General features: G+C 47.7%; 1 protein-coding gene and 1 long non-coding RNA gene across 5 annotated transcripts; both read right to left on the reverse strand.

Annotated features, from left to right (window-relative positions):
• Positions 1-10033: 10033 nt before the first annotated feature.
• VIPR2 (vasoactive intestinal peptide receptor 2) lies at positions 10034-79830 on the reverse strand. Of its 4 annotated transcripts, none has more exons than XM_047848877.1 (13): positions 79663-79830; positions 77465-77564; positions 56137-56244; positions 50666-50763; positions 29642-29739; positions 24056-24197; positions 18665-18815; positions 17929-17989; positions 16392-16461; positions 15794-15885; positions 12657-12786; positions 12542-12583; positions 10034-11858 (listed from the first exon to the last, which is right to left on the reverse strand). In XM_047848877.1, exons 1-13 carry the CDS (start codon positions 79723-79725, stop codon positions 11685-11687), a joined length of 1329 nt encoding a protein of 442 aa, XP_047704833.1. In that variant the 5' UTR covers positions 79726-79830; the 3' UTR covers positions 10034-11684. The 4 variants fall into 4 exon arrangements, with proteins under 4 accessions (XP_047704833.1, XP_047704835.1, XP_047704834.1 ...); XM_047848878.1 differs by lacking the exon at positions 10034-11858 and adding an exon at positions 75350-76089 and having other exon boundaries at positions 11866-12583; positions 79663-79695; XM_047848879.1 differs by lacking the exon at positions 12542-12583.
• LOC125160193 (uncharacterized) lies at positions 67460-72229 on the reverse strand. Its single transcript, XR_007150170.1, has 3 exons — positions 70569-72229; positions 69954-70141; positions 67460-69422 (listed from the first exon to the last, which is right to left on the reverse strand). It is a non-coding gene; the product is annotated as an uncharacterized LOC125160193 (long non-coding RNA).
• Positions 79831-144179: the final 64349 nt, after the last annotated feature.

Consider the following 144179-nt stretch of genomic DNA (forward strand, 5'->3'; position numbering starts at 1 on the left):
TTCGACTCTGGCTCCAAACCAGATCCACCTGCCATTTGAGAACAGGATGATCTTAAGGAAAAGGTCCCATCAAAACAAAACCAGGAACTTTTGCTCTGAGGAAGAACTCTGAAATTTCTGGACTGATTATTTTTCATTCCGTACCGGTTGCCACAGCAACAAGTATCTTGTGCTAAGACAGATAGGAACCAAAGTGACATGCTTGAAAAAATGAGTCACTGTATTTTAAATTAATTTTTGTTCCTTGTAAAATTGAATATTTTCAAATGTATTTCCAAGGAAGTAAGCCCAAGGCCTATATAATCTTGACCTGATCTAGCATGAGCTGCCCAGACCGGCCAAAGCCCGCTACCCACCCCCCCAACCTTGGGGGCTATCCTCATGGAAACTTTTAATAAAAATCTCGAACCCTTCAGAAAAAAAACCAATTTTTCTTCTTAAGGACATATGTGAATGTCAATAAATCTGCGGTCCGCATTCCTAAGCGATGCATACCGGAGGTCACCGTGCCCCTTCTCCACGGGTAATTTGAAGAAGGACGGGTAATTGCACAAATCCCCCAAGGGCTTTGGCCTCTCTTCCGGCTTCGATTTCCCTAGATGTCCTGTCACCAGGCACAGCTGTGCAGCCTGTGAAGTCCCAGGTGCTGAGGCCGCATCCCGTGGACCCAGGGGCACCTGGGCGGCTGGTCTTCAGGTACAGGTGCCTCCTCTGTGCACGTGCAGAACAAGCACCCGAAACATTTGTGAAGAGCCGGTTTAAAATTTACTGGGATCTGTATTTCCTGGAAAGTTCTCTTGAGGCTAGTCTTTAGGAAGTCTGTTACTAAGTAGCTGTTTTCTCACTCCCCGCAGAGGAAAGTGTCCATGCACGATGCACCTGATTGGAAATAAAACCGGCAGGAGCCTGTTGGCCAGTTTGTTCTGAAGCATCCACCTCATGGATTTAAAAATCCCAAGGGATACGTCTGTGAGGTGCTACCTTGTAACGTGGGCCAGATCCCTACATACTTTTGGAGGCAGCTTGCTCTCCTCAGCCATCATCCGCCAATAGTTATGGGGCCAGTTGATGGGAACCCGCTTTCTGCAGTGACTTGTCTCGGGGATGAGGATGCAGGGTGACCGAGACCTCATTCCTGTCTCAGGACCTCAGAGTCCAGCGGAAAAGGGAGCCTGGGACCTCCCCGGTGAGCCTTATCACCACGGGTGCGGGAGGTTTGCAGAAGTCGAAGGACGAGCAGCACAGAGGGGGGTAACGGCAAACCAGGAAACGTGACACAAGACTTCCCGGAGGCTGATCCGACTTGGAGAGAGACTGGCCATCTGTCTGTGGTGCGGCGGGGGAGGGCATTCCGGCCGGGGCCAGAGCGGCTGTGGCGGGGGTCGCCGGCCCGTCCGTGTGGGGGGAGCAGAGGACGTGTGTGAGGCTTTTGCGACACTCCCACGTTTATGGTGGTGGAGGGCTACCCAAGGCGACGGGGCTCTGGGCCCCACGCCGCCGCAGGACACGCCAGGGAGCGGTTTCTGCGGCTGCTTTGGGGCACAGGTAGCGGTGGGCCAGTCTGGCTGAGAGACCAGTTAGGAGGCTGCTGCTGTGGCCCCTCGCGGATAGTGAAGCTACAAAGAGGGGAACGCGGAGCAGCATGAGAGAGGGAGAAGGCGGGCCGTAGCAGGAAGACGCCTGGGTGTATCGGCCACGGGGGGGGGGGGGGGGGGGGAGGGGGGCGGGGGGGGGCTGGATAAGGAAGAATTCTGGAAGACTCCAGGGCTTCCGGCTTGTCAGGGCAGAGGAGTGACAGACTGGGGAAGAGGCTGTTGACGTGTTCTCGCAAAGTGGAAGCAAGGTCGTTCATTGACTTCTCTGATTTTCTTTCCTAATGTCTATAGTTTAAGTTATGAAATTTCCTCCAAGGGTTGTTTTAGTTGTATGCTACAGATTTTGATGCACTATGCTTTTGTTTTCATTTGGTTCAAAATATCGTATAGTTTTTTTTAATGATTCCTTCTTTGATCTATTCAGACATGAGTTGCTTAACTTACTGTTGGATATTTCCTTGTTCTTTTTGTTACTGATTTCTAGTTTAATTCCATTGTGATCAGAGGACCTACTATGTATGGTCTCGCTCATTTGAAATTTGTTAAGACTTGCTTTATGGCTTAATGTATGGTGTATTTTGGTCAAGGTTCAATGTGTACTTGAAAAAATATACCTTCTGCCGTTTCTGGGTAAAGTACTCTGCATTGATTAGGCCAATTTGGTTGATATTTTTGGTAAATATTATTCACATTTGTCTACATCTTTACTGATTTTTTATAACCTTTTTCTGTCAATTCCAGACAGAGAGGTGTGTTTAAGTCTCCAGCTATGATGGTGGGTTTATCTATTTCCTCTCTTAGTTTTGTCCGTCTTGCTTCACGTGTCTTGAGGCTCATAAGGTGCCTGCACATCTAGGACTTTGTCTTCCTGTCGAGTTGACTCCTTGTCATTCTGATGTGGGAGGCTGCTGAGAGTGGGACGGCGTGTCAGGGGATGTGGGACACGCGGGTGGAGATCTGGGTTTGGAGCTCAGGAAGAGGCACCGCGTACCTGAAGATGCGCCGTCGTGTGCACTGTGGCCGAGACCGTGTTACGCGAGGTGGCCTCCTCCTTCTCCAGTACATTTGATCACCGGGTGGCCACGTTTCGTCCTTTAATACCCTTGCCAGGCGCATAGTAGGCTCACTAATTTGTGTTGCGTTGCTCACGGTGTGCCCGGCAGGTGGTTACTACAGGGACGCACACGGGTGCGCATTTCAGGTCGGACCCGGGAGCTGCCTCAGGCAGTGAATGCCCCTCCCATCACACAGGGCGCTTACTTGTTCCTCCAGCCCACATGTAGCTCTTTCCCATAATGTTGATCTTGTTCAGGGTGCCCGGCCTGTATGTGGCTGACTCCCTGCGCTTCTCGGAAGGATTGGCACGCGGCCCTCGTGCTCCTCGCGGTGACCTCTCCCACGTCAGAGTCTCCGTTCAGAGTCTAAACCACAACTGACTTCACCACCCTTTCTCGATCAAACATTTTTATTGCTTCCAATTCTCTGACACTGATACTGTAAATAACATCACGATGACAGTCCTGTACCACGTCATCCAAGGTCCCTCACGATGACAGTCCTTGTACGTGAATCCCTTTGCACAACTCTGAATATTTGATTAGGGAAAACCCCGAGAGACGAACTCACACTAGCTGGAAGGAACATTTCCATAAGTCCCATTTTCTAAGTGTCGGTATTTTTCTTAGTTACTTATAAGCTCTTTACAGGGAGATGGACCTCCCTTCTGTTAAGAAGTAGCAACAGCTAACCCTCAGCTCTTACTAGGATTAGGACCGATTCCAGGGCTTTCCCCAGTTAACCGCATCCTCTCAGAAGTCCTGGACCGGCCACAGGTCCAGCAGGTGGAGGGAGTTCAGGGCTCACACGTGGGTCCTCTGGACCCAGGGTCTGCTTGTTAACCCCCAGGCTGTGCCGCTCACGGGGACCCCTCGTCCATGCAGTTGTAGGGCCTCCGACAAGCTGGCACGTGCCGCCTCACCCGTCCTGGGAACGGCTGGAGCCCCTGGGATCCTGTCCGCTGGAAAGTGCTCACTAACCCCTCTCTGATCAGCTGTCCCTGGACGGAGGTGGGCCTGGGGGAGGGCTGAGAACCAGGAAGGCTGCAGGAGGCCCTCAGAGAGCAAACGGGCTCCGGTGCCTGTTAGGTTCCCCTCTCATTTACGTGAGAAAGTCCCAGGGCTCCTGGTCCAACTGTCCCCTTTCTGCCTCCGGAATGACTCCTGTTCTCTGGAGCGTGCACCCTGCAGGAGTGCTGAAACACTGGCTGAAACCGACTAGGCCTCAGGGCCTTTCTGGAAGAGTAGGGAAGGACAGAGGGGCTGCAGGGCGGTGTGGCCGATCCCACGGGAAGACACCTCTCGGCTTTGTCACCGGATGGAGCACCAGCCATCTCTCAACCAGGGCGCTGACGCCAGAACGGGGGCTGGGGCGGCAAACATCGACCGGACCCTCCCCACATCCAAAGGGGAAGGAAAGGGGGCTGGGGCTTGGATGGACTCTCAGGAACTTTATTCAGAGGCGAGTCAAGCATCTCGATTCTCTCGTTCCCTTTGCAAACAATCATTCTTTCAACCTGCAGTTACATATATTTTCAAAAAGTTTCTCAGAGATGCTTCCCCATGTCCCCCCAGGCCCCGGGGGCTCTGGAGTTGATTTTCTCTCTTACCTCCTCTCCACAAGCCCTCCCCGGGCGTCTGGTGGAAAGCAGGCCTCGCTTCCTGGAGCTGAGGGGCTCCCTTCTGCAGCCGCCCCCAGTGAGCTCTCCAGCCGGTCTGCCCACCACCCTCCCCGAAGGTGGGCTGCCCGGAGCCTGCTGCGCTGCTCACCGAGGGTTCCTGAGCGTCCCCGCTGACCCAGACCCAGACTGCCGTGACGCGTCCTCGGCCTCAGGCTCCCACTGTCTCTGGCCGGCCAGCCCAGTCATGTGTCTTCATGAGTTTTGTGCACGTGGGCAAGGAGTTGGTGGAGGGGCCACATGAGTGGGAGTGTGACGGTCCTCAAAATAGGCGGGAGGGTGGCCAGGAGGCCCAGATTAGTCAGGAGCTTAACCCAAACCACTGCAAACGCTGCGGCTTCTCCAGGGCAGTGCTGACGCCGTGGGCCAGGAGCATCGTGTGCATTTCAACTCTGCCTGAAGGTCCCAGCACAGACCCCCAGGAAGCTGAAGCCTGTGCCCCTTTCTAGTTTCCTCTGCCGGGTGCTCACATCCAAAGAACCGTCCTGCATGCAGGGAATCCACCCTGTCCAGGGCCAGAAACAGGAGGGAACTGCATGGGGAGCCTAGGGAGACCTTAGTGTGACGGGCCAGTGCGACACTGGCTGGATGGCCACAGGACTGGTGGGTTTTTTGAGACAGGGAGGGAGAGAGAGTGAGAGAGAGAGAGAGAGAGAGAGAATTGTGCAAGTGGGGGAGGGGCAGAGATAGAGGGACAGAGAGAGTCCCAAGCAGGCTCCATGCTGTCAGCACGGAGCCTGACGTGGGGCTCGATCCCACAAACCCTGAGATCGTGACCTGAGCTGAAATTGAGTCGGATGCTTAGCCAGGCACTCCCCCTCCCCCGGCCCCTTTACAGGACTGGTGTTTTTATGTATCGCCTTATCGGCTCTCACCCCAAACAAGCTGGACGGCCGGCAGGCACGCAGTGGGGGCTGAGAGCAGGGCTGCTGTGGTGCCAGCTCTGGGGGCACGTTCACCTCGAGGCCCGAGCAAAGCGCCCGTCTGGGCCGTGCTGACCGAAGGGTGGACGCCGTCCCCCGGTGGCAGGGACGTCATCAGTGTGTGGTGCTGACCAGAGTCTGGGAGCACTACGACGATGTGGGGTGGTTTCCTGCCATCCCCGGTAACCTGCCTCGGCCCCCACAGCAGCCACTGTGGGCGAGCAGGCCGGCCGGACAAATGTGCTGAGAGATGTGGACCCAGGACTCGCCTTCCCTCCTTGTGGGGTCGCCGGGGGCCCCGGTGACAGGGTCCGTGAGGCACACCTGGGCCCAGCCTCACGGGTTTTCTCAGCGGTGCCTGCGGCACAGGGGGCACAGCGCCACACCGCCACCCTCACGGTGCTCTGAGGCGGTTCGGGACCCAGCCTGCCTCGTGTTTGGGGCGTGACTGTCCCGCCCAAGCTCTCCTCCCTCCCGTGGGGCTTTGCCACCTCTGTCTTGATTCGCCGTTCCAGACCTCGGCCGGCAATCCTGTCTGCTGACCCTGGAGGGTAATTCTCACGACGGACCCCTCCCCTCACAGCCCCTCACGGCGCCTGCCATCCTGGTGTCACCTCTTGGCTAATCCCCAAATAGGATTCTGGGGTGTGACTCACTTAAAATCACATTGCTCCTGGGAGCCCGTTGACAGCAGAGTGTGGGGGGGGCAGGTGGTCACGCTGGGGTCTCAGTGTGGAGCTACCGTCTGTTGAAGCGGAGGGCACGTGTAGCCGAGAGCAGCTCGCCGGGTGCGACTCAGATTCATGCGTCACGCTCCCTCTTTGCTCTCGCCTGGACCCAGTCGAGTAGGTCTTTATGCACAGATTTCTTTCTGGTTTCACAGGTCAGTGAAAAGAGCATGTAGAATCAGTTTGGTTTGGGGTTGTCCGAACTCATGTGAGGTGCTCCGGTGTCGGTTGTCTTTCCCCCATGTCCCTTCTGGTGTGAGTGGGTCTGAGATGCACCTATGTGAGCACGGCAGGCAGAGGAGGAGGCGCCCCACCACCCAGGCCCTCGGACACCCTCCTTTCTAAGAAAAACTTCCACAGGGCAGGAAAAACCAAAGGCTGTTAGTTCCATAAGCCAACTAATATCTTTTTATTTTTATTTTCCGTTTTCGAGAGAGAGAGGGAGGGAGAGAAAGTGAGAGGGGAGGGGGGAGGGGGGAGGAGCAGAGGGAGAGAGAACCCCAAGCCTTCCGTGCAGAGCCCGACGTGGGCTTGAACCCACGACCCGTGAGGTCATGGCCTGAGCCGAAATCAAGAGTCAGACACTTAACCGACTGAGCCACCCGAGTGCCCCCAGACGAATCTTTTAAATGCATTCATTTTATTCTAAAAGTGCCAGAGCAACGGCATGAACACGCAGTCTCTTGTCAGCAGCGTGGGTCACTGCCGTATGGGCGTCCAGGGACTCCTCTGCCGTCCCGGCGCCACCTCTTGGCTAAGCCGCCCTGCCAAGGGTGTGGTTCCCCTTCTCTTTGCCTCACTGGCCCCTGCCCTCCTCCCCATCCTGCACAGGCCAGGGCACGGATGTCCATACAGGACCCTTCCTCTCCCCCGCCCCCCCACCAACTCACCTCCCGAAACACTGCCTCAGCCATGTCATTCCGCAGCTCAAAAGCCTTGGAAATCTCCCGGGTTTCCAAGGAGCGCCCATTTCACCCACTGTGAGCATCTGGTGACTGCCCGTCCGCCTGCCTTCCTCCGCAGAGCTGAGTAGAGCCCTTCCGCAAGCATTAGCGATGTCGGCCCTACGTTTCGTCTGTCCATTCCACATATCCCCTCTCACGGCACTTAGGGCCTGTTTCTTCCTCAAAACCCTTCTTTCCCTTGCTGAACTGCAGGTGCTGTCTTCTGCAAGGCCGTGAGCAGTCACAGGCTCAGATGCACCGACAGACAACGGACATGTGGGTAACTAGGCACAACGCAGACCCGATGTGCTCATCGGTCCGTGAGCCGCGGTTTCACTCACAGGGAAGTGTTCTATGGGATCAAAAGCACAAAGTCCGGGGCCCCTGGTGGCTCCGTTAAGTGTCCCACTCTTGATTTCAGCTCAGGTCGTGATCTCACGGTTTGTGAGCCCCACATTGGGCTCTGTGCTGACAGCACAGAGCTGGATTTTCTCTCTCTCTCCCTCCCTCTGCCTCCTTGCCCCACCCCAGTTGGTTCTCACTCTCTCTCAAAATAAATAAACTTAAAAAAAAAAAAGCACAAAGTCCATGCATCTAAAGGAATTTTGAGTAGTTCACATGTTTTCTTACAGCACGGACACCATTCCTAGGCTGTGTCCACCAACCCTGCCCAGACGGAGGCCTCTCTGGGCCTTTTCCTCTGCCTGCGGTTCCCCATCTCAAAGCCCCAGAGGCTGTCTGACAAGGAGGAGCTCTCTTTGGAAGGAGGGAAGAGAAGGATGCGGGAAGCCAGCCAAAACCCTGTCCAGAGGCAACAGGGAGGCAGCATGGAAATGCATCCCGTCCGCACAGTGTGTGTGCTTCATGCAAACATGCAAAACTGGAGTTAAGTTTATGGAGATTGTGCCTTCCACACGTCCAGCTTCCATAGAGCTAATAACAGATCAGGGTTTCCACTGCAGGTTAATCGGTTTGGGAGACCATAATCTACCCACACTAGGTAAAACTCTGCAGAAGCATGAGTCCCCTGGTAGTGGGCTTTAGTGTAGTGTGTTTTCAAGTCTGAAAGGACTCTATTTATGTTATGATTTGAAAATAACAAAGTTTGCATATTCCAGATTCACAATTAGTTAAGCCATAAAAGCCGTGTTTCTAAGGTGTACTGAGTTTGTGGACTGTTTCTTTGGCTTCATTACCTGCAACCTTCAGTACATGAGAGGATATGTATGATCCTGAATCTTACAAGGTCCTGTGCTAGCTCTGGGGGGTCAGTGTTCACGCTCCAACCTGCCACTCAGGGCTCCGTCTGGGACACCCCTGGGCAGGCAGAGGTGGGGCTGTTTCCATGAGCGAGGAGATCACCTGCCGACCACCTCTGCCCACTCCACTTTCCCTGTGAAACCTTTAGAGAGGACGAAGGAAGCAGGCATCTTTCTTCCCATCTTCCAAAGAACACTTTTGTGTATAAAAGATGCCCTACATATTTTTGCAAGGTCCACAAGCCAAGCGGTGCCTCTTCAAGTACCTGGCAGTCGTGACGCAAATCTCCCACGGCCTCTGCTGTGTCTTGTCCCCGTTTCCCAGGACTAAAGAAGTTAATCCGTAAAATTTCAGCGGACCTGTGTTGAGGTGGGGCGGCCACCAGGAGGGAAAAGGAGCTGGCCATCTGACCGCAACGTCAATGGGCCAGGCTGAGGCTCTGCCTTAAATCAGGAGCAAAGAAGTGCTCACAACCCTCGTGCCTCAAGGCAGGCGGATTGGGGGCCAGGAAGAGAGGAAATGTCGTGATGCTGGGGTTCGTGGGTGAGGACCACAGCCTTGGCGAGAGGGACTGCAGCTGCCCGGAGCTGTGTGCCTGCGCCTGGCATTTCCTCTTCCGGGAGCTTTCGCTGTGGGAGCATGAGGGCAAACGTCCAAGCACTCGCCAAACCGCGAAACGTCCATTGGCGGGCGTGGATGGGACAAACCAATACGCCCCGTGCCATGGAACAGCATGCGGTTGTTAAAAACAAGGCCTGACTGTAGGTTCACAGGCAAGAGCCACACAATGTGTCTGAACCAAAGAAGAAAGTTGCAGAAGCTTCTACACAAGAATATGACCTTATTTCCACGACGACCAAGACGAAAAGGAGAGCGGGAGACAGAGGTTTGCATAAACAGACTGGGAACAATATCAATTACTCATAATATTTACCTCCAGAAAAGGGAGGGGCAGATGGGAGATGGAATTCAGAGATTTTTCACATTGTAGGTGACATTTGCCTATAATATTTGAACTTCCATAACGCCTCCGTTTAATTTCTGTAGCTTGAAAAAAGGCCACTTGAAAACTGCCTTTCGTGGTTAGAAAGGAGCGCGCACACGTTGCCGTCGGTGGAGAGGCGGGGTCTTCCTCAGGGCGGCCCCCAAGCACACTCAACCCCGCCCTCTCCCCCCGGTGTCCTTCCCCTCAGCGACTGGACCCTTCCATCCGCCAATAGCTCACAACAGACGGATACCCGGAGGCCTGGGGCTCGGCCGGGCACCGGGCACCGAGCCGCCTCTCCTTCCCGCCCTCTTGCTCTGCTCGCAGGAAACTCGGCCCGAGCTGGTCCGTCTCACCTGCTTCTAGTCTGGCCTCCTGCAGGTCTGAGTTCTAGCGGTGTGTGGCAGTCCTCCTGAAGGGAGGTGTCTGGGTGAGCAGGGAGTGTGCCAGAGCTAGGTTTTATTTGCCTGTGACATACGTGAGGCTTGGGGTCAGCGTGCAGACACGCGCACATGTGCGTGCACACGTGTGTCGGCCCTGCCCCCAGTCAGCAGGTTCTCGGGTTCCTGTGTGTGTGCAGGGCCCTCACCCCCGGGGCTGCTGGGGCCACTGTAAGTCATGATGACCGTGGACCAGGATGCTCTAAGGAGGATGTCCTGGAAGGCGGCCTAAGTGCCTTGGGGAAGGGTGGCTGTTTCCAGCGGCCGTGAAGGTGCCAATGCCTTCTCCTTTCCCTCCTCTATCAGAGCTCTGCTTTAGGTGTGGATTTCCCCTGAAGGTGATGGTGCTCAGCTAAAAAGTGCAACCTCTCATCAGTGTGAGACCAGAGGACCACAGGACTTGCAGAGTGAGTCTACCAGCCTACAGATAGGAAATGGGGTTTTATTGAAGTTTCCACATGTGACTTGTGGGTGTTCCATACACAATGACAACATTTAAGATGACACATGTTGATTCTTAGACCACCAGCTCCTGCTGTTAGTAAATATTCAATTTCCCGTCCCCCTTCCCGTTCCCAGGCAAGACACACCGGTCGACGCCTCACTGGGCCTTGGCCATGCCGGCTGAGGAGAAGGTCCCTGGATGGCCAGTGCATGTCTAACGCAGGAGCACAGCCTGCGGCCCCTCATAAGCCTGGGTCTGGCTCTCTGCTGGTCACGTGGACCCGGTTACAGTAAATCATCTGAGGTGAGGGCCCTGGCTCCAGGTGGCCTCTGAACACAGCCGCTCTGCGTCCCTGTCTGTCCAGGCCTTTTACACACACCAACTTGAGCTGCGGGACCCAAGACTAGCGGCTTCCACTCTGGCCTGCCCTCGTCTGCCCCACCCCACTCCCTGGCACCTGCCATCGAGGCCGTTGGCCCTGTGGCCTCGGTCTGTGGTGCCTCAGGAAGAAGACTTAGTGGCCTCATTTTGGGGGGGCAGCGGTATCATACAAAGGGTTGAGGAACTGAGTGCAGCAGCCGGACGGGGTTTGGGCAGAACGCCCGTCTATTGGGTGTGCAGGGCTAGGGCCGGGACAGTGTGGCCTCAGTCTGCTCGCTGACTTCCTGCTCCCTCTGTGGTTGCTCAGCCACCCAGACCTCTCTCCCAAGTCTGTAGACATCAAGGGAACTGGAAGCTAGGACGGCTGCTTGTCAATTCTGGACAGAAGCGCTCGACACATTTTTATATTTTGTTAGAATAATTCTCCATTTAAACAGAAATGACTGTTAGATGATTTTCATTAGGAGGAGAATAAGTTTCTGCTCCCACTAAATAAAATGCCTAGTGTCTCTGTCGCCCCGATGACCAGATCCCACAAGCCCAGCCTTCTCACTGCTCTTGGGGGAAGAGGCCTGAAGTGGCCTCAGGAAGAGTCTGTTTCAGTGGTTGAGGGCCCCTCACAGGGCGCAGGTGCCCTTGAGGGGTGATGTGCCACCCCTCCTGCTATCATCTGACAGCTGTCTCTGCACTTTCCTTGGGCCAGGCCGGCTATCCTGGCAGACAAGCAGGGAGAGGAGGCCCTGGGGCAGGAGGGGAAAAGCAGGGGCGCCCAGCAGGGGCAGGTTCCACCTGGACTGGCCGGAGTCTCACGGAAATCCTCAAAGGGCTTCTGTGCATGAGTCCTGCAGACAAGAGGGCTGCCAAGTGGGGACCGGCCAGCGGTGGGGGTCATGCAGAGGGAGGGCCCAGCCCCCAGGTCAGGCCACTGCCTCCTGCCCAGAACTGGCATCGAGATGAGAAAACCCCCTTGATTTCTTCCCATTACAGTTGGACCCGAGTTCTGGTCAGGGGCCGTCTCTGTCTCCCTGTTCTCTTTGAAAATGGGTCTATTTGGCCAGACGACATTACCAGCAAAATGACCTACCTGCTGGAGTTTAACACTAACTGGATTTAAGACCCAGTTACAACGTAACCCAGTCCCGTGATGGGTGAGCAGAGGCCAGCCCCATCATGTTATGGAGGATTTCTCTACGGTGCTGGCTCCAGGGGAGGCCCGAGGGCTCTGGGGAGTCTGCAGTGTGGTGGCACGCTAGATGACCGAGGTCTCTGTCTGCAGGAAGGACGGGGCACAGGAACCCCGGTGGAGCTGCAGGGCACTCTCCGAGCCGTTCCTCGAGACGGACGAGCCGTGGAACCTGCGGTCCTGGCCGCAGGGCTGGCTCGGACACCAGCCCCGCCACTTCCTCTTCAGCTCACTCTGCACCTGAGGTGAGGGCAAGGCAATGAGGAAGTGGGGGTCACACGGGGTGTGAGCTTGGAAACGTAAATTCGGGTGCCCTTGAGAGAGGCCCCGCAGGCCGGGTCGGCCCCGACAGAAGGCGCCACCCCAACAACGGGCTCCAGGAAGACAGGTGACAAAACAGAAGGAACCGGGGGTTTTCCTGACATCGGGTGGGGAGTTGGTGCTCGGGAGCCCAGTGACAGAGGTGAAGGGTGTTTGAACTGATGGAAGGGAGAGGGATGTGGTGAGCAGGTACACAGAGCTGCAGGACAGGAAGGACGTGGGAAATGGCATTCAGCGGGCGGAGCAGGGCTCAGAGGGGCTCACGCATGGACGTTCTGATGAGATGTGGGCTGTGAACTCAGGGAGCAGGATTCTCATCTGTGTGTCCCTCCCTCCCCACTCGGCCCCATGTCCAGGGTCAAGGAGCAAGATGGTGACCGTGCAGAGTGGCAGGGTCCCTCTCGACCACCCAGCCTTCCCGAGCAGGGCCGGGGGAGGCCAGGGCGACCGGCACTGCTGGTGTGGAGAGAAGGAGGCGGCCGTGGCCGTCTGGGGCACTGGGGCTGCCCGACAGCAGACCTGGACCCTCGTTCAGGTGGGGGGGGGGCACATGAGGAAATCCTGCACAAGCTGAATGTCACCTGCTGTGACAGGGCACGTACTTCACTGTTGAGAAAACAGTAGAGAACCGCCACCACCAGGCCCTGAAAATGAGAAAGGGTCGTCAGAGGCCACTCGCCAAGCTGGGGGGAGGGCAGGGTCCCTTCCCAGGTGTACCTGAAACGATCCGATGCACAGTTCAAACAGTATCTGGTATTTGGAGGAGATGCCAGTAGGAAACACGGCAAACACCATATAGTGCGCTCCAAACAGGGGGATGAGCAGCAGAGTGGACTTGGTCAGCCTCCTGCACCGAAGAGAAGGGCGCCGAGCTCAGGCCTGTGCCGTCACGTGCACGCAGGCCCACGGCCAGGGCCTCCCCCATCTGGGCCTCGTATCTCACGGATTTAAGCGACACCCCCGCCCCCGCCACGGTCGGGGTGTGCCAACGTGGGGAGGAAAACGAGCATGCCCGGGCAAGTTCTGAGACGATGTCCCGACGAGTTCGCCAACTGCGACGCCGGCCTGAGGGGCCTGAGTGCCCCGGGGTCGGGGCCCATCACCGGCACCTGAAGGGCAGAGTTTTACTCTGGGATCAGAAGAGCAGACTCAGCAGGGGTGCAGCTGAGCGCAACGTGTGGCAGCAGGGCGGCGACCCACGCTCTGGGTCCCACGCGTTCTGTGTTGCCCGTGCAAACCCTCTGTCCGTCACATTCCCGCCCTCCCCGGTCAGGCCAGAAAGCAGATCTTCCGCTCACTGCATCATGTGCTGGGCTCGCCTCTGCCCTCCCCACAGCTGCACCTGCTGTCTGTGTCCCCGTCCCCATCCCCTGAGCAAACACAGTCTCTGTCTCCAAGCCAGTGCTTCTGGAGCCTCAGCCGCACCAGAGCCACCTGGAGGGCCAGCTCCACCTTCGGGCTGCCGGCTCTGAGGTCTGGGGTGTCATCTGAGAATCTGCATTTCTATCAGATTCCCAGAGGTGCCACGGCTGCTGACTGGGAACCCTGCTTTGAGAACCACTGCTCTGAGCTGGGAACTCTCACCACTGCACGTGACCATCATGCAGGGATTCAAACAGCTCAGTCCAGCCTCCTCACTCCTATTAAATCAGGTCTCTGTGGGCAGCACTGGCCCTGGGAGTTCTGGCTGGTTCCAGTGTGTGGCCAAATTTGACCCTTGCAACTCCAACGTCTGTGTCAGGAGCATTGGGGTCAAGTCGGGGCTGGTCAAGAATGAAGGTCTTGGCCCCAGGCCGGTCAGGCCACCTGGTGATGTGCGTGCAGGTCAAGACGCCCTAATGAACACCCTGCAGCCTCATGCTGAGGGAGATGAGGGGGGAGGCCCCCCTCCCCCCGACCTTCTCTAGTTCATTGACCTTACCCAATGCTTAGAAAAAGTCATGAATTTCTTTACCTATTTTTGAGGCACATGCTTCAAAGCTAGCACCTAGAGCCTGGGATGTAAGTTCTGGAAGTTTCCATCTCTTCTGATTTCCTTCACAACAAAATACCACGTCCTGTGGCATTTACAAAAAGCAGGGTGTCTCTTATTTCATGCAATCTGCACAAACCCCAGAAGCCCGGGGTATGACCTAGGCCTCGTCGCAGAGGACGGCCCATCAGCAAGCACTGCCCCTTCACAGCCCCAGACGTCTAACCTTACAAGGTTGCTGCCCTTAACACCTTGGTTCAGCATTAGCCTGTGGACAGAAGGCGGGGCTGTGTGGGGGCCTGTGTCCTTCAGTTCACTGTGAGACGGGAGCCTGTCTGAACGCCCTCCTGTACTATGCACCTCGGCAGCTTGCTATGATGCTTGTCTCTAGAGGGACTTCCAGCGAAACTGGTCCTGTTCTGTTACTGCTACGTTATAACAATAGTTACAGAGAAGAGACATCAAGATACAACCAGAGGTCAGCGTCACAGACATGCTCTGCCTTTTTTGCTGTCCTGGAAAAAGAACGGATTCTATCTCCCTACTTATTTTTGTTTCTAAAATACAAACAAGTATCTCTAAGACCTACCTAATGAACACTCCCAAAGAACCCGCAGAAAAGGTCAGCATGGGAGCTAGACCAGACTGTCCCCAAATCAAAATTTCAGTTTCCAGGGCAACCGAGAACAGTCCCAGCCCTGAGCTGCAAGTGTGGGTGGGCTCCAGGACCTCCAGGTTTATCCTTCGTGGTTCGATGTGGGATCCCATCTCTAGGTCTGGCCTTTTATGCAGCCTCCTCTGACGGGCCGGGCAGAGAAAGTGGTTCCATGGATTTCACATGCCCCGGGGCACAGGCAGATGTATCTGTTTACCAGACTTCCCCACAATACTTACTAGTGCCGGGGACTAAATGTCTTTAAAATATTAACTCAGTTAATCTTCATACCTTAGTGACAATTACTATTATTTCCACTTTACAGATGAGGAAACTGAGGCAGAGAGCAGTGGAATCACATCCCCAAGGCCTCTGGCTGGTCTGTAAACCCAGCACCGGGCCTCTGACCACGAGAGATGCTGCCTGTCTGGCTTCTAGGTCCACTCCTGTTGTCTAAAGGGTGGAGAGGAAGGAGACACTGCGTGGGGCCACCCCCGGCCACTAGTCAGATAACCTGCCCAGGTCACACAGCTCTGGGTGGGTGAGATTCCAAACCTGGTCTACCTGATCCTGAGGCTTCCACGGGCTAGACCAACCACTTCACACCAGTGTCCACTTTATAACAGAGATGCGGGCTTTACTTTTTCTTTATAAATTCTTGATAGAAATTTATAGAATCTTTAAGTTCTTTTATAGTCTTCAGGTCCTCGTTAATTAGCTGGATGACTGTGGGTGAGTTACTTAGCCTCTGCTCTCTTCCCCAAGATGATTACCATCTTCATGTAATTACTCAGCCAAGAAACGTGAGTTACTATGAGGCACAAGCCTGGCATTAGGTGCCAGTGTGAACCGCGTGGTCTGATGGGGAGGAAGAATTAAGCATAAAACACAAATAATGTGTGGCCAAGGAGGACAGGCAGATTACAAAACAGAAAAGTGGGCAAATGCTTCGGTAAGCAAGCTCACTAGAGGATATCCATGCTGAAATGAAAGACGGAGGCTTGCCCCGAATAATAACCATGGCACCATGGCAACCGCCCCCACCCCCCTTAGAGAAGACACTGCTGAATTAGCCACGAGCACAGTCCTGCCCCTGAAGGGGGAGAACCTGGGCCGTTTCTTGGTGCACAGACCCAGGACCCTAGTGTCTCTGCTCTCCATACATGCCCGTCCTCCCTAGTCTTGGTTTCCAGGCAGCTCAGCCCTTGGACCCACACACATACTCACCTATACTGTGACTGGTCATTGCCGCTGACATCTGGGGATGTCAACTTCTGGAGTAAAATCCGTATAATGCTAACAAAAAGGACAAAATTGACCTGCACAAATAGAGACAACATGTTGTATGTGAGGTGGGTGTGGCCAGGATGTGTCAGCCCCCCTGGGTCATCTCCTCGCCTGGGACAGAGCTCCAGGCACCTGCCGCAGAAGCTCAGGAGCCCTGCCCAGCCCGAGTCTCCCCCAAAGTTGCAGCCTTGTCTCTTGACTGCCTCATGTCTCACAAGTGAATTTGAGATGTGAGATGTTAAAGGGAAAAGCAAGTGAGCCCTACCATTGTGACCTGGTGACTGTGACTCCCACAGGTCTCCTTCCCCACAGGGGAACGTGCAGCTCTCTCCGATGCCCCCACCCTCACTGAGATCTCATCCTGAAGGGGGGCGAGTCCACCTCTGTGACTGCAGGAAGGGGCCGGGCCGCTTGTGTGCGGTTCTCCAAGACCGAGTAGAACAGGGCTATTTATATTCAGTACAGGGAAAGGGGCTCCTTCTCTGCCCAAATGTGCAACCCAAGGGATAACTCATGTTTCGATACCGGAATTACTTACTATAATAGATATTAAAATTGGTGTTCGTATAACCCACCAGGGAACACTGTGGTCATTGGTATCCCAGCAACTATTGAAAAGAGAGAAGGAAAATCATGTTACCTCTGATTCATCCACAAACCAAGCACACAAGGGTCCGTGCACTGCCTGTGGCCTCGCCCCTGACGCGTAGCTCGTGTTCACGCCAGCCAACATCAGAAAAGGGAAGTTTCTCTCCTGAAAATTAATTTCCTCTCACCTCCCAAATGTTTTGTGTTTGTATCTTTCTTAAGCTTATTTATTTTTGAGAGAGAGAGAGAGAAATAATGATTGGAGGGGTGACAGAGAGAGGGAGACACAGAATCTGAAACGGGCTCCAGGCTCTGAGCTGTCGGCACAGAGCCCAACGTGGGGCTCGAGCTCCCCAGCTGCGAGATCATGCCCTGAGCCGAAGTCCGATGCTCAACTCAAGCCCCCCAGGCGCCCCTGTATTTGTATCTTGAATGAAGGGTCAAAATGGCTCTGGAAGAACTGAGGCGGGCACAGCTAGGAGTGTCTGTCTAGCAGGGTGTCTCCATTCTCGGTCTTCAGCGTGAGGGTGGTCCCCGGTAGGAACTAGGATGGGGTGCTTGCAAGTGTCTCCATTATTCCATCTGTCACCCACACCCCCACAGTGGGGCTCTGCAGCCCCTCCCAGCAAGGGCAGAGACCAATCCATGCCTCTGAATCTTAGCTGGTTTTGGCAGAAGGATGTGGAGCCCTTGGAACCTGCAGGACAGAAGGGAGCCTTCCGGCTGGTGCTGCCTCAGACTCGCCAGCTCTCGGCCAACCCGGCAGGTGCCCGTGGTGTGTGAGCAAGTTGGGCTGAGGCCAGAAGAGTGCCATGTGCACAGAAACACACCATGTAAACTGTGATTACGTAAGCCACTGAGTTTCAGGGCAGTTTGTTACCAGTAGATAAGTGGTAAACCCTGAGGACCCTTTATGAGGCACAACATTCATGGGGGGGACCGGTGGCACCTGAGTGTGGGGCCATGCTCCAGCTCACTGTGTATGTGAAACAGAGGAGCTCTGGGCCCTGCTCAGGCTGCATTTTAGAGAACAGCTATCCCAGAGAGCTGCACCCCCGCTGGCCATTTCAACCTGGTCTTCAACTGGTCACCTCTCCATACTTGGCTCCGGGCAAACAGCGCCTGCGTTTTGCTTGGTTCCCTTTTGTGAACACTGCTTTCCTACCTGATGCTCCTCCCCTCTCTGCCTGCATTATCCCAACCCCACCTTCGCGCAGGACCTGGTTCAGTTCCCATCCCTCACACGCATCTTCTCCAAACGCTCCCGCCCCAAACAATTCCTCCCTTGTGAAGGTCAAGGTCTTCCCCATGGGGGGTGTTCAAATGATGGCCGCGTTACTCTCCGCGTGGCTGCCACTGCAAACGCAAACCTGCCTTCCAAGCAGATAATAAGCTTCTTTCTAGTTTCCAAAGACGTAACGATGCCAGCAAGTAGCCAGCATAGGTCAATCTGATTTTAAGGGCAGAGGTATGAACACAGCACTCACCCTGTGTCTTCTAAGGAGAGCCTGGCCGCGGTCCATGCGCCTGTGCAGATGGTGGGGATGCCTGCAGAAAGACACCAGATTCCCCCCAACCCCGCACTAGTTAGCAGCTGTGCGCCCTCCTTCACCAGAGTCGGCAAGGACAAGGGCTTTCTGACGAAAGATCAAGCGGAAACGCTTCCGAAGCACACGGAAGTTCGTGCTCATGCCTTACAAAGCAGTGACGATACACATGTGTTTGAAGCTGGAGCTTCTCTGGGTGGAATGCGTCATGGTGCATCGTGAGTGTGGTTACTGTGGGCTGGAGTGTGGCAGTGAGCACAAGAGGTGACCCTCGTTGTGAGCGTGGGTGTCTCGTGGCTTCACAGCCCTTCCAGTCCTGACTAGTGGAGGCTCCTGCTACCTGGCATGTCATTGGGACCTCCTGGTAGAGGGCTTTCTCCTCCAAGGCCCTTCTTTCTGACTTTCCCACCACTGGGGGAGCCCCAGGAGTGGGAGCTTAGAATAGCTTTAAACCAGGTTCCTGATTCCCAGAAACATGCAGGTGTTGTCTCCAGGAACCTAGTCACCCGAGAAAAGCCCCTCCTAATAGGACCTGAAGTGCATCGTACAGGGGCAGGAAGGGGTTTTCTGAACTGAGAGGTCTGCGTTTATAGATGAGAGGGGCAGGAGCAGAGGCCTGGAGTGTTGCAGGGTGGGAGACAGGGTGTCGGGCACACACGGGGAGGACAGTCCTTACCCCATCCGATTAGGAGATAGGCCACGAAGCGTCGGCCGGGGGAAAATATGGCCACCAGGAGGGTGTGCAGGTACAGCCCCTCCACCAGCAGCCAGTAGAAGTTCGCCATGATGCAGTACTGGAAAAGCACCAGGCTCAGCTTGCAGCCGACCTGGAAAGTCACGGACAGAGCAAGAGAACATGTTCAGGCCATGATAAGACAGCTCACGGTGGGCAGAGGTGCTCCAGGGCACAAGCAGGCACACGTTTGTGTGACGAGCTGAGGACACCAGCACAGCAGTGCTAGAGTGAGGCCCCTGGCGTCCACAACCCTGGGACCCAGAACTTGCTGGAAGAGGAACACGGGCAGGAGGCAGATGTCCACAGACGCCTCTGAAGGCAGCGAGCTGTGGGACTGTGGTGGTGAGCACACCCGCCTGTGCCCCCTGCCCCCCCCCCTCTGCTCACCTACCTGCCCCGCTCGGCCTCACCACCCACTTGAGAGGAGACAGAAAAGTAAAGGGCAAAACAAGGGAATCCAGCAAGCCCTCATGTCCCCAGGCATTTTGAAAGAGTTTTCACTGGGAACAACCACACAGCATATAAAATAAACGTATTTTAACCTCTCAGACCTTCACATGAACGTACGGGTGTTTTAGCCTCTTGAGCAAATATGAAATTGAGGCTTTTAGTCAGTAAGTTTGTTCAAGTGTACTAAAATGATCAGGACTTCATTTCTATTCTTCTGTATCTCTGCTGCCTCCCCTCCCGAATACATATGTATCCAGGTGCGACAGAGATGCACGCATACTTACACGTGCTTATATGTATGTGTGGGTATATTTGATATATGCGTGAGTATACCTCTATAGATGTGGATATGCTCACATACATGTGGATATACCGAGACACGCGGATGTTCTGTATACGTATATGCAGGTGGACACACACATGTGAGGTAGATACACGTGTGCGTATGTGGATATACTGACATGCTGACCTGTGTATTTGGGGGTTGATGTGCTTACAGGAAACTCACGGTAGCCCTTCCAAGCTGGTGCCCGGGGCTGATGGGAGCGTTAACCAGGTGGCCCACTGAAGATGCCCCTGCACTCTCTCCGGTATTCCCACCCTGACCCTGTTCCGGTCTCTCTTTCCTAAGTAGGGCAAGGCTCAGCTTATCCTTGTAAGGTGCTGCACGGAGAGTAGTTGCGGCTAGTTGAGGCTGAGGGCCAGATGCCCGCAGGGCCGGGAGCAGGGCTGGCACGTGGAAAGCACCGGCAGAATGTCATGACCCGGGTGCTGTGAGCGGAGAGGCGCATGTGGGGACGCAAGTACGGGAGCAGGGAAACTAACCGAAGTGAACTTGTGACTTCGTGCCACAGAAGTGCGTGTTCCGCGCCCACCAGACGGCAAAGCTCTGAAAAGATGCACGTCATTGACCTCTGGGAAAGCCAAGCGGCAATGTTTGTTTCAGTTTTTAAATACACGTGCCCTCTGGTCCGCGGTCCCTCGTGACTTCCTTCTGAGGGAAGAACACGGTGCATGAAGACACGTGTGCACTGACGTTTGCGGTGCTTGTGACTGGTGGGACGATGAAATAAGGTCACGTCCACACGCTACACTATTGTGCCACCATTCGATGTGACACACCAGGGGACTTGGAGGGTTGCCATGGTGTCCTGCCGCTTGAGGAAGAGAGACGCAGGAAAAGCCTATTTAACTTGACTCCATTGTCTTGGTAAAACAGCGAAAATGCCGTCTCTGCCTTTCTTCTCATTTGTTCCTTGACCATCAGCACAGTGTACGGACAGGAGGTCTGCAGTGACAAGCTCTCTGCTGACCTCCCCTTCCTGGGTGGTGGTTTCAAACTGCATCCCTCAGGGCAGACAGCGTGGCAGGAGCGCCTCCGGGACCCGCTGCAGCCCGGACAGCACACACACACACACACACACACACTCACAGGTGCATGGGCCAAGGCCCGTCCCCTGGTCCCGGAGCCTCCCACCAGTGTGCATGGCTGGAGTCAAGGGGAGCAAGCCGGGGGCTCCTGCTGAGGGTCAGCGTCCAGGCACCCACCTGGTTGTTCATTGTCTCTAGACTAGACTATGCCTTTCCAGAGGCCAGACAATCGCCAGCCAAAGCCGTGCAGAGAAGGAGGCCGTGTGTGCGGAGCTGGGCGGTGGTAGGGAACTGGAGGTGGGGCACTGCCCCCTGTTTGGCTTTATGATAGAACACAAGACACTTGGCCTCGAGGCCCAACTCCCTGGAGAGAACAGGAAAAGCTGAACCCACCTTCAGGTTGTCAAAGGTAAGAATGAGTAACACACCTCACAGTGCAGAAATGTAAGGTGTGTCCCTAGTCCCTGGGAGACTCATGACATCTGTAGTTGTTGGTTAAAAACAACAAAAAAAGAGGCTATTTAAATGTGTGAAAACACCATGAAGCAGAGGGCTATGGGGTGAAAGTGGCCCTTGGCGCATATGTGGGCCTGACACGGCAAGCGACAGAGCTGTGTGCCTGTGGTGATGCCCCCTTGTGCAGCTTCACACGTGTCCTGTGTCACAGCAGTGCCACACTAGAGGATGTGGGGCTCCCACCGCACCACGCAAAGCCCAGACCAGCAGTCCTTTTAAGCATAGATCCGAACACAGACAGAATAAAGTCTGAAGGTACATGTGTGTTCCTGTGTGTGTGAGTCCCCCTGTGGGTGCACCCATGCTTGTGACTGTGTGTGTGCACGTGTGTCTGCACACCATTACCTGTGTTCATGCAGGTGTGTACCTCTGTGAGCATGCATGTATATGTTTGCATGCACGCGCGTGTGCACACTCTCACTCACTCCCTTCCTCCTGACCCTGGCCATTCTGACCTGGGCCGTGGACTGGCACAGCCACTCGGGGGGCCCAGGAGCCTCCATGATGTGCAGACGCTCAGCCTCCAGCCTGAGTCTGTGCCTCCCATCCTAGCCTCAGCCCCGCCTGGGGCAGCAGGCAGTGGCCAGGTCAGAACTTAGCTCTGGGCTGGGTGCATCCCTGTTTAGATGTTATGGCTTCATTGCAGAGCTCATAGTTGCCATGTACGTCCCGACCCAAGCCCTCCCTGGGGCAGGCTGCACTCAGGCTCTCAGGGAGCACCTTGGAAAGCCCGAGGGTGGGTTTTTGAGAATCCTTGTCAACTACACATGCCATCTGTTCTGGTCTCAGTGCGAATAGACTGCCTGTTCCAGCGAATAGACTGGCTGTCCCCTCGGCAGCCAGGAGGAGACACACTGAGCCCAGGGGTCACTGTTACGTCCAGGGTGTGTAGAGAGAGGGGCCGGTGGAGGGAGAAGCCTTCTCTTGGAAGGAAATAGACTCTGTCGGGTTCCCGGTCCTGCAAATGTCTTGAGAAACAGACTCCTGGACCTATGTGGAGGAGATGTGCCCTGTGTTCGTCCTGGGAGCATAATGTTGATTTGATCAAACCCAGCTGAGAACAAAAATGTCCACACAAATGCAACTGTAAGAAAAGATGTTTTTTCTGTGCCTCATGCTGCGGGCTGACTGCATCTCTGACTCACTTACGCAAAACCTCCAATTCCCTGGGCACAATAAGAAGGAAGACGCGGTCCTCCTTCTCTCCTGCCTTCTTTCCTCTGTTGGCACACAGCTCAGTGGCACCGTGCTGGAGGGGTGCAGCTGGGGACTGGGCAGGGGCACCCCGTCCCCGCTCCCTCCTTCTCACACGTCAGGCCTCAGACCTGGATCCTTGGGGGATCTTTAATGCCAGAGCGTGCTGTGCACCTGTGGCTTGAGCCCTGCCTGCAGCCCCATCAAGTCCACCCAGCTGCTGGGCTTCCCTCAGCCTGTGTCCTCATTCACAAATTGCTCTCTGGAAGGTCACTGGGCACTCACCCTCAGTGTCCGTGCAAAGAGCCCTGTCCTCTAAGACTCTCGAGAAATGGCTGGGTGAGGCCCCCAGTGTTGGGAACGGCGGAGGGGTCTGTGATGCCCGGTGTAGGGGCAGGCGGGGTGCGGCGGGCGATGGCAGGGCACTTGCTCCCTCCGGTCCCCGTCACTCCCCTGCCCCTCAGGAGCCCACCAGGTCTTGTCTATGTGTCTGGGAGCACGGCCCCGGGCTGGACGCCCCACCAGGGCCCAGTCCTTTAATAAGAAGCAGAGGAAGGAGGGCTTCTTCCAGCAGAGCTTTGAGGCCCCCCCCAGAGAAGAGAGTGGAGGTTTCTCAGCAAGAGGAGAGCCCGGACTGGCTTTGGGGCTCACCCCTTGTCACCTACGTGGGAGATTCCATGGTGGGGCGTGAGCCCCAGGGGCCCTGATGTCCCCTCAGGGGTGGGAGTTTGCTAGGTGAAGGATCTTGTGTTAATTTTATTATTACAGCAAACTCCTTTTATTAACTCAGTCCAAGTGTGTTATGAGCTGATTATCCCCAGAAATACGTTCACCTGCAGCCTCGGAAACAGCTGATGTTCTGTGATGTTACAAAAGGCTTCACTGTCTTACAACTAATTCCAGTCTGTTCAGTCCAGAGCCACAGTGCCATGCAGATGAGTCCGGCATGCTGGCTCCTTAGGAAGACAAGGGCCAGCCTCAGAGCCTGCGGTCAAATCCAGACTGAGGCACCGGAGCCCAAGGCCCTGAGGACACTGCATTGTGCGGCCGCAGAGGAAACTTAGTGGAGGGACTTGCGTATCGGAGGGCACAGTAAACGCACCAAGCACTAAAGGCCCGCCAACACCCACCACGAACACAGCCAGGGGCGAAGAGCGGCACCAGTGGTGTGCATCTCTAGAAATCATTGGCACGGCCTCCCTTGTATCAAAGAGCTGGGCCCAGGCATACTCACAGATGCGCACTGGGCTCCCAGCAAGTGCTGCAGGAAGGAGTTCACTCACCACACAGGTGACTTCCTCCCAGCAACCCATGGAAGCATCTATGCTCATAATCTGGGAGATTTGGGGTGAAAATAATGGCATTGTGCATCTGCATCAGGTTTTCTAGCCCAGAGCGGCTGCTGATCACTGGAGGCAGTGCCCTTGTGTTGTTCTGCCTCTGCCTGGGCTTCAGTGCTCAAGGCCCGTGACCTCCAGCCCTTGGAGGTGCCTGGGACATTGCAGGTGCCTTTGTCATTGCAGGTGAGACAAAGGTGAGTGTGCCTTTGTCTCCACTGCCCACCTGGACCTGCTCTGAGCCCCAGCCTCTTGGCCAGGCCCCTGCGCTTCTCGGGGCCTGACTCCTTGCCTTCACCAGTGCCTCAGAGACCCCTGTGTGCTGGCTATGGGACTTCATCACAGTGTGAGCTGGGGACAGAGACAAAGGGGTGGGGCAGTAAGGAGGCAAAGGGCTCTGGGGCCGTTCACAAAGGCCACCCTCCCCTCAGTGACAGGATCCTGCTCACAGGGATAGCCTTACCCAAGAAGATGGCTGGTCAGGGCAGTGCAGCGTGCCTGAGCTGGAGTACAGAATATTGTCCTTGACCAACACTGAGATGGCTCTTAGGATGAAGGAGAGGAACAGGTTCAGGTGGATGTAGTTCCGGGTACAATGCAGCTTCCTGTGGTGGGGAAGGCAGGGATGAGGGGTGGGGGAGGCAGGGATGAGGGGTGGGGGAGGCAGGGATGAGGGGTGGGAGAGGCAGGGATGAGGGGTGGGGGAGGCAGGGATGAGGGGTGGGGAGGCAGGGATGAGGGGTGGGGGAGGCAGGGATGAGGGGTGGGGGAGGCAGGGATGAGGGGTGGGGGAGGCAGGGATGAGGGGTGGGAGAGGCAGGGATGAGGGGTGGGGGAGGCAGGGATGAGGGGTGGGGAGACAGGGATGAGGGGTGGGGGAGGCAGGGATGAGGGGTGGGGGAGGCAGGGATGAGGGGTGGGGGAAGGGTTAGATAATCAAACTCGGATGTTGTGAACACATTAACAATTACCTATGTGGCTTTAATCTTAAGGTTTTCTTCTTTTTGTATGGAAGTTACTGTTCCTTACTGTATATTTGGGATGTTTTCAGTTTTGCATTATGGTAACTATTTTCTACCTCAAGCTTTTCCTTTATTTCTGATGAGCTCCTCAGGCTGGGGTTGTGAAATAGGATTTCATGATAACACTGTAAAGCAGACGGTGCTGAGTCCGGAGCCTGCAATGGTGGTGCCCACTTCCAGCCGCCAAGACCCCACCTCCTCACAGCCAATTTCCCGGGAGGCCCATAGCCGTGATCTGCCTTGGAACTCAACTTTAATGATACCTTGCTTCTCTAAAAAGTGCTTGGAACATTTTGTTTCTAATTCTCTTGTACCACTTAAATTCTGCTCTGGAGAACACTTATTTGGGCATTTGATTTGACGTGGACTTTTAATTCAGAGCCCTCAGGAAGCAAGCTTCACACAAGCGCACTCCCACAGTCACTACTAGACCTTTAGGGTTAAGTAAAGGTGCCATTTTTGAAGGACATTAGAAAACACACCGCAGAAGTCTTGCATGAGAGGCTGGAAAGAAGCAGCTTATCTGACCACCTCCCCCCAAGGGGTCAGTGTGATTTCAGAAAGCCACCTGAGGACTCAGGATTGTGGCCAGAGTGGCCAGGACCTAGAGGACCAAGACCCAGGCGAGAAGGGAGACACCGACATGCACCCTACGTCCTCCCTCCGCCTCGGGTCTCCTCATGGAAGGCAGCTACCCACACAAGGTACGCCGTGCTGGGTGAGAGGCCGAGGGATGAGGCCAAAGCAGTGGCTAAGGAAGTAAGGCTGGGAAGAAATGTTAGCAATCTCATGCACTGAGCAACGGCTACTGGGATTCAGGGTCTGCAGGAACAGAGGCGCTCCTGGGCTTTAATTAGAAACCCGGGGAGAGCTATGGTCTAGGAACTATGACAAACCAGAAACAACAGACTTCCCAAAGCTTGAGACATGGTCTCAAATCAGCTCAACCCCCGAGTGGCTCAGGGTGATCTGCCCATCTTGCTAGAAAAATTAAATCCTCTCTGTAGCAAGATATCACCCAAAGCCTCTATAATTTAATTATTTGTAATTTCAAAAATGAATTACAAGGCGTGCCGGGAATAGGAGCTAATGATCAAATGCAACAAAAACCCCAGGGAATAGAAGGAGATTCAGATACTGGCATTTTAAGACATGCACGGTCTTGCTCAGATTTACATAGTCAAGAAAACTGATGAAGAGGTAGAGAATTGTATTAAAGAACGGAATTGATTATAACAATCAAATGGAACACTGAAAACTCAGAAAGAACCCTGAAATGAACAAACAGCTGAGTCTGATGTTAGATCAGACGTAGTACATGAGAATACTCTGAATTAGAAAACATATCAGTGGAGGAAGTATAGACATATACATATATATATAATATATTATATATATTATATATATATATATATATATATATATATATAAAGCAGAGACAAAATGAGGGAAAGCACAGAAAAAGTGTAGGAAATATAAGGGAAAATGGTGAAAACCCTGAAGCCATGACAGTACGGTTTGAGAAACAGGAGACAGAAAAGGAAGAAGCAATATTTAAAGAATACTAGGTAAGAATTTTGGAAACTAGTAGAACCCAGCAACAGATTAAAGGAATGTTATTAACCCCAAGAAGGAGAAATACCAAGGAAACCGCATTAAGACCCATCATGGGGCAGCTGCTGAAAACCCAAGACCAAACAAAACCCTCGAGGCGTCTGGGGAAAACGACGCATCCCTTCAGTGCAGCAGCAGTGAGACTGCAGCTGACTTTAAAAAGAAGAACGAGGCTCATGTTTAATGTGATGACAGAAAATAGCTGCCGGTAAGGAATTCAACACTCTTGAAAATATTCTCAAATGAAGGCAAAATTAAGGTGATCTCAGGCAATCAAAAACCATGAGGAGTCATTGCTGGCAGGCCTGTGCTGACAGACACCGAAGGGGGTCGTCAGGCAGAAGGGGAAGGACCCCAGGTGGAGACACGAAATACAGGAAGGAACTCGGGGAAGATGAAGACGGCTCTAAATAGATACTGACTCTAAATGACGGCAACTATAATGACCTATGGCCTTAAAATAGACGTCGGATTAAATACAGCACAAAACACAAAAGGCATGGGTGGGGGTAAGTGGAATTAAAATGTTGTAAAGTCTCGAATTGATGGGGAAGTGGTAAAAATAGCAATTGGAGGTTAACTCCTAGGAGACAAGGATGCGTGTTGCAATTTTGGGGTGATGCCTAGAAGAAGAACAGAATGTATAACAACCTTAAAGGGGAAAATTAATAAAAATATCCAACAAATTGAAGGAAATAGGCAATGCGTGTGAAAGTCTGCTCCTCGCGGGAACAGCTCTCCTGGAAAGCGGCCTCTTTGCCCCACGCTGTCCTGTGCCCACTGCCCCTCGGGCTGGCTGCATTCACTCATCTCTCAAACCACCGTTCTCCCTTCCTTTCCCTTCCCTTCCCTTCCCTTCCCTTCCCTTCCCTTCCCTCCCCTCCCCTCCCCTTCCCTTCCCCTCCCCTCCCCTTGTCTCCTTCCCTCCCCTTCCCTTCCCCTCTCCTCTCCTCTCCTCTCCTCTCCTCTCCTCTCCTCTCCTCTTCTTTTTTCTCCTTCTCACTCTCTCTCACCCATGACATTCCCCTGAGTGCAGTGGGGGGTCTATCGCTGTCACTCAGAGATGAACACACACTAAATCCAAATAAATCACATTTGCTGGGTTTCTTAGCTGAGTCCTTTATCCCTCAGCGCTCAGTGTAACATTTCACTTCTGAGTATGGATCTGCACTGGATGAAGGGTGGAGCGGAGACCGTGGCCTCCAGAGAAGCCGCGCTGGAGCCCGCTCAGGCTCGGCGGCTAGAACGGAACCCCAACAACTCCCGAGGGTGGAGGGAGGGGCGGGCGGTGGCGCATCTGTCCAGTTCTGCAAGCTGGGTGCTCGGCACCTCTGTGGGCTGTCCTCCTCTCGCGGGTAGGACGGGGACAGCAGTGGCACTTCCCTGCCTGAGCTAACGTAAGGACTGAGTTAATAAACATCTATAGAGTGTGTGGTGTGGTCTGTGTTAGCAACCGGCGCGGTTACTCCTGGGCTCGTGGGATTGGAGCTGCTTTGTCAAGTGCCTGGACCTCACACGCACTCAAAGATGGCGGCTGCGACGACCACCCAGCGAATCCCACGCAAAACTAGGTCGTGTGTTTGTTATTCAAGTCTATGCTGCACTTTGGACTTGGCGTAGGAGATACGTCACGCCGTTTCTGTGTTTGTAAAAGAAGAACATGGTTACTTCATGCTTTCTTAGCTATGAGGCCACTATGAACAGCAAGTGTTCCACGACTGTAAGTAATTCTGTTTCCTGAGTGGCATTACTGGGTTGGAAATGGAGTTAGTTTTACAGTCGGGAGTTTGAAATTGACACTTGTGGCATGGGACACATAAGCACAGCTGACAGATGGAGGCAGCAGCGTAAGCGCCTCTGTGGCCCAAGGTGGAGGCGGACCTGAGGGCTTGCACATCAGCTCTGGACACTTTTCCTGGCGGCCGTGACACTCCGAACCGGCAGCAGAATGACACCGAAGCAGACATGTCCTTTCCTAACCAAGTGTCACCAGTGGGTGACTAACGAGGTCCATGTATAAAAGACTGTTTGATACTCATGATGCCATCTGAGATTCTCTTAAGGACCCACATCCACATTTGCAAAACTTCCAAAATGCCATTAGGCTGGCTAATTCAGTATGTCATGTATCACAAATCTGAGAGAAATCGCCAATGCCACGGATACGGATTGTTCAAGATGGGAACTCTTTAAACATAAGCTGAAATTCTTCTAGTTCAAGTTACCCTTATCGAGTCACCAGCTTACCTCCCTACATTTTTCCTTTCTTTTTCTTTAATCTTTAACCATTTGAAGATTTAAAAATACATAATAAAATACGAAAGATAGAACAGATATCAATGTTGCACCAGAGTTGTTCCTTTTCTTTTCAGAACTAGAATATGATGGTGACTACCCCACACGGTTCTGGATTAAAGATACTGACGTACTCTTTCTGAGAATTACTACCCTCTAGATATGTTTGAGATGCCTGAAAAAAATAAATGACTTTATTACATTTGAAGGGATTCTCAGCTGCGTTCTTCATCAGTTTTCACTTGTTTACTTCCAAGTATGGATCTCCTAATGGGCTGTCTGTTAGTTTCTAAAATATTCCATTTGTTTTATCTTTGATTTTATCTGAATACTGGCCAACGTTTGAACTAATCTGTGTGAAGATAAATAAGATTAAATCCTTGTTAAAATAAGTGGGATATCATCCAGTTTATTTAGTGCTAGCGATACTCAAGCTTTTCAAGCCAGAAGCTTCTGTTCTGAAACCAAAGCCTCTAACTCTGACCAACCAGCTGTATACAGTGTATGTTGTTAGTTACTGAAAAGACCTACCAGCGGTTCAGGTCGGGGGGAACTCTAACCTCACCAGCAGGGGAATAACGCAAAATTTAGAGTGCTGACTGCATACCACAGAGCTTCACTAGCACCCACACTTTACAGGTCATAGACAGGTTAAGTAATTTGTCCAAGGTCACACAGCTACTAAGAGACTGACCCAGGATTTGAACCCAGGCAGTCTGACCCTTGCTTTCATATTCTTGACCACAGTGTAGTGTCTCTTAATAAAGCACCGGTGCCCCAAACGTAGCTGCTTTCTGAGTAGCAAGGGCGAGATCACATTGCTTCTGTATTTTCAAAAGATTTGCACAATGGCTAACATTCAGTAAACAGCAGTTGAACTGAATTCTTGTCCAAAGGCAGTATTATCTCTTTATATAAGAAATGCAGAATAGTTAAAAAAAAATGTAAATATTAGCATCATATTTCACACAAGCATTCCCCGAGGGAGTTTTATTGATTTAACACACAGAGAGAGGGCTTGGAGGCAGTGACCTTCTGTCCTCCTCTGATGGGCCTAGACGGCTTAAATGGACAATTTCTGGTCTCAGACTGCAGAACTGCTCATTTCTGATACTTACCTGAAGAGGCAAAGAATTATGCTTCCGGTTGTCAGGGAAATCAGGGAGACACTGTAGCCCAGCGTGTAAATGGCTTTCACCAGAACGTAAAACGCAATCTGCAAAGAAAGAAAAACACACATGTGAGCTTTTGGTGGCCAGCAGTGGACAAGGCATAGGTTCCCACATCCGGCCACATGCTTCCTTTCATGCAGGGCTCTTGGCTGCTGATGGCCGGGCACATGAGAGACAGTGTCACTTCACAGCCCACCTCCATTCTTCTTAACGCTTATTCATTTTTGAGAGACAGAGATAGAATCTGAGCGGAGGAGGGGCAGAGGGAGAGGGAGACAGAATCTGAAGCAAGTTCCAGGCTCTGAGCTGTTATCAGAGCCTGATGCGGGGCTTGAATCCACGAACCATGAGATCCTGACCTGAGCCGAAGTCATATGCTTACCCGCCTGAGCCACTCAGGTGCCCGAGCCCACCTCCATTCTGAACCCAGACATTTTATTCACCTCTTTAAATGCCCACCTTTTTCCTTAAAATTCATCGTGGATGACTTTGTATGGAGCAAGGAGAAGACTGACCTGAAGGGGTTCCCAGCTTCACTGTCTGATCGCTGTTCTGCTGCCGAGACCAGAGGGGTTTGGAGGGGTGCTTCCTGTGAGAGAGCCCCAGCAACCACAGGAACTGGCTGGTTTTGCAAATGTGTTCTGACCTAACTGGGTTTACACTGCCCTGGGCCCTGGGAGTGGAGACCACAGGACATTCTGCACTGGCCCTGATTTCTCCATAGCCCGGTTCATACCAGCTTAGTTCTAAACTGTGGAGAGGGGTTGGGCCCACCAGGGACACACTGAGCAGAGCTCTCACCCTGGGGTCATTGAGCTAACTTGGGTGCAGGCTGGGGCAGGAGGGGTGGCCCGATGAGGCCTTTGCTCCTGCAGCTTCACGGGGCTCGGCCACTGCCACAGGCCAGCGAACCCCTGTAGGCTGTTCTTACAACACCACCCATCCCTGTGTTGTTCTTAACATCAAGGTGATGACTTCAACAAGGGTTTTCCCTCTCTGTTACCCTTGTTATTGGAGTCTCAATACTGAGTAATGACATATTTCAGAAGTAAACTATAATATTTGGAAAAATGAGTTTCTAGTTAAGATTTAATGAGAAAATGAAATAAATTAGTCTAGACTCTCAAATAGTTCAGGCAATCAAGGTTAGCTTGAAGTTCGACCTTGGAAGCTAATGTATTATCTGATATCAGGAGGATTTTTCCTTGTTGAACCTTAAAATGCAAACCAAGATCCCCGTTTTAAACTTTAAGGAGTCTGCACCTGTGATGACACTGTTGGCATTCTTTTTAGCTCAAGAAGAGAGGCGAGGGCATGCTGGCATTCTGAAAGTGTCTTTGAAAACTCTAATTTTAAGTCTTTGTCCATTTTCTATTCTCTGTACTGAGTGAGGGATTATAAATAGGACTGGGGATTTTGTTTTGTGGTCAGAGTTCATATTAAATAACGGAAAATGCAATATTTTAAACCTACCAAAAGCATAGAAAACAATATAATGTATACATATCATATAATATCTAATATACACATAACATGTAATATGTTACATACATATTAATATAATACATCTACATATCTATAATATACGTTATATGTTATATACATATAATACATCTATAATATACCTACCAACAGTCACCAAAACCAGGACGACAATTGAGTCAGACCCTGGGGATGCCCCAGGTAACCACTTTGCTTATGCTGGGGTGCTGACCCCCGTGATGCCCTCACAGGGTGTGTGCATGTGATCAGTACCTCGTGCTATTGCTCTGATGTTTTAGTTTTATTCTGTGCACGTGCTGCGTGTAACTTTTGTCTCCCTGTCAACTGTGTTATTTGCTGTCCGGTATTTACTTTACCTTGTTTTTTAGTGCCTTCTGCCTAATTTTACCATTGCTTAAAATTTTTTTTTTATGTTTTAAATTTTATTTTTGACAGAGAGAGAGACAGAGCGTGAGCAGGGGAGGGGCAGAGAGAGAGGAGACACAGAATCTGAAACAGGTTCCAGGCTCTGAGCTGTCAGCACAGAGCCCAATGCAGGACACGAACCCACGAGCTGTGAGATCATGACCTGAGCCAAAGTCAGATGCTTAACCAACTGAGCCCCCCAGACGTCCCTACTGTTGCTTTAAATAGTCAAGTCTTTGCTAGGCTTCCTTATCTATCTATCTATCTATCTATCTATCTATCATCTATCTATTTATTTATGCTGACATTATTTCTTGATTCTCAGTTCTTCTTTCTGGCTTCATAGTCTCCCCTGAAGCACATTCCTTGGGCATTTTTAATGAGGGTTTGCTGGTTGTGGATCCTGTTGGTTTGTTTTTCTGAGATGTCTCCTTCCCTTTCATTTTTGGGTGGAAGTTCAGCTTCAGCACGGTCTGAGTGGACGGTCATCTTCTCCAGGCCCTTGGAAGGCACCTGCTGTCTGTCCTGCTGCTCTTGTGCATGCAGGGGGCCGTCTGTTCTTGGTCTCTGGCATTTTCTGGCATCGGCACCATTGCCTGGCCGTGGCCTTCTCTCTGTATTTGGGGTGATCCTGCTCTCCGCATTGGAGAACTGGTGCATCACCCGGGCTGTTAGCCATGGCATGTTCTCCTGCCAGGCCTGCCGTCAGACTGACCAGCTGTCCTCCCGAGTGGTTCCCTCTCCCTACCGCATCTGGTGCTGCGTCCCTGGTGCCCACACTCCTCACTGCAGAGCCTGCCTCTGAGCTCCTATGTAATATATCTTCCTGACTTTTATTTTTAGGTCGATTTTCCCCCAGATAAGGTCTGGCTACAGCATCTTGTTTCAGGTTTATATTTTTAATTTCCACTTTTTAAAAAACATTTCAAATGCACTCATGCCTGCTCACTTCATTATCTGAAGCTTTGAGGATGTAGCCTCACTTTGGTACCTGCAGACTTGCACACACAGTGGCTCCTTCTTTGTGTAGTTTGTGCACTGGGGAGACAAGCTTGTCCTCGGACTTGATCTGTGGGCACTTGAGGCCTGGGTGAAGATGCTTCCTTCCAGAAGCACCTGTGTACCGGAGCCGGGCACCCCCGCTGCGTCCAGTTCAGGACACTTTACGTGAATGTCCCAGCTTAGGGTTTCTGTACCAAGCAGAAGACACAAATGGGAAAACCCAGCTTTCGGGGGGACACACCTGTGGTGACAGATTTTTAGATTTTCCTCCTGGAAAGCAAATGCGGGTAAGAAAATTTTCTTTTTCACCTCCGTGGTCTGATTTTTGGTCTAGCTCTCCACTCCAGCCACCCACCACCATCTGCACTGGGAAGCCGTTCATCCCAGCTCTTCATGATGACCCAGCAGTTGCCCTGGGAACCAGCCGCCCCTGTTGCCTGGCACCTGTTCTCGGCTCTTTTATTGAGATTTTTTTTTTTTTTTTACTTTCTTGAAATCTCAGCTGTGCATTTTAAAGCAGCATTGTTATACCTTACTTAGTATTTTTGGGTGATTTGTAGTGGGAAGTTTTTACCCCCAATTTCTTATGTAAGATTTTTATTTCTTGCTGAACTTGTGGTATTACTGGTTAATTTAATTCATTCTGCTCAACCCATTACTGAGCACTTAATTGGAACCAGACACTGAGCAAGGTGCTTTGGGTACAGGATGAGTGAGAGAAGGGCCCCACCCACGAGGAACAGGACATAATGCATGAGCTGGACATTGCGATAGGTATGAATTAAGACATTTTTATGTGTTCACTAAAAAAAAAAGGAATAAGAGAAAAAAAGAGGAATATACACATTTCAATTTATATTACTTTGCTTAAAGCTGGTTTAGATTTTCCCCATCTTATGTTTTCAATCACTTAAGAAGGGTTAATTTGGTCATTTGCAAATTGCCTCTGCTAAGGCCTTTGCAAAGCAGAGCAGACCCCAGGGCGAGCTAGAGACCTCAGTGGAAAGCAGCACTGGGGAAGTCTCACAGAACAAAGCACAGAACAGCCATGTAGCAACAACTGAGAACCGTGATTACGTGCAGCGTGCAGTGCTTAGCAGACAGGAAACTTTCACACAGCCGACTTTTAAGAGAATGAGGCAAATCACAAGAAAATCGGGGGTGTCTGCAGGATGACAACTTTTGGGGTTTCTTCTGGGTGTACCCAAGCTCCTGTAACACCACCTATGTGGACAGAACTGAGGAATAAAAATTAATGTTTAGAACATGAACCCTGAAGGACCATGTGGAGTTTTCCATCTTTGATGCAAGTTTAAATTTATTTTCACTAGAAGTGGCTAAAACCAGCTAAGTGGTTTCAAGAACCGCACAGAGGGTCTACACAGGTGCTTTTGTCCCCAGGTTCCAGGGGCTTCCCAGGTCCTACCTCCCAAACCAGCTTTCTTCCCTGGGGGTCCCAAGTTAGACCCTCTGCCTCAGCCCCTGAGAGACTGCACATCCCCATTTGGGGCCTTCTGAGTAAATGCTTGTTTCCAAGAGGCTCCGTGATCCTCGGTCCATCTCGTCATGAATACTGACTTACATTCTGCATGATTCCCAGCTGCTCTTAGAGTGATGTCCAGACCCATTCTCACACCCAACTTTGACCCAGGGCCCTGGACTCCCCCTTGCCCACCAAGGGAGTTCAGCCAACAAGAAGTAAACCTTAAATATTAGAAAGAGCATTCACAAGAGAACAGATGGAAAGGCTTTATCCTTTTACTCTGGATCCAGATAAGACAAATGAAGAGTCATATGAGCTCCCAAGTGTTTTGATAAGTTGGAATTCACTGTGTATAAAAAACAGGAACAAAAGGCACAGTTATATTGCCCAGCACATTGCAGAGAATCATTAAGTATTTGTGGGATGAATGAGTGACTGCACTGTCAGAGTAGAGAACATAGGTAAATAGAACAGACACAAAAAATCAGATCTATAAAATCTTGTTTTTAAAGCCCATGGGACATGCTATGTATGATCGTAAAACTGAAAAGAGCAATGCAACTAATGAATATCCAACTTTTTTCTTAAATACACCTTTTTTGATTTTTTGTTTGTTTGTTTTTGAGAGAGAGAGAGAGAGAGAGAGAGAGAGAGAGAGAGAATGAGCAGGGAAGGGGCAGAGAGAGAGGGAAACAGAGGATCCGAAGCAGGATCTGCGCTGACAGCAGGGAGCCCGAGGCAGGGTTCGAACTCACGAGCGGTAAGATCACGACCTGAGCTGAAGTGGGACGCTTAACCGACTGAGCCACCCAGGCACCCCTTAAATACACTTTTAAAGAATAAAATTAGAACTAGAAAAACAGTAATTCATTTGAAAAATTTTGAATGGGAGTGTTTCATAACAAATGTGTCAAAATTATAATCAGAGGCATAATTACGGCCTTAAATGTCGTTAATAAATAAGAAGATAAAGCATCAACGAAAGAAGCCAGAAAAATAACGGAATGAGCCAAGTAAGACAAGAAGGAAGTAATGATAGAAACACAAGTCAGAATCAGTAGGCTGGGGCTCCCCAGGAAACAAGCCCACGAGGACACAAGTTTTCGAGTGTTTATCTGACGGAAGTATGAAAAGCCTAGAACAGCGAGGACTCTATAAATCGTTGACATAAGTAAGTTAGGAAATGGTCAGATTTACAACACCACAGAGTAGTTTTTTTCTGTATAGGCCAAGATGAGATATGCAGTTGCCAAGTATCTAAAGGGGAAAAATAATGAGAAACAAATATCTAAATTGTATTTTATACACACACTCACATGTTTTTTTTTTTTAATTCTTTTTTTAATGTTTATTTATTTTTGAGACAGAGACAGAGCATGAACGGGGGAGGGTCAGAGAGAGGGAGACACAGAATCTGAAACAGGCTCCAGGCTCTGAGCGGTCAGCACAGAGCCCGACGCGGGGCTCGAACTCACGGAGTGTGAGATCGTGACCTGAGCCGAAGTCGGCCGCCCAACCGACTGAGCCACCCAGGCGCCCCACATGTTTTAATTAAAGTACTAAACTCTGTGCTAACAAAGTCAAGATTTTAAGAAAATGGATAATACTCTGGAAGCGTAAAAATGATCACAACAGGTTTAAGGAAAACCTAAAAATATCAATAACCAATGAGACCTTTTTAAAAAGTTGATGACATACAATCTGTAAAAGTGACACTGGACCCAGTGGCTTTAACAGGTGAGTCCTTCCATATTGTCTAAGCCAAATTGTCCCTGGGATGCAAAAATTGTTCCAGAGCATAATAACAAAGGAAAAGCACAACATTTTATTTATGAAACTATCATAAGTCTGGTATCAAATCCAGACAATATACTAAAACAAACAATAAAAATAAACAAAACTTACAGACTAATTTCACTTATGTCTGCAGAGGGAAAAGTCTCCCATAACTGTGCTCTCCTCGGCTACGCCTCCCTGAGCGGCCCGTGCTCCGCTCCGTGTCTCAGCCTCACGCCCTGCCCTTTGTGGCACATCTACCTCCCCTCGGGATGGATGGGCCTCTGTCCACCAGCCCTTGCTGGACTCCTAGCATCATTCCCTCCTTGTCCCTCTCCTCCTTCTCCAAAGTGTTGGTGGGTCCCCATGTGGCTCCTGCTCTCCCCCCTCCACACACTCTCTCTGCAGGGTCTCAGCGGCTACATGCAGTGCTGACTCAGAAACCGGAACGTCTAGGCCTGACTTCTCTGGCACTTCCAGGCATTCTGTCCTCTGGCCTTCTAGAACTTTCTACCTAAGCATTTCTAGGCGTCTCACATTCAGCATGCTTGAAAACTAATGCACGAACACACCCCTCTTCTGCAGCACTTGGCCTTAAATCTGGTCCTCCTCATGCCCACCCCATTTCCCGACGTCAGCACAGCAATTCAGGGTTGTCTCTGTGTGCGGTCTGTCACACACACTTTCAAGCAGTCAGCAAACCCTACCACGCAGGGGAGGGGCAGTCTGACTCTGAACTTGCTTCCTTCCCATCCATGCGGCACACACCCTCTGTGTTCTGTCTACCCCATGGCAGTGGTCCTGTGGCCCACAGAGCAAGCTTCCACACTGGCCGTTTTCAAGCTTGGATGCAGGTGAGAACTTCCTGGCGCCCCCTTGCTGGTCTTGGTGGGGCCTAGGCTCCCAGGTGACTTTAGTGTGCATCTGGGTCTGAGAACCGTGATACCAATGGTTCTCCCAGTGTGACCCCCCAGACGAGCAGAGACAGCAGCACCCAGGAACTTGTTGAGATGCAAACTCTCTGACCCACCTGTCCCCACCTGCCCCAGAATCAGAACCCTGGAAGGTGCGGTCCTCCAGGTGAATCTGATGCAGCTCTGCTTCCGGAACTTCTGGTCTACACTGCAGACAGGGGTGAAATGTAAGTGTGACCTTCCCTGTCTCTGCTCCAAACCCCACACAGAGGCTGCTTGTGAGCAAAGCCGTAACGAGGTCCCTACTGGCCCTCCTCAACCTTGTGCCTCCTACAAGGAGCTGGGAGCAAGTGCCAGCCACACGCTGTGTCCCTGCATTTCCATCTTTATTCTCCTACCCGCCCTCAGCAGTTTTTGTGAGGGGCCCCTCCTCTGGGAAGCCACCCTCCCTGGTCCTCTCCTGCCCTCATGAGGTTACGCTGCAGTGGCTGGAGCTCCGTGAGAACAGGCACAACTCCTGTCCCCTTCCCGACCCAGCCTGCAGTGGGCCCCTGGGAACCTGAGGTGCAAAGCCTTTATGGTTTTCAAATCTCTCGTTACCATGTCATCCGATCTTGAGACTGCAGGGAAACAGGCCGGGGTGACTGTCTCTGCCGAGCAGAAAGGGAACTGCAGCTCTAGGGCAGTGAATAAGTGGCGTGGGAGGGGTGGGTTTGGTCCCCTGGTGCTGACCCCCAAGTCTTGGTCCTTCCATGGGAAGTGGGAAGGACAGCACCACGCCCTTTTTCTCAAAGACTCGGTGACTTAGCACTGGAGTGGGGAGCTTGACTGTGGAACTGCCTGACCTCTGGGCCTTCCCTGAGGGTTTTCACAGGAGCATCTGGGGGTTACATCGGGGTGAACGCAGAGCTCATTAAGCACAGCGAACAGATAAGTGTGAAGTGACTAACTCAGAGTGGCTTCAGTGCCCACAGGAGACCAGAGCTGCCTGGGCCTCTGATGTGGCCGCCCTCTCCTTGCCTAGTGGACACGCACTTCTTCCAGATCAAAGTTATGTCTCTCCGGGGCTTCACACATCTCTCAGATTCTGATTCTTGCACTTCTTTCAGATTTTCCCAAGACTAAGGAGGGGTCAGGGCCGTTTGGCCACAGCTCTGCTTCCTGAAGACCTCTGTCGATGGGCACCGATGGGAGAGAAATGTGCCTCCATTTCCGCATGCAGGTGAAGTGATACGTTCTGGCCGTGCCGTCTGACTGGATTTAGCCAACACGGGTCAATCAAGTGGGCGAACTGGCTTTGTTTTTCCCTCCAGTGAGTAGACGTAACGGATGTCCCGTTCTTAGCTGCCAGTGCCGTCCTGCCCTGAGGCAGCTCGAGAGCCGGGGCTCAGGGGACCTGAGGTGGGTGTGCCAGGATGATGATGGAGGCGAGGGAGCAGGGCCCTGGCTCGCCATCCCTGTGCACCAGTGGCCGACGACAAGGAAGCATCTCCATCTGAAGAGATCCCAACTGAAGACCTCAACGTCCGATGCCTCAGAACCTGTGATTTCACTTTCACAAACACTCGCTTTCATGTTTGCTTTGGTCTTTTTAACATTGTCTTGTTTCCCCACAGACAGCTCCCGGGTGTGGACACAAGGGGCCTGGTGGGAAGAGCCTGGCCGGCAGAGGGAACCCAGAAATGACGTCGCAGTGTTCTCTGACACAGAAAGGGCTACAGATACTTCGGGCACTGAGTGCCACGGCACAGGGACGCTCTGCAGGCCGAGCGACCAGCGGCCATGTTTCACGCCCTCCTGCATGAGTGCCAGGATAATCCCAGGTCCCCTGCGGATGTAGAGCCATGTGTTATGATGACATATTTGGGGCTGATTTACTTGGAAAAGGTTTTCATCATCATCATCATCATCATCATCACAACATTGGGAAGTGAGACAAAACAGTCCAGGAATACTTTCCTGTCCCAGTACTTCCGAGAAGCCAGAGGCTCTGGAGGAGCATGTGGTGGGCAGTGGTGGTGACGGGACCCTCTGCTCTGAGTCACTTCTGAGTCGTGCAGGCAGGATCTATGCTCAGCTTTCGGCTGGCGGTCCTGCCTGGGAGGCAGTGACGTCCCAGCCAGGGGCCGGGTTGGCCTTTCCCCGTCAGCCTGTCACCGGGGCTGCTCCCACAGCAGCTGTGGTGGACAAGGTGATTTCTATGTCTTCTTCTAATTTTCCACGAATGCACGTGTGCTGGTGCTACAAGGGCAGACAGGGTCCTTCTCAAAACTCAGAAGCCCAGCCAGTGTTTTCCAAACAGTGAGTCATCACGAGGGTGACCACCCACTCCGATTTGCCCCGGGGCCAGGCCTGGCTTGCATCTGGTATCCTGGAGTGATTATTAATAGCTCCTCCTTTCTCTCTCGAAGGGCCAGGTTTGGCTGACATATGATGCAGTCACCCTATTTATAACCCGTTAGTAGGTTATGTGATCCATTTAGTGGGCAGTGACCAACGTTTGACGAAGAGTAGCAGAGAAAGTGTGGTTTTGTGAATGTTTGTGCTGGGTTGCGGCGTGAAATGGATTTCCAACTGTGCACTTTAATCAAAGGCGTTGGAAGCCCCTTGGCTAGACCAGAGACTCGTGACTCAGCCGTCTCAGAAGCTTTCTGGTAAGAGCTGCACCCACCTCTCACCTCTCCCTTCAGCAAACTCAAGAGACGGACACTCAGCTGTGTTTTCTTCTGAACTTACTGATGCCTTCATCACACGCATCACTGTCTGGAAAGCAATGGTCTCCCAGAACCCTCTTAGTGAAGATTAACCTGCCCATCAGCAAGTACCCCTCTGCACCAGCGGCAGAAGAAACAGCTCTCAGATAGAGAGCGTGTGTCTCAGGATGGCGCCCACACGGCTCCTGTCCTTAAGGTACACAAAGTCCTGTTGATAAACAAGACCAACACACGCCTGAAACATGAACGAGTCGTCGCTGCTAACTCCGAATTCAGGCTGCATGGCCTTTCTAACTCCGAATTCAGGCCGCATGGCCGAGGCTTGAGCAGGACCAAGACGTAGGTGGTGGGAGGCAGGACCTTGGGTGGGGAAGGACAATGGTGCAGGTCCAGGCTGGAGGGAAGGGCAAGCTGGGGGGACGCTGGGCAGGAGGAGCAGGGATGTCCGGTCCCCAAGCGACAGCACTGGTGACACTCACTCTGCTTCTCCCTGACTCCAGGACTCGCACATTCCATTCCCCCCAGGTGGCCGCAGGCGGGGGTTGAGGGCGGTGCTTGCTTCACTCGGCAGGACACCGGATGTGCCAGCAGGTCCAGGGGCTTTCGCCTTGGGGTGGCTTCTGGGCATGAAACCACCTATTTTCAGGGGGAGTGTGGTCCAAGGTTCCATTTATTTCCTGACTGAAAGGCAGAACACCAAAGCCCCTGCCCGAGACTTACACCTTGTCTCAAGATGCAGGATGAAGCCCAGGATCGCGTGTTGTAAAATGTACCAAGTTGAAGTTTTCTTCCCGCTGGTTATCGGCAAAATATCGTGTAAGACCCGCCTATTCTACTACAAGCCATTCTGCTTGGGAGGCTGAACAATATTCAGACAGTGCTGCAGCTTCTATAATCCAAAACGTAGCCCAAAGTTCATTCACTTCTCCCAGCAACCTTGGGAAGGAAGCGGACTGAGTGTTATCGTCATGTTCCCATTACACTAATGAGGAACCTGAACCCCAGGAGGGGAGAAGCCAGTTTAAGGACACAGGGCCCTCAAGCTGCAGAGGTGAGACCGGAGCCCGAGCCCCACGGCGTCATCCGTCTGGGAGAGACCAGTTACCCTTCTGTCCCGATTTTTTTTCTTCAAGAGGAATTAGCTGCTTGAAGGAGCTTGGATGTTGCCACCTCACCCTGATAATGCTAAAAGTCTGAACGACGTGACAAATCAACCACTCGTCATGGATCTGCCCGGGGGGAGGACACAGGACGAAGTGCTGCCCCAGGACTAGACAGACGGTCACGGGGAGTCACTGCCAGGCACAGTCACGAGACTTATGACCCACCGGTTCAGCTGTGGTATTCCAGCGGGCCTGGTGCAGAGGAGGTCGGGCAAATGTGTCTGTGGAACAAAAGGGAGCTGGGACAGAGACCCACATAAGCGGGCACTGAAATGTGACAAAGGAGCAGAGTCGAGTGGAGGAAGGGCAGTCTCTTTGCCGCATGCCACGGGAACGGCTGGACGTCTGCACGCAAAACAGGAACAGACACTCAGATCTCACACCTGCTCAAAAATTAACGCGCATAGATCACAGATTCAAATGTGAAATGCAAAACTGGGAAAGTCCTGGAAGATGTCTGAAAGAATGGAGATGCCCGGGTGTGGTGATCCTTCGGAGCCACAGCACCACAGGCATGGTCCACGGGAGAAAGAGTTGGTACCCTGGGCTTCATTAAAGCTAAACTCCTGCTCTACAAAAGCCCACGTCCGAGGGCAAGAAAGCAGGCACAGGCTGACAAAGGACTGTCACTCCAAACAAAGAACTCCCAAAACTCAACAGGGAGAAACTAAACAACCCCATTTAAACAAAACGGGCCAAACACCTTGACAGACAGCTCACCCAAGGACATGTCTAGATGGCAAGTAAGCTCACGGAGAGACGCTCCACACAAGGGCACCGCCCACGCTCCCCGTGGAGCTGAGACCCACACCCACGGTGCACGGGGTGGCAGGCACGTTCTCTGGCTCAGGCTTACGTCCCATAAACACACGACACCGCAGGCTCGTTCCCTTCTGCTCTGCTTCCCCCCTAATCAGAAAGTGACGAAAACTGCAGTGCTGTGTGTCCTGGCTTGTCCGGGGATTAAATGAGATAGTCCATGTAGAGCTTAGTAACTGCTCTTAGTAAGTGATTTATGTTATGTGGTTTGATTTTATAATGAGAACCATTTTTATAATGAAAGAGACGTTAAAAGTTATTAATGCAATGACGCAAGTCCTTGTTCAGTTGAAGAACTAGTTCTCAAACTTCCTTTGTGCATGTTCTGTGTTCACAGAAAAGGTCAGAACACGCTGGAGAGTGGTCTCCTCTTCCCCATCCAGCCCCGACTGGCACTGCCGTGGAAGGGAGGGGCCAGGCAAGGGCCCCAAGCCAGAGAATCCCTGTGGGAGATTCTGGGTGGTCAGAGGCACAACTGGAGGCTGAACAGAGGGAGTGGGAGAGCCCTGAGCTGTGACTTGGGACCTTCTCCAGTCCTTGATGCCCCACTTTCAGAGTCGAGGAGAGGTGGGCACTGATCCTGTATGCAGATATCAGAGACATCTGGGCAGCAGGGACAGGTCCTCACTCCAGGAGGGAGTTGGGCTCCGAGGTCAGAGGGCATACGAAGGCACATGAGAGCTCAGTGCTGATGACCCAGGAGACGTGTGTGTGACCAGCAGGTGTCTGTCCTGGCATCTCATGCCTTCCTCTCCTCTGTGAGGTCACCGGCTCTTCTGAGGAAGGAGCACACATCTGGAAAATGCCTCTGGAGAGCTCAAATGCCTCATGGAGGAGCGGGTGAAGTCAAAGATTGTCCGATGACGCCTACTCCGAAATAAAGGCTGATCTTCCAGAAAAACTCTGCACTGTTATTTAGTTTGGGGCCTGCGGCAATATTGGAAATGTGATTTTGAAGCTTCTTCACGCATGGCTGTGTGTTGACATTTTAAAGAGGAGAGGCTCGGTGGGGAGGTGGTCGTGTCCCAAGGGGCTGCCACACCACTCAGCATGCAATTCCGCCCTTTACTTTAAGTAACTGCATGGAACATTCCTATGTTGGTGTGGAGGGCTGAGAGGAAAAAACGATTTTCTTTTAAATCCAAATAGGACATTTCTGAGGCAAACGGCCATAGATATTTTGGGGGCATTTTATCCCACTGAGACCTGAAAGTCACTATGAGAAACATCAGACAAACCCCGACAGACAGGCATTTACAACATCATAGGCCTATATGAAAGAGAAAGACTGAGGAATGTTCCAGATTGAAAAACACTGAAGAGTCATGATAGCCCAGTGCAACACATGACCTTGTACTGGGCACTGACTGAAATGGTGCCTTGATGGCAGATAAGATAACATTGAATTTCCTAAATTGGAGAACAGTGTTGAGGTTCTATCAGAGAACATCCTCACTTTAAAAAACCTGCCCTCACGTTTTAAGTGGTAAAAGGCGTGTGTGTGCAACCCGCTATCCGTGGCAACGGGCACGCACCCACAGCTCGCCGGGACACAGCAGAGCAGATGTGGCAAGACGCTGCCTGGAGAATCGGGCTGGCGACGTGTGGGTTCCCCGCACCATTTGAACATGTAGACTACTTCCAGGTCATACCACAGGCTCGACAGAGACAACGGGACCGTCAGGCATCCTCATTGCCCCGACAAAGTCCAGGGTTAAAAAGCAAATGTAACTGAGAAATGATCCGACAAACTTGGCATAAATGTAAGTGTTTTATTTTGTTTTTGGACTAAAATTAGATTTATTTGAATGCAAAAGTAATATATGTTTACTTCTGAGAATGTAGAAAATGGAACAAAGACTTTTGAAAGGAAGAACACGGCTATTACAACGACTCCCCGCTGCCAGGAGTTTCTGTCCTTTGTCAGCTGGGCCTCTGGCTCCCCGAGTGTCCAGCCACGACCTCCTCCAAGTACATCCAAGTGACTGACCATCAGTAGGTGAACTTTGTCAAAACTTCGTCTTTCTTTTGCTGGCTCTTTTTTTTTTTAATATTTTTTTCAACGTTTTATTATTTATTTTTGGGACAGAGAGAGACAGAGCATGAACGGGGGAGGGGCAGAGAGAGAGGGAGACACAGAATCGGAAACAGGCTCCAGGCTCCGAGGCATCAGCCCGGAGCCCGACGCGGGGCTCGAACTCACGGGCCGCGAGATCGTGACCTGGCTGAAGTCGGACGCTTAACCGACTGCGCCAGCCAGGCGCCCCTTTTGCTGGCTCTTTAACGGAGCTCTGTAGTAAGCAGTAAAACAAACACTACTGGTTTCCATCCTTTCTTCAGTTATTCCACTTGGTCCTGACATGTGTACATCAAATGAAGAAACTAGTCGGACCGTCCAGTGAGTAATCTGGCTGTTCCCCAACCAGCCAGAGGACCAGGGCCTTCCCTCCCGCCCCCACCTAAGGGCCTGGCAGGGGCAGCCAGCACCCCAGGCTTGCAGACTCCCAGATGCCTGAGCCCCAAATGCCTGTCCCCCCAGGGCAGGCTGCTCACAGACAAGCCCAGTGAAAAGGGAGCATCGGGGAGGTCAGACCTTCCCAGGAGCACCGTTCCGGGCCGAGACCAGCCTGGTGCCGCCCACCCTTCTACCAGCGCTTCAGCCCAGCTCCGTGGACACACCCCATCCCCGCCACTGTTCTACGAGAAACAGAGGCCTCCGCTCATCAAGGCAGGGCCCCGGGCTCGTGACCTAGCCTTCCCAACCCTGTGAGACTCCCTGGGTCTCCTTCCCAATGACAGGTTTTCTTTATATCCCTTCTTAACTTCTCATCCTGTTTCTCCTTTGGCCTGGGAAAGACTCATTTCTTTATTGGGCAAGCACTACACATTATTGTTACAGGTTCAGTTAGAACTAGAATAAAGATAGCTAATAACTGTGTCTGTCCCATGAATCTTGTGAATCACGTTTCTGCTCATGGTCAGATTTCTGCCTGGACCTGGGCAGCGGTCTCACGCGAGCTCAGGCTCCTCCCCGTGGGCAGCGGGGTGTTGTGTGCTCTGGCTATGGCATTCTAACCTGGTCCTCCTGCCCCGCGGCCCCTCTGGGTCCTGTCTGAATCTCTGAGCCCGGTCTTCCCAGCGCCGGCCTCGCTGTCCAGGATCCCAGTGTCACCCACTGCTGACGAGCGGTCCACCTCAGCTGGACTCACAGTGGGAAGCTCCCTCCTGCCATCTGATGTGAACCGAGGCAGACACAGCCCTTGGAGCTGGTTCAGAAGCTGAATTAAACGGCCAACTGTAAGGGAAGCAAACACCGGGTGTAGGTGCCCCAGATCTTGGTCAGGTGGCACCCCAAGTCTGCCACCTGGAGGTGCACACTTTGCCGTGTTGGCCCCAGCTCTGGCTCCCTGTCCAGTGGACAGCTGCTCAGCACACCCCCGAGAGACTCCCCCCAAGCAGTGGGCTAGCAGCGTGCTCCTACAGGTCCTTCCGAGGACCAAGTGAAAGGCCCAGTGCAGCTGACCTGGGAGCACCACAGACACCCGAGTGGCCGTGACCCTTGTTGTTGGGTGGGAAACCTCAGGGAGGCCACACTGGCGGTTAGGCAGAAAGAGTTACTGGTGTGTCTGAAAGCTGAGAGGAGAGTGCAACAATATTTTTAGGAATATGGCATAATATGGAAGAAATGTGTCCACTTGATGCATGGGAGGCTGAGATGCCAGACAGTTCTCTTGGCTAAATTTAGCTGAAGTGCTCTTTATTGAAGAACTATGTTAGCAAATATATAACACAGGAGACACATGGAGTACACTGCTTTGGGTGTCCACTGCTCAAAGGACGCCAGTGTGTTGCTAGGGCTGCTGTCCTTTGGCGGGATGGCCTGCACAGCTGGAGGGCAGAGTCCTGCGTGGTGACTAAAGCCCCGGGTCAGCTGCAGCCCTGGGTCCTTCAAGATTCATCAGGAAGACTCCTGATACTCAGGGAAAGGAGGTACCCTGGCCCCAGAGACTTGTGGGTGCTAATTTCTAGGTGTTTCCATGTTTCATCAGCTCTCAGCAGTCCTGGGAGATCGGAGAGGTACAGACAATGGGCAGCAGGAAGACACTAACGCAGGGAGCCTGGCTGAAGCAGTGTCCCCAACCTGGGGCCTCAAGACAGCCTTCGCCACAGGAAAAAAGCCAAGAGATTGGGATCTGGACAATGTGCTGTGGCAGGGAGCTGCCCTGGTCAGGAGAGCCCCAGGGTGCGGGATGGCCCGGAGGGTTGGATGACCAGACACATGACTCCAGGTGCAATGACGCTTACTGGAAGTCCCGCCTGAGGCTGAGAACGTGATGCCAGGACAGGAGACCCTCAGCTCCCATGGGTGCGGAACCCATGTGCCCCCCATGGGGGGCAGCTGAGAGGGTCCTGTGGTCTATACCTGACCCACCTTTCCCTATAACATTCCACGGGCTGTGGCATGGGAAAGGACACAGGGCAGCTGCTGGTGTGACCCCTGTGGGTCCCTGGGGGTGCTCCTTAAATCCCGTAATGCGATGAAGCCCTCTATGCAAAGACCCAAAGATAAAAGGCCCAAGAGGAAAATGCTCCTACGCCAAGGCACACACCCGAAGGTGGTTCTGGTGGGAGGGGGACATAGACTAGGAAGACTGCCATATGGAAACCAGGGACCTGGTGACAGAGGGAGTCTGAGCCAAGCCTGGCCAGCTTCATGATTTCACTGTGAAGACCAGAAAACCGAGGCCCAGACCATTGCCAAACCCCTCGTGACTCGTGGGCCCCCTTGGTCCAAAGTGAGAAGCAGCTCCAGCAGCATCGTTCCTGCCATTGTCTGAGAGGGTCTTTGACACTTTTTTCTTCCATGTCTTCGGACCCTCCGGGGTCTTTGGACACTCTCTTTCTCCATGGGACTCCCCCTTCCCGACTTCATTTTATTTGGTGATTCCTTTGCCATTGCAGACAAGTCTGTGGCTTTGGTGGAGGCTAACTTTTTTCTTGAACTTAATTAATTTTGAAGTCAACAAAGATTGCACACACAACACCCAGAACAGAGCTGCTGTGTGAGAGCAGGAAATCCAGTCAGAATCATAAAACCGGGAGGAGACTGAGCCACTGATGAGCCGAGGAGTGACATCAGAAGTGGACTTCATGAGGCTCAGTGCAAGGCTGTCCCCCGGCCCCCCAGTGCCCGAGGAGGCCCAGCTGGGCTCTGACCCACCAGGCCCTCTGTGCCGCTGCCACGCCACATGCTTTCCATCTTTGACAGGATTCCTTAAACAAGCAAGTATTCAAGGTATTTGAACAGCGGAAACTGCAATCAGGGAGAAAAATTATTCACTGTGGTTTTGTGCCATCATTTTCTCCTCTTGTACACGTTAAAATATTTTGACTTTCTAATCCATTAGTAGGGAATATGCGTTCATGATATTTGTAGAATCTCCAAAATGTTTAATTAAGAAGAAAAATAGCTTTTCAAACTGGATGGAAAAGCATCAGAAAAGTAGGGATGCTCTGTGCTTCATGCAGGCAGGATTCAGTTCCAGGCTTTTCCAAGGACCAAGCGGACCCAGAAGAGTTTTCCATCAGTTTCCCTGGGAAGTGTGACCCGAGGGAAATGTAGAGAAGGAGGAGCTGCCGGCTTTGAGTTGGGAAGTTGCTAGTATTGCCTCGGATGTCAGTTAGTTCCCAGCTCCTGCCCACCCGCGACTCCAGTACAACCAGGGTGGGTTCATGGTAACTGAGGACAGACTCAGAAACTTGTGGTTCCCAAGAAATGCTTGTTTGCCGAATGGATGAATGAGGACGGGCCCATCCTCTTACAGGGACCTACACCTGGCTCTGAATAAATGCTGCTCGGGATGTCTTGGGACATTCTGCTTCCACCCCACACAGGAGTCTGGGATGCCTGCACACAGTGGAACGAGAGGTGTGGGTGGTCGAACTTGGGTGTCAGAGCCCCCACCCCCCCTGGCCACAGAGATCCAAGACTTTCCTGGTCGCTGGGACCTGTTGTCTCGCCCCTGAAATGGGCTGACAGCCGTCCACCAGGGTCACCTGGGAGGGAGGTGACACGTGACAGTGCTCCTGGAGCCCTGCTCATCGTGAAGTGGGGCAGTCTCCGTTCCTGGTCAGAATTCAGGGTCTGCAGAACAGGCCCTGTGAACTCTTCTTGCTACAGAAACCATCCTGACACTGGGGGTAAATTCTGTACCAGTTCAAGTTTTATTCTTAGAAAGCCAACAAGACCGTCTCCCGGGTTGGTCATATTAAATAGCTAAACAGCAGTTGGAGACTAGTCTGGAACCGGAAATCCACACGTATCTGCCTGTGAAAACATGTTCTCGATTTAGATCCAACATGAACAGGTCAGCGACTTAGGACTACGCTCTATCAGCAGCCAGGAACATGGCACCAGTCCCCCCATCTTCCAGCTGGGGCAGCTTAAGCCAAATGGCTGCCACAGCTGTCGGCCACCATGTTCAGGGCTTTCTAGCACCTCACGTTTCCTGCCCGACAGGGAACTCATGAGAGGCCGACATCTCACTGGGACTTCTTGCAAAATCCAGTAAATATAAAAAGAACGATATGAAATATGTCCAAGGCTGAGCATCACTCTGGCGTGTAGCACAGCCCCCCACAACGTGCAAAGTCCGAGGTGATTAGACCCCAGGATGCGCACGGCGGCTCTTACCTGGAGGCAGAGGACAGATGGGAAGCAGGCGAGAAGGAAGAACTGACAGGGTGTTCTGTGGCGTTAAGTTCGGAATACGTGGGGTGCCTGGGCGGCTCAGGTGGTTGAGCATCTGACTTGATTTCGGCTCAGGTCATGATCTCACGGTTTGTGGGTTAGAGCCCCACATAGAGCTCTGTGCTGACAGCGTGGAGCCTGTTTGGGATTCCTTCTCTCTCTCTCTCTCTCTCTCTCCCTCTCTCTCTCTCCCCTCCTCCCCCGCTTGCTCTCTCTCAGAATAAATAAACTTAAATTTTTTCTGAATACGTTACATTTTAGGGACGTCCTGAGATGCTCTGTGTCCACCCTCTCTGTTCACAAGCCCGGCTGAGGGTGGAAACCACTGCTTGCATGTCTTGGCACATGCGGGACGGAGTGCACTGGTGCAGTTCCCTGTGTCTTGGGTGCACACAGGTCACCAAGCGGCTCCTGCTGGCCAGAGAGAACACAGGTGCCACAAGGCATGCCAAGGGGGAGTGAAATACATTTGACGCAAAAAGTCAAATTTCAGTGATTGTGCACAAGAGAAACAGAGCTGGGGCCTCTGACCGTGTCCTGTTTTCTCTGAGCTTCAGGTTTTTTTCTGGAAGGTGGTCTGTCATGAAGACTAGATAAGAGGTGGGGGAAATTTGGGCAGGTTAGTCATAGCACACAAACTTTCAGTTATAGGATGAATGAGTTCTGTGTCTCACCAAAAAAGAAGGTAAATATGTGAGGTGATGGATAATTAGCTCGATTGAGGTATTCATTTTACAATGTATATGTACATATACACATCAAAACATCACACGTACCGTGTACAGACATGCCTTGGGGATACAGTGGGTTTAGTTCCAGACCACCACAGTAAAGCAAATACTGCAATAAAGGGAGTCAAATGAGTTGTCCGGTCTCCCAGTGCTTATAAAAGTTATGTTTACACCACAGTGTAGTTTCTTAAATGTACAACTGCATTATGTCCAAGGAAATAATGCACATACCTCAGTTAAAACATACTTTACTGTTAAAAAATGTTAATCATCATCTGAGCTTTCAGTGAGTCCTAATCACTGATCACAGATCACCATAACAAATACAATAATAATGAAAAGGCTTGAAATATTGTCAGAATTAGCAAAATGTGACACAGAGGGACGACGTAAGCAAACGGTGCTGGAAAAATGGCCCCCAGAGACTTACTCGACACAGGTTTGCCACCGCCTTCAACTTGTGAAAGCACAGTATCCGCCACGTGCAGCAAAACGAGGTGCGCCCGGACCTTAAGTATGCACGGTGTTTGTCACTAACACCTCAATGGGAAAAGACCGCGTGAGACAGTACTGGTAACTGACCCGGCTCCCAGTACGGCTCAACAGTGTCCACTCTTCTAGCACTCCTCCCTCACTGACTACTGGCCCGGTGTCCAATTAGTGAGAAATCGGCTAAAATGGAAGCTACTTCCTCTTCTAGAATTTAATGATTTGGTGGGGAAGACTGGCTTTTAACCATAAACCTTAGTGAGGAGAGCAAAGACAGCCCCTCTATAAAAAAGGGGCGTGAAAGCTGATCCCGCAGGAAATCGTATCTGACGGTGACATCAGTACCAGTCTCACCAGCGGCCGGATGGCAGGGCCCAGAGTTGGCGGGAGGTGCACGAGGAGCTAGGTAGGCCCTCAGGCTCTTTCAAAGGGCCTCAAGTATGTTCCTACACAGCAGACGTCTGCGGAAACACAGCACGACTTCAGGGTAAGGAGGCGTTCACCTGTCCGTATGGCGTCAGGGGTGAGTGAATGTAGCCCAAGGGGCAGGACAGCGATCTGGTTTCCTGGTGGTACACAGAGTAAGACTACAGTGGTACAACGTTGCAGAGTGAGTGTTCCGGAAAGAACAGCGACGCCAGCCCTGGGGCTGTGGGCTGAGCCCACAGACAGGACCCCGAGCAGAGTTGAGCGGACTTGATTTGACACATCATTTAAGTGATCGCATTCTCAGAAAGGGGTCATCTTGAGCACACCGCCACGGCCCCCGTACACCATGCCGGCCCCCAGCGCAGCCCCCAGCGCGACTTGGGCACTTGGCCACAGACATGTTCCCTCTCGGTTTGCAAACACCCTCTATGCCCAGTTCCGTCCCCTGCTGCTGGCTCGGGGTCACAAAACTACCGCGGGGCTGCTTGACAGCCCACGTTGTGGCAAAGCCTCAAACTCATCGGGGGAACGGATGCTCGTTAAAGCTCACTTCAGGCGGGCAGTGCCGCTCAGACACACTGAAGGTAGGCGAAGAGAGCCAGGCTTTCCGCCTCCACAACGGCAGAAGAAGAAATGACTCCAAGTGCCTGGCGCAGAACTGAAATAGGGCCGTTAAGAAGTAGAGGAAAGGAAACCTGCACAATTCTCGCAAGGTAGCAAATGGACGCTGTTTCGTGTGCACTTCTGGAAAAGGGGCTGAAATGTGCAGGGAACCATGCAGGGGCCCTTACCTTGCTCTCGTCCTCAGGGTCATTATAGCCACATGCGTCTATGAAATCTGGAAACATCTCTGACCACCCATCACTTGTGCAGTTTTTGCTTATGTTTCCTAGAAGGTAAAGTTCAGGTGTCAGGTCTGTGGGTCCACGACAGCGGCCTTAGCAGCGACAGCGTAGGCAGTGCTTGGAGGTATGTGCATTCACCTGCCCGGGCTTCCCACCCATGAAACCTGGGTTGTGCAGGGCCTCGGTGGCTCAAGGGAGAGCTTCTGTGTCGCGAAGCACAGTGGTGGTGCCCGTAGCTATGCCGGTGATGGCTGCAATGTCTGGTGTTATCATCACGGAGCACAGTGGACAACTTGTGTTCTGCCCAGTGACGGACCATTCCAGAGCCCGCTATCCCAGTCCACCCTCACTCCGCTGCCCCGGGCACAGTGACCAGGGAGCACGGGCAGGCACCACTGACCACTGATGTTGGAGGAAGAGACTGTGGGTGTAAGATTTAAATCACATAAGGTAAAGGCAGTTTTGATCTTACAGTACCATTTTTTTGCTCCTAATTAATGTAAACGTGTATGTTAAACTCAGGGATGCAATGTTCCCTCAGGCTACTGAAATGAAAGTGTCCTCAGCAGGTGACCGCAGTCATTGAGTGGTGATGAGTGAAATCAGGGCTGGGCACTGGTGGCCTGTGATGGGGGCAGGCGGGGCTGGGGCTCACTGGGTGGGCTTTGGGAGGCTGGAGCCCGGGAGGCCCTTCCTGCCTTGGTGATCCCTACCAGCAGCTGACCCCCCAGAGGGTCCTCTGTGACTCACAGCCCCAGCAAATCTTTCCACTCACACGAGCCAAGACTGTAAGGCAGACTTGGTGGGCATGACTGCTCCCGTTTCACCTGAGAAATGAGATTCTGAGGGTTCCGTCACCCGCCCGAGGTTCTGTAACGACTGAGCCGCAGAGATAGGTTTTCGAACTCAAAAACTCCTTACTTTGTCAACCCCAGGGCAGCCTACGTGTTCACCCGCTTTGATCTATTAATCAGACAAAATCGAAAGCAAAGCGCGTTCACATGGAGGTGATAATATGTGTAAGCGATTCCTGGCATGCCGTGTGGAGGCAGGTGGGAGGGCCCAGACCCTGACCTGCTGGCAAGTGGGGAGGGGGTCTCAGCAAAGCCCCCGGCAGCATCACCTGGGCTCATGCTGCCCGGTCGCTCTCCAACACCACCGTTCCGTGCATTTTTCTGACTCCAGGCCCCCAACCCTCCTCCTGCTCCAGCTCCAGAGGGTGTCCCAGGGGAGTCTGGGGGCAGCTGGAGGGCAGGGACCATAGTAGGGAGTGGAGGCAAGACAGAGTCCTGAGAGATGACGCCCCACTGACCTATTTTATAGATAGGGAGACAGGCCCACAGGAGACAAAGATCTGCCCAGAGTCAGGAATCAGAACAGCAGTGGGAGTGGCTGTGGCTGCATGTGGCTCGCTGAGCTCCTGCTGTATGCCAGGCTTGGTGCCCAGGCCCCCATTTAACCCTGAGACTACATGGGGGCCCTTTAGTGGTCCTACGTCACAGGTGGGGGACCTGAGCCGACAGGTGAGGGGCCCTGTTCCAATCCCAGGCAGTGGTCTCCTCGTCTGCACAGCACACCTGCTGTCTGGCCCTCATTGCCCAGCTCTTGGGACCTGTGCCTGAGCTCTGCGGATGCGGCCAGGAGTGGGCACTGAGCCAGTCATTCCTCATTAATACACAGCAAACACTAAAGAAGACACTGAAATGTCAAGATCCCACACAGGTTCTCCATTTTGCCTGGAAGACACCTGGAGGCAGAGGCAGAAGGCATGCTTCCAGGAAATGCTTGAGGCAGCAATGTGTAGAGAAGGGCCTGGGAGGTGGGAGGGGGCCTGGAGGGGGGTGAGCGAGGGGCCGGGAGGTGGGAGGGAGACCTGGGAGGTGAGAGAGGGGCCAGGAGGTGGGAGGGGGCCTGGGGGGGTAAGCGAGGGGCCAGGAGGTGGGAGGGGGCCTGGGGGGGTGAGTGAGGGGCTGGGAGGTGGGAGGGGGCCTGGGGGGGTAAGCGAGGGGCCGGGAGGTGGGAGGAGGCCTGGGGGGGTGAGTGAGGGGCTGGGAGGTGAGAGAGAGACCAGGGAGGTGAGAGAGGGGTCCGGAGGTGGGAGGGAGCCTAGGGAGGTGAGCGAGGGGCTGGGAGGTGGGAGGAGGCCTGGGGGGGTGAGTGAGGGGCTGGGAGGTAGGAGGAGGCCTGGGGGGGTGAGCGAGGGGCCGGGAGGTGGGAGGGGGCCTGGGGGGGGGTGAGTGAGGGGCTGGGAGGTGGGAGGGGGCCTGGGGGGGTGAGTGAGGGGCTGGGAGGTGGGAGGGGGCCTGGGGAGGTGAGTGAGGGGCTGGGAGGTGGGAGGGGGCCTGGGGAGAAGAGAGAAAGTCCAGGGAGGTAAGAGAAAGTCCAGGGAGGTAAGAGTGGGAACATATAGGAAAAGAGGGGAAGCCACAGCTTTATGACTCAGGAGCTTGGACCTCCTTCTCCCTCCTCTGTGAGTGGACCTCTTCCCCACCCTGACTCTGTGGGGACCATCTGCTCGGTGGGAACCCCCACCACTTTGTGAGGACCTCCCAGTCTTTGTGAACTCTTCCTGCTGTAGCCCCAAGTTTAGCAGCCATGCCTGGCGCCCTCAGCAGAGCGGTAACAAGTGTCGCTCTCGCGTGCTCCCCAAAGCTGATTATAAGCTCACTGGGTGTAAGTCTGTGAGGGTCCTTGGTCGTCTGCAGAGGCAGGGAGGGTGAGTTTGCCTGCACGGGGAGCACTGTGCCTATTGGGGCGTGGGGGTCCCTGCCCTCCAGACGACCCAGTCTGATGTGAGAGCAGCTCCCAATTGTGAGCTCTGTGTTGCAGGCACTGCGTTAGGCTCCACAGCCCTCAGGGTAAGGTCTGACCACAACCCCAAGGCCTAGCTAGTTTCGGGACTCACTCTTGTCCCCCCGGGACAAGTCGGCAGAGCCAGAACTCAGAGCCAGGCTGCTTGGCTGCAGGGCCTGTGCTCTGGACCATTTTGTTGTCCATCTGTTTGGGCTTTCCCTCCGATGCAGTCACACCCACTGTCTCCCTGCCCTGGAGAAGCGCTAAGTGAGCAGGAACCACCATGCCCTAAGGGGTCAACTCTTCAGAACAAACCTTAGTCTACGAGCCTGCCTGCCTCCTTCACTTGATGGTTTGCCGCTGTCCCTTTTAAAGATTCATCCTCGGTGCTAAACTGAGTCCCCACAGCTTTCCTGTCACTCTGCTGGCCTGTGGGAGTGGATTTGCACCCCATATCCTAGCACAGCTCAGAGGGGCCTCCCACGGACCCTGGAGCTCATGCAGCATGAGGACAGCAGACAGCAAGCTGCTGGTTGCCATGACATCATCTAGAGAGCCCACCCAATTTCCCGCTACTGGAGGTAGGAGAGCTCAGAAGAGAAAACAATTTTCATGAAAGCACAGATCTGTCCCTTGAGCATCTGGGTCTATGGGCCGAAACAGTCACAAGTCACTCTATGATCTGGCTCTCCCCACAGGTCACTGTGGGAGCAACTATCACATTCTAAGTGCTTTCTGCTAACTGGGAAGTAACATACAGATTCAAGCCCTACTGGTTCTTAACTGTATTTCAAGACCACACTTTATCCCTGCCAAACTTCCTATTTGGGGCCTCCGCCCATTGCCATCCAATGCCTGTCGGCCCCAGCCCCAGCCCTACTCAGCCCCCAGCTCCGGATTATGTTCACGTTTCTCTAAGGCCCACACTCTGTCCAACACTCCTGGAGACTGCACTCCATGTGGACCACAATTTGTCGACAGTCTGTGTAAGTGCCTCATGATTCACATGTTTTGTGACCAGTTAAATAAGGGGATGCATATACTTTTCAGATCACCTAGCTGTTTTATACAGACTCAGGAGAATTCCCTAGTAGTAGAGATCTCCCCACAGCAGCAAGGCAGTGTCATGCTCCCTGTTTGGATAAAAAAAAGAGCATCAAGCATTTAACCCAAGGCAGACACGGAGTCTTCATTCTCCATAGCAGCACAATGACTCATAGCAGAGCCAGATTCTAGCCTGACCTGGGCTGGGTGCCCCAGGTGGCTCCCCTCTGGCAGAGGTTTAGGTGCTCACAACAGGTGGCCCATTCTAGCCTGACCTGGGCTGGGTGCCCCAGGTGGCTCCCCTCTGGCAGAGGTTAGGCGCTCACAACAGGTGGCCCAGAATCAGAGCTCTTGTGCTCTCCAGTGTGCAACCCCCGGCTGCCCCCTGGAGGCATTTAGAACCTACCATCTATTAGGGGAAGCCTAAGTCTATGCCAATTCATTTGAGATTTCTGGGAGAATATTTATAGTCCAAATCATTCAGTACAAATGTTATTGACTAGATAGGATATTTTTTAGAGTTTAGATTTTCTAAAATAATTTAGTTTTTCTGACTTGAAGATGACCAATGTTGCTTATGCAGGTATGACCCCAAGTCCCCTCAAACTCCTTCACTGACTAACTCAGGAAGAGTCTCACCTTGCAAGTCACAGGGATAAAAGGAAACCTTTCTTTTCCTCCATCCCAACCTGTGCCACAAATTTCTGCTTGAAGTGTTTCAACAATTCTACTTCTCAAGAGTTTTTACCCTGTAACGCTTGCTCAAGATGAAAATAAATTCTCTACAGTGCTTGAAAGTATCCTGCCTTTCTGATTTCCAGATGTATCTCCTCTTTTCTATTCTTCCGGATAGATTTCTTCATGTTATAAAAGTCTGGATCCTTTACAAGAGAAAACAAAAACCACAGCACAGCACAGCACAGCACAGCACAACCACCTTCCTGGGAACAAGCCAAGAGATGTTGTGGCAGCGTGCGGAGAGCAAAGGCGCAGGACCGGTGGCACCCCAGCCCTGCCAGCCCCTCCGGACCCTGGAGACAGAGAGACAGCGGGTCTTCTGACCACATGGAGCCGGTTCAGAAAGTGGGAGCTGGGAGCTGAGCTCGGTCCAATGAGCAAGATGTTTCCTGTGGACGAGAGACTGCTTCTGGGCTCGAGGAAAGCCTGGCCACTGTCCCTGAGCATCAGGGCGCCTCAAAGCATCTGGAGGACGCTCTCTGATGGCTCACGGACACCCACGAGTGGCAGGGAGGCACAGGACTGCACGGATGTTTTCCTCGGCGCCTGAAGCCAGTGGCTCCTCGTCTGCATTGCCGTCCGCCCCCTTTGGGGCGCTCCCGTATCAGGCTCACTCGTCCATGCTTGTCTCGGGCCTGCTCTCCCCTGCTGTTTCCCTTGAGGTGGCTGACCTGGCAAGAAGCTTCTCATCCTCCTGCTCCTCAAACCAGCTCAGTAGATGATGGCACAGCTGTTCCCTGACTCAATAAAGGAAGCCAAGGAGCCTGCTTCTTGCTGCCTTCCATGGAGAAGCCAGCCCATAGCCTCTGCGGGGGTTTAGACACAACGCTGACAGACGGTACCTGGTTTGCTGTAAAAATTGCTGAACACTGTAGGACAGGGTACTGTGACAGTCTCGCCTACGTCCGCAGGGCGCCAGCACGTAATGTTGTCCCAGACGCCAGTGCAGGCTAGGAGGAGAGAGACAGTGTAAGAAGGACTAACCAGTGCAACGGAAGCATACGCGAGGCTGCTTGGGGGATGCCTAGGTCAGCAGGAGCACATCTGTTCAAAGGCTTTGCAAGTAGATAGTCCCTTACTTAGGTAACTATCTTGCAAATTACCTTTTTGTGAAACAAGTTTGCACCAACAGAATTGCTGAGAATATAGTTAACATCTGTGTTCGTTTTAATCAGGTTTGGAGAAATAACCAGATGTGTGGTAGAAAGTATTTGAGTAATCCAATGTGCAATGTGCACTGATGAACTTTAATAGAATCGTTACTTCTCTCCTGCTGAGGTGCTTCCCCCAGTGGTATAATATGGGTACTCTTGAAGGCTTAGGGTCCCCTGGATGAAGGCGTACTTCTGCTTTTAGGGAATCTGACTTCAAGGATAATTTGCACATTTAAATATTTGATAAGATTTACTTGATTTAAAAAAATTTTTTTAACGTTTATTATTTTTGAGACAGAGGGAGACAGAGCATGAATGGGGGAGGGTCAGAGAGAGAGGGAGACACAGAATCTGAAACAGGCTCCAGGCTCTGAGCTGTCAGCACAGAGCCCGACACGGGGCTCGAACTCATGAACCTTGAGATCATGACCTGAGCCGAAGTTGGACGCTTCACTGACTGAGCCACCCAGGTGCCCCAAGATTTACTTGATTTTAATAGTCAAGATGACATCTATGTGATGAAATCTTAGGTTACCCTCATGCAGTTATCAAATAACCTAATTTGTATAATGTTATGGCTTAAGCCATTCTCCAGATCTCTTACAGGGTCTTAGCAACCACCACACCCTGTGCAAGGATACAAACGTGCCAATCATCCAAGGTGAAAGGCAATGACCTCTCAACGTCACACAAACCATGACAATCCACATTTGAACCCAAGGCTTTTTACTACAAGTCCCAGGTACTGATACTGTATTAACTTCAATATTGGAGGTGCTAGCCTAGGTAAAAACAAACAAACAACAGTTCTGACATGCCATCCAGTCCTGCACAGGAACTGTACAAAAACACCAATGAAGTATTTACATTCTTGGTTCAAACACAGGAGTGTTTTAGCTCAAGAATGCAGATGCCTCTGATAAGTTGGGTATAAATCAAGTTTTGCAGATAAAAATACTTTCTAGAAGTTTTTAAAATAAAAATGGGGCGCCTGGGTGGCTCAGTCGGTTGAGCATCCTACTTCAGCTCAGGTCATGATCTCACTCCTCTGTGAGTTTGAGGCCCGCGTCGGGCTCTGTGCTGACAGCATGGAGCCTGCTTGGGATTCTGTCTCTCCCTCTCTCTCTGCCCCTCCCCTGCTCATGATCTGTCTCTCTCTGTCTCAAAAATAAGTAAAGACATTAAAAAAATTTTTTTTAATTTTAAAAAATAAAATAAAAATGAAAATACATTCATTCTAAAAATTTAATTAGATACCAATGATTAAATGAGTAATACATTCATACTATATTAATGTCCTTACACATGTGAGGAAAATATTGTTCTTAAAGAAATATTCAGAATAAGTCATCAAGTACAAATGAGTCACTAGCTACTCCACGTTGTGCCTGGGCTGAACAGACCAGGGCAGGGAGTGGCCCTGCAGTGACACCACCCATGACACCTCCGGACGCCGGCACAGGAGAGCAGGAGCTTGCTGAGCCTTGGATGAGGCAGGTCAGGGCCGGGGTTCCCAACAGAGCTCCAACGAGGGGGAAGTGAAGGTGTCCAGGTCTCCAGGGAAACACAGCAGTGGCCGAGCCTCTCCACCGTCGGGAAAGCAGTGTGTTCTGACCATTGGTCAGACCACTGGCCGTTGGTCATTGTGAAGGTTCAACCGTCCTCACCACAGAAATGACAAATTTCTGCTTAAATAATGAAATCTTAATGGAGACATATTAAATCCACGGGTTCATTTCAGTCACTTTTCCCATTATAGTAAGATTTGAGTTAAGTACCTAGAGTCTGATGGGTCAATCCCTTGCCTTCGCTGGCAAGCCGTCCCTTTATTTGTGCATTTACTGGACCCACGTGTAGCGGGCAGTGCAGGGCTCAGAGGCTGTGGTGGCCTTCCCACCTACAGTGAGCGGGGAGAGCCGTCTGCCCGGCCCTGGGGCCGGGGCGCAGGAGGATGGCAGGCTGGTGATGAGGCATCCACACCTGTGGGGAGTCTGAGGGCCGGAGACCGCCAGTGACGCGTCCATGGCTTCTCTCTCCTGCTTCCCAATCTCACAGCAATGACACCCACAAGTGTGAAGGGGCTGCACCCAGAGATGTCGATAAACTTTGAAGATCAAAAGCATACATGTGCTAAGTAATGAGGCAGCACCCACAGCAGGGCGAGAAGCAAGAGGAAGGCGGTGTTTGCGCCTTGGAGGGGCCCCGGACGCAGGACGCCGGGCGCGGGGTGACTGAATTCGAGAGGATCACGTCAAGTGTGACTTCTGAGCATTGAGACTTCCATCCTTCCTTCCCCCATCAGTTGTTTGTGGAGGCTGACTTTTGCTACCTAACTGGAACAGGACCACGGGAGGCCCCAGACCAGCCAGGCCAACTGGGGCAGGAGGGTGGGGGGCCCAGGAGGAGAGGGCTCTAAGGAAGAAATGGCACTTTATGATAACCTCACGTTATCCAATAGTCTTGAGAGTATTTTGTTGTTCTGGTACAAAGTTTGATGCCTAATTACCAATAGATACATAGAAAATGAAGGAATAGAAAAGCCAGGCACTTATTGTTCCAGGAAAAGCATAAAGTTAGACAAGAAAGGAAATGTTGACTGTTACGTGGTCAGCTGTGATCATAATAATGCAAACCGACAATTGCGACGTGACCACTGGAGGACAGATTGGAGGAGGGACGGAAGTGTGACAGGCGGGGCCATTCCCAATAAAAGAACAGTATGAACGAAGACATTACATTTGGGAGCAGAGACTAGTCTGAACAATGATGAGCAGTGTGGATTGTCTAAGACACAGCGGCCAGGGGAGGCAGTCAGTCAGGCCTGCACGGGGAGCTTACTGTTGTCATGCACTCGTAGTGGCCCTTGGTATTTAAGATGATGACGAAAAAGTCGAGTCCCTCTGAAAGGAGGAAAAGCCTGTGCATATCAAATAGACTCTGAAAGGTTACCCGACAGAAGTTAGCAACCATTCCTGATGGTCAAAAACTCCAAATAAGAAAATAATATAGGACACTTTAATAGGACAAAGACCGCTTGTTTAAATTAGAAAGTACTATTAGAGATGGTTAAACACAGTGTGCAAGCAAAGTCAGGAACCTGGCTGGAAACTTGCTATCACCATTGTTATTTAACAAAAGCCAGCAGTTTTCGCTAAAACAATAATTAAAAGAAAATGAACCCAGAGGGTACATTGCTATAAAACTGAGAAGTCCCAGAGCTGCACTTTCCAGTATGGCAACCCCTTGCCACGTGTGACCATTTAAATTTAAATCTAAATTAGTCAAGACTAAATACAATAAAAATTCAGTTCCTCAGTCGCAGTAGCTGATTTCAAACTGGAGCTCAGCGGCCAGGCGCGGTTTGTGGCTGTGACATCACAGCTCAGGTGGAAAACACGGCTGTCTTCACAGAAGTTCTCTCGGAGCTCTAGTTAAAGGAAGCCACCAAACCCTAAAAGCCACTCTTCCAAACTATCAAGAAGCTTAAAGCGAAGAGAGAAAATGGAGCCCGTCATTGCTGTATCTGTACTCTAGTGCTGAAGGTAAGCCAGTCCGGACAGGTGAGACTGTCTCCCTGTGGTGGTCTATCAGCCAAGAGTGCCCACGCACATTATCTGAAATATTCTATGAAGAAATATGTGAGACTTTTTGGTAAAAAAATGTATTTTCCACTTATCACACAAATATTTTCTGTCTTTCAAAACCACCAAAGAGATGTGGAAGAAGCCCTCTCATTTAAGTGATGGTTAGTAGCTTGCTGAACTGAAAAGCTAGGGAAAAAAACACCTAAAACACAGGGGTGCCGGGTGACTCAGTCGATTAAGCCTCCGACTTTGGTTCAGGTCACGATCTTGAGGTTTGGGAGTTTGAGCCCCACTTCGGGCTCTGTGCTGACATCTCAGAGCCTGGAGCCTGCTTCGGATTCTGTGTCTCCCTCTCCCTCTGCCCCTTCCCTGCTAGCGCTCTGTCTCTCTCTGTCCCTCAAAGATAAATAAGCTTTAATAAAGAAAAAATAAAACGCAAAAGTGTATGTTTACTACTTACACTTGGAACATATAGCCAAAGCCTTTCCTTTGAGCATGGGCCTGCCTACTGGGCTTTGCAGAGTCTCTCCTGAGTACACATACCCTGAAGTCTGTCTAGGATTCCCACTTTGAAAGTCTGGGCATGGGCCGACAGACTCCTTCCAGACTAGATTTCCAAAGCTGACCCCAGCTGTCATTCTCACCTCCAACTCTACCACTGTTCCGGCACCTTGCTTTTCCTAGTCTTCCCAGAGCGCACACGCTAGTTTTCTCAGAGACAAGGGCTTCCGTGGCTCTCCATCAGCTTGCATGCTATTTCATGGAGCAGTAGGGTGAGTGACAGCTTTAGGGGGCACTTGTATGTTGCACAGTGTCCCAGAGGCTGCAGGGGGGTGACAGGTGGGCAGGGAGAGCCCTCGCCAGGAGCCTGGCCAAGTTGCCTGGGGCGAACCTGCCAATTTCAAGGGAAGAGCAAGTACAGGTGCCCAACGTAAACCGCACTCTAGACTCAGCAGCTTGGAAAAACTGACCCTCCACGTGTGCGGCCTGCAGACTTTTCTTAAACCTCATAGCATTGTCAATGGGGTACACACAGGACATTGGTGAACAGCGTTCAGGAAAGGCTGCTGTTAGAACACGTTCACGTGGATGTGCTGGAAACACGGGCACAGAGAACCGAACTCTAAGGAGGCACCTGTAGCTCAACCTTCTTGAGATCATCTCGTCAGAGGGCAGAGTCTACCACGTGGGGAGGAATCTGCCATGATTAAGAGGAGACTAACCCTTCTACCAAATTTTCTAAAATATTTCCAGGCAAGTCATAACTCTCACAGATGACGGTGCCTGTGTTGTTTGACTTCTGGATTTTTTTCTCATTATCTCAATGACATAAACACCAACGAATTTTTAGGGAAAGCACAACGTGAATCTCACTCCTGTCATGTCACACTTTCTGTAGGAAGGAGGCCTGTGAGGCTGTGCTTCGTCCACACAGCTGTGACCCACCCACTGCAGACAAGTCCCTTCGCACCTGCACATGTGCACAGAGGGATGCCTGTCAGTGCTCCTGCAGCAAACATCAGGATTTATGTTTCAGACGAGGCTGTGACCACGGCCACACACACGGATACTGCCCTCTCTGTGTGAGGTTCCTGGGGCACTGTGGGCGGTAGCCATGCCCCGACCCATCTACCTTTCGACCATGAGAGAATCCTGTCCCTCACAAATACCAACTCCCAGGGAGAGAAGCTTAGGAAACCCTGGTGGGCCCGGCTCTTAGAGATGGACTGTGAGGTTCCCACATTCACAGAGCGATGGAGGCCCATTTTCCAGCATGCACCAGGAAGCAGTGAGTAGTGACGGGGGTGGGATGGGGGGGGGGGTACTCACTGGCTGCAGCCCTGCCTGTGGAGGAGAGGCTGGGAGACCTGCATCGGGAGGCCTTGTTCTCTGAGTCTCCGGGCTCTAGACAGAGTGAGGGGTGGGCCGCAGGAACAGGTGAGTGGGGAGAGGAGAGAAAGAGAAAACTGTTTCTGGCTGGGCACTGGTTGGCAGTATGCCTCCCTCCACATTTAAGAGTAAACATTACCAATAACTTCCGGCATTCAAAAACTCAATGTAAGTTTAAAGTCACGAGCAGCAAAGCTTCTTCCGGAATCAGACATTGCAGGGAAGCTTGGGAGGCCTGCCCAGAGCTCCCTCAGTGGGCACAACGGCTGCTGACCAAGGAGCCTTTCTTCTTCCCTGTTAACTGGGCATTCGCCAGGTGGGAGCCCCGCGCCTCTCCAGGGGCAGTTTCTGCGGGTGGACTTCTCTGCCGTCCCCACTGCCTGAATCCTGAGCAAAGTCCCAGAAGAGGAATTTCAGTGGGTTGGCTGTGGAGGCATACTCTGCTAGGAACCATTTTACTGGCTTCCAGAAGCTGTATACGAAACGCTGTCAGCCGAGCCCATCTGCGTGAACACGTGAAAGAAACGGTTTTGATGCAGTGAGACAGAGACGGGTCCTCTGTCCTGGTCCCTGTCTCTGTCTCTGTCGGGTGGCTTGAGAGTTCATGTGCATGAGAAGATGGGGGTGGGGGGAGACACTGAAAAGTACTTAATAACAGAGGCAGCAGGGGCAAAGGGGAAAGGCTTCCGTCTGGGATCCTCAGCCCGCAGTGGAAACACACCTTCAAATCCAAGGGCTTTCATGACAGATGCTGAGTTTTCATTTACTTTTTAGTTTTTAAACCTCGCTCAAGAAAGACTAGAAAAACAGCACATCGGGTTCTGACCACGAGCACGTGCTTAACTTTTCTAAACCTCAGTTTGCCCCTCTGCAAAGTGGAAGTGATCCCCGACATCGCCCCGGGCAGAAAATTTAGAGGCTACGAGGCAAGAGGGTGTTCACCAGGCAGGGACAGCGCCTCACGCGCTCCTAAGGGTGCTGAAGTGCCCGCCCCTCCTCTGCACCTCCACAAACCCAGGAGTTGAGCCCGACAACCAGCCCCTCAGATGTGGCCACTAAGAGAAACAGACGGGGCCACAGTGTTAGTGGTGATGGTGGCAGAGCTGACCGAGAGAACACCTCCTGTGGGCGAGACACTGCCCTCAACACTCTGGACACGTGAACTCATTGTGTCACCAAAACCCCAAAAGGCCACTGGTGTATATGGCACAGAGGAAGAGGCAGGCACAAGAGCCTGAACCCCTGGCCCACACAACCTCTGTGTGTTAGGGACTTAAGCAGGGTGGGGTGTCGACAGCCAGGGGGCCCAGTCTTGGGGGCAGCAGCCCATGAGGCAGTCCCTGGAAGTGCCAGGCAGGCGGCTCTGCCCGGGGGTGTGGGGCCTCTGCAGGGCTTGCCCCGGGGGGCCGCTCCCCTGCAGCCCCTGTGGCCTGTATTTTGGTCTGGGGTGACTCAGGCCAGATTAATCACCGGACATCTCTGAATAGGAAAAAGCACTTTAAAAACAAATGTCACCTCTCACTCCATTTGTCATTGCCCTCATCGGTCCCTCAAAATAAGTACCAATGCTTTGCCAGGGACAAAAAGAAAGTAGGAAACGTGACTGTTCAGAGGGTCAGTGGGACAATCATTCTAAAAGATGCAAAATTTTGTTATCGGGAAGAGACTCACAGCTCATCTGGGAAACACTGCTGTGCGGTGGGGAGGTCCTACCTCAAGAGGCTGCGAGACTGTCTCAGGTCATGAGACCCACTGGGAACACACCCAAGCCCTCATCAAATCCCACTGCCCCAGCATCTGTCCACTGAGAACTTCTCAGTACTTAAGGTCACAGTAAAAGCACCTCACTGGAATATGTCTTTAAAATTCTACGTATTTTTCCAGGTGTGCATTCTACACCCACTGGAAGCATGTTTCCACGTCAGATGAGCCCACGAAAGAGGAGAAGGGAGACACTGTGCCCACGTTCCTCTCCTAACAGTCTAGCGTGCAGCATGCAGGGAAACTCACAATTCTCACGTTTGTTAAACCATGCACTCATATGCCTGTGCCAGACCTGATCTGAGAGGGTGCCGTCCCTTCGTGCCTGCCCAGTGGGAAATGCAGGCTGTGCCCCTCGAGTTTCTGATGACTGCGGGCTGAGGCACAGTCTGGTTTCCTGATCAGATATGGGCAGCCAGCGGCCTGTGGTGTGGCAGGGGCAGCGAGGGCTGGGCGGGCAAGGGGCAGATGTGCCCAGTGTGTCTGGAAGGCTGAGAGCCTCTCTTGGTGGAAACCTCCACCCCCTCCTTCCCTGTGCAGTCGGACAGGGCTTCTGTCTCTCAGCCACAGCCCCTGGTCCCTGCAGGCCGGCTCCTGGGCAGAGGACAAGGACGAATTCAGGGATGAGGCAGTGGCCTGTGCCCTCATGGGGACTCATCCCATAGGCCCTGAAAACGCCTCCAAAGCAGCTACTCCCTTTTGCTTTCAGTGGGCTCACTCATTGTTATTGACTGAAGACAGAGCCCCGCTTTGCACTCTGTTCCTGTAGGGCAAGGATGAACCAGACAAAAGCTGAGACAAGAGCCCCGCAGCACATGCGGCCTCACCATGCGGCCTGCCACCAGGAATGCCTGGGCCGTGTGAACTGTGTTCTCAGTCCCTCCCATCCGAATGAGAACTGGAGGAGTCCCGACAGGCATGGCTTGGCAGCCACCTAGGAGCTTTCCATAGATCCTCTGAGCTCTAAAATTCTTATGTAATGGTCTCTTCCTTTTGGTCATCAAAGTCATTGATCTGTTTCCCATTTCCAGCCCCCCTCCATGCCTATTATCAATTTAAAGAACTGAAAGTTCACTGGAATGACTCACCAATTTAGTTGGAAGAAACCTTTTGTACACAGTGCTTTGTCTGTGAACACAGCCATTTGTTCTGACCTGAATCCCCGGACAAGCCGACTGCTGCCCAGCCCCTGCCTGCTGGCCCCACAGAGCTGGCCCCAGGGCCGTGCTGCACCAGGCTCACTGAGGGGACACGAGCTTTTCCTTTCCTGCTAGGTGCTCACGAACAGGTGAACACACACACAAGTCTCCGAGAGCCCCAGAGCCAGGAAGACTCTGTGACCAGCATTCTCCCCTCACTCTAGACGCCACATACTGGTGGGCACCCAGGATTCAAAGGACCAGATGTAGCCCCAACGGGCAGCTCTGGACCCTCTAATTTCTCCCAGTGGCGGTCAGCACATCATCAAGTAACCCTCCCACCTCGGGGCCTCAGGTCACTGTAAGATTTGTCCCATGTCCTGCAGTCAAAACTGGGCTACTTGTAATTTCTGCTCTCAGACCTAATTCTGCTTCTGGAGTCTTCAATGGGCAGAAATGGCAACAACTTAACACTCTCCTCCCTACCCAGCTTTGCCTTTCTGCTCAGAGACCACCCCCATACACACAGAGACCACTTCCCGACACTCAAGGCAGGGCTTCCCAGGAGCCTGAGCTGAGCACACAGCACAGGAAGGACCCCAGGGTCTCTGTGGCCTGAGCTCAGGGTGCATGAGGTAGAGACACGGCAGTCCTCCCTCCAGCACTGCCAGAAGCAGAGAACACTTCGTGCTGGGCTCGTCTCAGCATTTACTGTAAACAAGGCTCCCCAGTGTGGCTGACAAAGTCCAAAGGAAGCTGCCTGGAGATGCCCAGCAGGTCCAGACTCCCAGCCCTGTGGACAGTGGACAGAATCACCGGTAAACCTGCCACTGGGTCTAGAGGCTCCAAAACACACTTCCCACTCCTAAATTTTCCCACCAGTCCTTCCCTCGGTTTCTGGTTTCCTTCTTGTATATATCTTTGCACGTTGCCAGTTCGGGGGCCAATTACAAATATCCTGTTACGCTAAATCCTGTAGAACCCTAGTTAATCTGAGCCCGAAAAGTGATGATCAAATCTTACTAGATGAGGGATTCCTTCTTTCTCTTGTTCTAAGGATGCATATTTACATCGTTTGTTCTTAAAATATTTACCAGTAAGATACGGCAAGACACATCCATGCATTTGCTAAGCTGGGTATGGTGCTAAATGCTGCTTTAAAAACGCTGCAATCATGGGGCGCCTGGGTGGCTCAGTCGGTTAGGTGTCTGACTTTGGCTCGGGTCATGATCTCACGGTTCACGGGTTCAAGTCCTGCGTTGGGCTCTATGCTGACGGCTTGGAGCCTGGAGCCTGCTTGGGATTCTGTGTCTCTCTCTCTGCCCCTCCCCTGCTCATGCTCTGTCTCTTTCAAAAGTGAATAGACATTAACAAATGTTTTTACAATGTTGCAATCAGGAATGATGAAAATAATGCTTACTGGCAGCACAGCAGAAAGGGGCCTTTTGAGGGGACGTAGCCAATGCAGTAACTCTTCAGGACTAATGAATGTGCTCTGGACATTCACAGACCATCAGTGTAGGTGAAAGACAAGCACATGCCAGAAGCGTGTTCCCGGAAGGGTCTGGAAGACAAGTTGATAGAACAAGCTTGGGGCATGGTGACAACCTAGCTGTCTGTTGTCCGTGGAGGCAGAAACGAAACAACACACTGTCTAACCAACAGCCTGCACTTTCTTCGTGATGTAACAGGCTTGTAGCTGACATGAGCCACGCCCTCTTATCATCTGCAGTAACAAGTATTCATTTCTTCAACCCGTGTTTAGTGAGCAGCTACTATGTTCCCAAGGCTGCGCTATCACGAGTTACCTCTGCCAGGAGGGCCTTGACCAAGACAGCAGGAGAATACACCACAGAGACATCACCTGGGGACTGGTGCTTCATCATTCCTGGGGCTTGTGCACGAGTCCACAAAGCAGGTCCCTAAGCCTTAGGTCCCTGAAAGAAACAGCTAAGCAGGCCTGGATGAGGCCCTGGGGCCATACTGCTTCCGTAGGTCACTTGTGAGACACCTCGATTTTACACAGTAGAAAACCCAGGTCCCACAGCCGACCTGGACTCCAGAGACATTTAAGGTGCTACAAGGAATATTTTACAGGGAAGCTATTTTTCAGACAATGCCAGGATACCCCAATATTCTGTCTAATTAGGGTGCTGAATGAAGTAATGCCCTTCTCAGTAGCCTGGAGGTGAACTACAACTAAGGTCTGGAAATACCATTTGCTACGACGTTGCCGCTGGATGGCACTTTGATAATAGATCGCTTTGAAACTTTGCATCTGGAAGCAGGAAAGTTTTATTTTGGGGTTGGTGGTGCAGGTGGATTCCATTAGTGAGAGTCATATTCTGGGACTCAAACTCACATTAAACCAAGACTCAAAACCCAGAATTAACCAAGGCTGTTAACCAAACAAAAGGATTTTTCAAAAAAAGAGATCAAGTTTGAACTCACGTGTTTTAAAAATATGCCAAATTTGGGGCCCCTGGGTGGCTCAGGTGGTTAAGTGTCCGACTTTATCTCAGGTCATGATCTCACGGTTCATGGGTTCAAGCCCCACATCAGGCTCTGTGTTGACGGTTCAGGGCCTGGAGACTGCCTCAGATTCTGTGTCTCCCTCTCTCTCTCTCTGCCCCTCCTCAGCTCATGCTCTGTCTCTCTCTCTCCCTCCCTCAAAAATAAATTAAAAAAAAAAAATTTTTTTTTAAAATTTAAAAATATGCCAAATCCAATAAATCCCAAACATCAGAATGTCCTCCAAGTTGAGCTTGAGTGAATCTGATGCCTGTGGGTGGGACCCTCCGGTCAGCACCGCTGCCCAGTGATGGGCCGCCAACACCTCAAAGGCCAGAGCAGCACCCACACCCTCTCAGGCTGCCTTCAGAAGCCTGTGTAAGGCCCTAAAATGGTGTCGGTTTAGGGAAACTGATGCGTGTGCTAAATCGTGTCAACCAGCTTGTGCCTTTCACTCACTGAAGTGTTTGCTGTTATCGCCGTTTACAAGCAGCCTCTGTTTCCTTAAATGTCAAAAATTCTCCAAAGCCTTGCTCCCAATGTCTTCGACAAGTCGGGACCATGTGAACTCCAGGCGGGGCAGGGCACTGCTCTGCTGAGAGGCTAATATGCTGGGCCTCCTGCCATGTTATTCCCAGGATAATCCTCCACAGATTTATGATCGGGACTTGGGTGACTTCCCAGGATCGTTCCAGGACATAGATCTAACAGTGTTATGAGGAGCGTGACAAATCGTCCTCACACACAGCACAGCAGGCGCACAGCGGAGTGTGACCCTGGGTGTGAGAACCAGCCCAAGCACAGACACGCCCGGCCCTGCTCCTCCAAGCCAAGGGTGCCTCCAGCTCCCTCTGGGACCGGCCGCTGTGGGAAATGCAGCTGTTACGAGGGCCGGTACGACACAGCCGCCAGGGTCCCCACGAGTGTCTGCCAGTCAGTGCCCCGGGTCCAGGTCTGGTGACCTCCTCAGCCCCATCCCCCCGGGAGTGTGGGGCCCCTGATACCTCACCCTGTCCTCCCTGCCCGCCTCTTCCTTCAGCTCTGCCCTTGAGCTCGAGTCTGCACGCAAGGCCTTCTGCCAAACACAGTCCCACCCGCTCAGCGGCCCTCTGCCTCTGCCTCTCTCTTCGGCTCCCATGTGGACTCAGTGGTCCCCACCCCAAGGCACCTCTTCCTCGGCCCTCAGCTCTGTCTCCGGCTCCTTTTGCACTTCTGGGGGGCAGCTGACTCACACCGTCCAGCCCCCGGGGCCTCCCCGGTCGCCATCTCTCTGCAGTTGGGCTGCTGGCTGCACCATCTGTGGCAACGGCTCTTCCCCTCCTCCCCTACAGCGGACACCTTCATGTCCCGCCCGGGATGTTACTCACTTAGCAGGCTGCTCCGCTCCCAGGGCCACCCTAACGACTCCTCTCAGAAGCGTCTGCCCCAAGAGCCTACCTGAGGTGCAGCTCACTTTCCAGAATCCCTCGGTAGGCTCTTTATTCTCAGCAATCCAGGCTGGGGGTCAACTCCATTTTCCTTTCCCTGTTCCTAGTCCTTCCCCGGGCTGACGCCCTGCACTCCCAACACGTGCCTCTCCCCTTCACTGTTGGTCCACGCCCTGCATCTCGGAGCTTGAGACCACAGCCAGCACCCGGCCCCCCAGTGGAAACACTCCCTCCTCTGAACTCCTGAGGAGCAGGCAGACGGGCTTGCGTGGATCTTTTAGTGTCTCAGGGTACTGAGCCCAGGGGCTCACAGGACAGAGCCGAAGTGCTGGGGAAGGGGCAGTAGGAAGGACGTGCTGCCCTTGTCATTGGGGCTACGTGGGCAGGGCCCCACCAGGCATCCTGGCTGCACCCCCACTGCCCTCCCAAACAGGCCTCTGTCCTCTCTCCGCAGGAAAGGAGGGAGCTGTGAAGAAGTCACAGATTTAAAAAGCTGTGTTAATATCTCCCTGGGATAGGAGGGAGGGAGTCTTCGGAAGTAGCTCTTGGGCTGCCAGAGCACTGCTGACTGAGTCACAGTAAGCATGCCATCCCAGGGGGGTGCAGACGTCTGGGAATGCTCTGGGCCATGGATCTGTCATCCCGGACCTCCCGGTCTCCACCTGCAGAAAGACCACAGCAGCTGGTGACAGGCCTATGTCCACACAGAAGAGCAGAGGACTGAGGGACCCCACCAGGGGTGTGATGAGGAAACTAAGGTACCAATCAAGGTCCTGTCCCGAAACTTCAAAACCATCACTGTAGGCCAGAGAAAAGGAAATGCTGATTTCACAAATGAGGGAATCCCTTATGCAAAGAGGTAGCTTCAGCTGAACATGCTGACAGTTAAAGTGAGCACTCAAGAGACTTAGGCACAGTCTCGGCTAATAGATCGTGTAGTGTCAAAGGAATCTCCTGTCTCTTTGAAGCAGACACTAAAGAGGAAGGAAAATCCTTTTCTAAAGCATGTTCTCGCTAAGATACCAAACATGGCTTTGTAAAAACAGCATTTGACTAGGAGGCCAGGGACCTGGGCTCTGTCTGCCACCAACTTTGGACGAGACTCTCAGAACGTTCTTTCGCATTTCTATACTTCGACGCGCCTTGATCCAGATCAGGATGGAGGGCTGCCCTGACATCTGCCGTGTGCACACCTGCCTCCTTCGTCCTGAGACATGGCCCAGCCTCTCAGGGACACAGCATGCCTGGTGCCTCCCTCTGCCCTGCTCACTGGTGGAATTCGCACAGCCTGTGCTTCTCAGGTCAATCCGTGCCAGAAAGGAAGGGTCCCTCCAGCAGAAGCCTTTGTGCCAAGAGGCTGAGGAACCCGGAGAAGGGACGCCTGCAATACAAGAGGGCGTGTGCTCACTGTCATGACAGAAGCAATACCGAGATGCAAGAGGGCTTGGCCTGGTGGCAGGGTGTCTGGGAGCCGCCAGGTGGGAGTGAATCCATCCCAGGTCTGACACAGGACACATGACGTCACTGAACAGGAGGACTGCTGTGCATAAAGTGTGTGTAGTAAATTCGCAAAATACTGGCCACTGATTAGCTTATTATCAAAAAGCATCAATTTTTCTTGGAAGTGTTCCCACCCACCCTCACTCTGTCTTATCTCTGAGTAAAGATGATGTAAGTCCTTAATCATTTTTCTATCACTGTCAGTTTCTGGTTCCAAGTAAACTGATGTTATTGTATGCCTACATTGTCTGGTTTCCCCTCAGAAATCCTACTGCCTTTTGACTCAAAGCCCTGTTATCCCTGCTCACCCCATGCCGCTGGGGACGTGATTTGGGGTTCCGAGAGGGGGTGATCATGTTCCATCCAATTTCGCTTCATGCCTTCCTTCCTGGTATACACTCAATAAAAACATGCTGAAAAAATTAATGAAAGACAGACTCAGCCAATGTGTCCGCAAATGACAAGACAGCCTCATTTTCACTCATGCCATGATACAAGGCAGCCGCTCAAGACCAGAGGCTTGGCCACAGGGCATTTCAAAGCAGCCCCCCAGAATCGGTGCTTGACCCAGAAAACCCTACAAAGCCTTGCAACTGAACACCTTCAAATCTCCACGTCCTTGTCAGGAAGGGCTGCCCAACAATCAAAACCGTGCAGGAGAAAATCCACCAAGGATCTGAGGGGGTCATGCCATAGTGATACCCGTTACCTTCCATCCTCCAATGGCAGCACTGGCCCCGTGCCAGGACAGCCAGCGCCAGGCAGAAACCGTGGCTCTGTCTGACGTGTGTGCACAGAGCACAGGTGCGGGGGGGCTGGGGGCCTCCACAGGGCTCTCGTGCCAGGGCAAAAGACCCCAGAGACAGCAGGCTGCAGAAACTCCCGCCTGTACACACGGCACATGATGGGTGCGCAAATGGGAAACAACAGGACGTCAGTCGAATCAGAACTTGTGCTGCCAGGGTCATCTGGAGAAGAAACCCAGCTTTACAGCCCCATTCCCACCAACCAGAAGAGCAGGAGAACATGCCACTGGTCCTGTGAGAATCTGGGGGAAGGAAGAAATTTGGGCTTAGAGGGGAACACACGAAGCAAAGAGGCAGAAGCAGTGAAGGCCATTGTTGAGCCGCTGAGCTGAGCCTTGGGGTCACCAGCACCAAGGGACTTGGGCCGGTCTTAGAAGGGAGGACAGAAGTGACCCTGGTCTGAATCAGTGCAGTGTGAGCCCACTTCGAAGTCCCTTCCTGGGATTTAACCTCAGGTTATAGGCTTCTTCTTCCAAATAAGATCAGCGATCACCGTGGTTTCCAGGTGTGCAAGTATCTCACTTACGAGAAACCGATTTCTTGTTTACGATTCCTGTTGTGAGTCTAAACATAAAAATTTAATTCAAGGTAGAATCTTTCTCAGTGGGATTTTTTTCCTGTAAAAAGTAAACTTAGAGTCATTACTTTCAGAAAATTCAATAAATGATTATTGATTATTTATATAACCAAGGCTACTAGCTGATTCTAAGGAGTTTAGAATCACGAGAAATCTAGTCAAGAAAAAAAAAAAAAGACCCAGTTCAATGGGAAAAAACAGATCAGGCTATTTAATCTATCGGCCCAAAGAGATATTTGGACTAGAACAAGAGCCCACCATGTCAGCGGGGAGGGGAGGGGGAAGAAGCGGGCCTCTAGCACCACACTGACATCAGAAGGGCAGCTGCATTCTCCTTGGCCGTGCCATGAACTTCCAGAGTGCCTCCCTTCAGACCCACATGAATAGAAGACGGTGGGTACTCTGTTTACGCATCTGCTCGCGTGTCTGTAAGGACCAGGGATAGAAAGCCACGAATATGGAGCTTGCTCTTCAAGGGCTCGTGCTCTGCAGGGAGAAAGACAACCACAAAGCAGATGAAGCATGTGACAGCAGGGCTCTCTGTGCACGGGCCACGCTGGCCAGAAACAGGTGCCTCGGACAGGTGGGGATCCAGGAAGAGTCTGCAGAAGAGACAGCCTCCTCACTTGATTTTCTGAAAGGGCTTAGTTCCCTTTGTGATGAAAAGGTGCAAGGAAGAGATGAGACATAAAATGGGATGTAATCGCTTACATTTTCTGTGACAAAACCATCACAGAAATAAGAAAGCTGTTAACGAGTTCTTCAGTCACATGAGGAGAATGTTTCAATTTCATGATCAGTGGCTTGAAGTCCACCGTCAAACGCTGGTGAAGTATTTTATTCACATGAACAAATGCAGGCATTAGAGCACAGCTTGTAAGCTCCCTAAGAGCCCAGGAGCCTGGGACAGACGGATGAATAGTATGTTAGAACACTATGCATCTCTTAATAGAATATTTAAATACACAGCCGTGACCAAATACATTGCTGAAGTTGAAAACAAAAAGACAGACCGAGCACAGACGGAGCGTATGGGTACGTGGTGCCTGGCTTACGTCTGTACAAAAGGGAAGCAGGGACACATTACACACTGTGTGCGCACGTTCTTTAGGAGGCAAGGGAGGGGCGCTGGAGGTTTGGAGTGGGGAACATTAGCCATTAGACACGTTTTTGAATGGTATTTTTTCATGCGCATGTATCACTTAATTTTTAATGTGAAAATTTTCATTAATTTGTTCAGCAAAAGCTTATTCAGTATCTTTTTAAATGCCAAGTACTGTGTAAGACCTTGGGCCATGATGGGGACGAAATGCCCTCTCCCCCTTGAGGACAGTGTGGGGGGACAGCGAGCCGTGGTCACAACAGTCATGCTGTGGAGAAGAAGAAGGACATTCAAGCCTACTGAGAAGCCGCTGTCCTGGGACGAGCGCTGACAGCTTTGTCCCAACTGTCTTTTTGAGAATGTCTGTGAAACAGGTTTGACGGACAGGCACAGTGCCTCCCTCTGGGCTGACCCCAGTAAAGGAGAGAGCATCTTTCTCTGGAGCAAAGGCTGGGCGGGAGGGCCAGCAGCCTCCCGTGACACTGAGGGCTCCTCAGCTGTGACACAAACCGCCCGCGGGCACCGCGTCAGTCCTGTGGGCTCTGGGGAAAGGGAGTATGTGAACATGACACCCCGGCTGCCTGTTTGCTGGGAGCGGTCAAGTCTGTCTCTGACCCAGGGTCCCAGGCCTGCTGTCTCTGACCCAGGGTCCCAGGCCCGCAGGCATCTGTGAAACTGTGGCGGCCCAACTGGTTAGCTTGCAAGTATGGGGACTCCAAACCCCTCACAGCTCTTGACGCGTCGATCAAAATTAACGCAGTAAGCACCCTTTGTTTAAAAAAGCCAGAGGAAAGTCAGTCTTCTAGTGGAGCGCTTCCCATGGCCCTGGTCCTAAGCTAATGTCTCCTCTCACTTTTACTTCCGCCGAAAGTGAGCAAACGCACACTTTCATCCGATCAGAATGCCTTCGCTCTGCTCCTGGCTTACCTCATGTACAGTGTCTTTATTCTGGTGACTTATTACTATCTATAACCTTGGCATTCGAGCTCTGCATATTTCAAAAAGTAAGAAAAAAAGGAATTCAGAACACAAATTGTCTCTCTTTACAGAAGCTGACGGGTGGCCAGGCCTAAAGGACTGTCACAATGCCACCTGTCTCCTGAAGGGCAGCTGGCCTGTTAGCGGGCTCTTCCTGCAGACCCAAAGGCGAAATGGGTCACATGCAGATATTTTTGCTATAGAGCTAATAGTAATAATAAAAATGTTCAATATAAGAAAATGTCTAAGGACTCACACTTTGTCATTGCAAGAAAACCGAGGGACGTTTTTCTCCACCACTCCACACAAGGAAGATGTGTGACGGCCTCTATCTCAAACTACCATGTTCTCTCTGCTCCAGATGATGTCAAGGTGAACTTAGTGATTTTCAAAGACCCTGCCCTTAGATACTGCCATCCAGCCATTTGGTGTGGGTCACAGACAGATCACCTCTGAGACCCTAAAGACCAAGGCAGGAAGGGCGTGTGAAGGAGACCCTAATGAATGTTGGAAACGTCCTGACCCGTCTTCGTACCGTCACATGCAAGAATCTGACGGCTTTCAGGCAGTGTCTGTCTGCCCCAGAGGGGGTTTGCTTGTCTCCTGCCAAACTTTTTAAAAGAACGAGTTGCAAAGTCTTAAGAAATTGGAATACTTTATGTATAAGTTTGCATTTCCGTGTTCTCTGAACACGGGAACTGGGCAGGCTGGCACCTGCATTTCCTCACGGTAACAACTGAGGGTCGTTAAGGAGGAGCTGCCATCCACAGTTCCCAAGATCCCCACCGTCCCATGTTGCCCCTGCCCTGCCACACGGCCACCAGCTCTCTCTAAGGCCAACACTTGAGACTCATGAAGGGCTGGCCAGGGACTAGGGGTCAGACCCGTGCCTTTGGGACAGAGTAAAACTAAAAGGACATTGTTTTGAACTAATGAATTCCACACTCCATCTATGTGAGACAACTAGGGATAAAGAATCTTTCATATATTAAAAAAACCCTGATTGTGGATCGTAACATCCTATTTCATAATGGCAGAAAACCTAACTTCCCTGAACTAGTCTCGTTTCCCGCCACACAGCACCCGTGAGGTGAGTCACTGGCACAAACTTACAGATGCCCCTTCTGTCCTGCTTTGTCCGTTATCCAGCCAGCCCCTGGCCAACTGTGATGGGATTCCTCAGAGGGAAAGTCATGAGCCATATTCTAGTTTTTAAATGTTAAGTGTTCCTTGCTGCCCACTGAAACAGTGCCAGTTTTCTATTTGTTAACAAAATGTTCTTGATGAATGTGGGAAATCGAGAGTGACAAACAAGCCACACTAAGCATTCTAGGAGCTTTTCCCTAAAACATCAGTTGTGAGAGAAGCAAGGGGAGGGAAGTAGACCCCAGATGCACGCGAGGGACAGGTGTGTTGTCTGCAAACAATCTATCAACAATCATGAAATCGAGGGCAACCTGTGGGCATGTGCCAGCCATGTCAAGGCAATCTTCCCTCCCCCATTTCGGGAGTGTCTGTGCGTATCCACAGCGGATTGCAGAGGGCCTGGGGAGTCTGCAGGAACTGGACGTGTTCTGCCTCATGGAGCCTGTGAATGAATGCCCTTTGAAGAGTGGAAGAACTCACATGAAGAAGCAGGTCTGTTCATGCTCCAGGAGAAAAATTAACGCCAGTGAGTGAACGCCATTTGTGGGCAGCCTCAGAACACGTCAACAACTTGACTGTGCAATAATGGCGTGAGGGGGTAAAGTTCCCACTCTCCAGGAGTCTGTGGACAGCCCGGGCTCACCTACCGAGGATGCAGCAGACAGCATTCCATCCCCCTTCATGCAGGAGGCAGTGTGGACAGAGCTGCAGGGCCCTGGGTCCACTGGCCACTCACCAGACAATTCTTAAGTCTGTCTCTTCTCAGCATTTATTTGTCTTAAATCTCTTAATTTTCACCACAGGGAACAGACCTCAGTGGCCATGACGACTGTTTCATCTTGAGGTTCTGGCTGGCCGAACCAGTGTCTCCTCTGTCCTCACACCTGGCTCGTGGTCAGCATAGAGCTGTGCACAGGAGTGACGCCTGGTCCACATTTGCTGTGGGGCTGAGCTGCTTCATTCGCCTTTCTCTGGTCAGAGCTCTACCAGACCATTTGGAAGATGTGGCCTCAGGACCATGTGTGCATTACCAAAATCACAGATCTTTAAGGCTGGAGGAGTCCTGGGGTCACAGACCTCATTTTTCAGCCAAGCAAGCGGAGGCTCCAGAAGGGACCAGAAAGAGCACAGGATGTCTATGTTAGTAGAGGTCTGGTGCCATACTGTCCAGCATGGGAGCCACTGGCTGTGGTGAGTATCCGAAAGGTGGCGGGTCCAAACTGTAGAGCAAAATAAATGCTGGCGTTCTAAGACTTGGTATACAAAAAATGTAGATTTCTCATCAATATTTTCTATTGATTACAAGTTGAAATGATAATGATTTGGATGTATTTGGATATACAGGCTGGGTTTCTAAGACTTAGTATACAAAAAATGTAAAATTTCTCATCAGTATTTTATATTGATTACTAGTTGAAATGATAATGACTTGGATACAAGTATTAGGATAAAGTATATTAAAATTAATCTCACATTTTTAAAACTTATTTTAATGTGGCAACTAGAATATTAAAAATTCCCTATGTGGTTCATATTCTATTTCTTCTGGGCAGTGCTGGTCTAGAACAAAGCCCGTGTCTGTAACTCTGGTCTGAAGTCCCTCTGCAGGACACTAAACTATTTGAACACATAACATAGGCTTATTTTGATTTTAATTTGAAAATGGACAGAGAAAAAGAAAGTTGAGGGACAAAAGGTTTTTGCTACTGTTATAATTTGGGTGTTGTCACAGCACCTTTCTGAGTTTATAGACCTGGAGTGTGTCTGACTGGAATGTATGTGGTCCCAGCATGTGTCCTTTGACCTGGAGAAAATAAAAGGAGCAAATTCACGGTATTCACAATAGGGGATAGACACAATAGTGTCTTTGGGAAAACACAAGTCTCATTTTCTTGTTTGATTTCTGACATTTCCACAATTCTTTTTTTTTTAATATATTTGGTGGGTTTTTTTTTTACTGTTTATTTATTTATTTTGAGAGAGAGAGAGAGAGAGAGAGAGTCAGTGTGTGTGTGTGTGTGTGTGTGTGTGTGTAGGGGAGAGGCAAAGAGACAGGGAGACAGAGAATCCCAAGCAGACTCCCCACTCAGCATTCACCAAGGAGCACAACACAGGACTTGATTCCATGAACCATGACATCATGACCTGAGCCAAAATCAAGAGTCGGATGCTTAACTGATAGAGCCACCCATGCGCTCCTCCACCATTCTTAATTTGACAAAAAGAATCTGTGATGTGACTACAGTTTTTAAAGGAAAGAAATCAGATACTCATTCCGTAGAAATGGGAGTTGCTTTTGCAAAGCATAACAATGCCCATGAAATTATTTCAGTAACTGTTGCTATTATGTTAAACGATGGATACCGTTACTATTAAGGATTACGGCTTTCTTTCAAAAGGTTTATTGTGTGAAGGATTCCGCCGCCCCTAATATTCATAGGAGTTTTACCAGCATTCATTAGAAAACAGTGGAAACAGACCTTTTCGTGAAGACGCAGGTGACCTTAAAACCTCAATGTTTAGAGTGAGGCATCAGCTATCTGCCCGTCAGGTTATCTAGCTAGGACCATCACACTCACCCCGTGACTACCTTACCTTTGTATTTTTCTGTTTGAGTTCTTAGAAGCTCTGCACATTTTGTCTCTTCCTCCTGTATTTCCAGATGAAATCGACATTCTGGGTGAACACTGTTCACCTGGTCAAGGTTTAAAAAAATGAGAGTGACTAAAAATTCCACCAGAAGAGGAAAGTCAAACAACAGTTCTACAAAATAAAATAAAACACCCTTCGATTCCAAAGTGCTCCCCAAATAACACTCATTTAAAAGCAGTCACCTTCATATTTCTGGCATGGTTATGAAAACAAATTCACTTTGTGAAGGAATTCTAAAACAAACATAAAATCTAATAAAATATTTTTTTTACTGAGCAGGAAAACAGCTTACTAACATCATACACTGTATGATGTTGGTACTAATCTGGCAGTAATAAAGCTCTTTGATCCTAATCATCTTTCAGTATTGGAGCCCTCCATTTCGTGGTCCTTGATCTAATTAAAGGATGTACATATCTCCTCACAGACCATTCTCAATGCCCACACGCTAGCCCAGACGCCTACACGCCTCACCTAAGGACCACAGCCTCTGCATCTCAACAGAGCTCTAACAGGATAACGTTATTCGTAGAGACTGCAGGTCACATCTGAAACTTTGGAATTGGTGCGAAGGAGATTTTCAGGACGATCAGAGGGATAAGCAGGGAGACGAAGCGTGGGAAGGGCTGCGTCACTGTGGTTGCCACCAAACAAGAGGTGGTTGATTTCCCCTCCCAACGGGTCGCAGGAACCAAAGGTGTAGTTAATATTGCCCATTAACGATGAAAAGACAAAACGACACATTTCAGCCTTAGAAGAAAATATTCTCTGATTTGCTTTCGTGAAAATCCAATGTTCTCTGTTTTTATTCCCCCACCCCAAGTGCTCACACAGCAGGCTGCATACCCCCTCCCGTGTCTGACCAAAATTTTATTTTTACTCTAAGAGAGTCATGCTCTGGGTAGTATACTATGGTCATCTGTACTTAATTATCCTACTATCAAAGAGGTCAGTAGAACTCTAACCAGAAATCCAGTTTCTGAACAGAATTAAGAGGGAAACGTTGATACTTTCGCCACATCTACCCTCATTTTAAGAAAGACACCAAGCCCCTCCCTGCAGCCCATTTCCGGACAACCACCAAACTGTAGAAACTCCTGGTTTCAGACAGATTGTACCTTCCTATCTGAACAAGTCAATGGTTTACATTTCAGAATTAGGAAAGTTATGTTGACTTAAAACATGTTTGTCAAGGTATAAAAAGACACTGTGGTTCCTGACATTCTTGGGACACGCAGAGCAAGGACTTACTTTGGGGCATCTTAGAAATGAAAGCTGCATCAGCCAGAATAACTCCTGGTACTTCTAACTCGCTGGCTCTTTCAAAGCATTAAAATCACTAACAAAGGTCTTGTCCAACCGCCTTCCTCTGAGGGAGGAGAGGCCTGCTAAGCCTTAGCACCAGACAGGGGAGTTAGTAGGTTCTCTGTCCCCTAAGCGGTGCGATCACCACCTCCCTACATAGCCCCGCCCTCGGCCTCACCTCCTCAGGAGGGGCTGGGGCTCGGTGGGGCCGGGACCGGCTGCAATACGCACTCAACCGGCCACAACGGCCTCGCTCTACGGGGGAAGCAAGACACCAGGCTGACAATTTTGTTTAAAAGGTCTTCAAATGACAGGAATGTCCCACTAATACAGTCATTTAACAAACTGCTCTGCAGGGCATCATTTCCTGCTGTGCTCTCGTAGCGACGAAAAGGGTATTTTTCCGAGAGGAAACTTTCTTCAGCCACAGCGTGTCCCTCGGTGACACCCCGGAGCAACTACGGGAGGTGGGGGACTCCTCACTTCCCTCCGGCGGGGGAAGCCCGTGCAGGTGGCCGCAGCCCGGTCCCCTGACCCCGCTCGGGGCGCCCCGCGCCTCGGGAAGACGCGGCCGAAGCAGCTCCGCCGGGACCAGCGCCCTGGAGGAAGCTGGGTCCCGCGCCCCGCGAACCCGGGGCTACAGACGCATCTCCCTGAACCGCGGGGAAGGGTCCGCAGCTCCCCCAGACCCGGGGCGGGGCGCGCGCGGGCGGGCGGAGGTCTCCGGGCCAGCTCCCACCCCCCACCCTCCAACCTCCACCCTCCACCTCCGGGACGCGGGAGGGCAGCGCAGCCGGGGAGCCAGGGCGCGGACCCGGGTCGCGGGGCGCACTCACCGGGGCGAGCAGCCAGCCGCAGCAGGTCAGCAACGCGGGCGGCAGCAGCGCGGGCGCCCTCATCCCCGCGCCCCCGACGCCCGCATGGGCCGAGCCGCGGGCGCGCACCCCCGGCTCCCGCGGTCCGAGCGCCGCGCGCCCTGCAGCTGCCGTGGGGCGGCCGCCTGCTTCCCCGCCGGCCCCGGCTGCTCCCCGCGCCCCGCGGCTCCGCCCCCCGCGCCCGCGGCCCCGCCCCGCGCCCCCTCCTCCCGCTCACCGCCCCACCCCCTGCCCCCGCTCGCGCCTTCAGCCGCTGGGAAAGCGGAGAGGAGATGGCGCGGGGGGCCGGACGCTGGCAGTGCCCGCCCGACCCCAAGTGGAGAGGTCGGGGGAAGAGCCACTGGGGAGTGACCCCCTTTGGGAAGAGGCTCCAGGTGTGAACCGAGCTGGGTTTGCGCCCACTTGTGTCCTCCTTGTTAAATAATAAGCGAAAAGACGCCCAGGAAAGTGTCCAGAAACCCAGTTAGGGTGCGTGTGCTACCTTCGAAGCCAGGGGAGGGGGCTAGGGGTGGGGGTCGGTTGGGGCAACTGGAAATTAAGAGGAAAATCAGAGTGCGTTTGGGTTTGGGCAGATTTCCCCCTGGTGGCAGGTCCTGCCTGCGTCCAGCGGTGAAAGCCAGAGGGGCCGGCAGGTGCAGAGGCCTGAGACAGAAATGAGCATTTCCTGAAGCATCGCGTCCGCTTTAAACTTCCCAATGGATTATTTTAGCATTACAGCTAGTTGCTGGGTAGCTAGCAAAGAAGAATGAAACAGATAATTTTGTTGTGGTTTTGACTTTTCCTTTGAAAACAATTTCAAACTTCCACAGAGGTTAGAACAAGAAAAGTTCAAAGAACACCCTTTAAAAAATTATTTTGGGGGCACCTGGGTGCTCAGTCAGTTGAGCATCAGACTTCGGCTCAGGTCACGATCTGATGGTTCGTGGGTTTGAGCCCCAAGTCGGGCTCTGTGCTGACAGCTCGGAGCCTGGAGCCTGCTTCAGATTCTGTGTCTCCCTGTCTCTCGCCCTTCCCCTGCTCATGCTCTGTCTCTCTGTGTCTCTCAATAATAAATAAACGTTAAAATTTTTTTAAAAATTATTTTTAATGGTTATTTTTGAGAGAGAGGGAGAGACAGAGTGCGAGCAGGGGAGGGGCAGAGAGAGAGGGAGACACAGAATCCCAAGCAGGCTCCAGGCCCTGAGCTGTCATCATTTATTTAGATTCAGCTATTAAAGCTTTACCTCATTAGCTTTTTATCATTTGTGTCCTCTGACCACTCCTCCCCCTCCCCGCATGTATCCATTAATACCTATCAGCCATCTGTCTATCGTCTATCTGTCTGTCTGTCTGTCTATCATCTGTCCTGCTGGGAACAGTAGGAGAGGCCAAGATCTGGATGCTTTACGTGTGCAGTTTGGGGTCTAGAAGCTTATTGATCCTGGGTCCAGTTTGACAAACATTTCTTTTACTCACTACTCAACCCTGAGCAAGGCAATGAACTTTGAGCTATATGTCCATTTGTAAATGAGAATAAGAGTACCTGCCTTCCACCTCAGAGTGTGGCTGTAAGAACCAAGATCATTAATGCATGCATATATGTTTTGTTGTTGAGGGCCTACACTCTAAACATTACTACATCGGGTTCAGGGCAAGACACAAGGTGTCTTCCCATGTCTGAGTCCATCTGACGTGAAGGAAGCGGGATGACAATGAGATACAGGCTAATGGGAGAAGGAGGAGTTGGCTTCTTGCGGGAGGGGCTTGGAGGAGTGGACACTTAAGTGTGACCGTTCAGAGGAATGGTTACAGGTGGGAGACCAAGACTGGAGAGTGGAAAGCATCTCAGATAAAGACCTTGGGCAGAAGCACAAGGAACAATGAAGGTGCTGCCAGCATCGGAGAAATCATGAAGTGTGGCCAATTTGGGAGGCTTGAGAACCTGACAGATAATCAACCCGACGGGGAGCAAAATCCATACTGTATGAGAGCCACAATTATACACCCTGCAGATGGCACGCACAGCCAACTGTTCTTTAGTTCTGACTGTTCTTACCTTGTTCAGAATTCCCCCTGATGGTGGGATGGGTGGTGCTGTCCCTTTTGGATAAATGCGCACTCTCCCAGGAATTTTCCCATTTTCCTTGAAGAAGGGCCTATGTGTTCTCAGAGCTGGGAGAGGAGTTACTATGTGGGGGCCTGACGCGGTGCAGCATTGGCCTAGTTTTCTGGGCCTCTGGCACTGGACTTACTGACCGTGTTGTGCTGATGCCTTGCAGAAGTGTTGGTCCCTATCCTGGGCTCTGGTCACAAGGGCCCTACCTCTGCCTCCTGCTCCCCCAGGTCTTCTGACCACACCTGACCTTGGCACCTGCACTTGCCAGTGGAGAGGGCACCCAGGAGGGGGTGGGAACTGTAGGACACATTTCAGCTGCCCTCCCCACCTGCTGCCTGGACACCTCTTCTGCCAGCACTCCCTTGCCCACACAGCACACATTTTCTGGCACTGTTTCGCCTGTGGCTCCCCTGGGTTTTCCAGGCTCAGCTCTGAGTGGAGAGAACCAAATCTTTCATGGTGGAAGCTTGAGCAGATTAGAAGCCCAGAAACCTATCGATTCAGTGAGGGGAAGCCTCAGATCTTCCTGGTCAGAAGAGAGTGAAATCGCTCACAACGAAATACCAAAAGAGGAAAGTAAGCTTTGAATACACATAACTCTGAAGTCCTTCTGGTTCCTCTGCCGAGACGAGTAATTCTGGGCACCATATCTGCTTGGGTGGAGGTCATTCCCACACCCCCCAAGGCCATTGTTAACTTGTACCTATGAGGAAATTCGCCATTTGCTGTATCCCAATTTGTGTGACTTTTAAAAGCCTGGATGCTAGATTTCAAGAAAACATGTACTTCTTCTTGCCCCCTAAAAAAAGCCTGGGGTGTTGGAGAACACTTTTAGTCATTTGCCCTCTCACAACTGTGTGTCTAGGGGGATCAGAAGGCGGTCACAGGCATGCCCTTCTGGGCCTAGACCTTGGCCTTGCACCCCATGGGTCTCCTGTGGTTGTGTTTCCAGTTCCTATAGGCACCGAGAAGCCTGGCTCCTTATGCTCTATGTACCTCAGGGTACCCTGGGGCACAGAGCCGATGCTCAGTGCATTGTGCCACATAAGATTGCATTATTTTCCCAAGCTGTGGAGTAGAATTCCTGACACGTGTGTGGCCTATTTCTCAAGATGATGACAAAGATAAAAATCAAATATGAGCCATGCAGAGCCTATGCAAACGTTTTTAAAAGTATATGGATGTGAAGTGCTGCCTTGGGGATGTGTCCCCCTTGGCCCCACTCCTGGCTCTGGCTGCCTGGATGGACAGATATAACCCAGGCTTCAGCCCCAGGCTGGGTTAGTGGCATCTGGGCTGCAAGTCTGCCCGTGCCATTTCCGGCCCTTCCTATGTTCGGCCAAAGCTGACCTATCCAGCGAGGTGGGTTCATTTAGAGTAAATTCCCTTTACGCCTGCAGCCTTGTGAGACCCTGGCAGCCCTAGGTCCTTTTCTGGTGAGGATCTCTTTTCCAGAGAGTAAAGTCCCAGTGCTGTGGGATAACAACTCTCAACTGCTTAATTTAAAAGGTCTCTTTCCCATCAGTCCCTATCAAAATAACACCAACATTCTTCACAGAGCTAGAAAAAACAATTCTAAAATTTGTATGGAACCAGAAAAGACCCTGAATAGCCAAAGTAATGCTGATAAAGAAAACCAAAGCTGGAGGAATCACAATTCTGGACTTCAAGCTGTATTACAAAGGTGTAATCATCAAGACAGTATGTTACTGGCACAAAAACAGATGCTTAGGCCAATGGAACGGAATAGAGAACCCAGAAATGGACCTACAAATGCATGGCCAACTAATCTTTGACAAAGCAGGAAAGAATATCCAATGGAATAAAGACAGTCTCTTCAGCAAATAGTGTTGAGTAAAACTGGACAGTGGCATGTAGAAAAATGAACCTGGACCACTTTGTTAAACCATACACAAAAATAAACTCAAAATGGATGAAAGACCTAAATGTGAGACAGGAAACCATCAAAATCCTAGAGGAGAAACCAGGCAACAAACTCTTTGGCCTCAGCCGCAACAACTTTTTACTTGACATGTCTCCAGAGGCAAGGGAAACAAAAGCAAACATGAACTATTGGGACCTCATCAAGTTAAAAACTTCTGCACGGTGAAGGAAACAATCAGCAAAAGTAAAAGGCAGCCTACAGAATGGGAAAAGATATTTACAAATGATATATCAGATAAAGGGTTAGTATCCAAAATCTATGAAGAACTTATCAAACTCAACACCCAAAAACCCAAACAATCCGGTGAAGAAATCGGTAAAAGACATGAATAGACACTTTTCCAAAGAAGACATCCAGGTGGTTAACAGACACATGAAAAGATGCTCAACATCACTCATCATCTGGGAAATACAAATCAAAACTTCAATGAGATACCACTTTACACTTGTCAGAGTGGCTAAAATTAACAACTCAGGCAACAATAGATGTTGGTGAGGATGCAGAGAAAGAGGAACCCTTTTGCCTGCTGGTGGGAATGCAAACTGGTGCAGCCATTCTGGAAAACAGTATGGAGGTTCCTCAAAAAGTTAAAAATAGAACTACCTATGACCCAGCAATAGCACTACTAGGTATTTATCCAAAGGATAAAAAAAGTTGATTCAGAGGGGGACATGCACCCCAATGTTTATAGCAGCAGTATTGACAATAGCCAAAGTATGGAAAGAGCCCAAATATCCATCAACAGATGAATGGATAAATAAGAAGTGGTTTATATATACAGTGGAATACTACTTGGCAATGAGAAAGGATGAAATCCTGCCATTTGCAACAACATGGATGGAACTAGAGTGTATTATGCTAAGCGAAGTAAGTCAGAGAAAGACAAATATCATATGATTTCACTCATGTATGGAATTTAAGAAACAAAACAGATGAACATAGGGGAAGGGAAGAAAAAACAAGATAAAAACAGAGAGGGAGACACATCATAGGAGACTCTTAAATACAGAACACAGACTGAGGGTTGCTGGCGGGGTGTTGGGTGGGGGGATGGGCTAAATGGGCGATGGGCACTAAGGAGGGCACTTGTTGAGATGAGCACTGGGTGTTGTTGCATGTAAGTGATGAATCACTAAATTCTATTCCTGAACTCATTATTACACTATATGATAACTAACTTGGATTAAAAATAAAAATAAAAATAAAAGGTCTCTCTCCCAGCCCAGTCCTGTGCACGGCATGGTGGGGTAGGAGCCTCCACATGACTTTACCACTGTAGCCTGGGCATCCTCCAGGCCAGAGGGAGGGTGGGAAGAGTCAGACAGCCCTACTTACTGGCACAGCACGGGTTGCTTTTTGAGTTCCTCAGGCCTCCCCTGACCCAGTAATGCTGGAGACCCCTCAGCTGTAGCCCTTTCCACGTGAAGGATGCCTCTCAGGATGCCTGCAGCTCCCACAGGTTTCCCTTCTCCTGGGGTTTTCTTTCCTCTCCAGTCTGTCTGCCTGAAAGGAAGAGTTTCAAGATATTCCATGGGAGTTGACAGCTGGCTAAGGAGAATAAAAACACACCCTTTGTTTTGCCAAATGGGGCAGTCTGCCAGATGTGGCCTTACCTTCAGACTGCCTGGGGGTCAGAGTGACTCCTGCTTCCTTCAGAGAACACAGGCCAAGCTCCCCAGATGGAGCTTGAGGTGCTATACTTGGTCTGAGGGAGGGGAGGTGTCCCCTCGCTCCCTTGTGGGGAAGGGCGGTGTCAGTGGGGGCTGTCCTCTAAAAGTCCTGCCTTCCTGGCCTTCTTCTCCCACTCAACTTGGAGCAGAGTCTTTGGGGTCATTCCCTTGGCAACTCTTCTGTTGATGGTCTAGCACCTCACTTTGAAATGTGGGGTAATTGATCGTACTTTTTTGGCCTTTGAGTTTAAATTCTGACATAACTGGCTGAGTCGCCTTTGATGTTCTTTCACGCAGCCCTGAGCTGAGCCTGGACCAGCAGCCTTCAGAAACACCGGAGAGGGGCCTGTTCCTTGCCCTCCTACCCCCTCCCCCCAGAATAAAGGAAGCATGGTGGTGGTGTGTAAGATGCATCTGGAAAGGTGTGGTTGCAGTTACATGTTCACAGTAAAACTGAGTAGAAAGGACACAATTCTGACATCCCCTTCACATTCCACATCACTGCATTGTTTATGCATGACTGACATAAGAGTTTCCTTAACATTGTTATTTCAATACCTGAAGCTGTTCTGTTACCTCTGGGCTCTCATTCTCTCCAATTTATACAGAGAAGCCCATGCAAATAGGGAGAAGCTCAGTATTGGCTTCTCCCTTCATAACTCCCACTTCCTCCACTGCCTCCAGGACCATAGCGTTCTCTACCATATGGTCCCCCCATATTCCTGCTGCCACCAAAGTTTCCACTCTTCATTTGACTTGTTAGAAAGTTGCTGGTTACACTTTCCAAAATCATCGTAATTCCCACCTCTGTAATTTCCTCCTCCAAGGTTGTCATAATACACTCAATGTGGGGCTCAAACTCACGACCCCAAGATTGAGTCACATGACTGAGCCAGCTGGGTGCCCCAGTTTTCTCTTTATTAACATCTTGTACTATTGTGTCACATCATTAAAACTGGTTAGCCAATGTTATTATTAACTAAGGTGTGAAGTCTACTGTTTCCATAGTTTTGCCTTTTGGAGAATGTCACATAGTGGAATTATACAGTGCATAGTCTTTTTAGATTGGCTTCTTTCACATAACAACATGCATTTATGGTTCCTCCATTTTTTTTCTTTTAGACTTGGTAGCTCATTTTTTTTTTTTTTTAGCATGGAATAGCATTCGATTGTCTGGCTGCACGTTTGTCCATCACCTACTGAAGGACATCTCGGTTGCTTCCAATTTTAGCAATTATGAATAAAGCTGCTATACATATTCATGAGTGGGTTTTTTTGTGTAGACATAAGTTTTCAACTCATTCAGGTAAATGCCTACAGGTGGAATTGTTGGATAATATGGTAAGAGTGTGTTTAGCTTTGTAAGAAACTGCCAAACTCTTCCAAAGTGGCTGCACCACTTTGCACTCCCAGCAGCGATGAAGGAGAGTTTCTGTTGCCAGCATTTGGCATTATCAGTGTTCCAGATTTTGGCCACTCTAAGAGGGGCGAAATGGTATCTTATTGTTTTACTTTGTATTTCCCTGATGACATATAATGAAGAGCATGTTTTCATATGCTTATTTGCCCTCTGTATATCTTCTTTGGTGAAGTGTCTGTTTCAGATCTTTTGCCAATTAAAAAAAATTGTGTTGTTTTCTTATTGTTGAGTTAAAAAATTTTTTTGTACCTTTTTTATTCTAGTCCTTTATCAGATAGGTGGTTTGCAAACATTTTCTCCCAGTCTGTGATTTGTCTTCTCAGTTTCTTAGTATTTCCTTCACAGAGAAAAATTCTTTAATTTTAATAAAGTCCCACTTACCAATTTTTTTGTTCTTGGATTATGCTTTGGTGTTGTATATAAAAAGTCGTCACTAAACTCAAGGTCATCTGTACTTTCTCCTGTGTTAACTTTTAGGAGTTTTATACTTTTGCCTTTTACATTTAGGTCTGTGATTTATTTTGACTTAATTTTTGTGAAAGGTGTAAAATATGTGTCTAGAGTCATTTTTTTTTTTTTTTGGATGTGAATGAGTTGTTCCAGTACTATTGATGAAAAGACTATCCTTTCTTTATGAACTGCGTTTCCTCCTTTGTCAAAGACTAGTTCACTGTATTTGCTTGGTCTATTTCTGGGCCCTCTATTCTATTCAACTGATCTATTTGTCTACTCTTTTAATTGTTTTGTCTTTTAACATATTACTTTAACACTGTCTTGATAACTATAGCTTTATAGTAAGGCTTGAAGTCTAGTATTGTTAGTCCTCTGACTTGTTTCTTCTTCAATTCTGTGTTGGCTAATCTGGATCTTTTGCCACCATATAAATGTTAGAATCAATTTGTCCATACCCACAAAATAACTTTTGGGATTTTGACTGAGATTGTGTTGAATCTACAGATTAATTGGGGAAGAACTGACCTGTTGACAATATGGAGTCTTTTTATCCATGAACCTGGACTATCTCTCCATTTATTTAGTTCTCCTTTGATTTCATTAATCAGAATTTTGTACTTTTCCTCATACAGATCTTGTACACAGTTTGTTTGATTTATAGCTAAGTATTTCAGGGTTTTTTTTTGGTGCTAATATAAATGGTGAGTTATATTCCAATTGTTCATTACTGCTCTGTAAGAAAGAAGTTGACCTTTGTATATTAACTTTGTATCCTGCAACTTGGCTGTAGTCACTAATTGGTTGTAAGAAGTATTTTTGTGTTGATTCTTTGGGATTTTCAACATAGACAATGATATCATTTGTGAACAAAAATGGTTTTATTTCTTCAATCCCAATCTGTATACCTTTTATTTCTTTTTCTTGTCTTATTGCATTAGCTAGAACTTCCAGTATGATGTTGAATAGGAATGGTGAGATGGGACATTCATGCCTTCCTGATTTTAGGGAAGTATCTAGTCTGTCACCATTAAGTATGATATTAACTGTAGGAGTCCCCCCCTCCTCTGGATGTTCTTTTTGATTTTACCTTATTTTCCCTTTTTTATTACCATTTTTTTCTTTTTCAAATTTTTATTTAAATTTAACAGTTAGCATATAATGTAATATTGGTTTCAGGGATAGAATTTAGTGATTTGTTGCTTACATATAGCACCCAATGCTCCTCATAACAAGTGCCCTCCTTAATACTCATCACCCATTTAGCCGATCCTCCACTTATCTCCCTCCATCAACCCTAATTTGTTTTCTATCATTAAGAGTCTGACTGACTGACTTATTTCACTTAACATAATATACTCTAGTTCCATCCATGTTGTTGCAAATGGCAAGATTTCATTCTTTTTGATGGCATACACGCACACACACACACACACACACACACACACTACAGCTTCCTTATCCATTCATTAGTCAATGAGCATGGGCTCTCTTCATAGTTTGGCTATGGTTGATATGAACCATATGCTGCTATAAACATCGAGGTGCATATATTCCTTCAAATTTGTATTTTTGTAGCCTTTTGGCAAGTACCTAGTAGTACAATTGCTGGGTTGTAGGGTAATTCTATTTTTAACTTTTTGAGGAACCTGCACACTGTTTTCCAGAGTGGCTGCACCAGTTTGCATTCCCACCAACAGTGTAAGAGGATTTCCCTTTCTCTGCATCCTTGCCAACATCTGTTGGTTTCTGTGTTGTTAATTTTTGCCATTCTGACACGTGTGAGGGGGTATGTCATTGTGGTTTTGATTTGTATTTTCCTGAGATGAGTGATGCTGAACATTTCTTCATGTGTCTGTTAGCTGTCTGGATGTCTTCTTTTTTTACAAATTTTTAATGTTTATTTATTTTTGAGAGAGAGAGAGACAGAGTGTGAGTGGGGGAGGAGCAGAGTGAGAAGGAGACACAGAATCCAAAGCAGGCTCCAGGCTCTGAGCTGTCAGCACAGAGCCCGACGCAAGGCTCGAACCCATGAACCATGAGATCATGACCCGAGCCAAAGTCGGACACTTAACTGACTGAGCCACCCAGGCACTCCTGTCTGGATGTCTTCTTTGGGAAAATGTCTATTCATGTTTCCTGCCCATTTCTTAATTGGATTATTTGTTTTTTGGGTGTTGAGTTTGATAAGTTCTTTATAGATTTTGGATACTAACCCTTTATTTGATGTGTCATTTGCAAGTATCGTCTCCTGTTCTATATGTTACCTTTTAGTTTCGTTGTTTCCTTTGCCATGAAGAAGTTTTTTATGTTGATGAGGTTGATATATATTTTTATGTTGATGTATCCTAATAGTTCATGTTTGCCTTTGTTTCCCTTGCCTCTAGCAATGTGTCTAGTAAGAAATTGCTGCGGTCCAGGTCAAAGGGGTTGTTGCCTGTGTTCTCCCCCAAGATTTTGATGGTTTCCTGTCTCACATTTAGGCCTTTCATCCAGTCAGAATTTATTTTTGTGTATGGTGTAAAAAAGTGGTCCATTTTCATTCTGCATGTCGCTGTCCAGTTTTCCCAGCACCACTTGTTGAAGACACTGTCTTTTTTCCATTGGATATTCTTTTCTGCTTTGTCGAAGATTAGTTGACCATATAGTTGTGGATACATTTCTGGGTTTTTTATTCTGTTGCATTGATCTATGTGTTTGTTTTCATGATAGTACCATCCTGTCTTGATGATAACAGCTTTGTAATATAGCTTGAAGTCTGGAATCGTGATGCCTCCAGCTTTTCTTTTCTTTTTTAGGATTGTTTTGGCTATTTGGGTGGATGTTCTTTTTTAAATTGAGGAAGGTCCCTTCAATTCCTGCTTCATTGAGAGTTTTTATCATGCATAAGTGTTGGGTTTTGTCAAATGCTATTTCCATATCTACTTCATGCAATTATATAATTTTTCTTTTGTAGCTTGTTGATGTAATACATTACATTAATTGATTTTCAAATGTTGAACTAGTTTTGCATACCTGGAATAAATCCCACAAGTTTGTGCTGTGTGATTATGTTTATAAATTGTTGGATTTAGTTTGTTAATATTCTGTTGAATATTTTTGTATCTGTGACCATGAGAGATATTGGTCTATAGTTTTCTCTACTCACAATGCTCCGGTCCAGTTTGGGTGTTAGGGTAATGCTGCCCTCATAGAGTGATTTCAGAGTAGTCCCTCTACTTCTATCCTCTGGGAGAGATTGTAGAAATTTTTTATGTTTTCTCCCTTAAATGTTAGATAAAATTCACCACTGAACCCATCTGGGCCAGTACTTTCTGTTTGGAAAGGTTATTAAATGTTTATTTTAATTCACTTTAATAGATATAGGCTTATTCAGATTTTCTATTTCTCTTTGTGTGAGCTTTGGTAGATTGTGACTTTCAAGGAATTAATTCATCTTACCTAAGGTATTAAACTTTGGGGCATAGAGTTGTTCCTAATATTCCTTTATTATCCTTTTAATGTCCACAGGATCAACAGTGATGAAGCCTTTTTCATTTCTGATACTAATAATTTGAGTTTTCTCTTTTTTATTCTTAGATAACTTGCCTAGAAGTTTATTTATTTTACTAATCTTTGTAAAGAACCAGTTTTGGTTTCTTGACTTTCTTATTGTTTTCCATTTCATTGATTTTGCTGTAATTCTTTATTTTTTTTTATTTTTGGATTTAATTTGTCCCCCCCCCCCCCATTTCCTAAAGTGAAAGCTTAGATTACTGATTTTTTATCTTTCTTTTTCTCTAATGTATGCATTTAATGCTATAAATTTCCCTTTAAGCATTGTTTTTCCTGTATCCCACAAATTTTGATTAGTTGGATTCAAGTCCACTTTCAAATAACACTATATCATGAAAGAGGACACATCCCTGTAGAGATGTAGTGACAAGACAGTCAAAGAACAGGAAGAGAAAAAACACTGAAGTCAGCAGCTCTGGGTTTGCGTCCCAGCTGGGGACTGGCGTTGCTTCCTCTTAGGGCTTAAGAGTCCCCATCTGTGAAATAAGGAAGTTGGACAAGACAATCTCTCAAGCCTTCCTCTGGTTCCAACTCTTTGAGATTTTAATATGTCTTTTGGGGAACCTGTTAATATATGAAAGTGTCCTCTTGAGTAAATTTTTCTTCACAAAGTGAGAAAAACCCCACATTGTACCACTTTATAGGCAGAACAAGTACCTTATAACAGAGTATTCCCAGTAAATCCTTCTGTCCTTTATAATTTGTCATTCATTTTATGTGTCAATAAGCTATAACAAAATGCACTATTCCATCAGTATTTTGAAAAATTTGTTATCTGTTAGATCAATTAGAAATAAAAAAAACCCCCAAAACCTTAAGTTATTCCTTCTCTACCAATCTTCTTTATGGAGATCCAAGTTTCTAACCTACATCATTTTTCTTTTTTTCTGAAGAATTTCTTTTCATATTTCCAGCAAGGCAAGGCTACATGCAATAAATTCCCTCAGTCATATTTGTCTGAGAAAGTGTTATGCCCAGAATTCGTGATCCCCAAATACCGCCAGGGAGCCGAGTCCCATGTAAAAGCAAAAGAGCCTTTATTCGAGCTAGCTCGAGCTCAATCCCCTACCTGCACTGACACAGTGGTGGGATACCGGGGAGAGAGAGCGAGTTTCAAACGGACAAAGGTTTTACTGGGGCCTAGGGGCAGTTGGTGAGGTAATGGCTGTGGCCTCAGCCGATTGGCTGGGGAAGGGTCCGAGTCCTGTTAGGCAGGTGAGGGGGGGGTTACTCAAGGGGAGGAGGTGTGGTCAAGGTGAAGGACACAGAACAAGATGGAGTCGGCTGGTGTAGGCCCGCCCTTTCAAAAGTCTTTATTTCTCTTTCACTTGTGAAGGTTAATTTTCATGGATACAAAACTTTATGTTGGTAGGTTTTTCATCAGTGCTCCAAAACATTTCACTCCTTTTTTTCTTGTTTGCAGTTTTTCTGAAGAGAAGTTGAGTTCAATTTTTTTTAACTCCTCTATATGTAAGGTGTGTTTTTTCCCCTTCCTCTGGTTTATTTAAAGATTTTCTTTTCTTAATTTTCTGCAGTTTGAATATGTTATGTCTAGGTGTAGATTTTTTGGTACTTATTCTGCTTGATATTCTCTGAACTTCCTGAATCTTCAGTTCCCACCATTAATTTTGGAAAATTCTCAGTCACTATTGTTTCAAATATTTCTTCCATTTATTTCTCTTTTTCCTTTTCTTCTTTTCCCCATTATGTGTATGTTACAGCTCCTGGAATTGTGCCACAGTTATTGGATATTTTGTTCTATTTTTTTCATTTTTCTCCCTCATTATATTACAGTTCTGGAAGTCTCTATGGACATTTCTTCCAGTTCATTGATTCTGTCCTCAGTCATGCCCAGTCTACATGCATTCTATGAACCCATCACTTGTGTTCATTTCTGGTGATAGTGTTTAATTTTCTAGCATATCCTTTTTTAAAACTTTTTAAATGCTTGTTTATTTTTGAGAGAGAGAGAGAGAGAGACAGAGTATGAGTAGGGGAGGGGCTGAGAGAGAGGGAGACACAGAATCAGAAACAGGCTCCGGGCTCTGAGCCATCAGCCCAGAGCCCGATGCGGGGCTCGAACTCCCGGACCGCGAGATCGTGACCTGGCTGAAGTCGGACGCTTAACCGACTGCGCCACCCAGGCGTCCCGCCCCCCCGCCCCCGTAGAGTTCTTAATGTATTAATCATACTTGTTTTAATTCCTAGGTCTAATAATTGCAACGTTTCTGCCATATCTGAGTCTGTTTCTAATAATTGCTTGGCCCCTTCAGACTGTGATTTTTGTCTTTTAGTAGGCCTTGTGATTTTTTGTTCAAAGTTGAACATGTTGTGCCGGGTAAAAGGAGCTGAGGTAAACAGGCCTCTAGTATTGCTTTTTATGTTTATCTGGCTAGGAGTTAGGCTGTGTTTATGGTTTGCTGTAGCTGTGAATATTAACGGCTAAAATCCCCTCTGGTGTCCTTGTTATTTCCTCCCTTGCCGTCGGGCTTCTTAGAGACTTCTTAAATAGGGTCTGAGGTGTGCAGTTTGAATTCAGTGTCTTTCCCTATTGTTATACATGAACCCTACTGATGTGCGGTGTGAGGTGGGGGAAGGGAGGGCTTCTGTAGTCCTAGGATTGGGTCTTAGTCTTTTGCGGAGCCTGGGCCCCCAGACCGTGAACTCCCTAGTACTTCTCAGTTTTACTTCCCCTTAAGTGTGACAGAATGGTTAGAGTGGGCTGCAATTGAGTATTTCTCTTTCCTCTGGGTGGTCTAGGCTCTGGTAGAACCACAGCAGGTCAGGAGGAGGTTAACTAGTTTCCCCTGAGGCAAGCCTTACTGCGAACAGAGTCCTCTTGTGTATTTGGAAATGGGTTCTTTTCTTCTCCCCTGCTGGAAGCATGAAGGGATTTTTCTCTGATATTCACTGTGAGAACCTGGTCCATTCCTGGAGGGTTAAGTCACAAAAGTGTGAGGCCCCTTAGGCCTGGGTCCTCCCACAGGTTTTAACACACGAATTTGTCCTTAATGACTATATCTGTTAATCAATTGCAGGCTAGGGTCTCCTACCCCAGCTCTGGTTCCTGCAAAGGTTTCTGCTGCTGGGATTCTGCTCCCAAAAGCTGTGATTCTCTGCATCAGCCTGTCTCTCCAGTCCTGGGAGCAGTGGTCCGTGCTCTGACCTCAATTTTGTGACGAATCTAAGGTAAGTTTTTGATTTTCAGTTTCCTCAGCGTTTTCTCCTTGAGAAGACAGGAGTGATGCCTTGCAAGTCTCTCGCACGCTGGATTAGAAATTAGAAGTCAGGGGGTGCGGGGGTGGGGTGGGGCTCAGTGGGTTGAGCATCCGACTTCAACTCAGGTCACCATCTCGCATTTGAGGAGTTCGATCCCCATGTCAGGCTGTGTGCTGACAGCTCAGAGCCTGGAGCTGCTTCTGATTCTGTGTCTTTCTCTGCCTCTCCCCTGTTCATGTTCTGTCTCTCTTTGTCTCAAAAATAAAATAAACATTAAAAAATAAATTAAAAACAAAGAAATTGGAAGTCTATGGAAAGCTGTTATGCCCAGAATTCGTGATCCCCAAAGACCACTAGGGAGCCGAGTCCGATGCAAAAGCAAAAGAGCCTTTATTCGAGCTAGCTCGACCTCAATCCCCTACCTGCACCGACGCAGAGGTGAGATACCGGGAGAGAGAGTGAGTTTCAAAAGGACAAAGGTTTTATTGGGGCCTAGGGGCAGTTGGTGAGGTAATGGCTATGGTCTCAGCTGATTGGCTGGGGAAGGATCCGAATCCTGTTAGGCAGGTGGGGGGGGGTGTTACTCAAGGGGAGGAGGTGTGGTCAAGGTGAAGGACACAGAACAAGATGGAGTCGGCCGGCGTAGGCCCGCCCTTTCAAAGCTACTTTTTCTTTTTTAATGCAAGCCAGAGGTAGAGTGGAATGTGGAATATTTTTATAAATGTACCAGATTACTCTTCAAAGTATTTTCCAGAGTATACATCAGATGGACTCCAATATTTACTCAACATTTGATTGAGTTCAGGGAGAATGAGTCAACTGATTAACTGATGAGCAAATTAAAGGATAAATCAATGATGAGATTTTCTGTACTTTTTAAAATCAAGAAAGCCTCAGTAGGTATAATTTAATATTTTACATAGCGGGCTAACTTTACAGAGCTGATAAATTCAAACCAAAAGGCTGAAAATTAACAGCTTGGAGAGCAGAGCAACCTCAACTGACTGGTGCCTTTTACACCTGCTTCACTCACTCCATTTGGTCTAGAATCCTTGGAACTAGTACAGGCCGTACATTATTTGCAGCAAAAGAGAAGGGGGAAAACAGAGCAAACATGTCAACACACCTTCTAACTCTATTTGGCTTCTACAACCCACGCTCTGCAATCCTGTTCTACGTTCCTCTTGCCTCTTGACGGGAATTACCCCTGTAATGGTGTAGTTACAGCCCCAAAGCAGCTGCCTCTTTCCTACTGGCTGCTGTGAGCACAGAGGGCAGAGCCCAAGAACTCAAGCTCGGCCCCTCCTCGTCTCGTCCTTTTCTGCTCATACTTCTCCCAGGTCACTTTCAAACAAGGCAGTTGCCTCCAGTTTACGCCAGAATCTCCCAGTGCTTCCTCTCTTCCCTGGCATTTTCAAAACCTCACAAAGAGCATTTAGTGCTTTAGATGTCTGACTTGCATGTATTTCTGTACTAGGGGACCAAAGCCGCCAGCAAGGATTTAATGCTATTTCTACCCTGGATGGTGAGTCCAGGGCACAGGGCAAGCCCTTTGGGTGCATGATATCCTTCCAGGGAAAACTTGCTCTGGATGCCTCCCCTCCCCCCAGCACTCACCTCCTCACCACTCAGGTGTCTACCCTGTGAGACCAGGCAGGCTCTGCTTCCCACTGGCCCCCACGGTCGTGAACTGAGTGGCTGGAGCGAAATGTGCCTTAGACCACTGGCTGTCTCTGGGTGGTGCTGCCCCTGCCTGGCTGTGTGGGACCCGGAGAAGGGCTTCTGGTTGCCGGCACCTGGACTCTGAGTGCTGTGAGGCCAGGCACAGAGCAGTCCGCAAGGCACAGAACAATTCTTTGCCACAAAGAACGTCCCTGACAAAACTGTCGACAATAAGCTCGGGAGGATAAGACCTGGTCCTGTGAAGAAAGCGAGTGGTGTACGTGAAGGTGACGACGGTGTGGGCTGAGTGAGGGTTCTCAGAGGTCTTGAGGCCCATCTGACGTGTCTTTTACGAAGGCGGCCCTGAGCACGGCGTGGAGAGAAGTCACATGCACGGAGAGCTGTGCACCGGTAGAAAAAGTCAGGATCCGGAAGACTGTGTTGCCTTTCAAAATGGCTTGTTTCTGTTTTGTAGAGAGAAGAGAAGAAAGTGAACAAGCTCGAAGGAAAACAAAATAAAGATCTCTTCTTTTTAACCACATATTCAGCAGAAACGAGAATTAAGAAGTAAATTCGTAAATGGGACTTAGTTTAAAGGTTTGCCTCTAAAATAAACGGGGAAGGATAATTAATCACTCAAGTGGCCCTAAAATATTTGATAATGTCCTCCCAGGAGTAGTGGACGCGCCACATGAAAGCGAAGGCTTTTCTACACTCAGTTGTTCCCATTCGCTAACCCTTTTATACACAAAACCAGAGTTATTAATGAAAATATCAAACGGTTTTGTCCTTGTCCTTTTATTACAATGCTGTTGCGTAATCTCTGGCCTTTAGTCTTCCCCCCACTTTCTAGTCTCTCTTATTGGTCCTTCTGTGATACCACAGGCACTTTGGAAAGGGGGGGTGAAAGGGCAGGAACCAGTGCAGCAGTTCTGTGCTGAGCAGAGTGCTCCAGGGTGCTGCTTACCACTGCACTACCTGGCGTGACGCTGCCCCAGACATCACGTAATGGCAGCTAAGGAAAAATCCCCTCTCTGACTCAAGTGCCCAGCTATTATTTTTAACTCGTGATAGCTGAGGAGAAGAGACTTGGGAATCTAGGTTTTGCCCAAGTCCTGCCGCATGAGCCTGCATTCGTTTTGCCTCTCGGGACACATGTCTTCTCATTTGTAAAATGAGATAGTGAACAGGCTAGCGGACTATTCTGACTACTTCTAACACTCTCAAAGCAAGCAAAATTGATATTTAAAAATTAGAGCTAGCTGCATTTTCATATGTATTGTAGTCTTTAAAAGAACAAAATGAGGCTTTAACTTTTTTTTAATCTTAATTTTTTTTAATTTTTATTTTTAGAGAGAGAGAGCAGGGGAGAGGGGAAGAGGGAGAGAGAGAGAATCTTAAGAAGGCTCCATGCTTAGCGCAGAGCTGAACATGGGGCTCCATCCGTGACCCTGGGATCATAACCTCAGCTGAAATCAGGAATCTGACACGCAACTGACTGAGCACCCACGCACCCCCAAAATGAGGCTTTTTACTTACTTTGCTGTCAAAGCTGGAAATAATTTCCTTTTTTTTTTTTTGTAAGTGTTTATTTATTTTTGAGAGAGAGAGAGACAGAGAGAGACACGTGAGCAGGGGAGGGGCAGAGAGAGAGGGAGACACAGAATCCGAAGCAGACTCCAGGCTCCGAGCTGTCAGCACAGAACCCGACGTGGGGCTGGAACCCATGAACCGTGAGATCATGGCCTGACCCGGAGTCGGACGCTTAACTGACTGAGCCACCCAGGAGCACCTAATTTCCTTTCTTATAATTTATTTTATTATGCATCTGTAGAAGACAAAAGTTCAGAACTGTTTTCACACCTGGAAGCAGTGAAAATAGCCTGTTACTGTGTCTGGTCTTACCCTCACTGTGTAATTTTGACCTATAACCTGCAAACCAGCGTGAGTTCTTCATCTGAGAGAGAAAAGTATCGCCGTGACCATTCACTTCTCCAAAGATGACCTTGCTAGGAGATCACTGCATGGCCTATGTCGCTGGCAGGAAAGCTGGCAATGGCTCTGCTCTTCAGGGCTGGGGCCTCACTCAGGTCGGTCACCTCTGTTTTCACTGGGTGTGGAGCTTGGTTATCTGACTTTCTGGCGGCCAAGTTCCAAGAAGTTTAGAAACTCTGAGTCAAGTTTACAGAAAACCATAAAAAATTAGCAGAGCAGATATTAAATTAAAACAAAAAGACACAGGAACTGAAAAGTCATGCCAGTGGGGTGTCTTTGCACGGAGATGGTGTTACCTGGTATTCACGAAGGTGTGGCTGAAGAACCAAGCAAATGCTAGGCACTTGGTACCTTTAGAAAGCTGAGAAGTGAGAACATCTTTCACAAATGGTGGTTAAGGTGGCCTCAAAGAGTAGGCTTCAGCAGGGGGGTGGGACATTTGCTCCTGTGGAGCACCCTGCTAATGGCTAAGGCGAGGCAGGTGAGGCCCAGCAGTCCTGCATAGAAAGCGAGGAATGCAAACTGCTTCTGGACTCCGAGGGACTCAGGAGGGGCTGGCTGGCAAGATGCTGCACAGCTAAGGTCTAGGGACAGGGGCGCTTTCAATCTGTATTCGAGTTGTTTAAAACATATTCGTGTTTTACTTTTCTGTCGGCATCAAGATGCATTATGGAGATGCTTGTCACATTTGTGCTTCGCTATCAAAAATTTTAAAAACCGTCTGTAGTAGTGCTATCTGAACTGCTGTGTGCAGGCCCGGGCAGCCTGGGAGCCCCCGTCTCTGTGTCAGGACATTCTGTGCCTGCCTACCTCGCTGCGTGCGTGCCCAGGTCAGCACTTTGTTGTGCCCTTGGTTAAAGAAGGTTGGACTGATTGTCTTAATTTCCAGAGGGGGAAGAAGCCAGCTCACACGGCCTAGAGGGGTCCTTAACTGGGCATTTTGGTTTGGTGGGAGCCAGTCCTGCTACCAGGTGGACTCTGTATAATAGAGACTCGAGGCCCGGACAAGCCCTGCCTGAGTGGGCCTGTGTGAGGCTACCAGGGTCCAAAGAGCATCTTTTGGGTGTCAGACGGGTGCATATTGATGGTCCTCAAACCGTGGATCCAGCTACTTGGGCTATTTTGATGACTTAACTGGAGCTAGTTGATTCTTGTGTCATTAGTTAGAAAGATGATCAGATAAGCCATTTCTTAACCATAAACTAAAAGAGGACATAGCAAGAATGACCCAGGACCCTACTCACCCACCATCCCTCAGTCCTTTCAGACTCCAAGCCTGCTGCCCGGAGCTTCTCGGGCAGGGTTTTGGCTTCTAGCCCAAGGCTTTGGTCAACGTTTAAATACAGAAACTGGGTGGGGAGCCGGAGCTTTACATCGGACAGTAGGGGAGGGCCGTGCAGAAAAATTGGGGAATGAGCCGTGGAAGAGGGAGACAGAGGTTCTGAGGATCAATTTGTCAACTCTGACTTTAAAACTTTGCCGTGGTTTTAGTCTCGACTGAGCTAATGTTGTGATGGTCATTTTTGCATATTAAAATGCAGGGCTCTAATCTGAGTCTTTTGCATTTTCTTATATTTCTGTTTATTTTTGTTAAAGTTCCTAAACAATTACTTTATAAACAAAAACAAAAGTTATTTTTGAAGTTTTTAATGGAACAATATATACCTGTAGAAACACATTTTCTTTGGTCTGTTTTTTCTCATAGTTTCTAGCTATAGTAAGCTTTATAAATACTTACACATTTGTTAGTACATCTGTGCCGTGCACCAAGCCAGGTGCGGGAAATGTGAGCCACCGGAGGTGGGTCTCTGCCTCTCAGGGGCTGGCACCTCGGGGGGCTAACGGGGTCTTTAAGGAAAAACATGTGTGCTTGTGCTTGCACACACAGCACGCCTCATCGAGAAGATGGGTGCATTTTATCCCTCATTTTAGTGCTGAGATTCTCTTAAGATTTTGGGATGTCCCACTTCCAGCTGGAAGAGGGGCAAAGAATAAAAGCGTCAGAAGACTCATCTTCCAGGTACTTAACTGTTCCATTTGTGACAAGTTTTGAGTTTAAGGATCTTAGATGAGAAATTTCCTACACAAATGGACAGGAGAAGACAAAGACAAGCCTTCCTGGCGGCACATTTTCCAAGAACCGCGTCTGTCTCCCTGTCTTCTCCAGCTCGTACTGCCAGGTGCCAGCAAGTCTCTGTGTGCCAGGCATACACACGTTTCTGGATTCAACTAAATGGTGCACATGTCTGTTCTTTGAAGCACCTTTCCCTCTTTCCTTTCTCCGGTTGATGTGTGTTTTACATATGGGCACACCAGTGGACCCAGAGCCGGAACATTTCCAGAAGCCAGGGGCTCCGTGGCCTCCTCCCCGTCATTGTCCCGTCTCACCACCCAACACGGTTGTGTCAAGGCCACAGTGAGGCAATGAGGAGAACACTGGCAGGTCCTGGCCGTGCAGCACAGAGACAATGGCAGGGCCTGGCCGTGCAGTATAGAGACCGTGGCAGGGCCTGGCCATGCAGTATAGAGACAATGGCAAGGCCTGGCTGTGCAGCCCAGAGACAGTGGCAGGGCCTGGCCGTGCAGCCCAGAGACAGTGGCAGGCAGGGCCTGGCCGTGCAGTACAGAGACCGTGGCAGGGCCTGGCCGTCCAGAACCGATACTGTGACAGGGCTGTGCCACTCATTTTGCTATTTAATCCCGTGTTGATATATGTAGCTATCTGTTTGTTTATGGCTGTGCCACCTCTCAGCTGAGTTGTAAACTCGTCAAGTTCAGGCCATGACTCACATCTCTGTTGCCCCCTGTGGTGCCAGTTGGGGCCTCCCATATGGCCATACTTGCTGTGAATTAATCTGCAACATTCCATCACTTGCCAGCCTGTCTTCAGAGGACCACACAAGACAGAAAACCTGATTATCCAACTGACTCTTCACTAGGCAGCAAGTATTTAGTTAGCGCCCAGTATGAATGAAAAACATCCCTGAGAACCAGACTTGCTGCTGGGCTCGAGGGCTTGCGGTCTGCAGGGGAGACAAAGATCCGATGACTGCAGGAAAAGCATGCTCTGCTCTAGCAGCTCGGCTAGCCCATTACACAGAATGAGTAACTAGATAGGTAGGTGGGTAGTAAATGAAAAAAGCTTTGAGCTTTAAGCGAAATGCCTTTATGAGTCAATGTAACAGCTAAATGCATCAACTTGGACACATTGCAACTGCAGAAAAGGAAGATTTGTTAGCCCACAAATCAGCCCACATTTCTCCTGAAAATGTTCCTTCTTATAATTGAGAGCACTTTAGCTGATTGCTTAAAATGTTTCATCCTTCAAACAGGTCACATCCTGCTTTAATTTTCTTTATGGAGTGTACTGTCCTTCCAGCTTGTCAAATATGGTTGAGAGGATTAAAAATAGAATGTGCGGAATCTGGAAGAGGTACCGAAAAAGCAAAATGCAGACAGGATATTACATTTCCCTTGTGTTGGTTTTCCCACACCACCCATAGGAGGCCGGCAGTTTCGGGGACGCCGATTTGTTTTCTTGCTCCGAGGCACCGTGTGTGGGTGGCTGCAGTTGGGTTATGTGAGATTGGTGGACTCCATAATGCCGCCACCCGTCCACGGTTCCCCGGGGAATTCCTCAGCGGCGTCCCCAGGTGATCAGCCACAGGGGCCGAGGGAGGACACCCCGTGGGGACACTGGCTAGCCGGTGGGTGAGGTGTTTGCTGCAGGGCACACCTGGGCTGGTGGCTTCGAGACAGAGTTCCCTGACCCATGCTCCCTGCTCCCCTGACCATGGGGCATGAGGGCCTGGAGGACAGTCATGACTCCAAGATTTCGTCCCCGCCACTGTCGCCATCTGTGACTGGCTGGGTGCGGCTTCTCAGAAGGCTGTGATGAAAGGATTTGAGGACTCGACCCAGGACACTGCAGAATTATCAATTCTGCTCCCGGCAAGAAGGGAGGGGCAGCATGGGGTGCTCAAAGCTGTAGTTCAGGGCAACTTTTGAGTCCAGCTCACCAGCTCTGGGCGAGTGCAGAGCAGGGCGGCACCTCTGTGAGTCCTCCCCAGCCACCTGCTGCCTGTTCCAGGCTGCCTCCCTCGGGCCCTGGCCGGGAGCCAGAAAGTCAGGCACTGTGCACAAATACCTTATGAAACCCCATTAAACCCTATTGCGCAAATGTCATTAGTATTTCTGTTTCAGCGACAAGGAAACTGAGAAGAGAGTGAGAAACTGAGATATTAGGTGATAGAGCCTGATACAGAGTCGCAGTCACCCAATTTCAGGGACCATAACTTTAATGTCTACCTTATGTTCCCTCCTTGTTTTAAGATGTCTTTCTTCTGGGATTCAGAAGGGCAGGAGCCGGCAATCTAGCAGGAACCAGTTGAGCCTCTGCCCTCTAACAGATTGGAGTGTGGCTGGGTGCCCAGAGAGGAGCCGACCCTGGCCGCCTAAAGGTTAATTCAGCCACTTTGAGATCAATGTGGAGCAGACTAACTATGGAGGGAGCTGCCCAGCAAGGGCCAAGCCTGGGCACCTCCCTGCCAGGCCCTGGTCTCGTGTGTCCTACGGAAGAGAGAATCCCATGACACCACAGTCAAGTCCTTGTCTGGTCATCAGAGAAGAAAACCTCAGTTATCCAGGGGCCATTGTTATACTTGAGAAAACATGTCATTTGTTCATCTAGAGACAAGGCCCGGCCCAACCTGCTACAAATATCATAGACCTGTTTTCGTTCCTCCTCCTCTTCCCTCCCCTCCCCTCCCCTCCCTTCCCCTCCCTTCCTTTTTCTTTCTTTCTTTCTTTCTTTCTTTCTTTCTTTCTTTTCTTTTCCTTCCTTCCTTCCTTCCTTCCTTCCTTCCTTCCTTCCTCTCTCCCCCTCCCTCCCTCCCTCCCTCCCTCCTTTTCTTTCTTTCTTTCTTTCTGGAAGAAAAAGACTATTTTAAAAAAGAGCCATTGATTTTATAGACACCCAAATGGATGGACCAGGTAGTAGCAAACTCCTTAATTTCAGGAAAGGGAATAAATGAAGGATAGATTTAGGGGATTAGGGAAGTCTATTAAACACAGGTCAAAGGTCACTACGATCTTATTACTGCAGTTTGGCTGCTTCACATTGTCTTTCTTTTGAATGAAAAATATCTCTTTCAATATTTCCAATTCCTGACAGCCTTTTATGAGCAGCAGCAGATGAGGTATACGCTGAATCCATTTGAGGAAAGACTAAGATCTCTAACATTTGACTTCTTGGATTCTTTTTAGCCAGTTGGTGGATTTTCTTGTATACTTTAGACACTTCACATGACTTCAAGAGACAGTGAAAATGCTACAAAACTGAGAGTGATCAAAATACTCCTTGAAAATAGCAGGCACCATTTCTCAGTAGCATTGTTCTTGGCTCCATCAGGAGGAAATTTCCACATCACACACCTATGCAACTAACACTGCTCAAGGGGTCTGACTGGGAGGTGGCCCTGAAGTGCTGGTAGGACAGCCGGGACAAGAGACAGGGAAGGGAAGGGTCGTTAACAAGCAGATTGCCCATGTGGGAGGCTGGGACTCAGGGTCTCTGGGGGTGATATAGAACGCGCCTCAGAAGGGTTTTGCCCAGGGGATAGGATGCCAAAGCAGTCAGCCTCCAGGTCCCACATGCCCTTGGAGCCCCTGGGGCAGTAACGCTCCACCAGAGTTTCAGGTAGAGACTTGGAATCCCTTAAGGCAGGCATGCCCTGGAGAGGTGAGTGGCTTAAGCCCCGACACAATGGTGCTTCCCACCCACATGCATTCGGAATGTCAGGATTCTTTCTTTCTTTTCTTCTTTCTTTCTTTCTCTTTCTTTCTTTCTAAATTTTTAGAGAGTGTGAGTGGGGGAGGAGCAGAGAGAGGGAGACACAGAATCCGAAGCAGGCTCCAGGCTCTGAGCTGTCAGCACAGAGCCTGACGCGACCTCGAACTTATGAACTGTGAGAGTATGACCTATACTGAAGCCGGCACTTAGACTGAGCCACCCAGGCACACCAGAATTGTTTCCAAGTTACATTTTAAAATCAAAATAATTTTTTTTCCCTTTAGCACTTTTTCTTTGGTCACAAATCTGGTTTTAAAACCATGATGAAGTGGAGACAATCACTCTGGTATTTCAGACAATATCTCCTAACTCCTGGTGTAAAAAATTAAGAGGTCTTGGTCCAGATGAAATCCTTTCCTGAATGGCTCTTTTACTGAAGGGATTAGTCTGCCTTTTTTCTCCCCTTTAGTGTCCTCATCCTTTCAGATCCCCTTCTATTTAGTACAAGGTAAACTGTTAAGACTCAGTGAAGGCGTGCTCCCAAGCTCAAGTTTCATGTATTTCCAGTAGAGAGAGGGATTTTGAATATAAATTATTTTTTTTTTCCATTTGAGCTTGCAGCCCAAACTCAGTTCAGACTCCAAACGCAAGCTGTATGTAGAACAGAGCTCTCCTTGCGATTTGTCCTGCAGGGAGAGGGGCCAAGGGGAAAAGACCAAGAAGTAGAAACAACTGTTCTGAATTCACATCTTTCAGGCCAACAACCACAAGATGTTTGGGCGGCTAGACGGTGCAGGAATGTGGCCATTGGCCCCGGGACATTTATTGTCACGACCTGGGACAAACTTTGGGGGAACATCTACTAAATGAATCCGAGGATCTGATGCTAAGCCTGGATTTGTGCTGTGCCAAATAAACTCCTTCACCTTGCCCTCCTTTTGGCGTTGGCTATCACATGCGATGTCACTGAGTCATTTATAAAGATTTTTCTCTGGGAGACTATAATGTACAGAATTGGCAACAGGGAAAATCACTGAGTTTGCATGGCTTTGAGAGCAGAACATAGTTTCTGACTCAGAGCATAAACCGAGTTTATCCCAACACTGTGTTGGTCCCTGTGCGACACTTTGCTTGGGCTTCGTAACCTTTAGAAGGCAGATGAGGTCTTTAGCAGCAAAATGAAGATAATAATAGTGTCATCGACACAGGCTATTATGAAGATCAAATGAGACGAAACACACAGAAAATCTAGAACGGGTCCAGGCAGTGTGAGCACTCAGTAGGGGTTAGCTGGTCCTGGTGGTGGCGATGTTTCTGCTCCTGGCACTGCTCTCTTCCCCTAAAAGCTCTTTGTCTCCACCTGCTTTCTTGCCACTTTGCTCAGCATTTCCCTGTGGGCCAGTCTGTTCTTCCCTGCACTGACCTCCCCCGCCCCCTTTTGCTCCCCCGCTCGCTCCCGCTCCTCCTGTTCCCCCAGATTCCCCTACAGGGCAAGCTTCAATCAGGATTAAGCATTAAGCTATTAATGGGTGGTCACAATTTAAAGTGGCAGGCCACGCAAGTGACCTCCTACTTCAGGCTTTTTAATTCAGCCTCCAAGGGTTTAACCCAAAGGAGTGAAACAAGGAAGCAAACAGACAAACAAATAAATAAAGCTAATGGTAAAAGTTCTTAGGGACAGAGGAGGCTAACCCTGCTAATGTGTTTTTCAATGTTCACCTTGATCTTAGTGGGCCTCTCTTACTAACCAGCCCACTTATGTTCACCACAGCCGCCACTGAACAGCAAACGTCTCATCTTGCAAGACTGAAGGGCACATGTTTTTCCTGGCTGCGTGCAATGCTGTCTGTCCACCTGCGTCATTCTACAGACCTCTACAGAGGGACCTCGCTGGCACCTCACACCTGGGGGATCATCAGCAAGTCACTTTTGCCTCTTTGGACCTTGATAATACAACAAGAGTTCTGAGCCTTGGCACTTTCGCTCTTCCTGAGGAGTCCCTGGAAAACACCATCATCCCCAAACCCTCCTCTACGCCAGAAGCTCCTCCACAGCAAGCCAGAGAAAATGGTTCTGAACTGCCTGTGGCTGGACTGACAAGCACAAGATTTGTGACTTTATTTTCCAGACAGAAGGAAGTCTAGTTTCTTCACATGTGCAGATTTTCCATCTAAGAACCTTCGTTTATTCCCATCAGTCATGGGCACGATTTCAAAGCAGGTCACTGCCACTTCTTGTGTTTCCTCCCTACTTTTGCATCTTGGACTCAGTGCACACTTAACCATCTGAGGGCCCTGGATGCAAAGGCTGTTGTCCCTCACGTACAAAGGCAGTGTGAATAATCTCTGTGTCCCTCACATACAAAGGCAGTGTGAAACTACTGCCAGAGACCCAGTGACAAGAGCTCAGCTGGCAGTTTGAGTGGCTTCATGGGATAGAATCTTGTTAGTGAAATGCCACTAGTATGTGTTGATGTTGCCTTATTAGTAATTACAGAAATCATTTTGTCTCAGTAAAATCTCAGTTCCCCTGGTGACATAGGAATTCTTAGTAGACGAAAGGACTTCATTTCTGAAGACCAGTCATCAGCCCCAATACAACTAGTCACTGCCATTCATAGGGTGCACTACTGTCCCGGAGCCCTCGCTTGCCCAGGCAGCCTGTGTTCACGTGTCTGGTGTGTTCACGGCTCTGTCGTCCCCCAACCTGGGATCATTCCATATTCTGATGCCGCTTCCACCTGATGAGTTCGTCAACGTGGTGCTTTTAAATTCTCTTTTTTTCTAATCACGGAAATAATTAATCTTTACCGCAGGAAACTTGGTAGTCATAAACAGAATTAAGTTTCCAAATTATCTTTCAGGGATTGTTTCTGTAATGTTTTGATCTATATTTTCCCCCATCTTTTCATGTCTACATTCACTTTTTATTTATTCAATGTGCATATAATTATTAGGGGCTTATGGTGCGTAATGGGCTATCTGGAGGTGTGGGAAATACATTGAATTTCCTCAAGGGCTAAAAAATTTAGCAGAAGACATCAAATACCCATATTCTTTCATTTGACAAGCATTTATCAGTATCTTTTAATGAGTGTCCTCAAGTGGCTTAGAGTTTAGGGTGATGGTGGATATAGCAATAGGATAATAAGGTGTCGTGAGCCCACAGAAGAGATGTGCTACACATGTGTACGGTGTTGCAAGTCCGTATAAGGGGTGTGTTATAGGGGCATGCAGGGTGTCGTGAGTCCGTAGGACAGATACGTTACCAAAAGCATGTTTTTAGTGTGGATAACAGAATCAATTGTCGTATCCTGCAGGTACACTACTCTACAGTGTCAAACAGTAGTCTAAGGCAATCATGTAAGAGATGTCACATGGCCAAATGTTATTAACTGCCAAAAAGGCGATAAGCATACTCTTTAATTAAAACTGAGATCGAGATTTTTTACAAGGGGCTCCAGGAGTTGAAGGGGCAGAAATTGCCAAGTGACCCCCCAGCTTGGGGCCTGAAGCCTGCTTCAGATTCTGTCTTCGTCTCTTTCTGTCCCTACCCCGCTCATACTCTGTCTCTCTCAAAAATAAATAAACAAACTTTTTTTAAAAAAATTAAAATATTTTTGACAAGCAAAACAGAAACTTTGTCATACGAAGCACGAATTCTCTAAAGGAAATACGTAAAGTGTGCTTAAAGTATTTAAGAAGGACAGTGATACTGGATGATAGAATCTCAGAAATTCAGGGAGGAATAAAGAACAATGAAAACAGTGAATATGTGTGGTAATTCTGAGTGAACATGGATTGTATAAAATAATAACAATGATAACAGCAATAATGTCTGAAAACATTTAAAATATATATAATATGGGGCACCTGGGTGGCTCAGTTGGTTAAGCATTTGACTTCGGCTCAGTTCATGATCTCCTGATTTGTGTGTTCAAGCCCTGTGTTGGGCTCTGTGCTGACAGCTCAGAGCCTGGAGCCTACTTTGGATTCTGTCTCCCTCTGTCTCTGACCCTCTCCCACTCCCATTCTGCCTCTCTCTCTCTCTCTGTCTCTCTCAAAAATAAATAAAACATTAAAAATTTAATAAAAATAAAAAATGTATAATATAAGTAGCATGATTTTTGGGGTGGCAAATGAGGTAAAGCATGTTCTAAATCCCTTGAAAAAAAATTTTTTTTTCAACATTTATTTATTTTTTTTGGGACAGAGAGAGACAGAGCATGAGGGAGACACAGAATCGGAAACAAGCTCCAGGCTCTGAGCCATCAGCCCAGAGCCTGACGCGGGGCTCGAACTCACGGAGTGCGAGATCGTGACCTGGCTGAAGTCGGACGCTTAACCGACTGCGCTACCCAGGTGCCCCAAAATCCCTTGAAATTTTAAGAAAGAGATAAAACACTAATTTAAATTTGAATTTTCTAGTAAAAGATGTATGTAGTAGTCTCAAGTATAACCAAAAAGAGAATAGTAATAGAATATATAACTACCAAGCTAATAGTTAGAAGAAAAAAAGGAAAGAACAAAAAGTCAACCAAATGGGATGTGAATAGAGAAAAAGAATGTAGAACATATGAGACAAATAGAAAGCAATTAATGAGGTGACAGATTTCAGCTGAAATATATCAACAATTATGTTACATGTAAATGAAACAGATACTTAATAATAGGACCAAGATTAACCCCCAAATTTATATGCTGCTTCTAAGAGATACACATAAAATATAAAGATAAAACTGAAAGTAAAAGGATAGGAAACAAATCACTATGCAAACATAAATAAAAAGATTATGAAGCTATATATCAATGCAGACGTTAAGATAAAAAGTACAATTTACTGGAAGCTCCACTAATGCTAATTATGTATACTCCAAATAACAGTGTTAAAATATATAAAGCAAAAAGTAGGCAAAACTAAAATACAACAACAAAACCCCAAAAGCCCTGCAACAACAATGGGAGAATTTCATGCACTTCTCTCAGTACCTGATAGAATGAGCAATCTAAAAATGTCAGACAAATTCGGCCTGTTTAGTATATGTGTGGGGGGAAGCTAATCCCCCAAACAGCACAATACATATTTTTATCAAATACACATGGAACAAAAATTGGCATGCCATAGAGTACTGAGTAGATTTTGAAGAATTGAAATCAGATGAAATGTCTTTCTGATTACAGCACTGTTAAGTTAGAATAAAAGAAGGAAAAAACATAACTATAAAATTTCTTTGTGTTTAGAAATTAAAAATACACTTCTGGACTAACTGGATATTTGTTGGCTTTAATGAGGTATTTTAATTTTTAGTGTGTAACATGTAATTGTGGCTAAATTTTTAAAAGATTTCTTATAAAAGAAACATGATTAAATAATTATGAATGAAATCATTTAGTGACTGGAATATGTTTTATAATCATCCAATAGAATGTATGGGAAGATAGATAAAACAAAATTGGCCCTATATAAGATTGGCTGATAATTCTTGAAATAAGGGATAGTTTTATGGAGACTATTTTCTCTTCTTTTGTATATTTCTCAAAATACCTATTACAGCAGGTAAAATAAATCTATTTTAAATAACTATGGTTCAAAAAAAGGCAAAAAATAAAAAAATATTTGGAGCTGAAAAAAGTGAAAATGCTATATACATCAAAACTTGTTATATGCATAACCAAATGAGCATAACAAAAACTTTGAAAAATGAATTGCTATTGTAATTACTACCTATATAAGGTGGGACAAAATTTTAGTTTGAACCTAACCAGGTTGATTGCCTGATAGAACAAAATATCAGTGTTCTCTAGAGGGTTTAAAAAAAATTTTTTTTTAATGTTCATTTATTTTTGAGAGAGAAACAGAGTGTGAGTGGGGGAGGGGTAAAGAGAGGGAGACATTGAATCTGAAGCAGGCTCCAGGCTCTGAGCTGTCAGCACAGAGCCCAACATGGGGCTTGAGCCCACAAACCACGTGATCATGACCTGGGCCAAAGTTGGACGCTTAACCGACTGATCCACCCAGGGACCCCTAGAGGATTTTAACAGCACCCTCACAATTTAATAGACTAAATGCTAAGTATACCATCCAAAATTCCTCAAAATACTGCAAACCAAAAAGTATGTCTAATTCTTAAGGGAATTGATAATAGATGCCAGCCTTGAGATGATTCAGATGTTGGAATTATGGGAAAGACTTTAAAGCAGCTATTGTAAACATGGTCTGTAAGCACTTTTGAAATCATGGACATACAGAAATTCTCAGCAGAGAAGTAGAAACTATTACAAAAATTGGGTATTTTGGAACTGAAAAATATGTAAAATAACAACAATAATAAAATAATAATGAAAATAATAGCAAAGCACCTTATTGGATAGGTTCAATAGCAGAATGGAGATAACAAAAAAGACAGTGAACTTGAAGAAGAAGCAATGAAATTTATCTGTCTGAAGGACAGAGAGAATAATAAGGAAAAAATTTTGACAGCCTGAGGTATCCATTGGACAATACCAAAAAGTATGATTTTTATGTGCTTGGAGTATCCTAAAAATAAAATAGACTGATGAAGAAAAAAAAAACATTTGAGGATAATATAGCTGAAAACTTGATGATTTGGTGAAAGACATATTTACAGACTGAAGAAGTTTAGTGAACTTCAACCAAGACAAACTAAAAACAAATAAACAGACAAATAAATTGCATGCATATATACCATCATTAAATTGTTAAAAAACAAATATTAAAAAAAACCTTGAAAGCAGCTGAGAAAAATGACATCTTACATATACAGGAATGGCAATTTGAGTGACTGAATTTCCCATCAGAAAGCATGGAGGTGATGACAGTGAAACATTTGTAAAGTGCTGGAAAGAAGCACTGTCAATCTAGAATTCTGTATCTAGTGAAAATATACTTCAGGACTGAGGGCAATGAAAACATTTCTCAGATGAAGGAGGAGAAAATATTTTTTTATGCTGTATAGAAATGCTGAAAGACATTCTTCAGGTGGCAGGAAAATGGTAACAGAAGAAAACATGGAACTTGAAGAATGAAAGAAGAGGAACAAAAGTGGTAAATATATGGGTAAATATAATAGACTATCTTTCTTCTCTTAAGGTCTTTTTTATTTACTTTTTTAATGTTTATTATTTATTTTTGAGAGAGAGAGAGAGAGAGAGAGAGAGAGAGAGAGAGAGAAAGCATAAGCAGGGGAGGGGCAGAGAGAGAGGGAGACACAGAATACAAGGCAGGTTCCAGGCTCTGAGTTGTCAGCACAGAGCCTGATGTGGGGCTTGGACCCATGAACCATGAGACTGTGACCTGAGCTGAAGTCAGACATTTAACTGACTGAGCCACCCAGGAGGCACCCCTCTTAAGGTCTTTAAAGCATACAATTGTTGAAAGCAAAAATTATTAAAAAAACTTTTTGGGGTGTCAATGCATGTAAATGTAATATATTTGGAAAGTAGAACATAAAGGCAGGAGAGTAAAAGGACTTTTAGACTGTGATGCTTCTGTTTTACTTAAAGTGGTGCATTAATTAATCTAAGTTAACACTATAAAAATGAATACAAGCCATAAAAACATGATAAAAATAATACAAAGAGCAAAAATTTAGATAAATTAAGGTGGAATACTATTAATACTCAAATAGCCCTAAAGAAATCAAGAAAGGTGAAAGAGAAAAACAAAGAAGAAAAAAAATAAAATGGTAGATGTAAGTCCAAATATCTCAATCCTTATATTAAATGTAAATGGTCCAAACACATCAATTAAAAGACACTATCAATTTGAAAAAAAATTTTTTTTTCAATGTTTATTTATTTTTGGGACAGAGAGAGACAGAGCATGAATGGGGGAGGGGCAGAGAGGGAGACACAGAATCGGAAACAGGCTCCAGGCTCTGAGCCATCAGCCCAGAGCCTGATGCGGGGCTCGAACTCACGGACCGCGAGATCGTGACCTGGCTGAAGTCGGACGCTTAACCGACTGCGCCACCCAGGCGCCCCTACACTATCAATTTGGATAAGTAAAGAAGACCCAACTACATGCGGTCTATAAGAAACCCATGATATACCATGCAAGCACGAGTCAGAAGTGAGCTGGTCAGTAGTGACCATATCATCAACAGACAAAGTAGACTTCAGGACCTTCAGGACTAGGAAAAATAAAAGGTATAAAAATGATATTACACAAAAGGTCAATTCATCAAGAAGACACAACAATTCTAAATGTTCATGAACCTAGCAATAGATCTTGAAAATACATAAAGCAAATATTAATAGAAGTAAGATATAATCCACAATTATACTTGAAAATGTCAATACTCCTTTCTCAGTAATCAAGGGAACAAGTAGACGAAAGATATATATCAATAAAGATATACACATCTGACAAACATTATCAAACAACTTGACCTAACAACAGAATATACACTTCAAGTGCATCTTCTCAAGTGCAGATGGAACATTAATCAAGATAGACCACACTCTGGATCATAAAGCAGTTCTTACTGAAGTTAAAAGAATTGAGACCACAATGTGTGATATCTGATTATAAAGGAATTTAATTAGAAATCAATGAAAGAGAGATAGCTAAAATTTTTCCAAATATTTGGAAATCAAAAAAAACATCTCTGGGTTATAGATGGGTCAATAGGTAAATAACAAGGGGTGCCTGGGTGGCTCAGTCTGTTGAGCGTCTGACTTCGGCTCAGGTCATGATCTCACGGTTCGTGGGTTCAAGCCCCACATCGGGCTCTGTGCTGACAGTTCAGAGCCTGGAGCCTGTTTCTGATTCCGTGTCTCCCTCTATCTCTGCCCTTCCCCCACTCATGTTCTGTCTCCCTCTGTCTCAAAAATAAATAAACATTAAAAAAAATTAAAAAAAAGAAAAAAGTAAATATCAAGATAAATCAGAACATATTTTGAATTGAATGAAAACTAAAATGAGGCATATAAAAATTCGTGGGACTTAGCTAAAGCAATGGCTAGAGGCAAGTACTCTAGCATTAAATGTTTTCCTTAGGGGAAAAAAAGAAGGAACTCTACCTAAAGAAAGAGGAGAAAATTAAACACAAAGGAAGACAAAGGAAAGAAACAATAAATATAAAAACAGAAATAGATAATATTGAAAACAATAAAGAAAATTAATGAACTCAAAACCTTGTACTTTGAAAAGTTCACTAAAATTGATAAACCTCTAGCCAGACTACCCCATGATGAGAGAAGACACATATTATTATTATCAGAACTAAATAGAGACAACACTAAAGAAAATGAAAATTTTAAAGGGAATTTAAAGTACTACTACAGACAATTTTGCACCCATAAATTGATAATTTAGATCAAATAGAACAATTTCTTAAAAGATACAAACTACCAACTCTCATTCAAGAAGAAACAGATGATCTGAATAGCTCCATATTACTAACAAATTTAGAGTTAACAACCTTCCAACAGAGAAAACTTCAGGCATAGATGGTTTCACTGGTAAATTCTAGAAAATATTCAAAGAAAAAAAACCCTAACTCTATACAATCTTTTCCTGAAAATAGAAGAGGATAAAAAAACTTCCCAACTCATTTTGTGTGACCAGAGTTATCCTGATGCCAAAACCAGAAAAAAAATTATAAGAAAATAAAACTACAGACCAGTATTCTTCATGAATAGTGACAGAAAAATCCTCAGCAAAATTTCAGTAAATCGGATCCATATTTAAAAAGGGCTAATACATAGTGACCAAATCAGGTGTATCTCAGGAATGCAAGGCTTGTTCAACAGTCCAAAATCAAACAATGTAAATCACCCTCCTGCATTATAATCAAAATAATGTACCAAACAATGTAATCATCATATTACAGACAAAAAAGAGAAACTATATGATCATATCAATAGATGCTCAAAATGCATTTGATAAGTCAACATCCACTCATGATAAAAGTTCAAGATACACTAGGAATAGAAAAGAATTTTCCCAACTTGCCAAAGGATGAAAAACCACCATGCTTAATAGTGAAAGAATGTTTTCCTTCTAATATGGAAAAGAAGACAAGCTGTTATTGTTATTGGTAATAAATCAGTAGGAAAGCTCACACCGCCTGGTCCTTCTCACAACTTCTGTAATAAATATAAGTTTCCATTAATATTTCAAGTGAAATTTTTAGTCTGAACATGATACTATCAATTATTTTAGAGAAAAATGAGCTATGTCACCAATCATAATCATAGCAATATTAATTTTTCTGTTTGGTTTTTAAATTCAAAAAAAGTTATCATCTTTTTTGAGAAATATCCTATGAAGCAGGAACTCAAAAAATAATTTCCAGTTCACAGACAAAACTATTGAATTTAGAGTAGTATAGCCCATTGGCCTAAGTGAGACACTCCATCTCATCACCCTGGGTGTTTTCTTCACGATGCTAACGCAACATGCATTGTAATCATCTTGTTCAGTTTTGTTGTTTTTAAACTCAATTGTATGCCTCCCTGCCAGAATGTTAGCACTGTTGGAAACTTTCTTGGCACTTGCTTGGCATGAGATAGGTATTCAGCCAGTTGGTTGAGGATTGAAGATCCTCCTGACGTTCAGTCTAAATGCTGTGTGTCTGGCCTTATATTGCATACAGGAATGAAGGAGGCCAAGCTGTAGCTGGCTCTCAGATGTAAAATGCACCAGTGAGGACTGTATGGTAACATGAACAAATGCTTATGCTATAGGGCCGTCTGGGTGGCGCGGTCGGTTGAGTGTCCGACTTTGGCTCAGGTCATGATCATGCAGTTCGTGGGTTCAGGCCCCACGTCGGGCTCTGTGCTGACAGCTCAGAGCCTGGAGCCTGTTTCTGATTCTGGGTCTCCCTCTCTCTCTGCCCCTTCCCTGATCATGCTGTGCCTGTCTGTCTCTCTCTCTCAAAAATAAACAAACATTAAAAAAATTAAAAAAAATACTTACGGTATAAAGATTACTGTAAAAGCAAATTACGAGATTGTACATATACTATGATTACTTTTCTTTTTGCACAAAATATGCATATAAAAAGGAATATAAGTAAATTTATTCAATTGGTTATGTTAGCCATACTTAGTAGTAAGATTAATGATAAGAATTTTTCCCCTTTAGTTTGTTTTCAAGATTTTCTCAAATGTGATTATATTACTTTGACCAACTACCCTAATCAAAGAGGCAATACCCTGCATTACTTATTGTATTTATGAAGAGAATAAAATGTGCATGGTTTGCTTCCTCCTTGGGAGACAGTGTGGTATAAGGGGGCACGGTGGCTTGGAGTCAGCCCCACCTCTCCCAGCCCTGCCTTGGGTCTAGATGTGAGCCACACAGAGCTATGTGTGCTTTGTATGCTCTGCTATCTGCTTCGGAAACTTCTCCAATCATCCCTCGTTCATGTGTCTGGCTAACTCCTTTAGGAATCAGTTCACAGGCCCCCTCCCAGAGAAAGCTGCCCCAAGCCTCTTGTGTGGAATTAGGCCCTCCCATGGGCTTATCTTACGTCTTTGAATTACCTGTTTGCCTGTGGTTCCCCCATCTGGACTGTGTTTTGTCAGAGAACCCCATCCTGGCATGTTACAGAAGTTCAGTACACACGTGCTGGAGATGTGAATGGACAAGTAAGTGAGAGACTCTCACTGGACTGTGCTCCTTCATATGTGTCTTTGGATGAGTCTTATAGCCTAGTTAGTATGTGTCTTCGGATGAGTCTTATAGCCTATCGGTGGTGATGTGCCACCTGCAGATGACAATGCAGAATTCCAGATGCACATTTCTCTTACCCTTTGCTCCTTCCTGTTTTTCTCTTTCCCTCCTTCCTTCATAAAATTTTGTGAGCTCCCGTCATCCACTTGCCAGAGAAGGAGACAGTCCCCAGAGGGTCAGAACAAGTGTCCCTGCTCTCTGGATGCTGAGAGTCCCCTGGCCTTGAATATGCCAGATGAACAGCTCCTTCATCCCCTTCCTTTGGAAGTGCCAATGAGCTTTTAGTCGTTTGTATTAGCCATTGGGCCTATATACTAATGAATTTGTCACTTGGGTCAACTTCAGGATCACTCTCCAGGAGGAACCCTGACGTGGGTCTGCATAACTCAAGTTCTGCTCTGAGCATGGCTGTGGACACTGGGCCTAGTGGAGAACAGAGCACCAGGCAGAGACAGGCAGGATCTCCATGGAAGGAACTCCAGCATTCTCCTCCTGTGTGGGTGGGTCTCGCCTTCTGTCTTCATCATCTTCTTTTTTTTTTTTTTTAGTTTTTTTTAATGTTTATTTATTTTTGACAGAGAGACAGAGCATGAGCGGGGGAGGGGCAGAGAGAGGGAGACACAGAATCCAAAGCAGGATCCAGGCTCTGAGCTGTCAGCACAGAGCCTGACGTGGGGCTCAAACTCACAGACTGTGAGATCATGACCGGAGCCAAAGTCAGACGCTCAACCTCAACCGACTGAACACCTAGATGCCCCATTCATCTTCTAATAGAAGTGTTTTCCCAGTGAAAGGCTGAATGATCAAGGGAAGAGGTAGGTCTCTCTTCCCCACCCCATGCCTATAAACTGAGAGGCTCGACTTGTCTGCTTTACACAGTGATTTCTGTGGGTGATTTAACTTGAAAACTTAAAGAAAGGGTGTGTGTGAAAACTACTGTTCAAATAGATCTTTTCAGGGGTTCACTGTAAGGCAACCACAAAACAGGGCAGCACACAGAACTTACTGTGTCCCACCTCAATCCCACACATACATGCACATTCATGGGGTGCACACTTGTACACACAAGCACACACCTCGCATGCTCATGTGGGCACACACTTACACACACGCATGCCCATCAGTGCTGTCCAAAACCCAATAAAATCATAGATTGAAGGACCTACCAGCCCTCTCCAGATAAGTTCCAGGAGTGGAGGGGACTTAACTCCCCAGGAGCAAGGGACTACTCGAAGTGTGGTGGCCACCCACGGACAGACGAGAGAGCTTCCGGAAACCTTACAGCAGCGTAGCACTCCCGGTAACCCAAGGTGTGAGCTCCCTGCCGTCCTGGGTGGGCAGAGGCAGCCCTGGTGGTGTGGAGCTTACATGTGCATGGGTGCTGTCGGCCACTCCTGCACAGCAGGTCTACCACATGGGTGTGGCACCTTAGGACACATTTGTCAGTCTGACAGAACAGTGACTGTGACTTTACAGAACGTACAGTTAGTACCGATTCTTGATGAGAGGTTGAGGGTACAGCTTGCTTCTCTCCAGGAAAGTTAACAGGGTTACCCTAAGCCTGCTAAAATGATGTCTTATCTTTCCTTCCAACCCATCAACAACCTGCATGCCCCAGAAGCCTCGGTCAGACCGGTTTCTCTGAGCTTCTAAAGACCAAGCACGAAAACTGGTCGGTTGTACATCACCCCTGCACACAGTGTCTCTCATCTCTCCTGCTTAGATTAGATACACCAGGCAAGAAGCAGCTTCATTTGTAGCCTCCAACACTTGTTACCTCCAAGACTTGAAATGCTTTCAAAGCATGCATGTGGGCAACTGCTTTCATAAGTTTTCATGTAGCTATGACTGCAGTGTGATGAACAGTTATATGTGTCCCAGCATGTACAGTTCAGTGAACTACTCATGCATTTATGGTAATTTGTCCTTACTATACTATGTTCTGGTTATATTTATTAAAGTATGATTTTATGTCTCCTAAATCTAATAAAATCCAGGACTTGCTTTTGTATGTATTTTATTATTTTTATTTTATTATTTTATTTTTTTAGATATTATCTTAACAAATTAATCCTTTTTTTAGCATTTTTTTTACTTTTTATAATTTATTTATTTTTTATAATTTACATCCAAGTTAGTTAGCTCATGGTGCAACAATGATTTCAGTAGTAGATTCCTTAAGCTGCTTACCCATTTAGCCCATCCCCCCTCCCACAACCCTCCAGGAACCCTCTGTTTGTTCTCTATATTTAAGAGTCTCTTATGTTTTGTCCCCCTCCCTGTTTTTATCTTATTTTTGCTTCCCTTTCCTTATGTTCATCTGTTTTGGATCTTAAAGTCCTCATATGAGTGAAGTCATATATTTGTCTTTCTCTGACTGACTAATTTCACTTAGCATAATACCCTCCAGTTCCATCCACGTAGTTGCAAATGGCAAGATTTCATTCTTTTTGACTGCCGAGTAATATATTACCACTGTATATATATACCACATCTTCTTTATCCATTTGGGCTCTTTCCATACTTTGGCTACTATTGATAGCACTGGTATAAACATTGGGGTGCAAGTGCCCCTTCGAAACAGCCCACCTGTATCCCTTGGATAAATACCTAGTAGTGTAATTTCTGGGTCTTAGGATAGTTCTATTTTTAGTTTTTTGAGGAACCTCCATACTGTTTTCCAGAGTGGCTGCACCAGCTTGCATTCCCACCAACAATGCAAAAGAGATACTCTTTCTCCGCATCCTCGCCAACATCTGTTGTTGCCTGAGTTGTTAATGTTAGCCATTCTGACAGGTGTGAGGTGATATCTCATTGTGGTTTTGATTTGTATTTCCCTGATGATGAGTGATGTTGAGCATTTTCTCATGTGTCAGTTGGCCATCTGGATGTCTTCTTTGGAGAAGTGTCTATTCATGTCTTTTGCCCATTTCTTCACTGGATTATTTGTTTTTTGGGTGTTGAGTTTGAGAAGTTCTTTATGGATTTTGCATACTAACCTTTTTTCTGATGTGTCATTTGCAAATATCTTCTCCCATTCCATTGGTTGTCTTTTAGTTTTGCTGATTGTTTCCTTTGCTGTGCAGAAGCTTTTTATTTTGATGAGGTCCCAATAGTTCATTCTTGCTTTTGTTTCCCTTGCCTCTGGAGAAGTATTGAGTAAGAAGTTGCTGTAGTGTACATATTTTTAAATTTTATTTTTCTGGTAATTGATTTTTCCTGTGTTTTATAGCAGTATTAGTCTGTAATGAGTTGGACATTAGAAATGTAATTTAGTCTTCTCCACAGGTGGTCTGGGAAGCACTCAGGATTCCCCATCACGAGCCCTGAGCAGCGTGAGATGCCTCTAGGCTGACAGTGCCCTGTAAAGTAACAAGTTCACACGGCAGTTTGGGACCTCTCAATGCAAACTTGATGAGCCTGGAAAATACCCTGGGGTAGCCGTAAGTGGAGCCAGGCCCAATAATTAGTGACTTAGCTATGAAACAATACAGGGACATTCTAGTTTATCAAAATTTAGCAACTCAGAACTTTACTTGACTTTTAAGAGAGAAGCAGAGGACCTGAAAATAAGCTGCTCACAGAGAGTTATTGGAGGCGTCAGGAAGAAGAGCTTCAAGCTTGGCGACCCCTGGGGGTCAGTGCAGGTTCATCGTAATTCCCCACACTTGCTACAAACAATGAGAATTGATATTCTGAGCCATGTCCCAAATCACAGCGAGACGCTCCTGTGCCTTCTGAATCATGCAGAGGGTCAAGTGTGTTCAGCCAGAAAAGTGAACCAATCCATTTCAGAAAATGTTCAGTGTTAAGTGATGACCCAGAAAGTACTCTGGTGATCCCAGAATTACCTTTAGCTCCCAGTTGTAGGGTTTGCCCTGTGTGTGGGCTTCCTGAAATTCTCTCTTCTACAGAAGCTGGGTTTCAGTGCAAGGCAGCGGGAGGTCGGTTTTCTTTCTTGCCCTGAGGCCTGGTTCAGTTTGTTCTTCCCTCATTTGGCAAACACGACGTGACCCCTTGGTGCGAGGTCCTCTGCTGGGCAATGAGACACAGGTGAGGTAAGGTCCATGCACTCTGGTAGGGGACTTCTATCAGCACCCTCTGTTCCACTAATTTGACCAGAAATCCATAAAAACTTTAACTTAAAGACTAAAGTACATTCACTTTCCGTTCAACTCATAGCTTGTCCTTGGACAACGTTTGCTGTCTGGAATTCTCCATGTTTTTCCTGGAATAAACCTCACCCATAATACATCATTTATGCTGTCCACTTTTTTGTGAGAGTAAAAATGAAAAAGAATTTAAGGACTCTGAGGAAAAGCTATCTGAGAACTGCATATTCTGTTATTTTTGTGATTTTAAAAAAATCTTACAGAATTTTGTGATACTGACTTAAGCAAATATTTGGCAATTTGCTTTATTAATTCTTTAATAAATTCAAAGGAATTACCATAAAACAAAAAACCTGTTTTCACTTCTCCATTCATACTTCTTCAGTTTATGTGCTATTACTTAGTGTTGTTTCTTAGTGAGTACAGGTGGCACACACTGAGGGACAGTGAATGCCCCACTTTGCTGGTGTGAGGGAGGGTCAGAGTCACCTAGAGCCTCTGGCCCGCTGCTCACCTTGGGCATCGATCGGTTTCATTAATGCAGTGACTTGGTCCTATGGGTTTTGGGTTAAACAGCTTCTACCGTAAGGAAATATGTCATAAGAATGACCCTAGTGGAGACAAAAATGAAAAAGTAAGCAAACTCGCTTGTGGACTGTGTTGAAGGGACTACCTTTGAGCTGTGTCTGTCAGGAAGAGGTGGTGTTTTCTTGGCTAATGGTGGGTGTCCTGGGCACAGCCTGGCCTGAGAAGACAGCCTGGCACCCGTGTGTCAATGACTCTGAAGGAGGCCGACCTGCCCAGGTGCTCATGGCCCCGCCCTCCAGGGATGGGGGCTGGTGGAAACATGTTGAGGCAAGGAGTGTCGGGGTCAGATTCCATTAATAAAAATAACTCCAGGAGCAGGTGGAGGTGGAGTCAGAGGGGTGAAAGTAAAGTCAGTAGGGAGATAGGCCCGTTAAAGAATCCAGCTCCCACAAGAGACAGCAAGGGGCTAAATCCAAACAAAAGCCACGGGATTGGAGAGGAAGGGACAGACTCCATGGATAGGAAAGAATTAAAATTCTCCAACGCCAAGGTTCGCTGGGCATGACAGTGAGGAAGAGAGAGTCCTGGTCAGTGGTGACTCCATCTGCCAGCAGAGCACTGAGGTTGTGAGTAGACAGCAGGAGGAAACAGAGGAGGAAGACATCGGCACTTAAGCATCTGACTCGCATCGTCCCACTTGGGCGTTATTAAAGCCTTTAACATATGCTTCTACACAGACCGCTGAGGCCAGAGGCTGGGTAGCTCACCCAGGATTGCATACCCCCCTCCCCACAGCCTGGGGTCCGTATCAGGAGGAGGAACCTCAGTACTCACCTGCCTGTCTGGGAAGAGGTGTCAGGAGTGTGGGCCCAGGTTGCCGCAGTCAGAGGGCATGGTGCAGCCTCAGGGTGCAGAAGGGCCAAGAGGGAAGCAGTGCTAGGGGAAGACGCAGTGTGACCGGAGGGACAGCCTGTGGGACCAGAGCAGCCGGCTGAGGTAATGCGGTATAGAGGGAAATGGACAGACACTTGAAAGGAAGAGAAACTCCTTAGCCACTGACCTAAATCCTACAAAATTTTCAAGTTCACACCACTGTGCCCATTTTTTAAGCATTACCTAATTTTATTCATAAATTTGAGCTCTGGCAGGACTGGCAATAATTTAGTCCTGCAAACAAGCACATCAAAATACAGCAAGCGATGAACAAAGTAACATCTATGCTGCAAATGAAGGCAGCCACCAGCTGAAGAGAGAGAATCCCTGTAACTTCATCAGGCACAGCCCGCCAGCCTCTTCCGCTCAACATAACCTTTCCTGCCAAATAGGCCCCCCCCCCCTCCCCGGGAGCAATGCTGGGGAGGCTGGAGGGAGCTGTGATTATTTGAAGGGTTATTTCATCCCTCTTAAATGCTTGTTTTGCAGTGAACTACAAAACTGGAAAAAAGAATATGCAACTAGAACTTCAGTAATATCAGGATTTAGATTTGACTTTTTATATGTTTTAAGGTAACAAGGTAGAGGAATGTTAAGAAGCACATTTGATACAAGATTTTTAAAGACTTGTTCATTTTTGAGAGAGAGAGAGAGAGTACGCAAGAGGAGAAGGAGCAGAGAGAAGGGGTTACAGAAGGGGGCTCTGTGCTGACAGCAGTGACCCCGACGCCAGGCTCGAACCCACAAACCGTGAGACCATGACCCGAGCTGAAGCTTAACTGACTGAGCCACCCTGGCGCCCCAACAAATCTGCTTTTTAAAAATTATCGTTGAAAAGCATTCCCCCACATCCATTTCAATGAGTTTATCAGTGGCGTTTCTCCAAGTGGTTATCTTTACAGCAACAAATTTCTCCCTTGGATGCCCTTAGAAACAGACAGCCTAGGGGCAACTCGTGCGTTATTCATCCTCAATCATCCATGAGCCAAGCGCCAGCCCTTGTGGGTACTGTGTTTATACCTGCTGACGGCTGGAGGCAGCTGGGGCTCCCAGCTTTCAGGGCCTTAAGCCAAACAAAAGCAAGGCCAGATGGACCACATTTGCACCATGAAGGCCTCTAGCTACTTACTCTGCGTAGCCTGACTGGGCAGTCCTTCTGAAGCCCTTGGCAAGGCCACCAACTTCGACACATCCACAGGACAGCATTCGCATTTTGTTTGATATAAACATGGGATCATGTGAAAAGCCTCATGGAGAGGGCACATGGCTGACACTTGTTGTTGGTTTAAGATAAGGTTTTTTGCTTTAAGGTCCCTCTGGTCAAGCAACCATTTCAGAGGGCTCCAAGTAGCTCAGGACTTTGGGTTCTGTTCCAAGGCACTTCTCATCATTTGTTTCTTTCTTCAAGTGTTACAGTGATCCTGACATGGGGTGACTTGGCAGGGAAATCTAGAGGGAAAGATTTGCATGTCCCAGGTTTTTCAATGTTCTTCTGAGTCTTGGGTTTAAAGCCTGGCTATTTATTGTTTGTTCATTTAACTGAAGTATAGTCAACACAAGATGTCACAGTCATTTCCCATGTACAACATGGTGACTCACCAAGTCTGTGGGTTACACTGCCCTCACCACAGGTGTCACCACACAGCTCTAGCACAATCCTATTGACTGTGGCTTGCTTAATCCTCCCACTTCCCTTCACCCCTTTTGCCCACCCCCTACCCCTTCCCTCTAAAGCCTGGTTAACTAGATACAATTTTGATTGTACATTTAATGGGAATATACTGGTTCAGAAGCAGGTGAAACAGTTCAGCTCCAGAACTTCAGACGCAGTGGGCAGGACACACAAATCCTGAATTTTCCAAACTCCTGTGACTTGGAAAGCTTGGTTAAATGTGTGCCTTACCAGAAAAGATGTGGGTTCTGAAGGAAGCAAAGAAGGAAGCATCACAGAATCTAGTCAAGGCATCTAAAGATCATCCGGTGTGATTGCACAGACTGTCCAATCGCAGCTTAGAGACTGGCCATGCCTAGAGATGGTTGTTGCTCAGATGGAACCCGGACCATCCATGACAGAAAATTCCCACAAGCAGAAGGGAAGAAGCACGAATGGAGGGAGATCCAGCCAGCACACCATAAGTGAGTTCAGTGTGTGCATGTGAGGGAGCAGGACTCCAGACAGACCCTACACTCTACCAGGCTCAACTCAAAGAGACACTGGGAGCACAGGACAGAAGTGCACCTGCCTAAGGCCATATTAGGCAATTATAAACATTTATATTTTTCTGTGTCTGATCCTCAAAGGGCCTCTGACACTTGAATCTACACACTACAAGTCCTGTGTGGTGGGAATACAAACACTAGCTGTGGCCTCAAAGAGCTTAGCGTTTACCAAGGAAGGTGAATAATAACCAGTATGAAGAGGCTACATCCCCAGAGCCCTGGAGTTTGAGAAAGGTCTTCTAGTGGAACGAACATTTAATCTGAGACCCAAGTGATGATAAGGACTTAGACAAGACCGTTCCAGATGGAAAAACAGTACACCCAGCGCTGAAGCCTGTAGTGGAGAAGGATGTGCATTTGAGAACTGAGGAAGGCTTCTTCCATAGGGTAGAGAGGGAGAGGGTCAGAAGAGGGTTTGGGGAATAAGATAAAGATGCGGATTCTGTCCAAAGGGCAATAGGAGGGCTTGAAAAAGGCATGCCAGACAGGAAACTGTGTAGCGTGGAAGAGAAATGCTGGGGATTTGAACAGGACTGGAGGCATGGAGACGGGAAGAAATGGCAAGATTCGTGTCACAGTTAGGAGCTGGAGTCAGCAGAAGTTGGTAATGAGCTTCTATAAAGGCTATTTCTAAGTTTCTGGCATGAACAACTGGATAGATGGCAGGTTCTACTGATTATTCTCAATTCCCCTCCTTTCAGGATCCATTTCACACTCGGTTTTGCTTGGCTCTGTTCCCTGAGGATGGCCTGACATAGAGTCTGGAGGAAAAGGAAGCTGGGAGAAGATAAGGAGTAAGTTTCAGATATGTCTAACCTGAGGTCTAAGTGAAGATGTTAAGAAGCAAGTTATATCTACAGTTTAGGAGCCCAAGGGAGAGTCCTTTGGAAATTATTACTTTATGTGGTAGTTAAATCCAGGGGAGCTTGTGGAAGAGGAAGTAGAGTCAGGAAAGAGGCCAGCGGGACACCATCCCATAAGGCACTGTTTCTCTAAGTGTGGTCCACCAGTCTCCGGTGCCAGAGTCGCTGGGGACGCCCATGAAAATGCAGATTCTTGAGCCTCTGCTTCACAGCAGGAATAGATGACAAATGAGACCGTGGGGTAGCAGTCAGGGAGGTGGTTAGAACGCCCGGAATGTGTAGCATGGAAGCAATAAGAAAATGGATGTTTCCAGAGGGCAGGGCAGTCACATTTCAGTGCTGCTGAGAGATCACCCAACTTGAAGACTGAAGTGTGTCTGTCAGATTTACAGTCATCATCAACGGCGTTGGCATGGTCGGTTTCAGAGGAGTGGTACAAACACAAGGAAGGCTGGTTGGTCTGTGAAGTGTGTTCAAGGCAAAGCAAACAATGCATCTGGACAAAGGATTGCAGAAGCTTGGCTGCAAGTTCTAAGGGCAGGATCAGCAGCTGAAGGAGATGTGACAAATATCAGGGTTTGGGCTTGTTTTTAAGATCAGAGACACTTAAGTCATGATGGGAAGGAGCTGATAAAGAACTAGATGTTGAAGTTGATTGGCCGATCAAAGTCCTTTAGAAGGACAAGGTCCCCCACACAGGGAGCTTAGCTTCACATAGTAGAAGAAGAGATGTTTGCATCTTATAGCAAGATCGTTTGGTGCTTACCCATACTCCTCTAGAATACACCCAAAGCCAAGAAGCACCCTAGGTCTTTACCCAAAGGCAACACAGGCTACCTCTGGACAGTTCTGACTGAGCCCAAATCCCCACCTGAATGTTCCCTCCCTTGCTCCTAATTTAACCCTTGGGAATTTAGAATAGATATAATCCCTCTTCCACATTATGGAACTTCAAATATCATGCTTCCCTGTGTCTTCTCTTTAACGTGTTAAATTCCTTTACCATCAACTTTTCTGTGCCTCTCACTGGGCCTCTTGACTCATGGTGCCCAGAACTCAATGCCACACTACACTTCACAGCCACCTCCACCATGGAACCAATAATCCCTTTCCACTAATTTGAGAGGTGTGTTGTTTCTGCTTCTACATGTGAACTCTGAGTGCCTGTTTGCTATTTGGCCACTATAAAATAACAGAAAAAAAGGGAGAAAAATGTGGCTTCTGCTCTAGGAGTTGAATGGTATTATGGGATCTCAGTGACTCTGGGTTCACTAAGAATAAATCTTTCCAGGCTAGTTTACCTAATTCTCCACCCCCTCTCCCCCCGCCCACCAATTCATGAAAATATACCCGTTAGAAAGGTCTCTTATTATACAAAGAACATTTAAAAAAAACATTCAACTACCATATAAACCAGTATTGAGTGTCATCAGGCCAAGTGATGGGTTTGTGTAAAATTCTGAAAGTAAATGGTATTAGCTTATACTATGTATTAGGATCTGATAGCGAAACATCGCTGATAGAAAAGCTGATTCCTAACTCTGTGTTTTCAAAGATCCCAGGGTATATGATACCAGAGAAATTTTAACAGTCCATTTCTCGAGTATTTGGCATATTTCTAGGTGTTAATCCTAGAAGAAATGGTAAATTAATTTGGCCAAGCATAAGGATAATTAGCTTGGTTGAAATCTGACTATCTAACAGATGGCCAAGGGTGGGAAAATCAGGGGACTAGGAAGGGGACAAGTATCAGGGAGGTTGACCACATAGTTTATTCCTCTACCTCCGAGTCTGGAAGAAACCATTTAAGAAAAGTTACTATCTCCTTCTTCTGTGAAATCCCTGATACCCTTCCCAGACTGTGAGCTTGTGGCCCCAGCTCAAGTCAGGAGCTGGCACCCAGTGGTAAAGGGATTTGCTGTAGGAACCATTTCTCTTGTTGTAGGCTTTCCCTTATTTCTGCCAGTCACTCTTCTTAGGATGACAGCATCCTGATTTTCTTTGGCGAACCATCTGTTCTCCACATTTTCCAGAAGCTGCCATGACCTAGCCCTGACCATCCAAACATTACATGTCCTGGCTGCTGTGATTACTTCAGGGACTGGCACATGGCCCTTTGAGCCAATGAAACTGAACTCCTGACTTGGGACAGGATTATAGGGAAGGGAAAGTCCCTCCTTTCTGTTGGCATTACTCAGGGAAGGGCACGTGAGCCATGTGGCCCCGGAAAGGAGCTGTCGGTGAGCTGAGCAGAGCAGGAAGGAGGAGAGACCAAGTCCCCATTGCATCATTGTCCACAACCCCTTATCACTCCTGGACTTCACAGCTACAGGAGTAAAAAAATTCAATTTTTGCAAACTGGTTTTAGTTTAATTTGTATCATCTGTCCCAGAAAGTGTCTTGACTGTATAGCCTGCTTTGTGTTCTTGCTTCTGTGCCTGACCTTTTGTCTCACTCATTTCCCCGAATCCCATTGGCCCTGTACTTGATGGTGGCTGCTCTTCTGAAGTTAGCATTGGCTACGCCCCAAGGCTACAACGTGTACTTACCCTTGGGCTACAGCTAATTCTGGCTGCTCTGGGTAACAACCAACACAATTCAAGCTTGGCTGCTGTTTCTGCTGTGTTGCCAGGGAACCACAGGCAGACAGGGAAAGTTCACAGTCTCCTTGAGTAAAGTATTCTCAGGTCTCTCAGAACCAACAGAAATTCTTCCCAATTTTTAAACTAAGTTAGTCATGGAAAGATACATTTCAACATTAGTTAAAGGCCTTTAGACTAAACGGAGCAGGACGATCACTTCTTCATAGTCAAGAGCCTCCCATAATTCCTGCCTCTGCTTCTTCCTTCCCAGACCCTGTTTCCTGCTCTCGTTCAGCCTATGGGAAGGAATCACGGCTGCCCTGGACCAGGCAAGTGTCAAGAAGTTGTTTTGTCTGCATGCCCTCCTCCTACTGGGGAATGGGCTCCCCAACAACCACCAAGTCAAGCTGAGGCTCTGCTGCCTGGTTAAGGTCCTTTACCACGGGCTCCCTTCTAAGTTTTCATCTGTTTTTCTTTGGGGACTCTCTGCTTTATTTTCCCTCCCTTTGCTCCCACTGGCCTGTGCACCACGATGCCTTTGAAATGGCCGTTAATAGCCACATTTCACCCCGAATCTTCAACGCCCAGGTGGGACTCTAAGACTTCCATTCATCACAGCTCTTGGAACAATCAACCCGATTCGTCACTTATGAAGATCTACTGTGTGTGGTAGCAGCTGTGGTTTAGTGGTAAAAAAGATGAATGGTACCCAACTGAAAGTTTACTTCACAGTGTAAGTGCTAAGTTATATAATAAAGGCATATGCAAAATGTAAAATGTGGAGAGGGGTGAGGGAGTAAATCCCTCAGCTTGGGACAGTGGACAGGCACAGTGTGCTGGTGGAACAGAGGGGGGGTGCCTCTGCCCTTCCAAATACAGAGAAACTCAGACGGAGGGCACGTGACAAAGGGCCTGAAGCCAGGTGGCTTCGAGTGCAGCTTGGCTGGGGGATTCAAGGGCAGTGCTCACAGCCCACTGCAGCATCCCTGTGCCTTCCTGAGGCTGCTCCTTCACATTGTTATGAACCAGTTACTTTTTTATTTCATTGCTAAATAATTTTTGGTCACTGCCTTATAAACTCTCCTGGGAAGAGAGTTGCTATATACCTCTTAGCCCTGGCACAGCAACAATAACTATAAAATAGATGCTTACTAAATACTTATTCATTGATTTTCTTTTTAATTTACTTTTTTTAAGTTTATTTAAAATTATTAAATTAAATTTTAAATAATTAAAATAATTATTAAAATTATAATAAAATATTATTTATTTGAGAGAGAAAGAGAGCAAGTGGGGGAGGGTCAGAGAGAGAGAGAGAGAGAATCCCAAGCAAGCTCTGTACTGTCAGCACAGAACCCGACAAGAGGCTTGAACTCACAAACTGTGAGATCATGACCTGAACAGAAATCAAGAGTCAGATGCTTAACTGACTGAGCCTCCCAGGTGCCCCTTTAATTTACCTTTTAAATAAGTTTAGGGAGAAGGTCAAATTTATGGCATATATTTGCAAAAAATCCGATCTCTGAGGAGATAGAAAATTGATTGAAAAGAAGTAAAACTTTTTTCTCAAGTGTCAGTCCTAAGGAATAACAAACAAAAATGGGTTTTTTTTAAATTTTTTTTTTTTAATGTTTATTTACCTTTGAGACAGAGAGAGACAGAGCATGAACAGGGGAGGGTCAGAGAGAGAGGGAGACACAGAATCTGAAGCAGGCTCCAGGCTCTGAGCTGTCAGCACAGAGCCCGATGCGGGGCTTGAACTCACGGACCGTGAGATCATGACCTGAGCCGAAGTCAGACCCTTAACCGACTGAGCCACCTAGGCGCCCCCAAAAATGGTTTTTAAGCGTAGGGATGGCACTGCACCAGCTGCCTCCCTTCTACCTGTACCTCTCACTCTACCACACACTTGAGAACTGGGTAACCACCCTGGTTTCTTTCCATTTCCTCATAATGAAGTTGGGACTTACATGAGCCTCAAAAAAAGAATCCTAAAATCCTAGGGGTGAGAAAGACCTCCCTAATTTTAAGGATTAGAAAAAGAGGCCCAGAAAGGAGAATCAGTGGCTCCAGATGATAGGGTTGGATGCCTGGGCTGGAAACCCCTGCCTTGGGAAAGTTTGTGGAAACTCTTTTCTTGTGGGAGCCAGTGGGCTAAATGGCCAGAGAAAGCCATATGGTACTGGTAGTATCAAGTATGCATGGAATGCGAATTCATGGCCTGTAGATTGAGAATTTCCCAGAATGGAGTTTTTATCAGTTTGTGTGAGGCAAGTATCCCAGTGGGTATCACTTGGTGATGTGATTATAGCCCTCAAGGGCATGTGCCACTTGGGACTCAGGTCGAGCGGCAGCCGATGTTCCATATGCAACTTATAAAGTGATACTTTGTCTTAAAACCTCTCTTTCCAATCCAAAGAATAGGTTGACCTGAGGCACTTTCTTGAACCAGGTAAGAGAAAGCAAGTGTAAAGATGGCTTGAACTTACAGTATATGTCTCTTCTCTCAGTTAAGTATCTTTGCTTTAAAGGAAGCTGAATATAATTATTGATAATTAAAGAATTAATACTCTTTTTCAGACTTTTAAAAGATGTGATTCCTTGTGAACTCGATAGTCCTATGCCAGTAATGATTGCAGAAGAGCTTGAAAGTGTTTCCAATTACCAGGTCTGTGTACTTCTGAGAATGGGCTTAATTTGAAGTTAGTGTAGATTCACAAAAAGCAAATCGCTGACCTCTTAGCTGGTAATTTCAACCCTTAAATTAACCAAGGGTCGATTATAGATGAATGGATAAAGAAGATATACATATACAAAATGGAATATTACTCAGCCGCAGAAAAGAATGAGATCTTGCCATTTGTAATAACAAGGATGGACCTGGAGGGTATTATGCTAAGTGAAATAAATCAGAGAAAGATAAATACCTTTTGATTTCACTTACATGTGGAATCTAAAAAACAAAACAAATGAATAAACAAATAAGCGGGCTCTTTTTTTTTTAATTTTTAATTTTATTAGAGTGAAAGCGGAGGAGAGGGGCAAAGGGAGAGACAGAGAATCTTAAGCGTGTTCGTGCTCAGCACAGAGCCCAATGAGGGGCTCAATCCCATGACCCTGGGATCATGACCTAGGCCAAAATCAGGAGTTGGACACTCAACTGACTGAGCCACTCAGGTACCCTAAACAAACAGACTCTTGAACACAGAGAACAAACTGGTGGTTGTCAGAGGGGAGGTGGGAAGAATGGGGGATGAGCAAAATAGGTAAAGGGGATAAAGAGGTACAGACTTCCAGGTATAAAACAACTATGTCACCGAGACGAAAAGTACAGCATAGGGAATAGAGTCAGTACTACTTTAGTAAGGGTGTATGGTGACAGATGGTGACCATATTTATCATGGTGAGCCCTGGGTAATGTACAGAATTGTTGAATCAAGATGTTGTACATCTGAAATCAATATAACATTGTACATTAACTATAGTTTAATGATTTCTTTTAAAAAGTGTGGCTCTTTAAAAAAAAAAAAACAAGGAGGTACATTTTTTGTAAAGCATACTTCCCATAGAGAGTTTCATGTCCATGTAGACAAAGGCCCAGATATAACAGTATAGGGTCTCCAGATGTTGCACTGGGCATTTGCTCTTTGAAAGTGAGGATTGTGGGGGCGCCTGGGTGGCTTAGTCAGTTAAGTGTCTGACCTTGGCTCAGGTCATGATCTTGCAGTTTGTGAGTTCAAGCCCCTTCGGGCTCTGTGCTGGCAGCTCGGAGCCTGGAGCCTACTTTGGATTCTGTGTCTCCCTCTCTCTGCTCCTCCCCCACTCACACTCTGTCTCTGTCTCTCAAAAATAAATAAACGTTAAAAAAATGTTAGAAAGTGAGGAGTGTGAAGTCATTGTGGATGAAGGGCAGACTGCATTCTCCAGATCACAAGCCTGACTTTTCTGAGGTGACTTTCTTGTCCACATGTATAGCGGTATGGATGGAACGATAGTTAGGAGGGAACTGGGAAAGCTGGGCATAGGGTCTGCTGGCTGTAAAAGTAAGGAAGAGAGGACTAGTTAAATCCAGCTGTTAACGAAGGGAGGTGTGCAGCTCGTGGTGTGCAGGCCTGTGCTGTTCCTCGAGCTCTGAGCTGGGTTGGGCTATTGCTATTGGAGCAGCTGTGCCGGCCCATCAACTTCCAGGGAGACAAGCAAGCTGCATGAGTCCTGGACACTGTGTATGGACCCTCTGCCCATCCCTAACATATCTGTCTTTTGAGCAGTTGAGGACATGAAAGTCCACGGATTTTTGTATCCTATTCTTTATTTAACCCTCAGAACAGTAATAGAGATCAATGGGTTTAAACCTTAGAAAAAATTTCATGGTCCATGCTTCTTTTTCTTTTCTTTTCTTTTTTAAGTTTATTTATTTATTTTGAGAGAGAGAGAGAAAGAGAGTGCATGTAATAGGGACAAATCTGTTATAAGATGGCCAATGGGACTGATGGGGGATTCCAGTCCCTGCCCAAAGACTCCCTGTGTTTTTCTTCCCACCCCGCTTGCTGTGCTCAAGCAGACTGTAAACTGTCCCCTCTGCTTTTAAGCTCAGGACTCAGATCTCTGGAGAGCAATCTCCTCTGAGCACTCCCCCGCCCCCGCAACCCCGTGTGAAATAAACCTCCTGCCTTCCAGTATCTCCGAGTGCCGCTGGTTCTTCTGCTGTGATCCTGACCAGTTTCTGTAACACACGGAGCAGGGCAGAGAGAAAGAAAGAGAGAATCCCAAGTATGCTCCACACTCAACACAGAGCCAGATGCAGGGCTCAATCTCACAAACCATGAGATCATGACCTGAACCGGTATCAGGAGTCAGATGCCTAACTGACGGAACCACCCAGGCCCCCCTCATGGTCCATGCTTATTTTTGAAGTCATTCTGCCAGGCATCTGATATTCCTGCCGGCTAACTCCATTGGGAAACCTGCCAATTGCTCTGGAGGGACCCTGAAAGAGCTGTCCTCTGAGCTCTAAGGTGCCTGTTTAGTGGCCCTCATGAGAGGTTCTCACGGACTGTGCTCAACACATCGAACACTGGCTGCTTGGAAGCTGGGAAGGCACCAGGAGGCAGGACCCCCTCTGAGGTAAGCACATGGCTCCTGGTGGTTTGGGGTTACAGTTGTCTGAGACTGACACTGGAAAATAAAACCTTTGTCTCTGATCCCACATCAAGAGTGAAAATATCTCCCAGAAGTCTTCAAAGAGGTAATTTTTCCCATGAAAACACACATTATCGTTACAAAATTGGTGAGGGAGCATGGGGGGGGGGGGGCTGAGGACAAAGTGCAAGCTAGCACGCCCCCTCCCCCCCCCCTCCAGGTGGGGTATGTGTGACATTCCTCAGGCACTTCCGTCTGCCTGAGGACAAAGGAAAAGAAAGAAAATAAACGGTTAACTGATAAGAGATCACAGTTATGCAGGACAGGAGTCTCCATCAGTTTGCAAATATCTTAGTATATTACAAGAAAAAGACAATCTTATCAATAGCCTAATCTCCAGAAACCTGTGGACTCCATTTCCTGGACCCCAACATCACCCTCCAAAGTGATGTGGGGAACAAAGGCAAGGAGGAAATGGCAGGTAAGATTACATTTCCTTATAACCTGCAGCCCATTGACAAATACTTGAGGCAAATGCAGAGTACAACATTTCTCCAGGAACCCCCTACCATCCTAATTTTAATGGTTTCCTGGAGGAAAAACAACCTTAGCTTGACAATAGCCAGGCCTCAGGTATCTTAGGAGTCCTCTTCAGCACATCCAAATCCCTCTGGAAGCCTCCTTTTTCCCTTACCTCCCCAACTCCATAGTGTAAAACAGTCACTCTTCACAACCCCAGGGCAGCTCTTCCTGCCCTTGGGTCCTGTCCCCATGCTTTAATAAAATCACCTTTTTGCACCACAGGCGTCTTCAAGAATTCTTTCTTGGCCATTGGCTCCAGATCCCACGGACCCCCCGTCACCCAAAACCTCATCAAAATCATCTGGTAATTACAGAAATTTTGTGTTCTGTATTTCAAATCTTTTCTTTCTCTTCTTGTAGTACCTCCATAGCCTTGACAAAATTGACCATTACTTCCACAACAGCAAAGGCTGTTGACTTGTTCAAGCCACATGAAGGCATGTGGCTTCTATTAGTTTCTGCTAGTGCATGAATGCTGGTGCCCTGAAATGGTTTTTTAATAAAGGGAGTTTATACCCTGTTGCCTGCATTTTATATTCTAGAAAATTGCGTTTTACACTACTTTCTCCCTTAAATTCTAATGCCAGAGAATCTTAAGGTAATCTTAAGGTAAAAGGAAATCACCATAAAATATTCAAGATGACAAGGAGATTCATGCGTGTCATTTCTATGCAACTGTATGCTCTCTGAAATACCAACTCCTGCTAGGTCACAATTGCTCATGTGATACTTCTTATTGTGTCCCCGTAGCCAAATGTATTTAGTTTTTATGCTTTTCCAAAAACAAATTCTTTGTTTTGTAAATGAACATGTAGCTAGGAAGCTATTGCAGAAGATGACATCTCAAACAAAGTTATTTAAAAATATCTTGTCAGGAAGTTTTTGACCTACAAAATCTTAGGAGCCAATTGCAGACACAGAAAGGGTGGTTTCTCCAACTTCAGTTTGTTCTCTTTTGGTTTACATTTTGGAATTTACTCATACTGATGAAGTTTTGGGGTGATGGGGGTTCGTGGGGTCCGGAGCTCGATAACCAAACAAGAATTCTTGAAGATGTCTTTAACAGGACCCGTGGGCAGGAAGAGCTGCCCTGGGATTGTGAAGAATGGCTCCTTCTGTACAATGAAACTGGGGGTGGGGGGAGTAAAGTCAAAAGGGAGGCTTTCAGAGGGACTTTGATATGCTAAAGAGGACTCCTAAGTCACCTGAGGCCTGGCTATTGTCAAACTAAGGTTGTTTTCCTTCTAGTAAGCCATTAAGGTTAGGATGGTAGGGGGTTCCTGGAGAACTGTTTAACTCTGCCAGCCTCAAATATTTGTCAGTCTTACCTGTCATTTCCTTCTTGCCTTTGTTCCCCACATCACTTTGGAGGGTGATGTTGGGGTCCAGGAAATGGAGTCCACAGGTTTCTGGAGATTAGGCTATTGATAAGATTGTCTTTTTCTTGTAATATACTAAGATATTTGCAAACTGATGGAGACTCCTGTCCTGCATAACTGTGATCTCTTATCAGTTAACCATTTATTTTCTTTCCTTTCCTTTGTCCTCAGGCAGCCAGGAGTGCCTGAGGAATGTCACACTTGTCCCAACTGGGGGGAGGGAGGGTGTGCTAGCTTGCACTTTGTCCTCAGTCCGCCCCATGATCTCTCATCAATACCACCTAAATATAACGAGGCTGAATTAATCTGGGAGAACAGAAGATGTGCCTCACTAAGTGAGTTCTCTAAGTGCTTCACTAAGGCAGTTCTATTATCAAACTGAAAGCTCACAAACACCAAGCTCTCAGATACTCACTCAGATGTATCCAACTAGAGTTTAGATGCAAAATATTAAAATAAATAAAAATTCACACTTTCAGAGAACCTACCAAATGAGCGCAGGAAACATTTGAAAGTTGACTAACAGGATGAAAGCTTCCTAGATAAACGACCTTGTGTTTTGATAAGTCCGAAGCATCATTTAAATAAAGAAGCTATCATTTGGGGGGTTGCTCATAGAATGCCGGCTTCTGCATGGATGACAGAGACAAAAGTTGGATGCATTGCAGAGGATTACATTTCCATTATCAAAAGATGCTGTTCTGGTTATCAATATATTGCCTCTCTGATTGAAATTCATCTTTCCTGGCCTTGCTTTGTGATATGAAAACTGTACATAGAGATCTCTTTTGCCAGCTGGCAATGTTAGGGTTTGTGAATACCAAGTGGAAGGTGTGGTTCTGCCATCTGCCAGTGGGTGGACATGGGGTGGTGTGGCAGGACTCACCTTAGGGTGCTGCATTCCGTCAGCCCCACCTTCCAACAAGGTCTTCCCAGCCCTGGCGCATTGTGGCAGCCACACCCTCTCCCAAGAGACCGAGTCTGGGCTTGGGGTAGATGTGCTCATCTAAACTGAGAGTTTCTTTGTTTTTCATTCTTCAGGCCTTCTACATTTCCTGCTTCTCTACCAATTTATTAGTCCCTAACGACTGCACATTTTAGTTGTTAACCACCTATTACTAGGTAAATATATACATTATTTAAAAACTTCCATTTTCAGATTAAACAGCCTTCCCAGAATAGTGGAGTAAGGACTGGAAAATCTATTCTTCCATAAAAGCAATGAGAAGACTGGCAAAATTGTCAAAATAAACTTTTTCAATAATCTAGAATTTAACCAAAGGCTTGCAACATCCCAAGGAATTTTTATTCAAGAAAAATGGCTGAATCTTGGTAAGATTTTTGTGGCATTTTAACTTTTCCTATGCCAACCCTTCTCCACTACTTCTGCAGTGGCACTGAAAACCAACAGTGCCACAGTCATGGTGGCTGTGACAAGTAGCCATTGGATGGAGTAGGATGGGTTTGAAGCTGCCCAAAGTCCCATGCCCAGATAATTGCCACTATTTGACATGTCTGGCAGTTCTCTGGAAACCTCCACTCAAGGGCTTGTCTTTATTTGATTTGACTCAGAGCTTACTCAGTATAAACAATCTTTTCCCTGGGTCATTTATGGAAAAAAAAAAATCAGTGGCAATTGCTTAACACACTAGCTGCCTGAGGCAGCAATTACTTCTGGGTCAAACAAGAAGCTGACTGGAATAACAAAAGGGAAATCTGAGGGATAACACATTCATAGGGCTTTGAAAAGCTCCAAAATATTCCTGAGAATATAAAAAGCCATGCACATGTTGCCCAGGAAAGACCTGAGAGAACCCAAATCTCTCACTTTGTGTCTGCCTTGAAGATCTCCACAAGCAGGGTATAATTGGATGATGCAGAGTTGTAAAGTACCTGCCAGAGCATTAAAGAAACACCAACTCACACACAAAGCCCCACAGCAAAGGCTAGGAGAGTTACTGGTTCAAGACATTTTAGGGAAATGTCTGTTCAATCATTAGCTGGCCACTAAGCTAATGGAGCAGAGACTTCAGTGACCACATGTAATAGAAAATATAGACTTTACAGAATTAATTCAGGAAAGTCACAAAACAAACAGCAATGTAATAATAACAAAGAGACAGAACAACTACTTTGGAGCAGGGCAATGGTCTGATTCCCAGCGCTGCCACATTACATTATTTAAAATGCCCAGTTTTCAACAAAAATTATGAGACATCCAAAACAGGAAATCTTGGCTTGTAACACAAAAAAAGTAGTCAAGAGAAACTTTTTGTAAAAAATCAGAGACATTGGACTTTATAGGCATAGGCGTTAAATCAGGTATTATAAATATGTCCTAGGTACTAATGTTAGATCTGGTTTGATGTCTAAAGAACTAAAGGAAAGTAAAAGAATGACATTTCACCAAAAAGAGAATGTTGATAAGCAGATTAAAGTATAATGTAGTATCAAAGAGAACTTCTGAAATTGAAAAATGGAATGACTAAAATGAGAAAAAATCAGTATCATAGCTAATAGCAGATTGAGCTGTCAGAAGGAAGGAACAGTAAACTCAATTGACGATAAATCAATTGAGATTTTCCAGTCTGAGAAACAAAGAAAAAGAAATACAGAAAAATGGAGTCTCAGATCTGTGAACCCCATCATATACACCAACATACACATAATGGGAGTCCCAAAGGAGAGGAGAGAAAGAATATTCTTTACCAAATTTGATGAGAAAAATAATCTATGCATCTAAGAAACTCAAACGAATTTCAAGAAGGATAAACTCAAGGAGATATACACCTAGAAAAATTAAAGTTTCAAAACACCAAGAAAGAATCTTAAAAGCAATTAGAGAGAAGAGACTTCTCATGTACAACGTATCCTTAATAGTACCAACAGCTGATTTCTCATCAGAAACCATTATAGATCAGAAGGCAGTGTAAAAGTGCTAAAAAATATTAGTCAACAAAGAATTCTAAATGCAGCAAACTGCCTTTCAAAAAAGGAAAAGCAAAAATGGTAGAGTAAGGAAATCCAAAATTCTATCCCTCCATAAAATCATCAGTAAATTGACAAAAACGATTAAAATAAACTTCTTTGGAATTCTAGCTTTGATTTCACTGGGTCTTCAGATCTGAACAAGACCAAACACTGTCAAGGTAAAATTTTGAAAATTCTGAATGTGTCTCTCAGCACTTTTTATTTCTGCTATTAGCATATTATGTTTAGCTGTGAGCCTACCCTATTAAATTATATCCAGAATGTTCTTCCTCTCAAAATCCTTGAAGCTTTTTGAAAATTATAACTGTAGTTAATATTCTGACTTATAACTTAAAAAGTTTCCCAAGTGTTGTTTATTTTTAAACAGTGATCCTTGCAGTGTTAAACCGTGTGATTCTGTGTAACTGGTGTGAAGCGTACATCTGTCAGCTCAAAGACCTTCCATACTCAGGCCACAGTTTCAAATCCAAAGCAAGACCCAGTTTGACTTACATTTTACTGGACTACCAATGATAATGTAGTCAAGTAACAAGTATTTTTCAACCTTGAATGTCATATTCAAAGTAGTCAAAAGAAGGGTCTTAAAAGCCTTTTAATTTTGTTAACTTTTCTATTTTTGAAATATCTCTCAGGTATTGAAGTATTAAGGTAAATGCAGAATTATAAATTAAATTATGAAATACATAATTGATGATTTATAAATAACTAGTAAGAAAAATTCAAGTGCAGTAAGCTAGCCTTTTCATAGTCACTGGAGAATGCATTGTTAATAGGTAATGCTGGATTGAAAAAGGAATACATATTACATATGTAATTTATAAATATGAATGATAATTCCATTTTTATACATATTCATGTACAGATGTGTAGATAGAAGATTAGCTCTTAGCAGTCTTATCTTTTTGTCATTAATTGTTTAATTATAAGCACACACATAACAGGTGAATGGTATATTTCACAAAATCTCAAATAATATAAATAAAGGCAAAATCTCCTGCAATGAGAAAAAATAGTTTCTTATGATCATAAACATTCCACTCTCTGGACATTCCCTCCATTACTTATTCTTTCTTCCTCCTTCTGTGCCCAGGTACTGGGATGTGTTGGGATGTGAACTTAGATGTTAACCCATAGTTGAGGGTGACTTTGGGAGTATCAGGGACCTAGAGTCTTCACTGATTTGTTGCAGAATCACTGTGTACCCCCACCTGCTCTACTGACATGCAAGATGTGTGTTGCTGGCAAGGTTGCTCCTTTCTATGGGCTTTGACCAAGTTCATGGTGAAGGTATATCCATGATAAATCCACTGGCCAAATTATATTTAGAAAATCATTCCCAGGCCCTTCTCTAAATAGATCTACTACTGATGCACATTCTGAAATTATACCATTATTATCATTATATTACAATAAAGCATTCCTTTTGAACTTGAAGATATTTTGTATTCAAAGATTCATCTTTTGAATCCATGAACTCCAAGGAGGAATAAGCCATTTATTAGCTTCAATGTTAGAAGAATTAATTGAGAGAGAGCTAGGATGCCAAAGAATAGGAGTGGAGCTGGGACCCTAAGTATGGGTTTCATGAAAGCAGAAGCAGCCCAGAGAAATTCCCCATGCTTTGATATTAATTAAGAACAATCCCTGATTATAAGATTTCAGGAGAACTTGGCTGTAGGACCATAATCATAATCATAACCATGCCATCTTCCATTACAGCCTGCAAATGGCTCCACAGACCACCTCACTTCATCCTAGAATTCCAGGGCATCCCCCTTCCTGTCACATGATTCTCCTTTATAGCATTCACCAGGGGCACCTTACTGTTGTGTACTGATCTCACTAATCACTGTAACTTCAATGTCCAGTACTGTGCCAAGAACATCAATGCAATCAGTATTTGATAATTCCATTGAATGTGGTGAGATTTTCAACCTAAGGAGGCATTTGTCTTGACTATACTTGGTTTTCTATTCTTTCATATACATTAAAAAAATTTTTTTTAAATCTTTATTTTTGAGAGAGAGGGAGACGAAGAATGAATGGGAAAGGGGCAGAGAGAGAGAGAGAGAGAGAGAGGCAGACAGACATAGAATTTGAAGCAGGCTCTAGGCTCCGAGTTGTCAGCACAGAGCTCAACACCGGGCTCAAACTCACGAACTGGAAGATCATGACCCAAGCCGAAATCAGATGCTTGACTGACTGAGCTGCCCCAGTGCCCCACCTTTCATATACATTTTAGAGTCATCTTGTTAGGGTCCATCAAGGAAACCCTCTTGGAATTTTGATTGGTATTGAATTAGATTTGCGCTTTATTTATTTTTAAAAAAAAATTTTTTTTTCAACGTTTTTATTTATTTTTGGGACAGAGAGAGACAGAGCATGAACGGGGGAGGGGCAGAGAGAGAGGGAGACACAGAATGGGAAACAGGTTCCAGGCTCTGAGCCATCAGCCCAGAGCCTGACGTGGGGCTCGAACTCACGGACCGTGAGATCGTGACCTGGCTGAAGTCGGACGCTTAACCGACTGCGCCACCCAGGCGCCCCGATTTGCGCTTTATTTTTATGGAAAATTTTAATGATATTGTTTTCTTACCCATGAACGTGATTTCTTTCTGTTCATATCTTTTAAAATAAATTTTAATAAATTTTAACAAATTTATATCTTTTTCCAGAAGAATCTTGCCCATAATTTGTTAGATTTCTTCCTAGATATCTCTTATTTTTATTGCTATTATAAATGTACCTGTTAGGACGTCTGGGTGGCTCAGTCAGTTAAGGATCTGGCTCTTGGTTTCGGTTCAGGTCATGATCTCACAGTTGTGAGTTCAAGCCCTGCATTGGGCTCTGTGCTGGCAGTGCTGGGGATTCTTCATTCCTCTCGATCAGTCCCTTCCCCACTCATGCTATCTCTCTCTCTCAAAATAAATAAATAAGCATTAAAAAAATTTTTTTTAATTAAAAAAATAAATGCACCTGTTTGCAATTGCATTTTAACTGCTGCTGGTGTTTATAAAGGCAATGAATTACATAAAGTGTAGAGTTTAAGCCTAGGGTGCATTTAAAAATCTTTATTAGTTATTAGTCTTTCTTTTAAAGACTACCTCAATCCATCTTTCTACCCCATAAAGTAAGCACTAAAAATATCTCTCCAAATCAAAGTCCAACAGTTAATGGTGGTACATCATTCAGACCTGAAACAATGACTCTAATTTATGGCTGTGGTTTATTCAAACCTGGGGAAAGAATATAAAAGTGGAATTGTGATACTGTTACCACATGTGTTTTCAGAGGTTTTATTCTGGGAATACAGTAGGGCCTGTGGGAAACAGCCTGGGAGAAATGTCTAACATTTTTCAGTGACCTTCTCAGTTACGGTTCACTCAAGGCCAGTGAAGATCTACAGCATCATCTTATTTATTGGCATGGTAACAGCAGCAACTTTAGAAAACACAGAATAAACAAGGAAGGAAGCGACGATCTCCAGTAATTGTACCTCCATGGAGAACCACCAATGACTTCTGTGTATCCTTATCTTTTCTTCCACTCGTATTTATCGTTTGGCTGAAAGTCAGCAGGTCTAGGCTGTTTAGTTGGTTCCAAGTTACAGGTGGGCCAAGGTCTTCTTTAGTTGTCTATCATCCTGCCAATGAGCTAGCTGGGTCAGCACTCTTCTGGGCAATGGCAGAAGCATGGAGAGCAAGCCCCATTTCAAATCTTTGATAACAACACACCTACTACAATCTTGTTGGCCAGTGCAAGACACTGGCCAAGACCGGCACCAATGTGGGAGGAAATAAACTTGCCTCTAATGGAAGAAACTGCCAAGTTACATGGTGTAGAGCTTGCATGCAGAAAGAGGTGATAGTTTGTGGCCAATAGTTCAGTCTATCATAGTTCTAGTCCAATAACAGAATGCTGTTACACCTGCTGTTAGTTTGAACACTTATATAGTATCATCATTTGAGTGTTTTACTGATGGACAGGAAAATAACATGGATTCATTTTTAAAATTCCATTTGCACATAAAAGGTGCTTATTTTGCCAGACCCATGACTTCCTAAGCCCTGTAATGTTCTACAAATGTTTGTGAATCGTTCTTGGTAGAGAGAGAATAACCATCTTGAAAATTTTTAGATATTGATATTAAAAAAAGTAGTATACTCAGGGCAAATCTCTAAGTCCTAAGCCACTAACACCCTAGCAATAAGAAGTAGTGTATGAGGTGCTGACCGCAGCTCTAGAGGGAAAGGTGGCTTGGGGGATTGGGCTCCTACACCTCTGGCTTGTGCTGCCGGACTTGTTCTGCTTCATCTTACACAAGCACAAGCTTCTTTGGAGACCTACTGTCTCTTCTATGCAAAAACCAATAAGCCAATAATAAGAATTTAGGGCTTAAGGAATAATTGTGGATTCTTAATTGAGGACACGTGTAAAGAGTGGCAAGGTCATCTGGATGGAACTTTATCTTGCGGATCCCACTGCAGAGAAGGTGCAGGGGTCCTGTCTTGCCCAAGTGCTATTGTGAGTTGCACCACCAGGTAATCTTTCCTTTAAGTTTTCCATTCTCTGATGATAATAAAAGGAGCAGGATGATTTGAAATATCAGGAGCATTTTTGAGAAATCACCTACACACTAACCAGGTAATATCATCTCAAAACTATTACAGATGGAAAAGCATAGAAGTCAGAGGATTTCCAAGCTCATTGGAAGAACTGAATCTTGCCAGATGTTACAAAGTGATTAATAAATAAAGCAAATCTGATTAAGTCCAGGCAGTGACTGAAGAATTGGTAATTTGGCAGAGAATCTGGTTTCACATTATCACTTATAAATGTGATTTTTAAAGTAATCTTGGACAACACTTATGAGTTAGGCAGCTGTTTATTCCCTTAAAAATGTTGCCCTTTTCTTAGCTGCCAGTAAATATGTATGTGAGAAGGGGATGGAACTTGGGGGTGGTAGTGGAAGGGGGAAGGGAGGGGATCGAAGGAGCAGATGTGAATCATAACAATTCTGAAAGCAAGGGAAAGAGAGAGACAGAGACTCTTTCTCCCAAATAAATACAACGCACTCTAAAATTTGTCTGCCCCCAAATAAATATAACACACTCTAAAATTATCTTTTTAAGTGATTGTGTCTCCCACTAAATTGTAAACTCCATTTCTTTTGGTCAGTATTGTATTCTCACAGCCTGGCACAGTTCCTGGGATACAATAACTTCTCAACAAACATGTTTTAAAGAGCGTTTGGACATACATAAGGGCTGCCCAAGCCACAATGCCCAGATGGAAGAGTTTGCTATGACAGAAAAAATGAAGCAGGAAGAGGTCCTTCACAGTTTCTCATGTTCCCCTTCGATTGAGTCTTTCCTAAACAGGTGCAAGACTGGGGCAAATAACATCATGGAAATCCAATTAAAATAAAAAAGGGGAACCCTCTTGCATTATTGGTGGGCATGCAAACTGGTGCGGACACTCTGGAAAACAGTATGGAGGTTCCTCAAAAAGTTACAAAGAGAACTATCCTATGATCAAGCAATCACATTACTGGGTATTTACCTTCAAAATACAAAAACACTAAATCAAAGGGATACATGCGCCTCTGTTTTGATAGCAGCAGCATTATTTACGATAGCCAAATTATGGAAATAGCCCAAGTGTCCATCCACTGATGAATGGATAAAGAAGATGTGGTATGTACAATAGAATATTACTTGTCGATCAGAAAGAATGAAATCTTGCCATGTGCAACCATGCAGATGGACCTAGAGAGTATTATGCTATGTGAAATAAGTCAGTCAGAGAAAGACAAATACCATATGATTTCACTCATATGTGGAATTTAATAAATAAAACAAATAGGCAAAGGGGGAAAAAAGAGAGAGGGGGACAAACCAGAAACAGACTCTTAACTATAGAGAAGAGACTGATGGGTTACTAGAGGGGAGGTGGAGGGGGGGGTATGGGTTCAATAGGTGATGGGGATTAAGGATGTACCTGTGATGAGCACCAGGTGATGTATGGGATTGTTGAATCACTATATTGTACACCTGAAACTAATGCAACACTGTATGTTGCTATACTGGAATTTAAATAAAAACTAACAAAATAAGCAACGGAATAAGCTTGGTCTGAGGGGATGGGCTAGGAGGTCTGGAAAGGTGCTCTTGGAAGGCAAATGTACAAAGGCCACAGCCTTGGGAAATGAGTGTGGCACCTTCTCTCTCCAGGCCGATGGACTCTTTGAATCACTTCCAGAAGTGTTCCTTACCACATCTTATGACCCTGACTCAGTCCTTCACCTCTGAGGTCACCCCAAGCCACCCAGATTACAGATCAACATGGTGTAATCACACCCACAATCCAAGTCAGAAAGATTGGAAGGAGCCCTTGGTTTAATGCAGGGAACTCAGAAAGCTTTTTCAGTTCAACCAAAACCTTAAAATATTTACTTGACTGCTACTCTGTCTTAGTTAATAAAGTATAATATATCTAAATTTTCGTTTGCTTTTTGAGCAAAAAGTTGTTTTATTCACTGAAGAGAATGCTTACAATGCTTTTAGCATAAGAACATTTGTACAAAGCACATACTTCCACTCAGTGTTTCTCAACTTTTAAAACTGTAACCCACTTTGTCAAACACCACTATTTATGAGCTCTCTTAATGTTCTAAATTTCCAAATAAATAGCACAACTGAAACCAAGTCAAAGCACCCTATTTCCTCCCCAAACATTCTCTCTTACTCATTTGGGAAGTCTCTACAGTATACAATTTGACCTGCACACTAAACCTGTAAAGTAAGTTGAAGATACGTGAGCATTTCCATGTTTCAGAGAAAGAGCAGGAAGAAAGAACTTGAACTGACCAAAGACCCACCACCAAGGTGCTACCTGGGAGTAGGACCTAAGTTTATAAATTCCTGGTCCAGACTATTGTGGTTTCTTAAATTTTTTTTTTTTACATTTATTTATTTTTGAGAGAGTGAGACAGAGCACAAGTGGGGAAGAGACACAGGATCCAAAGCAGGCTCCAGGCTCCGAACAAGAGTTCAGCACAGAGCCTGATTCGGGTCTTGAACCGATGAACCGTAAGATCATGACGTGAACTGAAGTTGGTCACTTAACCGACTGAGCCACCCAGGCATCCCAAGACTGCTATGGTTTCTAACTGAAGTTTAATGTCAAGGGATTGAATGATTCCCTCCTACTGAAATTATGAGGTCAATACTGAGACATCTTCTGGAAACATCTCTTTACTTTTAAAATAAAAAATTCCTACATTGCCTTTTTTCTTATATTCTTTATTTCTCACAAACTATTCAGGTTAATGAAAGAACATGAGGATTTACATTTTCTATTGTGCATAATTAAAAAAACACTCTTTTCAAAAGAAAAGAATTAATCCTTTGTGTTCATAGCCAACAGTTAAATCTACGAATACAAGAATAAGTTACCTTAAAGAAATGTTTTTTCCTTTCCCAAAACAATGTTTAAGAATATAGAGAAAAATTTATAAACAAAATTGTTTAAGTAGCTCAAGCAGCTGAGACTCATGACGATGACCACATACATGGAAAGCAGTCCAAGATCCCTTAAGAGGTATTGTTTAGGAGTCAAATCCTTGTCCTTATTCCTGAGAAG

The sequence above is a fragment of the Prionailurus viverrinus genome, chromosome A2 (assembly GCF_022837055.1).
Source record: "Prionailurus viverrinus isolate Anna chromosome A2, UM_Priviv_1.0, whole genome shotgun sequence".
NCBI classification, from domain to species: Eukaryota; Metazoa; Chordata; class Mammalia; order Carnivora; family Felidae; genus Prionailurus; species Prionailurus viverrinus.

Coding starts and splice junctions, on each gene's coding strand:
- VIPR2 (XM_047848876.1), bottom strand. CDS start 79,725: ATGAGGGCGCCCGCGCTGCTGCCGCCCGCGTTGCTGACCTGCTGCGGC. Junction 50,764..56,136: donor CAATTTTTACAGCAAACCAG/GTACCGTCTGTC, acceptor TTTACCTTCTAG/GAAACATAAGCAAAAACTGC. Junction 17,990..18,664: donor CTATCTCCTAATCGGATGGG/GTAAGGACTGTC, acceptor GTCTTTCTGCAG/GCATCCCCACCATCTGCACA.